Consider the following 144,179-nt stretch of genomic DNA (forward strand, 5'->3'; position numbering starts at 1 on the left):
AGGCATTCTCAAATTTGAAGGAAAACCCGTTTTTTTATGGTTGAAATTCTCAGTATGTATATGTAATCATAACAACAGAATTAACTTGTGTTTATGAGGGAGTGAAAAAGAGAGGGAGATTGACTTTTAGATGGGAAATTATTATCATGACAGATTTATAACAATACGATCCCAATATATGTAACATATTTTGTTACTAACAATACGGTGCCAATAAATATTGCTTCGCTTATGTATAGTCCAGCTGAGTTGCCCTATTTTTTAACTCTCTTCAAAATATCTTTCTTTAAAAAGTACATACATTTTTCTTCTTTCAAATTCTACCTAAAGAATTCTTCAGCAATAAAATGTATACAAAAGCGTTCTAGCAAACCCTTCACAGCAATTTGTTTGGTAAAAAAAAAAACGTACAATTCTTTTGCAGGACTGATCTCACAAATTAGTATTGTTTTTACAGACATTTCCACTTTGAGTTGTATTTTGGGATATAAAGGTCAAGTTTAAATTGCCGCAACGTCCAATAAGCATTCTGCAAAACCAGGAAAAAGAGAACTTTTACGATAGCTGTGTTTACTTATACTCTTTTCAAAATACGTTCTTCGAGAGTACACATTTTTTTTCTTTCATTTTCGACCAAAGGTTTCCTTCAATAATAAAATCTATACAATAGCGTTCCAGTAAACCCTTCACAGCGATTTCATTTGGTAAAAAAGAAAAAACATAATTCTTTTACAAGACAGATCTCTCAAATATGTTACAAACAGATTGCCTCTATGAGTTGTGTTTTGGGTCATGTTTAAAACTCCTTTTTACTTGGAGATGCTTCAGAAATTCATGTAGGCTATTGGAAAGGGAAGAGCATGTCTAATCTGTAACTTCTGGTGAAGTAACAAAAAAACAGAAATAAGATTAAGAAAATAGTATTTAAAATTAGCTTACGCTTGTATCCATACGCATTTGTAAATTTACATTGCGCTAAATTGTTGTAATTCTCTACTGTAAAATGAATAACATTGATTTGTTATTTCACTCTTTTTAAAGTCTTAATCTGTGTGTCCTTTACATGACATTTGATTTTCGCTTTCTATCTCATTCCTAAAAAATTAAAGCATAACCATTCATTTTACACGGTTGTTTGTACGTTTATTACAATTCTTTTGTTTTCTTTTGCAGGATATTTATTCTTTATGTATTGTCAGTTAGTAGATAAAAGTCTTTTGACATGTATATTCTTTGACTCACTGAGCTTCCTCTGGGAATTAGTAAAGCGGAAATAAATATTAATATAAATTTAAAGTTTAAAAATATGGATTTCATAATAAGAAATTCCCAGTAACTAACAACAATGTTAATTCGTTTAGGCTGGGAAATTATTGGTCACGAATAGACCTCATGTCAGACGGCGCCAAACTTGCTACACTTACTGCTCCGTGTGGCCGCTTCCATTTAACTCAATGCGGTCTATAATTCCAGCTACATTTGTCGCAGAAAGTTGCTACAAATGTCGCTACGTGTGGCTACATGACATGCCACACGTAGCGACATTTAACGCAGAAACTAGCAGTAATTGTAGCGCCCGTGTGGCCACCCATTTTGCGACAATTACGGCAGCTTCATTTGTAGCAGAAAACCTGCGACAAATGTAGCTGGAATTATAGGCAGCATTGAGTTAAATGGAACCGGCCACACGGAGCAGTAAATGTAGCAACTTTGGCGCATCCCAAGGTCGTGTCGCAACTCCAATGGGTCCGGGTCCATTTTTTCTGCGACATTTGCTGCTGTTGGGTGGCCACACGTAGCGACATGGGTGGCTACACGTGCAGCTACATTTGTAGCAACTTTCTGCGACATATGTAGCTGGAATTATAGACCGCATTGAGTTAAATGGAAGCGGCCACACGGAGCAGTAAGTGTAGCAAGTTTGGCGCCGTCTGACGTGTTAGGTCTATTCGTGACCAATAATTTTCCAGCCTAAACTAATTAACATTGCTGTTAGTTACTGGGAATTTCTTATTATGATATCCATATTTTTAAACTTTAAATTTATATTAATATTTATTTCCGCTTTACTAATTCCCAGAGGAGACTCAGTGAGTCAAAGAATATACATGTCAAAAGACTTTTATCTACTAACTGACAATACATAAAGAATAAATATCATGCAAAAGAAAACAAAAAAATTGTAATAAAAGTACAAACAACCGTGTAAAATGAATGTTTATGCTTTAATTTTTTAGGAATGAGATAGAAAGCGAAAATCAAATGTCATGTAAAGGACACACAGATTAAGACTTTAAAAAGAGTGAAATAACAAATCAAAGTTATTCATTTTACAGTAGAGAATTACAATAATTTAGCGCAATGTAAATTTACAAATGCGTATGGATACACGCATAAGCTAATTTTAAATACTATTTTCTTAATGTTACTCCTGTTTTTTTGTTACTTCACCACAAGGAAAAGTATATATCTCCACTAAGTTCCTTTCTGGTAATTGAATTTGCAGCCAGGGATACAACACCTTGGCATTTTATTCACGCCTAATGTATTTAAAAATAAAACAAGTGACATTGATGAGTGCAGTGAAATTTGTCTCTCGAATTATCTATAAGATATCGCAATTTGTACCACCCCGCTTATCTTTTAGCGTTAAATTTTCTTTTGTTGGTAAAAAAAAAAAACTTTATGAGACATGAAACTGTAACATACCCTAAGATTCACCTTTCAGTTTCCCCCTCCCCCGAAATTTAGTAATCTGAAAAACGTAATCTATCATGTTTAAGAGGACGTAAACGCTGTTTTCTATAGGATAAGATGTAGGCCTACGATGGGAGAAAGGCATTCTCAAATTTGAAGGAAAACCCGTTTTTTTATGGTTGAAATTCTCAGTATGTATATGTAATCATAACAACAGAATTAACTTGTGTTTATGAGGGAGTGAAAAAGAGAGGGAGATTGACTTTTAGATGGGAAATTATTATCATGACAGATTTATAACAATACGATCCCAATATATGTAACATATTTTGTTACTAACAATACGGTGCCAATAAATATTGCTTCGCTTATGTATAGTCCAGCTGAGTTGCCCTATTTTTTAACTCTCTTCAAAATATCTTTCTTTAAAAAGTACATACATTTTTCTTCTTTCAAATTCTACCTAAAGAATTCTTCAGCAATAAAATGTATACAAAAGCGTTCTAGCAAACCCTTCACAGCAATTTGTTTGGTAAAAAAAAAAACGTACAATTCTTTTGCAGGACTGATCTCACAAATTAGTATTGTTTTTACAGACATTTCCACTTTGAGTTGTATTTTGGGATATAAAGGTCAAGTTTAAATTGCCGCAACGTCCAATAAGCATTCTGCAAAACCAGGAAAAAGAGAACTTTTACGATAGCTGTGTTTACTTATACTCTTTTCAAAATACGTTCTTCGAGAGTACACATTTTTTTTCTTTCATTTTCGACCAAAGGTTTCCTTCAATAATAAAATCTATACAATAGCGTTCCAGTAAACCCTTCACAGCGATTTCATTTGGTAAAAAAGAAAAAACATAATTCTTTTACAAGACAGATCTCTCAAATATGTTACAAACAGATTGCCTCTATGAGTTGTGTTTTGGGTCATGTTTAAAACTCCTTTTTACTTGGAGATGCTTCAGAAATTCATGTAGGCTATTGGAAAGGGAAGAGCATGTCTAATCTGTAACTTCTGGTGAAGTAACAAAAAAACAGAAATAAGATTAAGAAAATAGTATTTAAAATTAGCTTACGCTTGTATCCATACGCATTTGTAAATTTACATTGCGCTAAATTGTTGTAATTCTCTACTGTAAAATGAATAACATTGATTTGTTATTTCACTCTTTTTAAAGTCTTAATCTGTGTGTCCTTTACATGACATTTGATTTTCGCTTTCTATCTCATTCCTAAAAAATTAAAGCATAACCATTCATTTTACACGGTTGTTTGTACGTTTATTACAATTCTTTTGTTTTCTTTTGCAGGATATTTATTCTTTATGTATTGTCAGTTAGTAGATAAAAGTCTTTTGACATGTATATTCTTTGACTCACTGAGCTTCCTCTGGGAATTAGTAAAGCGGAAATAAATATTAATATAAATTTAAAGTTTAAAAATATGGATTTCATAATAAGAAATTCCCAGTAACTAACAACAATGTTAATTCGTTTAGGCTGGGAAATTATTGGTCACGAATAGACCTCATGTCAGACGGCGCCAAACTTGCTACACTTACTGCTCCGTGTGGCCGCTTCCATTTAACTCAATGCGGTCTATAATTCCAGCTACATTTGTCGCAGAAAGTTGCTACAAATGTCGCTACGTGTGGCTACATGACATGCCACACGTAGCGACATTTAACGCAGAAACTAGCAGTAATTGTAGCGCCCGTGTGGCCACCCATTTTGCGACAATTACGGCAGCTTCATTTGTAGCAGAAAACCTGCGACAAATGTAGCTGGAATTATAGGCAGCATTGAGTTAAATGGAACCGGCCACACGGAGCAGTAAATGTAGCAACTTTGGCGCATCCCAAGGTCGTGTCGCAACTCCAATGGGTCCGGGTCCATTTTTTCTGCGACATTTGCTGCTGTTGGGTGGCCACACGTAGCGACATGGGTGGCTACACGTGCAGCTACATTTGTAGCAACTTTCTGCGACATATGTAGCTGGAATTATAGACCGCATTGAGTTAAATGGAAGCGGCCACACGGAGCAGTAAGTGTAGCAAGTTTGGCGCCGTCTGACGTGTTAGGTCTATTCGTGACCAATAATTTTCCAGCCTAAGCTAATTAACATTGCTGTTAGTTACTGGGAATTTCTTATTATGAAATCCATATTTTTAAACTTTAAATTTATATTAATATTTATTTCCGCTTTACTAATTCCCAGAGGAGACTCAGTGAGTCAAAGAATATACATGTCAAAAGACTTTTATCTACTAACTGACAATACATAAAGAATAAATATCATGCAAAAGAAAACAAAAAAATTGTAATAAAAGTACAAACAACCGTGTAAAATGAATGTTTATGCTTTAATTTTTTAGGAATGAGATAGAAAGCGAAAATCAAATGTCATGTAAAGGACACACAGATTAAGACTTTAAAAAGAGTGAAATAACAAATCAAAGTTATTCATTTTACAGTAGAGAATTACAATAATTTAGCGCAATGTAAATTTACAAATGCGTATGGATACACGCATAAGCTAATTTTAAATACTATTTTCTTAATGTTACTCCTGTTTTTTTGTTACTTCACCACAAGGAAAAGTATATATCTCCACTAAGTTCCTTTCTGGTAATTGAATTTGCAGCCAGGGATACAACACCTTGGCATTTTATTCACGCCTAATGTATTTAAAAATAAAACAAGTGACATTGATGAGTGCAGTGAAATTTGTCTCTCGAATTATCTATAAGATATCGCAATTTGTACCACCCCGCTTATCTTTTAGCGTTAAATTTTCTTTTGTTGGTAAAAAAAAAAACTTTATGAGACATGAAACTGTAACATACCCTAAGATTCACCTTTCAGTTTCCCCCTCCCCCGAAATTTAGTAATCTGAAAAACGTAATCTATCATGTTTAAGAGGACGTAAACGCTGTTTTCTATAGGATAAGATGTAGGCCTACGATGGGAGAAAGGCATTCTCAAATTTGAAGGAAAACCCGTTTTTTTATGGTTGAAATTCTCAGTATGTATATGTAATCATAACAACAGAATTAACTTGTGTTTATGAGGGAGTGAAAAAGAGAGGGAGATTGACTTTTAGATGGGAAATTATTATCATGACAGATTTATAACAATACGATCCCAATATATGTAACATATTTTGTTACTAACAATACGGTGCCAATAAATATTGCTTCGCTTATGTATAGTCCAGCTGAGTTGCCCTATTTTTTAACTCTCTTCAAAATATCTTTCTTTAAAAAGTACATACATTTTTCTTCTTTCAAATTCTACCTAAAGAATTCTTCAGCAATAAAATGTATACAAAAGCGTTCTAGCAAACCCTTCACAGCAATTTGTTTGGTAAAAAAAAAAACGTACAATTCTTTTGCAGGACTGATCTCACAAATTAGTATTGTTTTTACAGACATTTCCACTTTGAGTTGTATTTTGGGATATAAAGGTCAAGTTTAAATTGCCGCAACGTCCAATAAGCATTCTGCAAAACCAGGAAAAAGAGAACTTTTACGATAGCTGTGTTTACTTATACTCTTTTCAAAATACGTTCTTCGAGAGTACACATTTTTTTTCTTTCATTTTCGACCAAAGGTTTCCTTCAATAATAAAATCTATACAATAGCGTTCCAGTAAACCCTTCACAGCGATTTCATTTGGTAAAAAAGAAAAAACATAATTCTTTTACAAGACAGATCTCTCAAATATGTTACAAACAGATTGCCTCTATGAGTTGTGTTTTGGGTCATGTTTAAAACTCCTTTTTACTTGGAGATGCTTCAGAAATTCATGTAGGCTATTGGAAAGGGAAGAGCATGTCTAATCTGTAACTTCTGGTGAAGTAACAAAAAAACAGAAATAAGATTAAGAAAATAGTATTTAAAATTAGCTTACGCTTGTATCCATACGCATTTGTAAATTTACATTGCGCTAAATTATTGTAATTCTCTATTGTAAAATGAATAACTTTGATTTGTTATTTCACTCTTTTTAAAGTCTTAATCTGTGTGTCCTTTACATGACATTTGATTTTCGCTTTCTATCTCATTCCTAAAAAATTAAAGCATAACCATTCATTTTACACGGTTGTTTGTACTTTTATTACAATTTTTTTGTTTTCTTTTGCATGATATTTATTCTTTATGTATTGTCAGTTAGTAGGTAAAAGTCTTTTGACATGTATATTCTTTGACTCGCTGAGTCTCATCTGGGAATTAGTAAAGCGGAAATAAACATTAATATAAATTTAAAGTTTAAAAATATGGATTTTATAATAAGAAATTCCCAGTAACTAACAACAATGTTAATTCGTTTAAGGTGGGAAATTATTGGTCACGAATAGACCTAACATGTCAGACGGCGCCAAACTTGCTACACTTACTGCTCCGTGTGGCCGCTTCCATTTAACTCAATGCGGTCTATAATTCCAGCTACATTTGTCGCAGAAAGTTGCTTCAAATGTCGCTACGTGTGGCTACATGACATGCCACACGTAGCGACATTTAACGCAGAAACTAGCAGTAATTGTAGCGCCCGTGTGGCCACCCATTTTGCGACAATTACGGCAGCTTCATTTGTAGCAGAAAACCTGCGACAAATGTAGCTCGTGTGGCCGTACCCTAAGTTATTTAACATTCAAATATAACTTGTTCGTGGATAACTAACTGCTTCTGTGCCTCTGCTAGTTATTTAACCGTTAAATATAACCTGCTATTTTGTCTCCGGCAGGAAATTGTAACCGTTACTTATAACCGTTATTTATAACTACTGAACAAAAGTAACGGAGACAGTTATAACTGTTACAAGAAAATAACCGTTTGTCACATCCCTAGTATATACAGTCACGAACATTGAAGTGATTTTTTGCATATCTCGCGATACAATGCTCCAAGCGGTTATCAACTGAGAGTACGAGGAACAATAGATTGTGCGATAGTAGCGATCCTAGTGGCTAGCAACTAAAGTTCAACTGTCATTGGATGCATATTCCCTACGTATTGAGCTTCGTGACTATGTACTATATTGACAGCCATTATGTGCATTTTTATGGCCCGGTTTGTGGCAGTATCTAGTTGGCAGTGGTGTGAGGTGGAAAGAGGTTTTGCTGTGCAATCTGCTAGATATTCTTTGCAAATTTGTTTTGTATTGTTACAATAAAGAAGGAAACTATTTTTTATGGAAATTAATTTTAAATATGTCCTCAAGAGTTCTGAGGAAATTGCAAGGAGATAAAGACTTTGTTAACGATCTACAGACTGAAAATAGCGATCCAGAGTCCGATCCCGAAGGTTCAGGAGGTGCAAAGAAGAAACAGCTTAATATAAATCGTTATGATTTGGTACGGTAATTATTATACCGAAACTTTCTCTTAGCGTGTTCAATGAATTCACTGTACTTAGAAATATAAATAAAACATGCTACGCACTTTGTCAATTGAGACATAACCTAGCAATTCATAGTTCATTTGAATGTGTTATAATATTTTGCTCTGTATTTTCACTGTCGTCAGTAGATAAGGCTTGGTTAATGACAACACGACAGACAAATTAATTATATTTCCGATTAAATTTTTTAAATCATTACGTATCTGTTTTGTTGCGTAAGCTAATAATCTCTGAGCTCTTATTACGTCGATGAATTTCTGAATATTTAGGAAGAGGTAATTATTTAATTTACCGGATTTTTCTATAGCACGCGACACTGAAACTTCCAACTTGAATTTTTCTTCCAAGTTCTCCGGTACAGGAATCTGTGATAGGTTAAGCTAGGTTATGTTGGGTTAGTTTAGACTTTTCGTATGTCTCGTTTAAAGGAATCTGTGGCAGGTTAGTTTAGGTTTTGGTATGTATTGCATATAGGAATCTGTGACAGGTTACGTTAAAGTTAATTTAGGATTTCTGTGTTTTGCATAGGCCTATACTAAGTGAAGTGAAATGTGCGTTTCGCATTATATTTTGAAGTGTTGTACTCTTTATTTCATGTGTTTAATAATCACTTTTAGGTTATCTACACCGATCAATTCATATTTTTTAATATAGTTTCAAGTCAAATGACGTCCTATACGAATTCTTCACATTGCAAACTACTTTTCCTCTAAAAATTAGACAATTTTTCACTTTTTTCTTTAAAAAACCTTTCAGAGTCGCGTGCTATAGAAAACCCCTTTACCGATACCGTAGTTGTTGACGTGCAAGTGTTGTAGGCATATCATTCACATAGTGCATTGTGTCTGTGCCATGGCATTGTTCAACATGTAAGACACTAATATAAGTAGCTAACATAACATGGTCCCTGCAAACTAACTTCTGGAGAGAAAAGGATAGTCTAAAGCACAGCTGGATGGAGGTCACACAAGAAGAATTGGAGAAACAGTGGACACGAACAGTATCGATAAAGTAAATAAATACGGGAAGAGAAATTTATTGTACATACAGTAGAATCTCTATTATCCATGGTGATGAAGGGGATGGACTGAGCGGTCAGTCGAGAAAATCTGATAATCTGTACAATAAAAGATTTTCATAAATAGGCCTACTTAAGTGTATAATACTTGTAGTTTCGTAATTTTCTCCATGGTCATGTGTTTAACATGCTAGGTAGTGGATCAAAAGTTCACTACCAGTCCGGTTGTCAACAACGGATTTTTAAGGGCCAAGGAAACTCCTTGTGAAGTCTTCAGTGAAAAGATAGAATAGAAAAGGTTTGGTGTTGTAGATTTACGTGCTTTATCTTTGTTTTTTATTATTATTTATTAAATCGCTCACAGATGTAACATCAATCTTATTCTAACGCGAGATAGGCCACAGTTTCTCCCTTCCCAAACTTCCCAATTATTCGCACTTTTTATATTTAGTATTCTTTTGAGAGCCATGAAAGGCTTTTTACAAAGAAGTTGTACAGTATGGCCTCTCGAATAGTAAGACAGTGAATGGTGCACGGATTTGCAATTGTGTGAAAGTTTTTGGGATTACTGCTTTGGAAGCAGGTAGTGATTATTTTATAAGTTGAAGAAACAACCCCTCCGATAAGTAACTATTTATATTTTACAAGTTGAAAACCACCTCTAACAAGTAACTGTTTATCTTGTCAGTAGTGACAGCATTCCTAGTCCATAAAATGTGTAACAGTAGAGACTTGTAATAATCCACTGAAGAAAAAATATATACAGTACTAACAATATACCTTACTTCATTTTTGTTCTGCAACCCCCCCCCCCCAAAAAAAAAGAGCAAGAGAAAGATAGTCAGATAATCTGTTGATCAGTTAATAGGGTGACAGATAATCGGGATTGTAAGTACTTGTGAACTTAAAAATCAATATCATAATATTAGTGTTCAGTTTTTATTCTGATTTTTATTTTGTTGTGTAAGTAAATTACAGCGAGTTAGTCAAATAGAACTCGAATAATATTATTAGGGAAGTGATATTACGCCTACGTATTTAGAGTGTAAATAATATATGCTTAATGTTTGTCTAAAAAGAGAAAAAGTATGTGTATGTTATTAAACTATATGTAAGATTGCAGTAATGAATCATTTCACGTACAAAGCTTACTGGCTGTATATGGGCATTTTGATTAGTCTAAGGTGCATAATATGTTGTTAATTTCAGTTCGCATGCTACTAATGAAGTTAGAACCATAGTGATAATATCTTCACTAACTGTGTGTCATATTTGTATGCTAGAAACCACTAAACTTACCAGTGCTGGTACAGCAACCTCATGATAGCATTAATTTTATGCAAATCAAGCTTTCAGGTATAACTCCCTGTAAAGTTAATTTGAATAATTTCGAGGGAAAAATTGTTCTGGGGCTGGGTATCGAACCCGGGATCTTTGGTTAAACGTACCAATGCTCTCCCAACTGAGCTACCCGGGAACTCTACCCGACACCGATCCAATTTTTCCCTCTATATCCACAGACCTCAGAGTGGGCTGACAACCGTCAAGCAACCAACATTGAGTGCACACTAACTCTGTGTGACTTAAATTGTGGTTTTCTGTTACGTACAGTGACGTGTATTATGCGAATCAAGCTTTCAGGTGTAACTCCGTGTAAAGTTAATTTGAATAATTTCGAGGGAAAAATTGTCCGGGGCCGGGTATCAAATTAACTTTACAGGGAGTTATACCTGAAAGCTTGATTTGCATAATACACGTCACTGTACTTAACAGAAAACCACAATTTAAGTCACACAGAGTTAGTGTGCACTCAATGTTGGTTGCTTGACGGTTGTCAGCCCACTTTGAGGTCTGTGGATATACAGGGAAAAATTGGATCAGTGTTGGGTAGAGTTCCGGGTAGCTCAGTTGGGAGAGCATTGGTACATTTAACCAAAGGTCCCGAGTTCGATACCCGGTTCCGGAACAATTTTTCCCTCGAAATTATTCAACATTAATTTTATTTCTGTTGTTGCTCAAAGAATCATAAGTTACTGCTATTATGAAATAGTGTATTTGTATTTTTATTATTACAAGTCACTTCTGCACATTTGTGTAGTTTCTCTATTTCATCTGTTTTCTGTCCTTTTAAATATTTTCTACTTTTAATTCAAAGAAATTCTGTTTCACATTATTTAATATGTTGTTATATTTCTGTCAATATAATTTCATAAATATACAATCTTTCAGATTGATGTCTGTTGCAGGCTGTCCATCTTTTCCTCGAATGTTAAGAATCCTTTCTTTCAAGATTTCTGTTGACAACAAGAGTAGTCCTACTCATCTAGCTTATTTCTTAGCAGTCACAGGAAATGTTCTCTGCCTTTATATAGACGTAATTCGCACCTAATCACTTAAAGTTAAAATTCACACCATTGAGTTTTTGGGAATTTGAGAGAAATTTCTCTATTTTTTTTCTGATTAGTAAACTGAAAGGAATCAATACTGAACTGAGCCCATAAAATTGGTATTGTCATGTGGTATCAGTAGCAATGTCTCAAATTAATTCAGCTCTTCCAGTATGTATATATATATATATATATATATATATATATATATATATGTACACATATATTGTATATGCAGTGGTGATATTTGGCTGGTTCGCATTGGTTTGGACGAACCAGTTGTTAAATTATTTCTAGGTAATATTTGCAGTTACCATTGACATATAGTCCACACCTGTGGAGTAACTGTTAGCGTGTCTGGCCGCAAAACCAGGTGGCCCGGATTCGATTCCCGGTTGGGGCAATTTGCCTGGTTGAGGTTTTTTCCGGGATTTTCCCTCAACCCAATATGAGCAAACGCTGGGTAACTTTCGGTGTTGAACCCCAGACTCATTTCAGCGAGATTATCACCTTCATCTCATTCAGACACTAAATAACCTAAGATGTTAATAAAGCATCGTAAAATAACCTACTAAAAAAATTGACATATACAGTATATGTTTAACATAGGTATACATGAGAGAACTGGTTATTAAACTTCTTGAATATCACCATTAAAACATGGATACAATATTGACAGTTGGGTAGTCTGTAAGGAAAAGACATACAAAGGACGCCAACTGTACATACGAACTCAATGACCTCTTGTGAACACCATAGAATTGCAGAAAAGTGTTTTTAAACAATATAGACCATGGAGATTTCTTTTACAATGCATACGTTTATGAAGATTTTCTTTGGTAGCATAGACGCTGACTTTGGGGGAGGAGGCAATTATAAAGCGTCACCCCTCCAAATATGTCGAGAGATCCTTCGTGTTAAAAAAAAATATTTTGTTTGAAATATGAACCAAGACATAAGCCAAAAATGGTTACAGTATTTCAAATCCACAGAGAGAGTCAGCTGTCACAATGAACATGTTAGTGATGCAACTCACAATGTCCCCTTCTTTCTTTCCTCCTGCATTTGAGATAGGGAATTCCCACATGTGCTGCAACAGTGACACCACTTCTTGTCTATGATCCATATTTTTCCAGTTCAGTTCAAATGTATCAACTATTGCGATTGAACAGTAACAGTCATAAGTATTACCAAGCAGAAATAATAGTATGGAATTAACAGTTCAAGTTACAAGTAACTTATTCGATTGTATTTTTTGTCTAATGTTCAATATTTCTTCATAAACAATTACATTTGTTATGAAATTTAAAAGTAACCACTTTTAAAATTCAGTTTTAGTGAGCTTTTCTTCTTTATACATCTTGATTACACAACTTTTAATACTATATCACTTCGGAATATGTATTACTTAGCTTTCGCATGTTAAATATTATAGTACCTGATTAATTAGTTTCAACCTGTTATGGGCCATCTTCAGAATGGTGCTGGTCTTGGCACCTTTTATTTGCGTTTCCTGTGGAAGGTTTGCATAGTGTAATGTGGAGTCAAAGAGTGTGTGTTGAGAATTTCATTTGGATGTGTTTTTGTGTGTCTATATATTTTGTATTGTTCTAGTGTGTTTAGTTTCAGCCGACATAAACACAGACATAGAAATTCTACATATTCAACCAAAAAGCCAGAAACTAAGCACACTATAACAATACAAAATATATAGACACACAAAAACACATCCAAATGAAATTCTTAACACACAACTCAATTTCAGAACACACATACTCTTTGACTCCACAGTACACTGTACAAACACACTCCAACAGGAAATGCAAAGAAAAGGCGCCAAAACCAGCATCAAACTAGTTCTGAAGATGGCCCATAACAGGCTGAAACTAGTTAACCAGGTACTATAATATTTAACACCCAAAGCTAATTAATGCATTTTCTTCTTTATTGTTGCTGGTTGTACTTATTAGGTGATCAGTGACTATGATGTATAACTATTGGTGATGGATGAATTCTTAATAAAGAAAACTGCCAAAAATAAAATTGCAGTGACCACCTCTGTGGTGTAAGAGTCAGTGTGCTGATCTCTTATGCAGAGGGCCCGGCTTCGATTCCTGGTCAAGTTGAATTTCCTGGTTGAGGTTTTTCAGGGTTTTTCCTCAACTGTAAGGCAAATGCCGGGAAATTTGAGCCACAACACCCCTGAATTGAATATCACCGGTTTCACTCATTACCAAAATCATATTTATAACAAATCAGTAATACATCTATAGACGCCATCTAATTCACAACAATAGAAGCAGTACTCACCAATAGTACACAGGCCTTCGGATTAACTCGCGATATGACCAGAGAGGTTAAAGTGAGTATAAATAACAGAAAAAAAAACTGTAGTGAATGGGAACAGAACAATAAATTGGGTTGTAGTAGTGACAGTGAAGCAACAAAGTAGTGAAGGGGGAAAGGTAATGCATAATAGTTTTCAACCATCCTGGATTAAGCAACTTTTCTGGATATTGTATGAAAAATCAAGTGGTTATGTTCAGTAAAATATGTAAGAAAATGTTTGAGAAACAGCAATTAATAATGGTTCATTAAAGTTTCCTCAAACTTGTGCAAAGTACTGCCCCCCCCCCCCCCAATATTTGTAGGAAGTCGGCACCTATGCTTGGTAGTGACTTCATTTTTATTCAACTTTTGTACTTTTTGGACGTCACTTGTAATTTAAAAGTAGGTGGGTTTTTTCTCTCCGAAACAGCATTTTACTGTATACCTAATTTTCTCGATCCTACACAGCATAACTTCTAGTGTTTTATGGAATTTTTTACATATTTTTATAATTTCTTTGAGGCACAATTCCTAACTGGATTAGTAGACCTATTACACTTAATTGCAGCTAACTTAAAATATATTTGATACAGACCTTCCTGAACTCCATTCTGGAACATGGAATTATCCCCGTAAGTAGGGTGACAGCTGAGAATTGTGACTGATAGAGTTCTTTTTTTTTTTTTTACGTTAATAACAAATGGCTGCCAAATTTTGCCTGGAGTCCTTCAATTCAGGAACAAAGTTCTTATACAAGCTGTAAATCTAGATCACAAATCTCTCAGTTTCATATAATTTTCGAAGAAAGTCACACAAATCGTTGTTATTCCTAAAAATCCACTACTTTTAACTGGTCTTTAAACATTTAAAGATTTAACATTTACTGATTTGTAACTGTTAACTGCCAACTATTGTCTTAATGAAACGTTAACAGAAGTTTTGGCTGATAAACTGAAAAATGGCAAAGAATATTTGCAGATTGACTAATACAGTACCAACTATGAAGCACAAGTGCATAGCTTCCATTCATGTGAAACGCCCACTATTTCTTCCTCGCAAATAACAGAGTCCGTGGATATCCACGGCCTTTGGCAAATAAGGGATATGAGCGCCATCTCAGAGCATATACTGGTACTAGCATGTTAGAGAATATGACGGAAAAATACCTTGGTCTTTAACAATTAAAGCTGAACCACCAGTTTATTTTAATTATTAACATTTAGAAGAGATTAATGCTAGCTTGGATTCAGATTAGAAAGGTGTTATTGCAAAGATTGTGTTCATATAAATTATTAAAGAAATATACTGTTTCTCTAACCACACACACATCCTCTTTGTTTCATTGATTGGAGAAGAATCATTCATTTTGATTTCAAACACTTTAATTACTTGTAACTGAAAAATAAATAATCTATTTGCTTTGTGTCATGTTCGTAAAGACATGGTTGTTTATAATAAAAATTACTATTTGCTTTGATATTACTATAGCACAATATCTATACAAAAAGTAGGGAGAAAGAATAAGAGAAAAAGAACATTGGAAAACTACGAAACTATATCCGTAAATACGGGATTTTCGGTGCTCCATATGAGATTCCTATGGGACAAATTTTCTGGCCTCAGATACAGGACGCCCTATACAATATGGGCAACCCTACATTCAACAGTGTTGAATCAACACTACCAGTATTATAAAATGGTGGCATGTCTGAAGCCACTTTTTTGGCTTAAAACGTGTATTTCCGCGAAAATCTTGAAATCCATATTCGCTGAATCACAATGAAACCAATATCATAAATGTCTTTGAAGTGAGAGAGGTGTTGTGAAATCTATGCACACTTTTTATGAGAACTTTCCTTAATCTTTACAGTTGAATCAACAGTCACATTCAGAATCGGAAGTTAAGGAAGACGATGATCACGAAACAGAAGCAACTAATGCTCCAGAAGAGGCAGATGACACGCGAGAATCATCACGAAGGAAAAAGAAGAAGAAGAAAAAGAAGAAACCAGAAATTAAGTCGTGGAGCAGTCACAGGAGTAGTGAAGATAACCTAGAGGTGATTTGGTAACTGATCTTCTGTGTCACTTAAATAGATTTGTGGAGGCTGAGTGCAAAACTTGCCTTTGTTCTGCTTAGAGTCATGCTTTCACAGTCAACAAGCTAGTCACGAGAGAGAATGTTTAGAAGAAATCGTTTTTAATTTATACTATTACTCGTAAATAACCACGATAGTAGATTATATCACATTGCTAGTATATGATAGTACAGTATAATTTACGGTATTTTAATGAGTATAGATCGCACACAAACTTTGGTCAAGCTAATGTAAGATGAATCAAAGAGTCAGATAAATCTATAACATGATTAGACTGAAAAATAAGTGAACAGCAATTTGCAAATTCAACATGGGCATCTAAATTCATTGAACATTTTTAGAGGTGGCTGCATGTTTCATAATTTTATTATAAAACAAAGTGTGCAACTTGGAAGAAACAGATCCTCAACATCCTGTCAAGTGTCCCAATCTAAAACTTACTTGATTAAAATATGAAAACAATATAATTATTACAGTATTAAAACACACATTAGAAATCATGTTTAGACCATACATGTTTCAGGACGTGCGGTCCTATCTTCAGTGGTCATCTGTAATGAAATCTCTTGATATAGCCTTACTCAAAATTTACAATGTTGAAATTGAAGTATAATGAGTATAAAATTGAAAACGGCCATAGTATAGTACAGTCTCCATTCTGTACTATGGCCGTTTTCAATTTTATACGAATTATACTTCAGTTTCAACATTGTAAATTTTGAGTAACATTTTATCAAGAGATTATTTTATTACAGATGACCACTGAAGATAGGACTGCACGTCCTGAAACATGTATGGTCTAAACATGAATTTAATGTGTGTTTTAATACTGTAATAATTATATTGTTTTTACATTTTAATCAATTGAATGAATACACTGTCGAATCAAGAGTAGGTTTTAATATATCTGTTACAAGCATGCCTAATGTTCTAAAACTTAGTGTCTGGGAATTGGTCTAAAGAGTTGTCATTAATATTATTATTATTTTTATTATTATTGTTGTTGTTGTTATTATTATTATTATTATTATTATTATTATTATTATTATTATTATTATTATTATTATTTCAAGTCTTCAAACCGCATTTCAGCTGCAGCTTCATTTTGTTTTTATCTTTTTCGTCCAGTACCCAATATTCACATCCATCTACAGTCAACTCTGGATATAGTGAACCTCTGCGGACTTGCATATTTTTGTTACGTCTTTTCAATGAAGTTATGTAAATTAATACGACCTATTTCCTCTTTTATTGCCTCAAAACTAGCCTTGTCCAAAATAAAAAGTTGAAGAACTAGGGTTCTGTTGATAATATTTTTATATTTCCCTGCTTGGTAGTCCTCTTGATCTTGATTTGAACTGTTGGTAAAAAATTCAGGAAGTCTGATTCAGGGTTATAGGAATTATGTGTTTTTCACTTTTCCTGAAAAATAACTTAGAGTGAATAAGGCAAGTTCTGGAAACAACTACCTCAAATACTTTCCACCATATTCTATTTGAAACCACAGTATATCAATCTGTCTTATATAGGGATTTTATTGTAAGATGCCAAAAGATGTCACGGACTGGATTCTACAAGGGAGGATTGAAGGGGGGGAGATCTAAAAAAAAAAAAATCACAATGCCAAGGAGAAGATCATTATGTAGGTGAAGGACAGTGGGTAGAGAGCTACTTCTTGGCCTTAATATTTCATCCCATGGGGGGAGTAGTAGAGTACTGTGAGTAAAAATGGCAGGGTTGGTAATACAGGAGGAGAAGAAACCATATAGGCCTAGTCATCCATAAAATAACATGTTAATTAAAAAGTTACATTCTTCTAACCCAGAACAGATTATTTCACATTATGTTACTAATTACTACTGTTACTATCAATACACCGCTATACTAGGGGCAGAATAAATAGGCGGGTATGGCAAACCCCTCATTCACTACCCCGATTCCTATACCCCTCAGTACCTGTTGGTGTATGGTCCTGTCCCAAATAACTTACTCTTCCATTCACACATTTTGCACTAGGCTGTAGGAAAATTTAAAAGAACAAATAAAATAATAACGTGATTTCTAGTAATTAGAAAGACCTGATGTACTGAATATTGTTGTTTTGTTCAGTCAATTGTCCGAACACATGTCTGAAACTCATAAGTGACAACAATAAGGCATCACTCATGAGGTAACTAAGCCAGGAGATAATGGGTTATGATGGCCAATTGTCTTTCCCCTTCCATTGCATACATCGCATATACTAATCAGACTTTAGGTGATATCATTTATAATATTTCGCAAGTTAGTCATTTCAAAAATGTAATTATTATTATGTAATGTAAACCTAATACGAGAAATAAAATATGTAGCATTACACACAAGTATTTTGTTTTTATGTGTTTTCAGAATATTGTATTGAAATAGTAAAAACTAAGTAATGTTTATACAGTTATCAACTTTGTGAATCATGAGAAAATTAAAAGTTAAAGTGCAAAAAAAAATAATGTTTATGTGTAGAAACTGAACACGTTATTATAACATGAACTAGTTTTGTAATAAAAAAATACTTATGTATTTAGAAGCAGATTTAAGAATGGCTTAGCTTAACAAAACAAATAACACAATAAGTATGACTAAAAAAATCGTTCTGCACAAATTCTCTGAACCGATCTTAGAGAAACATCACACTCCTTGGCAGTGGCTATCTGCATTGATGATAGGACACTTTTAATGTCCTCGCAATCTTTTAAGTTCTTTCAAGAAAGAATAAGCTTGATAAATAATGCCTTTGGTATGACTTCTGATATCAGGGCTTGACTGAGACATGATAGCAATTACTTGGATGATTAGTATTTTAAAATACGGTTTATTATTACATATATATTTGCGAACAAGCTATAACACAGTAGTATCACAGACGAGCCTTGTCAACAACCAGCATTCGAACACAGCAACAGGAAGGTCTCTTTGTTCAGGTCATAAACCGCTAGAGAAAGTGTGGAGTGAGTAGTTTCTGCACAAGACCAAAAACCCGCCTATTACTTTTACCTTTACTGTAGACTAAGTTGTTGCATCAGAATACTATTATTTTTAGCTACTGTGAAAATCACGCTGTAAACAAAATGCAATGCACAGGCTGTAACAGTGATCTTAGTAACTGAAGGGATAAAGTGATGTTAGGCATGCTTTCTGCTTATTCTCCTCACATCCGTCTCCTTGGTTAGATCACATACTTTTTGCAGTGTTTGTTCAAGGCTGGGTGTTTGTTAACATGATCGTGCTGCAGTGAGTGTTCGAAGATGTGACAGATGTTATATATAGTGTTTCCAGATTTTAAACCGAAAAGTGGGACACTTCAAATATTGTTAAAACTAGGATAATAGACTTACTCAGTTTTAAATTACACTTATTGTTGTACCATCAATACATGGCAAGAATGCTACTTTTCAGAGTATCAGAACTGCGAATATTATATTTTGAAGTCACGTGAATTTGAGTTTAAATGTTACGGTTTTTAAAGAGAATACCACAGAAATCTGTACACGTGGTAGTCTTATGGTGATTAGGGGCAAGAAAGTGTGATACAGCATTTCAAAGAATAGTTTATTGATACAGTGAATGTAAAAAGTATTTGTACGACGATTTTCTTACTACAAATTAAGACCTAAATGAAGAAGTATTAATTCTTGGTATAAAATAAACTGTTCACTTATAATAAGAATGCATCACATAGCAAATAGACACAAGAAATTTTCATAATTTTGCGTGTAGGTTCTTTCACAGGTCAATAAATTGAATGCTTAACAAAATTACAGCGTAAAAAGTAATCGCACACTCAACTCTGTTGACGAATAGAAGCACTCATGCGGAACACAGTAGGCAAATGGTACTAAGGAAACGCTCGTCATGCATGTTCCAAGTCAGTTTGATTCTAGAATCACAAGTAGTATACCGCTATCACCCCAAATTAGACGAAGAGGGAAAGAAACTTCTAAGGAAGAAAGGGCTACTATCATTCGTCTGCATAATGAATGTAAAACACAGTGAAATATCAACTGTTGTGAATAGAGGTAAGTCAACCATAAAGAGAATCATAGACAGATACGGGGAAAGAAAATCAAACGAAAATTTAAGGAGAAATGGCTGGCTGAGGAAAATAAACGAATACAGTGACAGAGCGATCATACGAAAAATTAAAAAGAATCCACATATTAGCACACCAAAAATTGCGGAGAACTTAAATGTGATCTTCGTATAAGGTTATGTGATAGTACAATCCGAAATTACCTAAGGAACAGTGACTACCATGGTAGAATCACCCGTAGGAAATACTACATCAGTAAAGTTAATAAGACTAAAAGATTGGACTTCGCTAAAACAAATCTTAACCGACCCCAAGAATTTTGGAACAGAATACTTTTCACTGATGAAAGCAAGTTCAATATATTTCACTCTGATGGGAGAAGTTTTGTGTGGAGAAAAAAAAAAAACTGAACTGAAAAAGAAAAATCTTCGTCCCACATTGAAACACAGTGGAGGTGGAGTACTAATATGGGGTGCATGAGTTCAGCAGGAGTGGGGTCATTGGCTTTTATAGAGGGGCAATATGGATCACCAACATTACATTGATATTCTGAAGGGTCATGTAGTGCCTAGTGCCAAAAAATTAGGCATCAGAGACAATTTCATATTCATGCAAGACAACGAACCTAAACATCCTGCCCACAATACTCGACTGTGGATTCTCTATAACATCCCTTCGTACCTTCAGACACCTCCCCAGTCACCAGACATCAATCCAATCGAGCACATTTGGGTTTATTTAGAAAGAAGACTTAGAATCAGGCATATTACCAGCAAAGAGTCTCTAAAGGCTGCAATCGTAGAAGAGTGGAACAACATTCCAGCAAGTATTACTTCAAATTTAGTTAATTCTATGCCCAGAAGGTTAGAGGCTATTTTAAAATGCAAAGGCTACCCTACAAAGTATTCAAACTGAAAAGGAACTCACTAAAGTGTGACAACTGTTATTTTAGGCGATTTCAATACAAACTTATTAAATTCAAGTAATTACGCTACAGTTCAACTTAAGAACATGTTTGAGTCTTACAATATATCCATCCTTCCTTCCGCAGCTACCCACCACACCCAGGAATCGGAGACACTTCTTGACATTATTGCCACGACTAATCCTCAGCTAGCATTAATGAATGGACAACTACCAGCGCCGGGTATCTCAGCACACAACATAATCTTTCAAGAATATTCCTTGTATTGTCCAAAATATAAACCTCACATCATCATACCGTGACTTGAAGCATATTGAGCATGATGAATTAATCAACGATGCACTTAGCCTGCCTTGGACTGAAGTGTGGAATTTACCAGACATTGACGACAAAATCGAAAAATTTAACGACCTAGTAATTCAGTTATACGATAAACACGCACCCTTGAAAACCAGACGAGTTGGTAGACGCCCTGCGCCTTGGATGTGCGATGCCATAAAATTACTCATGACAGACAGAGACACTGCTTATCGTAAATACAGACGGAGCAAGGACGAATTAGATTTTAATACTTACAAAGTTTTAAGAAATAAATGTAATCAAGCAGTAAAAAATGCTAAATTACGCCATGCACATTCCCTTATTCTACCTTCGGTCAGTGCGAAAGAATTGTGGCGTAACCTTAATAACCTGGGTCTAACAAAAGCAAAGCCTCGGGTAGATAACATCAACTTGTCACTCAATAGTCTAAGTGAACATTTCATCACTGCTCCACCTGAACCATTACATAAACAAGAATTTCTCAGATCTTACCCCCAACCTGTATGGGATAAATTCTTCTTTAAATACATTAACCCGACTGACGTAATAAAGACGCTGCGACGTATGAAATCTAAAGCCCAAGGTATAGACAATATAAATATCACTCTCCTGTATAAAATAATAGATGTGATCCTGCCGACTGTCACCCATATATTCAATGCATCTATTATGACTGGGTCCTACCCCTCACTCTGGAAAATGGCATTAGTGAAACCTTTATCTAAATCTAATACACCTTCTACAGTAAACCAATACAGACCGATATCAATTCTTCCCACTCTTTCAAAAGCATTAGAACATATTGTACACGGACAACTTACGAACTATCTCGACGAACACAAACTCCTCGATGACTATCAATCGGGTTTTAGGCATGGACACAGCACTACTACAGCCCTACTTAAAGTGACTGAGGACATCCGTGAAGCTATGGATAGGGGTGAAGTAACGGCACTAACTCTTCTCGATTTCAGCAATGCCTTTGGTTCTGTTGATATCGACTTGCTTCTTGCAAAGATGAAGGCTGTGCACCTGTCAGACAATACCTTGAGCTGTATGGACTCCTACCTACGGGACTGCCAACAGTGTGTTTCACTTGATAATCAATTCTCCCAATGGCGATGCACAAAGGCGGGAGTGCCGCAAGGCTCCATATTAGGACCACTACTTTTCTCTATCTACATTAATGACGTATCAAAGAACTTACAGTATTGCCGATATCACCTCTATGCCGACGACCTACAACTTTACATACATTCCAGACCCAATGCGATCAATGAATTGATTGACAAGTTAAATTGTGACCTAGCCACTGTCTCCACTTGGGCGGCCAATTTCGGACTCGCACTTAATCCAAGTAAGACTCAAGCCATAATTATTGGACATAAGCGTTTAGTTAACACCCTTAATAACAGTAATCTTTCAGTTGTTACCCTTAACAACACGCTAATCCCTTATTCATCTGTCGTAAAAAATCTTGGCTTCTTTTTTGATAATAATCTAAGTTGGAATTTTCAAGTTAAAGAAACGATAAAAAAAATCTGTTCCTCCATTCACTCTTGAGTCTTTTGAGAAACTTCTTGCCCCAGCAACTAAAACTTACCCTAGTACAAACCCTAGTAATGCCGCACTTCGATTATTGTGACGTTTTGTTAAGTGACCTAAGTTCTGAACTGTCAGTCAAGTTACAGCGAGCTCAGAATATGTGCATCAGATACGTGTGCAACATCCGACGATATGATCACATATCACCGTCCTTCGCAAGTCTCTCGTGGCTCCGACTTAAAGAACGCAGAACTTTACACTCTTTGTCTTTACTCTTTCGAATTCTGCACACCTCAACACCAAATTACCTTTCGTCTCGTTTCTCTTATCTATACTCTAACCACGACGTAAATACCAGATCACTTATCTGTGGCACGCTAAATATACCTCTTCATAGAACATCTTGTTATTCCTCATCTTTTACAATATCCACCTCGCGTCAATGGAATTCCTTGTCACAAAGTATTAGGGGCTGCAAGACAACAAACACCTTTAAGATCAGCTTAAAAGATAACCTTATTAGCATTTCACTCCAGTCATACTGATTTAAACTATCACTGACTACACTGTTACTTTTTTCTTTAGACATCATTCTGATTGTGCTGTATTTTCAAAATTGTCTCATAATAATCTCTTTCTATTATCTAATATCATTTGAAATATATTAACATTCTATGTATTTTAGTTTAATTCTGCTACACAGTTTATTTCAGTGTTTAATTAATAGTTCATAGTATTTTGTTGTTTAATTCGTAAATAACTCTTGTATACATGTAACTCTCCTCTAAATCAAATTGTTGAATTCTTTGTAAGTTCATGCATATGTATATACACTTTTTGCTGGTTGAGTGGAAGAGAAGGCCTTACGGCCTTAACTCTGCCAGCTAAAATAAATCATTATTATTATTATTATTATTATTATTAAATGTAGGAATACTTTTTGTTCGTATTTTTGTTTGGTATCATTGTGTTTTAATCAAATAGAATGGTCTATTTTGAGAATTGTGTAATTAATTTTGTGTTTATATGTAAACAAATAACAGAGAATGTATATGCTTGTACGTAACTTGTGTTCATGTCTAAAAAGTTGAGAGAATAGGATTTGAAGCATTGCTATATATTTTTATTACCCACTCACTGTATGTATGCATAGCAGGCAGCTCTCGTTACATCATGGATTATATAAATACAATAGATGGATAACGTTGCGCCCTTGAAGCCATGTGATACTCAGACAAATTCATGATAAATTGTTTTATAAATAACAAGTGTTGCGAACTCATGAAATCACAAACGCAAATTAATAAAAAGATCAATATTTTGAAAAAGTGGTATAAATGTAGATCCTGCAATATAAAAAAGGTGGGACATGGAACAACAGTCTCAGAATTAGTAGGTATAAACAGTGTGACGGAAATTTAATAATTTATTTTGTACATTTTTGTACAAATGAAGTGTTTTTCGAAGAAATGGCAAAGGAATATTTTTTTCAGCTTGTTCTTCACATTGATATCTTAGTATTCATATGTCTCAATACCCAATAGTTTTACTATAAACAGGAGTCAAACTTCAGACACAAATAATTTTTTTTCCGCTAAACCGTTAATCAAATACCAAAATGACATGTGACTTTTTGGTTACTTACAACCTAAAGATTTCGTTCTTAAAATTAATGCAGTTATACCCCTTTCACCTTGTATGTATATTATAAGTTTCAGTTTTTCCTTACAGCCGCACTGCCCAGACCAAGACTAGTGCAGTCATGACACCCTTGGTCATCGCTATGCACAGTTTGAAAACCCTTAATATAATTTATTACATACTGTGTTATATGTTGATAAAGTCACGACTTAATGTGTACTCTTAATGAGGATTTTTCTTTTTTCTTTCAGTTAGAAAAGAATGAACAATCTGCTGTACCCTGGGAACCTGCCCCAGCCAATCCAAATCTTTATAATTATTCTAAAGGATTCATGGGAGCAAGAAAACCAATTCTACATGTTAGCCGTAGGAACCTGAACCCAAACAATGAACTGAAGAGGAAGTTCGGTTCCAAAGTGATACAGAATGAACAGAGGTATAGTTATAAGCACATTATTCTACTTTTATAAATACGAGCTGTTACTCAATCAACCAGATATACATTATGAAACATGTTGACTCTGTGCTGATTTCACAGAGCACCTCCTTTCTGTTCTGTCCCTGACCATTTCTTCCTATTTGTCATCTCCCATCTCCAGGCATTTTTTCGGAATCTCATCCTTCCATCATTGGTCTTCATGGAGTTTTCTTTTTTGAAAGTGTTTGGATTACTTTGTTTTCATGGAGTATTCAAATCGATTTGAGTAAGCTTATCATATTGAAACTTTCATGAAAATGAGGATTCAAAATGATCTGAGTTTCACAGTTGATACACCTAAAAAGTGGGATCAGATAGTATTCAGTACACATTGAATTGCATGAAAACGTATATCATATTCAAAAACAGCTAGGTACACTATTCTCTGCACCTGCATTATGGACTGTTGTACAAACAGTTTTTGTCGATTTCATCAGAGGTCTGCGGACCTTGTTAGAATCCACGTGCTGTTGTAGAGGTGAACATAGGCCCAGCAGCTGGTCATAGTTCATTGATCACCAAGAGCATGTAATCTAAGTTGAAATGTTTTAACAGAAGAATTGTTCTCTTTTTCAGTAAAAGACGGGGCCATAATCGTGGATATCTGAAGTCTACTTGGCTTGTTCAACCTAAAGAAAACTGGCCACCAATTGGGAAGCTAGGTACTCACCGTAATAAATATTTATTATTAAGAACACACACAAAGGCTTGTAATTAATTAACATTTGCTTTCTCGACTTGTGTCTTAAATATGGACGTTGCACATTTTTTGGAAGGATGACAAATTCCAGTGGGAATTTCAAATAGATTACGAATGTTTTTGAAAGCTTAAATTATTTGGAAATGTAATTCATATCCTTCACCAGTCCACCAGTGTGAGTAACAGTTAGTATATGTCACAGTGAAATGAGTGGGCCTGAGTTAAAATCCTGGTTAAGTCAAGTTACCTGGTTGAGGTTTTTCTTTCTGGGGTTTTCCCTTAATCCAATAAGAACAAATAGGCCTATTGGGTAACTTTCGGTCCTGGACCCTGGACTCATTTCGCTGACATCTCACTCAGATGTTACATCGTTGACTTAAAGTGTAAACCTGCTAATCGCCAAAAAGAAAATTTTACACGGGAAGCAAAAAACTAAGTTTAAATTAACTCTGAAACTTTAGGACCAAATCCAAAGTACAGGTGGCATTTAAACTCAGTTTTTTCCTTCTCTTTTTGACGGTTAGCAGGTTTACACTCTAAGTTGACGACATAACCAATGCATTTGATAAAACATAAAAGAAATAAATATCCCTTGCCAATAGATAACAGTTTCTTTTTTCTCTTAGATTGATTTTCTGTTTTTTACCCTTCAAATGTTTCTACTTTCTTATTGTACGTAGGCTAAGTAGAAAGTTCAGAAGAGTTGTAGTTTGCTGGTGATGAAATAATTTCACATTGGCTTAGAACACAAAGGGTAGGGAGATAAAACTTCCCTGCTCGATAAGTGGTTATAAGTGCTAAACCCACTTGACTATTTAACCATTGTAATATAATGACTCCAGCAAGTATGAAACCCTTCTTGCCCTCCATAAGACAAGGGTAAAACGAACTTTGGAAATGTTGTAATAGTTTTATATGAGACAAGTTCGTAAAGGTTTTCTTTTTGGCACAACTGTAAATTTTGTCAAACGAGACAAAACCAAGTTTCACAAACACACGAGGGCCAAAAAGATAACTTTACAAATGTGTATCATATAATATTTTTCTACGATAGCACAAATTTACATTAAATAAATATTTCAGATTGGTGAAGTTATAAGATAACGTCTAAATTCAGAAATGATTGATTGGTTTCTTCCGAGGTTTTCCCCAGCCGTGGAACTGATGCCAGGTGGTCTATGACGAGTCCTCGGCCTCACTTCACTTCACCCCCGTTTTTTGGTCTGATTACCTGGTTGGGTTTTTTCCGAGATTTTCCCCAACCATAAGGCAAATGCCAGGTAATCTGTTGGAGAATCCTTGGTCTCACCTCATCTCACTACATCTTGCCAAAAAATTGTAAAAAAATTGTAATTGTAATCTTGTAAAATTTTGACTTGCTCCACATCTTAAAGCTTCATTGCTAATGTAAGGTCTATGGCATACAATAAATGAAATGAAGAAAAAAAATTAAAAAGAACTATTAATAATTAAGTATTCATAAAATCACAGCTTGTTTTATTCATGATCCCAATTTCATGGCCATGTAAACCGGTCACAATCAATAAAACAATTATAGAAAGTTGAATGATTCATCTATAGCTGCAATGATGTCGAAAACGTTGTAGGCTAAATAGTTTTTATAAAGTCCGACTCTCACGTATTAAGAGCCATTCACAATAAAAAGTAAATGCAAACGTGATGTGAACACCAAAGCTTGCGGTCAGGTTATTTAATGTAACCATTCACATTAGAAGTGAACGAAAACATGAACACAGAAGTTTGCAAACTCCAATCTTTTTGTTTGCTATAATATTAGTGACTATATTGATACATGAAGCCACATTAAATAGAGTGCTATTGGAGAACAGTGGAAGAAACAAATAAAATAGAATGACATCGTTTGACAAAATATTATTCCTCTTCCAGTCACTGTCTCTATCACAAACCTTAACATTCATATAAAGATAATACACTGAAAGAAAATAGGTATATGGAAGACAGTCGCCATTAACATGAAGTGCAAGGGTATGTGCAGTATTTTATTAATTTATTTTATCATATTCACAACATTATAGCTAACCTATGATATTAATCATATCTAGCATAAATACTAATTTGTAGTGGTCAGCCATATGTCCTACTATGTGGAACAAATAAATATCTCACATTTGCAGTTCTTTTATATGAACATAAATTATTCGACTGTACTTTCATGTGATTCTTCTCTGTGTTTGCAGTCATCTGTTTACTGTTATATTTCATGGCCTTATATAAATGATGACTTGACTGCTTACCATACTATAATACGTTTTTGCCTTAATGTTAAGGTTTTCATTGTGAATTGGCCTATTTCTTTCCAGAAATTTTTGTTAGTAAGTTATTGATTTTAACACAACATTCTGGAGATGTTTCTCAATTACATTTCTGGAGTCAGAATCATAAATAAGTAACCATGGAATCATAGTCTATTAGACTGATGAAAAGTGAAGTTACTTCAGATCCTTAAAACAGTGCAGCATTGAGCACTAAATAATATATGTAACATCAGAATAATATAGGTTAAAATGTAAATATGAATGTTAAATTTGTTACTTATTTGTGTTATGTGTAATATTTACACCATGAAAGATCGAGGTAATGCATTACCTAATTTCTAACTGAATGAAATTTGTACAGTGAATATTGCCTTTTCTTTGGCAGTGCATAAAATGAATAGCAGTGCCTAAAGTGATTACTTATGTCTTTACGCACTAGTGTTTAAAAGCTCTCTTTACACACTATCATAGAAAAAATATTATTCATCACCAGCAATGGAAAAAGACCAAACTACATCTCTTCTAAACAATCAGCTATTACTTTCTCCCTCACTTAGAACGAAAAAGAGAAAGTTTTATAATATTTTTTGCAGGAATACATGTCTATTTAATTGAATCAGTGGTTCTGAAAAGAGCATAAGTCCTGACGACCAAAGTTTTGGTAAACTAAAAAAAATTATCATACAAACGAGGTTTTAGCTTTAATGTAAGGACAGTTCTTTGGCTGTTGCCTGCCGATTATAAATCTGCATTTTATGCTAAAGTTTTAGCTTACGGTAAGCCTGTAAAAAGAGTTTGAAATGAGTGGACTGATCCCATTTTCAAAACTTTCAAAATGAAAGTATAAATACTATGTTTATTTCGCTATACTGGAGAATTAGCACGGCCACTTTGAACCGTGCCGTTACGTTTACCACCAAATTTAAGTAAATACACAATGTCACCAACATAAGAACATGACGTTGGTGTGTGGCGTAGTTGGCGGGAGAAATTTTTTCTCTCTCTGTCTACCTCCTTCGTTCTGAACATTATTGAGAGATAGCACCACTGTTAGCGACAATGTGTATTTGCGTAAATATTGCGAGTAAATTATGACGAGTGCCTTAGATGAGAGGCTCGGGACAGAAACAGTTTTGCTGTAGCGCATGCGCGGACCTCTCATGCAGTGGGAGCGTGATCCTTACTTGAATTTATTTTTGCGTGTACTTGCAGATTAAATGATTGAGATCCCTTCTTGCTCCGGTTACAGGCCTTGCATTTACGAAGGTTATGTTATGTTAGCTTATATTAGGTTAGGTTAGCTTAGGTTAGGTTAGATTAGATTAGCTTTGGTTAGGTTAGATTAGCTTTGGTTAGGTTAGATTAGTTTTGGTTAGGTTAGCTTAGCTTTGGTTAGGTTAGGTTAGCTTTGGTTAGGTTAGGTTAGCTTGATTTGATTCGTCCATGTAGTAGTTAAAATTATATAATATGACAGTTTTTGATTCGTAATATTGTTAAAAAATAATAGGCCTATAATGAAAGCGGTGAATAATTTCATGGTCCTTAAATTTTTTTTCGTAAAAGGCTAGGTATTTTTCGATAGGCCAGAAATAAAACAGCAACGCCGTCATAATTACGTACTTTACGCTTTGGCGAACATTAACCGGAAATTTACTTTCCGTCATTTTAATTGTATTCCGTGAAACACACCTTTTTTCCTGTTAATTTCCTTGTGATAACCTAGTTTATTATCTTATTACATCTTCATTTTGTTTTAATGCATTCAAAAAACCGCCGTTGTACTACATAAGACCTTGAACTAGACTAATGGAGTGAATTATTTAAGAATATAGTCGCGAATTTGACTACCACCATTTCGATTATATTTTGTTTGATACGGCTCGGTACGGCCCGGTGACTAGTGGCCAGCGAGTAGAGTCGACTATCGATATTGGTCTGCCGTGCGTATTATCCAGTTGTTCCGTTTATTTTTTCATAAAACAATATTGATCACTAAATGAACAGAATATATAGCATCTTATAAGTGTTTGAAATGAAATTACTTCAAAATATGATATAAAAAATGGAAAGTTACTTAATTTTATTTTAACAAAAAGTTCATTCCATGTCTTCCCCATCCTTGGTTGGCCAATCGCATATCGTCATAGAAGGGTCAGTGCTCATCTGGGATGTACTTTTTCATCTGAACGATGTCCTCAATTTTCTTTTTGTTTATTGGACACTTATCATTGTATCCCTTTTCAATTGGTAAAGATATGACGTCCTGTTTAACTAATTTAAAGTGATGGAACATCAGTCCGTCAATAAATTTGTAGGTCTTTATACACCATCATTGCCTTTCTCGCATTTGAACATAGGGTACTTCGAAAATCCCCCCCCCCCCTCCCGGTAAGGATTCTGTGGATAAAACTTCTTCTTGTAAAATTTTTTCCACCAAGCTTCATAATCAACACAAAAGATTCCTTCATGTAATACACTAGTAAATTTGCCATGTGGAACTGTGGGACTGGCAGTGATTCACTGTACGACCACCATGTAGGGCCAGCCATTTGTTTTGAAGAGGACATGAGTTAGGGACTGATTCCTATTTCAAAACAAACGTGATATTCAGCCACATACTGAGGCCATAGTGAACCTTGGACTGGTGCCTTTTGCATATAAAATTAGGTTTAGGCTTTTAGAATGCAAAAACAGCAATATGCTATGTCATTTTCTGAAAAAATGTGTCTGGTGGATACTCTTTTCAAAACCACTGATTCAGTTGTGATACAGGATAAAAACGAGATTTTGAGGCAAAATGTAAGAAATAATATTATTTTTTACAATTCCATAATACTGTATATGTCTATTTAATTCTATGTTTATATTTGTCAAATAAATAAATGAATGTTGTTTTTGGTATAAATATTTGCAGTACAATTAATTATCCATTTGTGTTCCAGTTTTCATGCTAGTCTCTGACCGCAGCTATACTGCAGTTTTCCACCAACAGTGTTAGGCAATACTGGTTATAAGAGCGACTTATCCATGCATATGAAAGGTTTCCATTTAAGAAATCTTTATCTTATTTACAGCAGATGCTGAAAATGATCATGCACACACTCATTGTTTTCAACTAGTGACAAAAATTTAATCTGTTGCCTTTATCTCTAGGAATAAATTGTTGTACTGAGATTGTTTTATGTGGTTTTAATTGAAGCAATTTTGTGGCAATTCATATTAACGATTTAAACACTCCAGTCTCTTGAGCAAGACTTTTAAAGGGAGACTTCACTGAAAATCATGAACATTTTCCAAAAAAAATTTTATTGGCTATTTCACTTCTTTAGAATATATATTGAGTTCAGTTCTGATTACAAATATGTTTACATTTTTTTAACTTAAGGCTGTAAGGAGTAAGGAGTCGTGGCATTTAAAGAACTGTCAAAATTATTTTTTCATCAAAGAATTCTTTTTTACAAATTTCTGATTACATATCCACTAACTTTTTTGCTCTAAAGTTGGCTCCCTGAAGTTACTAGATGAATGTAGCAAAGAAGAATTTTAATAGGTATATGTTACATATTCATTTTACTTTCAAATCCATTTTTTCGTAAGTTTATTTTTCTTGATTCAACACTAACTTTTTTATGCCAAATATTAATCAGTCTGGATGAAATTTTCACTGCAAGTATTTATCAGGTAGCTGCATGTTTCTATCCATTTATTTTGTAAGAAATGATGCTAGTTTGTTTTATTAATATTTTTTATGAATTGAGGCACTCAGAAGCAAAGTGATACAAGTGATGTTTAGTAAGTTTTGAGATAAATGACTTTGAAGTTGAAAAGGAAATTTAAAAAATCTGTTATAGGACTATGTTGCTGTAAATTACAGTTGTATATGTTGGTACCTATATTTTTTAACTTCTAAATAGAAATTATCTATTCTAAAACAGTTTAGGTAAAATAGGGTCCTAAAGTCACTTGTATTATTTTGCCATGAAAATATTTTTGTGGAGAAGTAATATAAGTACAACGGTTTTCAGTATTTATATATTATTTAAAACAAGAACATTGCTTACAACATTGAAACATTCCTTTCTTGACAGATTTGAGCTTTCTTATTATCATATTATAACATAAAATATGTCTATATAACCTAAAGAAGAGGGTTAAGAAAATGTTTAATTTTAAATTAAATTCAGCCTTAGTCACTGCCCATTACGTCACTAGCCTCATCTGAATAAGTTACATCTCTCTCTACTGAAACATCTATGTTTCTGTGATGAAGTGCATCTGTAGGCCTCCTACCGCGAGTATTCCTTGAACATTCCTTGCCCTCTTCCACGTTCACGATCTGCAGTCCTTATTATAGGCCCCTACTCATGCTTCAGGTCATCAGAAAAAGAGTGGTGGGATGAATTTCTTTAGCTCTTGCAAGTTGCTCCACTAAGCAAAAGTTATCCTTATTGGATCACTGTTATAGTTGGTCCAGCTCAATGTGTGCAGGCGTTCCACAAAGATGTTTCGAAAAGTCAGCACTGTAATATATTACCTCTCTCCATAATGGCAAATGAATTAGTCATAAACAGAAGAAACGCAACTATGTAAACACGCACTTCTATTAGTTTGCCTGCCAGTCAAAACTCTGTATGCATTGTAATACAAGAGTAAGGCCAACATGGAACAGCACCGACTGAAATTTGCACTTATGTTACTTTTTCTCTAAACAGAAGTGACATTAAAGATTTAGAATATACACTTATCTCACTTTTAAAAAAAATGTCACTTGTATCACTTTGCTTCTGAGTGCCTCAATTATAGAAAAAATAACATTTTCAAAATTAAAAAAAAAAAAATAGATATTTCATAAAATGAATGCATAGAAATGTGTCTCTATGTCTTGTGAATGTAACAAAAAAAGGAAACTTAAAAATTGATTTCTACTGAAAGCTTGTGTTTGAAAATATTCCTAAAAAAAAAAAGAAAAATAGAAAAAAAATCTAAAATCCAGATACATTTGGGAGTTCAGAATTTGGATTTTGTTAGTCCTTTACATAGTAAATATGGTCTCAAAATTTGGTTTAAAAAAAATTATTAGGGAAAAAGTTGTCATTTTTAGAGGCGTGTCCCCTTAAGTTATTTGGTGGTATGTGTTCTAATAGTTCACCTATATTGTTTAGTTTCTGCTCTGTTAAAATCCGGCATTACACATTTCGCTTCTTTTCAAGTAATTTTCCTGATTCTTCCAAATTTTTCACAAGCCTTTGATGAGAGTTCTCTACTCGAAATATTACCTTAGGAAATTCACCTCGAAATAGTCTTACTGTTCTTCCAGCTGACTCAGTTTTAACAAATATATCGTACAGAAACACTCGTTGGTGTAAAGAATATTTCGTACATAACATTTTGTTACCCTCGTCACAAAGACAACAGGTCACTACAGTACTTAATTCTTCACACTGTAAAGAAATATTACTTATGATCTCACAAAGACAGAAACACTAAAATCATGTAACTGTAAGCTATTCACTCAGTGTAAAACTTATTGAATGCCACTGAACTGGCAAGACACTCAAATTACTGTAGCTTAGTCTTGATCACACCCATGGGTGGGCAACTCGTGCTCTCGAAGTGTGAACACAACCTCAGTGCAGATAGAACGGACTCTCTGCTGTAGAGTCTGTATAAAAGTTCACTCGCGTCTGCAGTAAGTGGCGGCTCGTTTTAAGTGAAAAACAATATAATGCCCAGATCATTTACCTTTAGTGATGAGTTGGAAGAGAAAGATTTTTTTATTAAGAAAGAAGGTAAAGCTTGTATTATGTTCTATTAACTTCCTTATGCATGACATTTTATGTTACAAATAAACAAGTGAAGGTTTTAGTAAAGAAATACTGTCTAGATCTGCTTTAGAATAGCTAAAGGTAAAAATGAAATATCAACAAGGTGAGACGGATATCAAATATCGTTTAACGTTGTGCGTGCGAGTTACAGAATTGCACGATATATGATCGACTAGCTGAGAGCATTTATGGTTAAATTTGAAATGTGGCAGTATCATGTAGAACATAGACAACTTCACTTTCTTTGACTATAAACTATCTTGAAGAGTGATAAGAAAATCTTATCAAATATAAGACCCTACTTCAAGACCTACAGGAGAATTCACTGGTAAGTTTGGAGAAACTGACAATTGACAAGGAATCGAGATTTTTCTGAAATTATTTTGGCTCACAGCCAATAGAAGAACCTGAAAGTTTATAGCTTGAATTGATAAATCTACAGAACAGCACGCCACTCAGATTCCAGCGAAATCAGGAATCGAACTGTTCGTAATGTTGCCTAAGTCAGAATTTCCAAATATACTCTTCACTTCCATATATACTGTATGTACTTGAGTCAGAGTTTAATACAAGAAAGAAGTGTAAAAGCTCTCCATGTACAAAAAGAGCTTAGAAGTAAGTTTATTTCATCTGCTGTGACACGTGAAAAATACTTCCTTAAATTTGTGTTTGTTTGCGAATATAAACTATTACATTTCTGAGAACAGAGGAATACTCTTTAATGTATAAAGACTTGTAAATTCTCGCGTTCTATGTTTCAGATAAGACATATGATAATAAATATTAACAAACAGTATAATAATAAATACGTGTGGCAGCTATGTTTGTTGTCTCTTGAAAAGGTGTATTCAGGTTGTGTTTCCAGTACTAAACTAATTTACAAAGCTAGGAAATAATATAATTTTGTTATGTGTGTTTAGGTACAGTCTGTCTCCACATCTGTGGAGTAACGGTTAGCACGTCTAGCCACTAAACCAGGTGGCCCGGGTTCGATTCCCGGTCGCGGCAAGTTACTTGGTTGAGTTTTTTGGGGGGTTTTCCCTCAACCCAATATGAGCAAATGCTGGGTAACTTTCCGTGTTGCACCCCGGACTCATTTCACTGGCATTATCACCTTCATCCCAACTCACCTGGCTGAGAACCCGAGAAGAGTTATTCTATATCAAACGCCGGGAAAGCCTCAAGTCATACAAACAACTTGTAACTGCTGCGGCTGGCTCCGTCTGTCTTTCTCTCTTTCAAGGTTTTTTTAGCACTTTGTAAGCACAAGTTGCCCATCCATGATCATACCTGATAACAGACAGCAGAAAAGTGACTCATAAACAAATAATCTTACTGTATTAGACTTCACTGAAGTAAGTCCATCTTTCAGCAATGCCCATCATGTTTATATTTTTAGATGGAACCATTGTTTTTTCTCCTCTCCCTCATTAAGTGCAATAACATAACAAGAAATTACGATTTCAATTAAGTAATCTTGCAAGGAACAGTTGCTAAGTCGAAAACCAAACCCCTGATCTTGTTTCTTAAAGAGACTGTTAAGCTGATGTTATGCAGATAGTAACTATTTTCAATTTGTTTGTAACAGGCTTATCTATGAAGTTAGTTGGAAATATTCATTATGATTATGCATATTTTCAATACGAACACAACACCAACTATCAGCAGGTCCAGAAGAGGTTCCTGGATGCTGTGGAAAGTCTCAATCCTGACAATATCGTAGTAAGTAGATATATTTTATTGGGAGATGTGTGGACTTTCTGTGGCGAAAGTTTATTGATACATGTTAAAGAATCTACATTATTTGAAACAATTACAATATATATGTTGTTAAGATAGTGTTTTCAGTCACCCTGTTTCTCCTGATACAGTGCCATTTTGTTGATTGAAATCCTTTTTTCTCGAAAGCTTTATTTTGGGTTGGATAATTATACTGTTTCTCTCAGTGCACCCAAGAAACAAACTGCCTTGATATTTAAAATCTTCTTACCGAAGATGAACGTAATTACACATGCATATATTCGTTAACTTTGCCTGCTGACTCTGTTTACTAATGTTGTTTTCTAATGCCAGGCTTCGACAATTAAGTCATTTGACCTCTTGCACTCCAATATTTTTCAAAGATATTGTCATGGTCAGCCACTGAAGCACAGATTTTGAGGTATTTCGAATCCATTTCTTGGTTTGAGTTGCACAATGGGCAGTTAGGGGACTGATATATTCCAATTCTATGCGGGTGTTTGGCCAAACAGTCATGGCCTGTTGCCAATCTAAATGCAGCTACAGACGATTTGCATGGTAAATCGGGAATTAACTGTGGATTATAATGCAGAGTGTTCCATTTTTTCCTTTGAGATTGTGTTATCAAATTGTTTGTTGAAATCTAAGTACGTATATTTAATAAATCTTTTCACATAGTAATACATAGATTTAGTAAAAGGTCTGTAAGTAGCAGTGCTGCCCTTCTTTGCTAAATCATCCGCATTTTTGTTTACTAATGTTCATCAGTTGATATTGTTGTTTAGTCAACTCTCCGAAGACAGGTCTGAACCTCAAGTGATATCAGCAAGGCACCACTTATGAGGCAATGAGACCAGGCAATAATGGGGTAGGGTGGCCAGTTCCTCAGTTGATATTATTATTTTGATTTATTGTCATGGTATATAGACTATATTGAGTGTATAGTTGAGTACATGATACAGAGAGACTAGTTTTCGTGGTAATTTTTTAAGCCCTAGCTTCATTTATCCATGAGCATTATAAAATGAAAAATAGGATGTACAACTTAGTCATAATGTTAAATTGGAATTTTGTTTTGTTATCAAATATGAAAAGTATACAGTGTTGCATGTGTAATACAAAGTTTCTCTTTCGCGTAGTTACATTGTAAACCACGTTCAAATTCAAATAAAATAAAATTGCTGCTGATTGTAACATTACAAACAACTACGATTATTTAAATGTAGAAACTGTCACTGAAATTGGAAAACAATAAAATTGGCAACTTAAGCAACATTCACAAACCATATTTTCATAGAAGTCTACTACTCCACAGAAATCATGAATGGGAGATTCAATTGAAAGACTAACAATTTATTATTATTATTATTATTATTATTATTATTATTATTATTATTATTATTATTATTATTATTGCTGCTGCTATAGGGTGTTTGTTCAGGAGTCAATCAGTGTGAGTCAGCAAAATTTGTATTTCCTTCTCCTTCCTTTTTAATAATAAACAAACGCTTGCGTATAAATTATGCTGCATAAAACATATGAACTACTGCTTAATGCAAGACTTGTAGAAATATGATGATAATAATAATCACACTCCCTTTCTGAATCTTATAAAACCTTAAAAATGTTGAACCCTTAAATAATTTATAGTGATTAGCTTCTTAGCAGTCGATATATAGGCAATATATATTTGGTATCCCATGTTTTTTTAGTGATTTCGTAAAACCATGCGATAAACTTAACAGAAATAAACCTAGAAATTTTATGCCATGATAATGTACCAAATCAAATCATTTTCTCCATTTATAATTTATATCAACAAAATTAAATTTCCGTAAGAACTGAACAGTCATCATGCCAGAATTCAAGTTAACCAAAACACGTTTCTCGATACATTACTGTTTGCCGAGGATCAGATTCTTACCGCTAAAACAGAAGTTGATCTACAAAAAGCCATTTATAATCTATAAATAATCACTTCAGATTTCAATATGGAAATCTCAACAGAGAAAACAAAAATCATTATGTTTTTAGGACGAGATCCAGTTCCAAGTAAAATCACGATCAATAACTAATTAAATGTGTCAATTCATTTAACTATTTAAGCTATAATTTATCTTATACTGATGAAGATATAGTAAGCAAAATATCTAAATTTATATAAATCACTGAAGTAATTAACACCTTCCAAGTTCAAAAATATATGAGGCTAAAAATCTATAAAACACTTGCTCGTCCAGTTCTGACTTCGGCAGTGAGGCATGGACAATCAGAAAAGCTGATCAGGAAAGGCTAATCAGCTGAAATGATATTTAAGAGATGTACAGCAGGATGTTCATTGCTCGAACACCGTAAAATGAAAATATACTGAAAGAACTAAAAATAGATCCTATAGTTCATTTTGTTCAACAATATAGACTACACTGGAAGAAACATGTCGAAAGGATGGATCACACAAGATGGCCTAGCTAGACAAATTCATGCCAGTCCACTTGTGGAGTAACGGCTAGCGCATCTGGCCACGAAACCAGGTGGCCTGGGTTCCATTCCCGGTCAGGACAAGTTACCTGGTTGAGGTTTTTTCTGGGGTTTTCCTTCAACCCAATATGAGCAAATGCTGGGTAACTTTCGGTGCTGGACCCCTGACTCATTTCACCTTCATCCCATTCAGACACTAAATAACCTAAGATATTGATAAAGCGTCATAAAATAACCTACTAAAAAAAAAAACAAATTCTTGCCTATGTGCCAAAAGGAAGAAGAAATTTGGAAAGACCATGAAAATGCTGGCATGAGACTGTAACGGATCTACTAGGGTCTAACATGTGAAGGACATGATGATGATAATTTTTTGCACAATATCTTATGATTTCAATAATTTACTTGTCTATTGCCTTGACTTTTTATGAAAAATTGTGGTATATCTATTCTAAGCAGAAATCTGTTGGTTTCAGGCAATAATCAACGAGGTCCCATATCATGTAGATGCCCTGATTCAGTTGTCAGACCTGTGTAAAATAAGCGAGGATCTGCAGATGGCCGCTCAGCTCAATGAGAGGGCACTGTATTGTCTGGAATGTGCCTTCCACCCACTTTTTAACATGGCTAAAGGAAACTGCAGACTTGACTACCGCAGACAAGAAAACAGGTAATTAGTTGTCTTCATATCAAAATTCATAAGCTAGCAGTGAGAAAATATGAAGTGAGTACTTGATTTTAACTAATATTACAGAGGCTATTTTTTATACAGTCTGACTAAGAAGCGACCTTTGCTGGGCTTGGTGAAGGAGAAGTTTTGGAGAAAAGCTTGGGTTACACCACTACTGTAATTTTTTTATCCTATCTCTAAGCCTAGTTAGTCCATTTCCTGCTTTTTTCCCAATGCATAGTTTAGCTGAATTTCAGTAGTCTTCAAGATCAGTTTATTTTATTCTGTGGAATGTGTTTTTCTACAGTAAGCAGGTTGAAAAAAAGTGCAGAGAAAATTTAGAATAAAACTTCTGTGAGTGCTTATGTCAAGTAGAGGCTGTCCACAAATATGTAATTTCAGAATTAAAGGCTCAATATTAGCTCTGAAGAAGATATCTCTACATGTCTTTATGGAAGGACGCAAATAGCTATAGAGTTGATGTGTACTTTTTAAACCCCACTAACTAACTGTCTTTATGAAAGAAAAATAGATCACATTGTTCCATTGGAACTTAAGTAAAATCCCTTAGATGTCCATTGCAGGAAGTGAGTATTGACATATCATCTCATTTTAGAGTGTCTTCTTGGTGATGTGTAACGGTTTTAATGCAGACACTTTATTTTTACATGTTTGGCAGCTACATCTTATGCACTTGATCCCAAAATAATATGAGAGTTCAACTTGTATTTGATTAGCAAGTCCAAGGTACATCATAACGTCACGTGTCTTATTTCTCCCTCCACCACAACTTAGTAGTGGAATCAACACATGTAGACTTAGTAACAGAATTTCAGTAACCTTATGCACTATTGCAGTATGATGGAAAAAATAGAAGCAAGAGCACATAAAGAAGAGTGAAGCATGAATTATTTTGTTGCGTATATAGACAGAAGTATTTATTGTGTAATACACAATAAAATAATGTCCTCCATAAAGGTGTATAAGTTAACTATATAAGGGATTTACTAAAAGTAATGAGTTTATATCATAGAAAGGTAAATTTGTCATTCTGTGATTATTATTAATGTTGTTATGGTGATTACTACTAAATATTATTATGATTGCTGTTACTATTATTTATAACAATAAACTGCTTAGTTTTATTCTTAAGAAGTTACAGTAGAACCCCTCTTTTATACTTTTCGAGAGACCAGCAAAAAAATGGTGTAATTTGAGGGAAACAGTTTAGTGGTATTACAAAACTACAGTAATTTATTTATTTGATACAAACTCATTCACAGAATGAATTTACATTTTTTCACTAGTTTTTTCTTGCGAAGAAGTTTGATATATATATATATATATATATATATATATATATATATATATATATATATATTGCAATGACTCTATTTGTTTTTCAAGTTCATACAGATTCTTAAAAATAATGTCAGCACCATCAGCAGCAGAAAGATATTTCCACAGTGTTTCTAAAACTGCAACTGTCTCTGCACTTGTGGAAATAACATCATCATCGTCATCATCGTCAGCATCACTGTCATCACTTTCAAATTTAAACCCTCTAAAATAATAGTTATGTAGTTCTCGCATGTTCGTGATCCTGATATTGTAAATGGCTTTAAAGAAGAGTTCACAATGGGGAGCTTGGTTCTCGGCTGTTGATGTTTTCATATAAAGTAAAGTTTATGTTCAGGAAATTTTACTTCTTGACAAGTAGATTGGTGTAGGTGCACTTTAAATTCAAATTGCATAATTTCCCCAATTCTTTTAATGTTACACATGGCTTAATAATACATCGACATTTGTGAATCCTTTTGTGCATATGTTAAATGCAGTATACATTTTTCATCATGATTGGGAAATGGCATGCAGAACAAATGTGAGTAGGCAGGTACTCCAAGAATTGCTTGGTGACAGTTTAATTAATAAAGGAGTGTGGTCAACAAGATCGCCAGATTTAACACGTGTTATTTTCACCTTTTGAAATAAAATGGAAACAATATCTAGACATCAAACCCTTCACTTTGCAAGACAAAATATCTTATTTTCTCAAATACCTTGCACACTATTTTTTTTATGAAATATACAAGTAAAAAATATGGATGCATAGCTTATTCAAAATGAAGTTGGCAAGATTGCCCAATTTTCCTCCATTATCTTCCTGCATGGGTATTTCAATTGTTAACATTATTTAATGGAATTTAGATTAACAGTACATGTGTCAGTATCAAGTTCAAGTGTAATAAGAGTATAGTTTATGCATCTTATATTTTTAATTCTGAAAATGAGTATCACTAAAGGTACGAGATTGTGATCCTTTATTTGAAGCAAAAAACTTAAAATTATCGAATGTTAATAAACATGGAAATCGTGACGCATGCTGTTTGTAGGATATCATGTAAAGGTCTGTTAAACAAGCAAGACAACTGACATGCATGCAGTGTAATGCATAATTTACAATGATGCAACATGATGAACGACATGATATTACATAAATAATGGCTCAATAGGAAATCAGAATTTCATGACTTCGCGATGTAACAAAAGCTGAAATTGAGTTAACTTTTACCACACGACGTTACTGGAATGTGTATATGTTTTGTTTATGATGGTGTCGTCTGCAACAAAATTAAATACTTTTTCAGACGAGATGTTGATAGAATTGGTTAAAGGATACTCTGAATTATAGCTACAGAGTGAACTGTGAGTAATGTCATTAATTTCAAGAAGGAGACAGCCTCCAGATATGGAGGGTAGCTGTGAGTATATTGAATAAGCAGTTGCGGACACCGATGATGGGGGTCCTCCAGCTTGGGGGTTGGGCGAAGGGCTAACAACCCATCACCGTAAAAAACAGATTGTTACGAAACTTTCAAGTAAGACGTAGATGGGAAGATAATATTAAAATGGATTTGAGGGAGGTGGGATATGATGATAGGGATTGGATTAATTTTGCTCAGGATAGGGACCAATGGCAGGCTTATGTGAGGGCAGCAATGAACCTCCAGGTTCCTTAAAAGCCAGTAAGTAAGTAAGTATTGAATTAACTTAATTCCCAATATGTTTAGTCAATTCAAGACAGCAGTGTATTATGATAAAAAGAATTTTAGTTTTTGTTGTTTAAATATGCAGAAATTTCATTTGAACAATGTAAATTTTCGTTCTGAAAAGGAATTTTCAAACGTTATATTTGTTAGGATCAAATTTCTGTGTATTTATTATCATAATACAGTGCTCTCTTAAATTGACTGAACATATTGGGAATTAAATCAATGGTTTTCCCAAAACATGATAAGAAATGTTTCATATAAAACAGTTTTTATCTCGAAAAGGAAGCAAAAAGGAAAACAATAATTGTATTATTTTTTTTTATTATTATTTTTTTTTGTTTAAAATATCTCAAAGAATAACCTTCTGAAATTAATGACATTACTTACGGTTCACTCTTTATATTACGGTTTGTTAACCTGAAATACACAATGCTTTTCATCCATGGCTCCCATGAAGTTTGGAAAATTTAATTTTTTCCAATATTCTTCTTCCACCTTCGTGAAATTGTCCTCGGAGAGTTTCCACTTAAGGAGGTGCTTTTCAATTTATCCCAGATTACAGGACTTGTTCTTAAAACTGTAATGGACATTGTGGAAGGTACAATACGAAAATCGTAAGAGAGAGGACATAGGGAATCCCCTGCAACCAAATTCTTGAAAGGGAGATAACAGTATTAGGGAAACCTAACTTCAAAGTTACACTTAGACACTCCGCTGGATGCCTCCCGCATTGGACGTTTTTGTGTATAATAATAATAATATAATGTGATAATAATACTTTATTGCCAGAACAAAGATACATATGAGGGCCAATGATATGCAGGAGATCATTAAATTCCGAAAGTGTCATTCGTTATGATAAGATTCTGTATCCATTAAGCTAATATTCGGAATCAGACTATGATAATCTCTAAATTGTTGACTCTCCTTTAAGATAGGGTGAACCCACCAATGGCGAATATGTTTATTTTGCAATTTTCTATGTTGATTTCTCCTATTTCAGAAATAGAGAAGGCAGGCATCATTTCATTTTAAGTTTCCTAATCAACACAAACCAGTGATTCAACTCGCAGAATTGTGAACACCAATCCACGACGCAATACTACGATGTTGCATCACATGTCATGGATGTCACATCATTGTAAATTCAGCATGATGCTCATAGGATGGGTTTCAAATGCGTCCTGTTCCAGGATAAAATTTATTTACTTATTGTTAACTGTATTGTATTTGTGTTTAATTATTTTTAATTTGTCGTGAATATATTTGTTCAAACTTATGTTTTTATAATTTATGTTTTTTTTAATTTTTATTATTTATTTTTTTGCCATTCAGAAGTGGGGTGCATGGCTTATTTGAGGGCACAGGATATTTGTAGGGAAATTCAATAAATAATGCCAAGAAAACTTCTTTGAGTCAGTACAAACTTATCAACAAGTATGAGGCCTTTGCTGAGCCAAGAGAACAATATTTTTCAGCATCACTTGTGAAAGAAATAAGAACCAAAATAAATGTGAGATATATTGGTAAAACATCCACTGATTTTCTAAAAGTCTCCTCCACTTCCATTGAACTTCTTACAGAATCCAGAAAATCTGCTCATAACAGATCCTCTGTATTGAATTGAGTTTTATTTATTTAATTATTTGTCTGTGGTAAATGTCATTTCAGTTATACATTTTTCTCACTTAATGCGTTTTTTTTTTCCTGAGACCCGCATAAAGACGTATAAATGAAGTTTTATTGCATTATGAATGTGTTTCTTATTTTAATTTTATTTTCTCTTATAATAACACTCACTTATGTGACATCATTTCTTTAGTCCCTTCAATGATGCTATAACCAAGTTCAACTGTATATTGTACTGTACTATGTTAAAGTGTGTATTGCATTATTTTTGCAGGGCACTGTTCATAACTCTGTTTAAGCACCTCACCTTCGTGGGGCAGCGTGCGTGCTACAGGACGGCCCTTGAGCTGTGCAGACTGCTCTTGTCACTGGATCCTGACGAAGATCCTCTTGGCGTAATACTATGTATAGATTTTTATGCCCTTCGGTCAATGAAATATGAGTGGTTGGTCTGTGCCTACGATGAGTGGGAGCCAACTCGGAATGTGTCACAGCTGCCAAATTTTGCTTTTTCGGTGGCAATGGCATATTACCAATTGGACGAGGAACCAGAGGCGGAAAAGAAGATTGCAGCCAATGATCTCCTACAGAAGGCCCTAATTATGTTCCCTGGTGTTCTCTTGCCATTGTTGGACAAATGTTCTGTCCAACCTGACTCCAGGGTTTCTAGTCATCCCTTCTTCACCACAAGAGCAATAATGAGGTATGACAGCTTTTAATGCTTACATGTAATTTAAATCATATCAAACGATGGTTCTCGTCCAAAATGATTCTTGTAAAAATGTTTGCCATTTGATTAATTACAATTTTCTAACAGATATTAATGTATGCTATTGGTAATGTTTTTTGTTCTTGATCCACGGCACTTTTGAGATACACCACTGGAAGTACTCTTAGAGATCACATTCATAATTATATTATTTATTTAATTAAATGCAGAAACAGTTTACTTAAATTCGTTGGCTTATATGAGATGTATATGAGATACAATAATAACAAAAGCAGGGAAAAAGAAATAACAAAAGAAAAATACAGTAATAAGAAAAGAACAAACTTCTATTCCTCAGGCATCAGGTTCCTGGCTCCCCCAATACCTTTCAGAGTCCATAATATCTCTAAGCTAACGCAGAATATAGATTGGGCTGTTTAATATATAAGTTTCGCAGATCTTTTTGGCACTTGTGAGGAAAGAAAAAGTTAGCAAGCGAGCCTTTATGGTGGGGTCCTCTGCAGGGTGGGTCAAGCAATGGACTGGGGTAGACAGGGGAGGAGCAACGACACTAAACACAAAGTATGCTCAGTTGTTTAGGAGAAATTGACCTGTACGTAAGATGCTGCCGATACTTTTTAAACTAAAATATAGCAGGGGATGAACAAGAGAGATCATTCTCAATTTGTACAATTTTATGAGGAAATGAGCAGAGTAGCTAAAAATAAGCTACAGAGAGTAGCAGAGGGAAACGTCTCTCTAACAAAGGTGAAGAGGATTTTGCATGAACAGAAATAACATGGAGATGAAGGAACATCAATGAGTGCATCAGGAAAAAAAGCGGTAGATGGCAAAAGACCGCTACTAATATTGATGACTTTAAGAAATGCATGATACAACGAAAGATTCACGAATTCTATCTTATGCACAAAAATTCTACTACAATTTCGAAGTTATTACCCATTCTACGTAAATTCACCCATCGTTGATTTGGGGGCCACTAGTTTAAAGAGTATTTTAAGAGAATTACAGTTCAAGTGTAAGAAGACTGGGAAAATAGAAGTGTACTGATCGAGAGACAAAGAATGTCATCTCTATCAGTCATAAAGTTTAGAGAGAAAGGCCAATCCATCATCTACGGGGAAGATAACTATATACATAGAAGTCACAATGATAAGAGGATAGGATAGAGATCATAATAATAACAAATTACAATGAAAGCAGTACTGGGTGTTCATTTCAAAGTGTGTCATGACGTCACTGTTGTGAGTCAGCGATTTGAAGCGAGTTTCAGCTTTTATGTCAGAGAAGTTGCCTATTAATCAAGGTGTTCAATCTGAACTTGTGAACATGTACGGTATAACTTGAACGTCGTAGCAACAGATGGCGGTCTGTACGGTCTGTGTGCTACCATAACCTCTTTCGAACTGTGTTTTGCGCGGGCAAGTCGTATGCAAGGTATTTGTTATCATCCGTTGCATACCGCAACATTCCACAACACAAATCAAATGCTCCGTGTCCATGTTGACCGTCCAAGTTAATGTCAACAAATACGTAAGTAATCGTTCTAACCCTCTCGCCATATCCCGACGGTAAGAAAAAAAACTCACCTCAGTACGTGCTTCCAAACAGTTCACATTCCTGCCACTACCGGCGTTACTGCATGTATCAGTATGTACTTCCAGAGTCCGTGGGTATCCACGGACTCTGCGTACTTCAGAATGAACGCTGTACTTGCTAGGCAACTTCTCTTGCATTTAGGTAATATGCCTCTGCGGAAGTGTAGGAAGATTGAATTCTCTAGGCTCATCGGCTAGCCACATGACAGCATACAGCGAGCCATGACACACTTTGAACTGAACACGCAGTAGTGATAGTGCAGTGGAAAAAAAGTTCCAACAATAACATATGCATTATGAAGAGAAGGCATAGGTATGTCACTGTTGATAGTGATTCATCCGTCGGATGGGGACGTTAAGCCTGGCGGCCCCCTTGGTGCTATTCGACAGGAGTACATTATGTGCTGGCACTGGGTTTCTCCTTCTCCCTTCCTCACCATCATCCTCACTCATTCCCTACACTACACTTATACGAACACTTACACATACTCTCACTCTAGTACACGACATAATTCTTCACAGATACACATCATGCATAACGTGCCCCACTGAAGTGGTGTGCAACTTCAAAATGGGTCACAGTCCTGCCATCTATCCGCAGTATATGGAACCCAAATGACGTAGGTATTAGATACACACACAATAAATACACAGTCTGTAACGTTTTATTAGATTTGGTGTTCGTGATTTATTGGCATTACAGGTCTATTTATACGAATTCTGAGTGTACTTCTACTGTCACGGCGATTGACAGGCGGATATCAGTTGGGGCTGCAGCTGGTTGGGAGACAACATACAAGATGAATAGTGACTCACTTCTTTGCTTAACATTAAAAATTTCAGGGGCCAAAAAGATCTGAGATACTTATACCAATTTGATACAGATCTTTTCCCAAGCAGTTCTTGCCTATATGGAGTATAAATTTCGCAATAGCTTTTCTTCTTGGCCAGTTTGATATTGTTAAATGTATTCTATTCACTTTCTTGTGATGTAGTATGAAGATGAATGGCTTGGTATATTCTGTGAATGAAATTTGATGTGATACAGTAAGAGACTGGTCTTGTTGGTTTTTTTTAGAATTTTAGTATCCTTTTTGCAAGATTGTCAGCGTTGTTACCTGTTGGGATGAAACCCATTGAAATATAACTGTTTTATGAATTTCTTGCAATTGGAACAAGATTTTTGTGTGATGTCTATGTCTTTTAATGCAGTCAGTTTTGTAAGATTTGTTGTGGCCTGAATGGCAGATTTAGAATTGGATAGAATTTTCTGTATTTAAAAATGTTGTGATCCAGTACAGCATCTGTTGTAGGACAGTTCGTATTCCACCATCAAAGACTATGCTTTTTTCTTCCAAGTGTTCTATAGAAAGCAATAGACATCAGTGTAGACATGGAACCATTGATTGCTTCGGTATCTTGTATTGATAGTCTCCAATGCATAAACTAAGAGCAGTTTTGTTTGCATATCATTTTTTGTAACAGAATACAATATAAGATATAACTTGATTCTCATAGATTGGCATTTGAAGAAGCTTTTGTGGGAGTAAAAGTTATTCACGTGATTTATTTATTCCACATTTGTTTTTTTCCATCAGCACTTTATGCAGGAGTCCTTCCTTTGTCTTCCATTGTTATAAAGGTAAAGGTAAAGGTATCCCCGTAACATGCCATGAAGGCACTTGGGGGGCATGGAGGTAGAGCCCCATGCTTTCCATGACCTCGGCACTAGAATGAGGTGGTGTGGTCGGCACCACGCTCTGACCGCCTTTTACCCCCGGGAAAGACCCGGTACTCAATTTTATAGGAGGCTGAGTGAACCTCGGGGCCGTTCTGAAAGTTTGGCAACGAGAAAAAACCCTGTCACCACCTGGGATCGAACCCCGGACCTTCCAGTCCGTAGCCAGCTATACTTAGACGAAAATGATTGTCTGCTAATCATATTTTACAACAGAGGCTTATATTCGTTTATTGGATTTAAACAGTACAACAAAGGATAATAAACAGATTTGGTTAGAACATACCTAAAGAATGAATGCAACCACATTAACGAACTATCAATACATACTACAAAAGGTACGAGAAATGCAGTTGGACTGCTATGAATAATCGGCGAGAGATACCTTCGAGAAGATAGTAGTATTTGTGGACCAAGAGAAGGCTTTTGACAGAGTGGAGTGGAATCCAAAAGAAAATTGGCGTGGATTGGAAAGAGAGAAGACTGTTGAGTAATCTTTATATGAAACAGATCAAAGTCAGGATAGAAGAACAAATGTCAGAAGGAAGTGAAATAGGGAGAGGAGTAGTCACCTAGCCTGTTCCACATCTACTTGGAAGATTCAGTGAAGAACTGTTTTCAGAACATGTGGGGGCTGATGATAGAAGGAAGAAGAATAAAGTGCATAAGATTTGCTGCTGATATGGCATTGATAGCAGAAGAGAAGATTGAAACTAAGGGATATACTGAATCTAAATGACAGCTATGAGCAGTATGGGATGAAGATAAATGCAAACAAGATAAAGACGATAGTCATAGGAAGAAAAATAAAGAAGGTAAATTTGCGAATTCTAAATGAGGCAGTAGAACAAGTGAACGGCTTCAAATACTTGGGATGTATTATAAGTAGTAACATGAGCTGCTGCCAGGAAGTCGAAAGGAGAATAGCAATAGCCAAGAAAGCTTTTAATATAAAAAGAGGCATCTTTTGTGGATCTCTGGAAAAAGAACTAAGGAAAAGACTAGTGAAGGGCTTTGTGTGAAGTGTGGCATTGTATGAAATAGAAACCTGGACATTACGACGAAGTGAGGAGAAGTGAATAGAAGCATTTGAAATGTGGATATGGAGAAGAATGGAACATGTGAAGTGGACAGACAAAATAATAAATGAAGCTGTGTTGGAAAGAGTGGGTGAAGAAAGAATGATGCTGAAACTGATCAGGAAGAGAAAAAGGAATTGATTGGGTCACTGGCTGAAAAGAAACTGCCTACTGAAGGATGCACTGGAAGGAATGGTGAACGGGAGAAAAGTTCATGGCCGAAGAAGATATCAGATGATAGACGATATATGGATCATATGCAGAGACAAACAGGAAGACAGAAAATAGGAGATTGGAAAAGCTGGGTTTGCAGTGAAAGACCTGCCCTTGTGCAGAACACTGTAAATGAATGAATACATACCACAAGGCTGCTATGATGAGGGAAGAAGGAAACTGCAATGGGAAGATGAATTCTTTTGAGGCTGTCCAGCTGTTAATGGCTACATTGATAATGACGATGATGATAATGATAAGAACTGTTAAATTTAATAATTTTCGTAGTGGTTATTTATATTGTATAGAATGAACTGACAAATAAGATAGGGGAGTTCGTGATTGGTTGGTTTTCTATGGCCATGTTTGGGATCATTGCTTCTCAGTAGAGACAGCTGAAATTTTGTCGAGTTCGATACATCAGAGAAGATTTCTTTCCCCATATATGATACTGATGAATTGCACAATGTGCATTTTTCTGTGTTGTAGATTCCTATCCTAAATAGATGTGCTGCAAGGCAATCTTATCCTGTATTCAACCAGAAATTTAGCACAGCTTCTTTTCTGGGTTTCTTACTATTTGGTTTTCAGTGTTTACTGAGTTCTGCTCATTTTTTACTGTGTTATTTCTGATTGACTTTATGGAGTATTTCTATCTCTGATTTAGTTTTAATTTTGTTTCCTAATGTTGGGTACTTAAAATTTGATTTTGACAATACAATCTTGTACCTTTTTTTTGCTAGTTTACCAGCGTCATTGTTTCCATTTATGCCAACATGTTATGGTATCCACTGAATGTATATTTTCTTGTTTCTATTTTCAAGTATTCTAATTAATTTCCTCATTTCAATTATCTTTTCAGTAGTAAATTTTTTATTTGAAGCTATGGGGCTTACATTGCTGACTCTGACTCTGCTAGTAAGACAGCTTTATTGTAAGCCCATGGTGCAGGCAACATAGGGGTTTTTTCCGGTTCCCCTGTGACATCTCAACAATTCTCCATCATCATCATCATCATCATCATCATCATCATTCATTACGATTGTAATGTGGACCCAATGCCTTTGGTGCTCTCTGGATAGTCTTTGACAAACTACGTTGTCTATGTTTCTCAGCACTAGCGACATCTATGAACCTGCTCATAGAGTAAAGGTGAATAACAGGAAGTTAAAGGTCCTGCCATTGGATGAAAAAACTATTAGCATTGAAATTCCCAGTGCATGTTCTAAATCACTGATATCAGGGGCGGATGCAAGGGGGGGATTAAGGGGATATATCCCCTCCCGAAATTTTGAGAAAAATACGAAACAAGAAACAAAAATTATATTAATTTTAATTCGTGAATGTACATAGGAATTAGAGAGTTTTCCACGTAAATTCTCTTTGCTAAAATGTTAAATTTCAAGAACTACAGGAAGACAAACACAGCATTCTTATTTCAAGACAGAGAGTCATGAAGAGTATTTTATGCTTTTAATTTTCCTTCTCTTCTTAGACTGTATCATTAGTCAGCTCAAGAACAGGTTTTTAAATCATAAGAGAATCCTAAAGTCCATACAAACTTTGCTGCCTGAAAACATAGTGCGAGCATCAGATGAAGATTTAGAAACTGCTGTTGAGGCTATAGTAAATCAGTGGCCCAATGATGTTGATGCATCACCAGAGTCTTTCTTCAAGGAATTGAAAATGTGGAGAAGAAATTTCCTTGATCAGAAAAATTTTCACCTAATACCTACTGATTTTATATCATCTTTGAACAGGTGCAATGAAATTATTTTTCCCTGCACTCGCAAGGCGCTGAAACTTTTCTGCACGTTGCCTGTAACTACAGCAACACCAGAATGGTCGTTCTCAACATTGCGGTATTTGAAGACTTACTTGAGGAGCACGATGGGAGCAGACAGATTAAATGGACTGGCCTTGATGTATATACATAAAAATGTAGAAGTAAAAGCTCATGAAGTACTGGATGAAATGTCTAAGAAGTCTCGTCGCCTTCTTCTGTAAATATCATTCTGTCATTGTTTTTGTATTGCAGTCATTGTAAATGTTAAAATAAAAAAAATGATGGTTTATTTAACAACGCTCGCAATTGCCGAGGTTATATCAGCGTCGCCGGTGTGCCGGAATTTTTTCCCTCAGGACTTCTTTTACATGCCAGTAAATCGACTGATATGAGGCCTGTCGCATTTAAACACACTTAAATGCCGTCGAGCTGGGTTGGGGTAGAACCCGCAACTTCGAGCACAGAAGGCTATACCGACTACGCTACTCAGGCCAATTTGTAAATGTTTGTGAATCGGAAACAAATTTTGAGTATATAAACTTATTTCTCATTACTCCATTTTTACTATCTCCTCAAATCCCTCCCCGAAAAAAAATCCTGCGTCCGCCCCTGACTGATATATATAGTTATTTTATACTTTTTGTTGTAAATAGAAAAATACAACATAGAAATGATGATAATGTATGTGTAACTGTTTTATGTAAATTTTGTCAAAATTAATTAGATTCATCTATTTAATTTATAAGATAAGCGAAATATCTTGCTTTTCGGATTATATGTGTAATCCAGAAAATGAAAGTTCATCTCCTTATTTGTACTTTTCATGAAATCATTTCATTTTTTTTTTTTTTTTTGAATGACTGTTAATAATATCATTCACAGTATGATAAAGCAACGGAAATATAAAAAGTAATATATATAATGAGAAGTTGTGTTAACTTCGTGGCACTTTTTGTTTTCATTGCATTTTGATCAAGAAACCTAAATAGGTGAGATTATTATAATTGCCATCAAAATAACCTGCTTTTCAACAAGAAAGAAAATTCATGCGTGTTTTCTATTCTGTGTTACTTTGAATCAGAGTTAAAAATTAAGAATTGTTACTGTATTGTGTATAAGAAGTTGACTTATAATAGAGAGATACTAAATGTTGCAGCCAGAGCCCTGCCTTGTCGCAGTTAATTCAGCTGTACGTGTACCGCAACTACCACATGTGGAAGGAGTATGGAATGCTGGAATGGCTGGAGAGAAATGTGCATGTTGTGCTGGACCGCGTGGATGAGAGTGATCCATTCATCATAGAATGTGAAGAGAAGAGGAAAAGGAGGTACCAGAAAGCCCCAAGGAACATCCTGAGACACATCATCCTCTCTGACATCAAGGAGGTGTCGGCAACTTTAACGGATGTGAGACATATTCTGTGTAATTTGCATCTTTGCTTTCTTGCATTGTTCATGTCAAATGGCAATGACCAGTAACAAATCGAGCAAGATCAGTTTTCAGTGTAAGATTAGCTCTCCTGATAGGGTAGTGATGCTTCTCCCTTCTTTTAAAAGCAACCTTGCATCTTACAGATAACATTAATAGCTAGCTAGTTCTGATTCATTATTTTCAAAGGAGTACAGACGAAATGAACCAAGGATCCAGTTGTTTGAAAGCAGATGATGATAATAACAATGACGATTATGGGGTAGTAGTTTAGATGAGTAACTATATGAATAAGACAAGAAAATAACTTGTCTTCAGTATTATTTAACTTACCATTAGAAAAAGTATTAAAAGAACTCAATTCAAATGGTAATATATTATACAAGAATAAACAAGCCTTTGCTTTTGCAAATGATATAGCCTTTATAGCGAGAAATCTACCTGTCTGACAAGAAATTTTGAGTAATTATACTGAGTCTGTAAGGCTACCCTTGATGGGTAGCAGTTTGTAAATAAATGAACTGAATATGTGGCTTCATTTTAATATAAAAATTAATGTCCTTTAACATTATTCCTTTCCCTCTGAAAATTGTCTTTCCCATGAATTTCAAGAAAACAACTTCCTGCTTTTATCGAGTTTGGTAACCCAGCAAATTAGGTGTACGTGATGTACACAGGACTTTGGTAATCATAAAATATATACTCTCTCCAGCTATTATCTTATATCTTAGAAAATAAACAATGCATATTTCATAGAATTAGTTACTTTCTTTCGTCCGATATTAATATAATATTATTATATAAGTGCAGAAATATTTCAACTTGTAACTGTAATTAAAATGAAGTGAGATTTTCACACAAATTGTGATTACACTATAATGTATTAATATTTGTGTACAACATTCATGTCATCAGTAGTATATTCTATAGTATGGAGGTTGTGTTATAATATGTTATATTTAATGCTACACTCACACAAGGTATGTCAGGTGTAATAAGAAAATTTTGTACAGCATTTCTACTCTCTTCAACTAGAACAGCTGTAACAAATTCCTCATGTTAATATAATGTTGTGATAATAATTTTCTATAGCTGTAGAAACATTTCTAACTATTTTGTTTGTGGTAGACACATCAATACACTTCGGTCTCCAACATTAATGAGAAAACTGCCTAATATTTGATTGACAAGAAACATTGCTTCTGGTGAAATAGCATTATGTTCCTATTTGGTGTTTTAATTACATCCTTTATCTGATGTAATACAATGTTTGTTGCTTATTTATGAATTCTAAACCTATTTAAAAACTCTATTTCATCCCATTTTTCGAAATCAACTCTCGCATGAATAGTTCTAGGTCTTCATAATCTCACTTGTACATCATATTCAATATCTTTTATTTCATCAAAAATTTCAACAAGTTCTTCCATTTTCTAACTTTATCTTATACTGAAGGATAATATTGACAGTCGAAACTAAACTAGAAAAATCACAGATATATTAATAATGTTAATGAAGTTTAACATGAATACCAGTTTAAACATACACTACAGAAGGTTTAAGTTTGAACCACGTTTACAAAGCTTAAACCACCGTGGGTAAAATTGTTTTTAGTTTAAACTCAGAGTTAAACCAGTATAAAATAAACCAAGTTTAAACTCATTTGTAGAAAATGGCCCTAAATTGATAATCTGCATTGTAGTTTAAAATTTTTCTGGATTTATTTTTGAAATTTATTTCAGTTACATCTAAGAACTTGATGTGTTTCAGGAATCAGATGGACCTATCCTAAGCTATGATCCTCTTCCCCCTGTGGACTCAATCAACCTGTATGTCCGTCCTCAGCGGACAAGAATGTACGAACATTCCAGTCCTTTTACTATGTTCTTCAGGTCGATACTCCCCAACTTCAACATTAATGAGCCAGCACCAGCTGTGGATGGTCTACAGTTAATGTAAGTTTATTATCTTGCTTAGACACACCTCAGTGCTGGATGTGTATGTGAGGACAGCTTACCAGGTCAGCAGTTGTTCCGTGTTAAATACATAGTTATTGTTAATTTATTCTAACTATGGATACTATGAGCATTCAGTATTATAAGTTAGGACGTATATGTAATAGGTAAAGATCCATGAAATTCGTAAGTTGCTGTAATGCGAATTGTTCTCATTTGGCCGATTTTTTTTTTTTGCACTCTGTCTTTATACTTCAGCCCATAACACCAAAAAATTCACTTTTTAATCACGAAATAACGCGAATTCGTATAACTTAATAACGCAAAAAAAAAGCAAGTAATTTCAGTAATATTTGATGCTTTATTCGCGAAATTTTAACAATAATGTATTTTTAAATATTTTCATTCTGGGAGGGGGGTAAGGGCACGTTTCGTTCCGCAGTTTGGTCAACAAATGAATGCAGCTGTGTATAATAATCTGTATGAATAGTAGAAACTGATGCTGAAAATGCTGCATGTACCAGTCTTATCATGTTTAATATCTTAAGCCCAGGATTATTCTAAAACCAGCATATATACTGTGTGTGCATGCGTGCGCTTGTTAGCAGTACTGTAATACAGAAATCTTCTAATTTTAAAACGAGTTTTCCTTAAAAATGCAAGTGCTTGGACTCTAGAAATAGGACAAATATTCAAAATGCAAAATATACACTAATTATTTTTTATGTTTTTACCTATATTCTGTAATCTATACATTAGAGGGGGAAATGCATGGTTTATTTAGAATATATTTTTATACATCTTAATTACACAACTTTTAACACTATATCACTTAAGAATATGTATTATATGTCTTTCTCGTGTGAAATTCTATCGTACCTGGTTAACATGTTTCGGCTTGTTATGGGCCTTCTTCAGAACTGGTTGTTGCTGGTCTTGGCACCTTTTGTTTTGTTTTCTATGAGAGTGTGTTTGTGTTACAAAGAACACATCACACTCATAACAAAATTACAAAACACATCCACATAAGCAGAACACGTCACAAATGCTAACCACACCTACAGAGACAACACAGACATGGAAATTCTACACATCCAACCAAAAAGCCAGAAACTAAACACACTAGAACAATACAAAATATACAGACACACAAAAACACATCCAAATGAAATTCTCAACACACAACTCAATTTAAGAATACACACTCTTTGACTCCACATTACACTACACACACACACCCCCACAGGAAACAAAACAAAAGGTGCCAAGACCAGCAACAACCAGTTCTGAAGAAGGCCCATAACAGGCCGAAACATGAACCAGATACGATAGAATTTAACACGAGAAAGACATATAATACATATTCTGAAGTATATTTTTATCTTGAATAACAGTGTATTTTAATTCTTTTTGTGAGATGTCTGAAAACAGATGTGACATCATAGCACACAAATTTATGTGTAGGCACAGTCATCTATTTGGAGATTCAGATTATGCTTTATTTCTGATAGCATTGTTGGTTGCATGGCAATTGTTGACTATTCTTATGTCTAAAACTAAAATGGTGGTTGAATGGACAGTCCAGCAAATTACTTCATGCATATAAAGAATGACCTCTTTGCTAGATTTTAGTTAATACTAGACTGAGGATTTATATGCATTATGAAGTACAGTTCAGTCGCATCACACTTGTTCCGAAGAGCACACAAGCCTATGGGAGCAAGCCTATAGAGTGTGAGGTAAAACACGGCATTTTAAATCTGTAATCTCCGGCGTATTGCACTCATAACTTTCATTAATTAATGGCATACACACAATCATCATTTTATTTCACTAACCTGTGTTACAGTAGTTGCTGAAAGTGGTGTCCATTAGCATTTAGACCAGGCCTGCAGAACTCGTAAGTAGGGGAAATATGACGTCAACCTCACTCCACTTCTATTGGGGATGATCAACTTCTGTGTAGAGTTGTTGACATTCTTTGCGTGTGGAAGGTCCATCAGTGGCGGCTTGTCTATTCCATAATTCTTAATATGGCCTTTGTTGAAATGTCGTTTAATATTGAAATGAGTAGAAATAAATTGGATGGGACACAGTAAATAAGCAATTCTTTCGTCTTCTTCAACAACAAAATAATCATATTCACATATCCTTTGGAAGTAGTGTTTCTTCAGGGAATTTAGATTTTGCCATATTCCACTTCTCTTCAAACTGCAGTCTAGCCCTCCCTCCCTCCCTCCTTCCCTCCGTCCCTCCATGTATTTATTCATTCATTCATTTATTTGGCTGCAGTGCTTTACAGTGTTGAACAACAGCATTGACTTCCAGTCATATAGCTATCACTCACTTATCAACATTCAGTTTACATATATACATAGATAGACCTTCTTACATTATATGCACACATACATTTTAAAATTTAATTTTTGTTTATTTCCCTCATTCGTTTTTCTCTTATTTTCCAAAGGTATGTTCCTAAGGAGTTTATTATCTGTTCATTTGTAATTCTTGATAGTGTATTGTGTACCTGCTGCCGCGAGAATGAAGGTTGATGTAGCCGAGCGCAATTAGAATGCTATGACCATACTGGTAGAAAAGGTGGGTGGAATAGAAGGGGTATGAAGGCAGTCGCTGTGAGGAGCTACAGTTCTGCAGGTCTGATTTAGACACTCCCAACATCTTTTGATGAAACTTGAATTCACATGCAAAAGTTCTTCTTTCATTATCCTTGTAATTTCTGTTCTTATATTGTCTTTGAGTTAATTGATGGTGTGTGGGTTATTTCTATAAATTCTTATTTTTTTAGGGTTCCCCACACATAATAATCGCGCGCGGTAAGATCCGGGGAACGTGCGAGCCATAACCCTGTAGAAATAATTCTGTCATCAAAAGCCGACCTTATAACCTCCAAAGAAGCACCTGCAGTATGTGCTGTGGAAGAATCTTGTTGAAAATATGCATTTTGTCTCTCATTATCAGGTAAATGTTCAAAAACTTGTGCGAGTATTTGCATACAATACCTCTCTGAATTTACAGTATCTTAAAAAAATATTGGTCCTATTACTCGATTTGCTGTTACACCACACCATACACTAATCTTTTCGTCATGCAGTGGAACTTCGTGAATTAATCACGGATTTTCTGTGCACCAGAATCTATTGTTCTGTGAACATACATAACCACGTAAATGAAACCATGCCTCATCAGAGAAAATGATTAAATGTGGATTAGCAATATCGTCAACAGTGTTTTGTAAAACCCAATTACAGAAATTCACTCGACTTTCTTTGTCATGTGGCCGTAATTCTTGGACTACAGTAACTCTGTAAGGTTTCAATTTTAAGAGTTTAGTGGCTGTATGGGCGGAAGTTTTTGATAGTCTGCTTCCTGTGCAACACAACATAAAGATTTATTAGGAGAACATTCAAGTGATGCACCAATATCAAGTTTTACTTCTGTTAGAATCCTTCATTGTGACCAACGAATTTTAGAGTTCAGCGATCCCATTTCTCTTAATCTAATGACAAGGTTTCAAACTGTACCTCTATTTGGAGGTCAATTATCGGGGAATTTCTCTACAAATTGCCTACACACTTATCGGCATGACTCTATTTTGACGTAAGCTTCGTACATAAATATTTGCTGTTGTAAAGTAAACTTTCAGCTGGCATTTCAATTATCTAAACAATTAATTTAATGCACAGCACACACACTTCAAATGTATTTTAAAAAAGTACACAATACACATTCAAAGAAGTACACAAGTACACACGTTTTCTATCACTAACATTTCAGACTAAGCTGTGACAACGACCGGTAACATACATACCCGCAGCCTTGAAGCATGAAGCATTCAGCAGTTGGGATCTTTCCGCATTCTTCGGATCAAGCTTGACGCGACCGCACTGTAATATTGCAACTTCGTATATATTTAATCGTGCTCCCATATGCGTCTAATATCAGATATTCTTGAACACTCAGCTGTGGTGTAGAAAGCAATGCATATTATGTCCAATCACAGAAGCCTTTAAAGAATACAAAACAAATTTCAGCACAATGTCTTTCAGTAAGTGTTGTAATGGTAACTTGTACATATAATGCACTTGACAAGCTGTTCAATAGGTGACTATTTGTCACCTTTAGGTACTATTAGATAAAGACTGGAAGATTTACCATGCCTACCCAAATACACTAAATGTAATTTTTAGCTTATATTGCATATAAACGTTTTCGTTTATACATATCATCCGACTTAATCTCCTCCAGACATCTCTATCCTGCTAAGATTTTTTACTCATCACTGTTGTCCATTCCATTCCTCTTGCAATTAAGTTCTTTTTTATCTGGTCTAACCACCTCATTCTTGGCCTTCCCATTGTCTTCTTATTCTCTGTTCTCATCTCCAATGCTCTTCTCGGTAACCTCTCTGGTACCATCTTTTTAACATATCCAAACCATTGTAAACTCCTTTGCCCAGTATATTCTTGTAATGGTCTAAATCTCTGTATTCCTAATTCTATCTCTTCTAGTCTTTCCTTCAATTCTTCTTAATATTCTCATCTCTGCTGCTTGCAGTCTACTTTTGACTTTTGCCTTTTGTTAATACCCATGTTTTACCTGCATAACTTGGTATAGGTACAACATAAGTTTCATAAATGAACATTTTCGATTCTTTTGTAATATCCCATTTCCACATTATGTCTTTAATGAAACCATACAGTTTTACACTCTGTTTGATTCCATGTGTAATTTCTTTTTTGTAATGCCTTCTGAATCAAATTTTCTTCCTCAATATCCAAACTCTTTTACTTCTTTTACTGTACGTTCATTACATTTAATTTCCTTCATAGATGAAACCATCTTACTGATTTTCATTACCATGCTCTTTTCAGAATTGATTTCCAGACCACTCTTTTTTAATTCGGTGTACCATTTATTAATGACTAGAGCTCGGATGTTTAGGCATTTATTTTGGTTAAATAGGCACTAAAAATAGTAAAAATAGGCATTTATTAATCATGGAAACAGACAATAAATAGACAAGTACTTAATAAACTATCTCATACAGTACTCACTTTTCTTGGTTACATGTCACAACAAGATGCTTTTTTAAGTTGTCAACTGTCAAAATGAGCCGCCTGTCAGAGAGAACTTTTTCATGGTGGAAAAAGATCTTTCTACTTCTACTGAAGTGATTGGAGCAAACTTAAAAGAGACTATATCTTTCTGTCTTTACTTTCTTTCAGAGATCAGGAAAAACTGACTGTGTATTGTCTCAAAAAGAGGAGTGTGAGAAGGGATTAGAGATTTCAAAGTGTGCGTGACTTGTGCGTGCAAGCAACAACAGTAACGGGACCTGGAGACTTGCTTTTAATACTTACCTCATCCCCTTTCTTTCGCTGGTAAACCCCGAAGTGACCTGAACACTGAGTGTTATACTGTTCAAATGTCTTTGTTAAGTGACATAAAAGATGGAATCGGTAGGGGAGAAACATTTACTACTTCTTACAAACATAATGTATTGCTGGAGAATAAGACTCTCAGCAAATATTTGTGTGAGGTGAATATATATTTTTAATTTGTACAACCGTTCTTTTTTGTTTTTTGATATAATTTATGTGCGATTTATTTTAAATGCATTAAAAATATAGAAAATGCACAATCACGACGTAAAAAGGCTAAAAAAGGCATTTAACCTTAAAATAGGCAATGGAAGCTAAAATAGGCAAAAAAAAAAGGCACAATAAAAATTGGGCATATTGTCCCCAAATGTGTGTAAACGTGTTTGTCTCTAATAGGTCTTTCATACATACACTCAGTTTAAAAAAGGCATTTTGCCTAACATCCGGGCTCTATTAATGACCTTTCCTAATTCCTTCTCATTTTCACCCCAAATTGCAATATCATCTGCATTGACTAACAATAAGTATGCACATAAATTCTCAGTCTAATTACACTGAACAACAAATTTTTACTTTTTGTCTGGCTCCAAAATAAAAATAGGTCAATATTACTAATATGTGTGCCCTAAATCTGAATTTAAAATTCAAATTGCCCCATCACATACCATTTTCCGGGGAAAATGAATTGAATTTTTTATAACAAAACTTATTTGTTTTTAATTTTTCACTCCTACTGATAAAATTACAACACATAAGGGATTCAAACTTCCTCATAATACTTGAAAAATGTGTACTAGATACAAAAATGATGTTACATAGTTTAAAACACAACAGTAAAGATATTTCATGCGTATAATGAGAGAAATATCGGAATTTGAACTTACATTTAAAATAATTTTCTGAATAACTTCTGTTTATAACTAGACCCGGAACTGTCATTTACATGGAACCAACAATAGTGTGCAAGCATGCTGGATGATGATCTTTCTTTATATCGCCTTTCCATGTCAGATATTTCTTGATGAAATCTTTCCCCATGCTCGTCGCTTACTGCTCCAAAGTTAGGAAGAAAGATATCCAAATGAGAATCTAAAAAGTGTATTTTGAGAGACATATTACACTCCATTTTGTCATATGCACTTAACATGGTTTCCACAACAAGTTCTATGTAATTCTCTGCCCTAGAATTTCCAAGGAAATTTGAGCAAACATCTTTGAAAGTGCGCCATGCCTTTCTTTCTGTAACGGAAAGTTTTTCCTCAAACAAAGGGTCAGCCATAACTTTGTGAATTTGTGGACCAATGAAAATGCCCTCTTTTAATTTGCCTTCACTCAAACTGGAATACTTCCCTTTAAATACTGAAAACCATACCCTTGTTTGTTCATTGCATAGACCTCACTTTGAACTGTTATGAAATTTACTTGATAGAAGGGACCAATATCTGTTTATTTATTAGAAGTACAAAACAACATGCCAACAACCATAAGAAGCCGGAAATAAGCCATAAACTCATAAAATGGATTAGATTTTGTTTTGGTTTATACCCCAACCCGTGCCAAATGTTTCTGGGGAAGCACTTATCGAAAAGTGAAATCATAGCATATCTTAAAAACCTTATGTGATACGAAGAAAAGAGATGCATTTTCGTATTCAGCGCACATCAAACCATAAGGGACGCATTCTTTTAAGTCGGAGCAAAATTCTTGTTGTTCAGTATTATATATCTTTCTTGTCTCGAACAATGAAATTGGAGGTTATGTTGGTTTTGTATCTTAAGCACATGCTCTGTTGGTAATATCTAGAGCTGTTTATTTTAAATGAAAGGCACAAAATATACAAAATCTTTTTTTTTATGTCACAGGAACGATGCTGGAGGTGGTGGAGAGGCTGAGGGAGCTGCAGCTGCTGCTGCCGCCCGTGTCGACTTGACCAGAAGTGTGACATCACTACTAGATGCAATGAGAGACTTGTTGTCTAACATAAACTTCCAGCCAGATGTTCCTAATGATGCAGATGTTGACGAGGACTCGGAGGACTAGGAAGTATGAGTGAAATATAAATGCCTGATATCTGATCTACTGCGAGGTCTGGCTATGGTAAACAGTTACAAAGTCTTGATGGGAACTTGTTCAGCATTTACCACGTGGGCCTATTTATTTTCGATCTTCAAAGGAAGTACGTATTGTTTATCAGATATGTGATGAAGCCATTAGGTTGTGTATAAGCATAAATTTAAAAGATTTTGAGGAGTATTGTTTCAAATAAGTGAATGTCTTGATGCTCAATAATCTGTGAATGGATTGAACGGTGTTTTCTTCTGTCTTTTTTTCTATTTAAGATTTTGAATAAGATCTTCTGGCAGGACCATGTAAAAATGAGTTATACTACAACTAAAGAAAAGAGTATTCTTTCTCATTATACATTAATGCAATTAATATGTGAAATTTCATATTGTCATTGTGATTAGATGACTTGATTGTGATAAATAATGTTGGTTTTTCAACTGTGCCTTGATATTTAATATCTCCAATGTTTCGGAACATGTATGTAGTGTTGAAACATCAGATATTGTCTCAACACATAGTTGGAAAACACAGGATGTTGGTAATAGTTATTGACTATTATTTACAAAAAATTGTGGGAGATTGACTAAGTGGTCTTCAAACAAAGAGTCTAGTGTATTATGTGGCAAATTATTCTAAAATGAGTATAACCTGAGGATCCGGATGTTTATAACCTTAAAATACACTAAATATGCAAACAAATATGCCCTAAAATAGATAACGAGATCCTGAATGTGACAAAATATGACAGATATTTTTAATTAAAATTATTCGTTAAAATTAACAGCTTATATATTTCAACATATTTGTATACACCTATATGAACCTCTGACTGAAGTTCTGGTTGATATGTACATCTATTATCAGTCTGTATATTTCATTTGACAGTATGTGTCAGAGGAAGAACTGTTTGTATTCATCTGAAGTCTGATTAATATAATATACATCTAGTCAACGATGTATGCAATGGAGGGGGAAAGGAACTGGCCACCCTAACCCATTATCTTCTGGCTTCGTTGCCTCACGTGTTGCCTTATTGGTGTCACTTGTGAAGTTCAAACCTGTCTTCAGGAGTTGAATAAACAACAAAACAAAAACTCCTATACAATTATTACATTACTTCAAATGTTTTCTTGAACTTGTTTGGCAGGTTACCTGCTATTGTGAAAAGCCAGGACACATACATAAGATGTGAAACAACATTTATACCCAGGTCATTGTAACATTGCACTTGACAGTTGTTATTTGGAGTGTCAACACTTTCTGTGAAAAAGTTTAAAAATGCTGTGCATTCTGAACCAATCAGAACGTAGCATTTTCGATCTACTGCTACGTGGAGCACTGCTGTGTTGTCAGTTTGCTATATGGTGTGTTACATGGAGTTACTACCACGTGCATAATTAATTTGTGGGTTAGTATTATAAAGATATAAATAATTTTTATTGCTGCTGGGTGTCTTAAAAAAAATTTTGTTCAGAAAATGATTACTCACATAGTAAGAATTCTTTGTGTAAATAGTCAGATCATTTGAATTAACGGAGCAGAACTACAACCTCCATGATAAGCTAAGTCAGTTGTTGTGTAGTGGCTACTGTGCCAATATCACATCTCTTGCTACCAACATTACGCAAAGCTGTCAGGTGCAAGGTTACAACGGCCTGGGTATAGTGTGTAATGTTGTGAGCTTGCAAACAGACTAATGTTCCTGTTTGCACTTTCTCTTAAAACTTTCAGTTGTGACATGTCATCGGCACAGACTTCGATAATACAATCTCCGTGAATGATGGGGTTTCATGAAGTTACTGTGAAGATGTGTTATGTGTAATGGATTGAAAGTGCTTGTATTTAATTCAGTACCTCAAAACGATTCTGAACAGCATTAGTAAATTTCATTTTTGCACACCATTAATAGCATGACACACATTATAATGATATTCTATTTCATTCCACATGAACTTTTGGAGTAATGCTTGCTATTGCTTCTCTAATTCTTTCCTTGAAGACTTCAAGATTAATAATGTTTTCATTGTAAACTTTATTTTGACACAATCCTAGAGGAAGAAGTCTAATGGAGTAAGTGGTGTAAGATTTAGAATTTCCATTACATGGGATGGGTTCATTTCTGTGGAGCAGTGTTCCATCTTGCTGAAAGATGATCTGAAACCCACCGTCTTCCATTTGCTTGATCTGAGGAAACAGGAAATTCTCTAGCATGTTCTTGTACACATTTTGGGTGATGTTGGTTTAGCAAACAAAAAGGGCCCATTATGCATTAAGCCGTACTAAATTTTGACTTCAGCAAAATCTCAAATCTGTTTGTGTGTGACGTGTTAATTTTCAGAGCTCCATATGTGGCAATTATGCCAATTTACATAACGGCTGATATGGAAAAATGAAATGTTGCCTCATCCAAGAAAAGGATCTTTATCTAGAACTCCGAGTTCATTGTTAATTCTTTGTACAGGTAGCATGTTAACAACGAATTCAACCCTATACACCTTGTCATGTTGCTTGATTGCGTGCAACAGTTGAATTTTATATAAGTGTAACTTCAATTTCTTCAGCATGATGACGTCATACACAGTCGATTTAGGAAGACTTAATTGTTGACCATGGCAATGAGTGGACTTTTCAGGACTCCGAACACAGGACTATCTGATTCTTTCCACCTTTTATTATGATGTTCTAGATCTTCCTGCAGTTTTTCTTTTTTGCACACTACTGGTCTCCTGGAACTGTTAGTACCATTGTTGAGTATCGTTCCCATGTGGTGGATCCCCATCAGGGTACTCTCGTCTGAATCGTCATTGTACCAGAATCATGAATTAGGCATAAGACACACGCAGCTTTTTCTTGTACGGTAAACATGGCAGAACAGCCTGTATTCACAAAAAAAGTCTACTATCCTGACACTGATTTTTTCAGTGCACTTATTTCAATACATAAAATTTAACAACAACGACTTTATTATGACAGTGACAGCAAATAATAACATATGAACGCAATCTTTTTCAGTTACTGAATTCACAAGAGAAATGATAAATATAACAATAATGACTTCTTATGACGGTAGGGACTGGATTAATCTTACTCAGGATAGGGACCAATTGTGAGCTTATGTGAGGATGGCAATGAACTTCTGGGTTCTCTAAAAGCTATTTGTAACTAAGTATGACAACAACAATGACAAAATAAAACCACACGAACGCAGTCTTTTCAGTTAATTAAATAAAAACACTTTCAATCCATTACAATTAATACATACTTCACAGTAATGTCATGAAACTCCACCATTAATTCCCGTAGATGCTGTATAATCCTTGGAAAGCATGGGATTGTCTGCATTTACTATTAATGCAGCCACCAAGATTTGAAATTGCCACTGTACACATACCAACTGCAGTTATGTCAAACAGTGATTATTTATTTAGAAGTACACTGGTCAAAATTAAAGTGACTGGCATCTGAGAGATTAAGTTCAAATCGGGTATTTTCGTGAATGTTTGGGGCAGTCGGGACAGCCAGGCTTTTTTTTTTCAAAAGATTGCTTATATTCTTCTAGCAGTTATAATGGGGAACACAACTCTTAATAACTAAAATCTCCCGAGAAAATAATTCATATACGAGATTTAAAACAGACAAATCGTTCAGAGTGTTTAAACAGTGAATATTGTAACACAAACACTATATACTGTATAACAGGTTCTCAAGTGGAATACGACCATTGCTTGTTACAATGCCATTCTGACTGCAGTAAAACTCTCAGCATAGTTGGTAGAGCATTAGCTAAGAGTTCTTGAGATTGCAAGTTCAAATCTTTGTCGAGTTACTAAACTTTTTTTTTTTGTTGCCTCTTAAATGCATCAGTAAAAATATAACAGGTTTTCATAATTATTTTTATTCTCAGAATACTTTTCACTTTATTATTTTTTTCGTTTTAATAGAAGCTTTTGATGCTAGATGGAAATAACACTAAAGACGACAATTAGGGGCTTTCATATGAAAATGCTGTGTTAATTATTTTATTAATCCCTGCTGCTTTGCACTCTATTGCCTAAGGAACATTCAGTAAATATGTTGACGGTCAAATAATTGGCAATAATTAATTTGCAAGTTGTGCTACAGGGAATATGATTGTTAAAATTCTTTCTTTTTAACAGAATCATAACAAGCAACCACACACTGCATCAAGTACATTTATAGTAATTTTAGCTAAATTAAGAAATCATGATAGGTCACACGCACGTGAATAACCCACTACACAATAAGAGGCTAGGTCTTCACAACACATAATGACATACATATCTGAAGATGATACACACTGAGTATCGAAAACGTTAATATAAATCCAAATACATTAAGATAAGCAAAGGTGGAAAATAAAAATTGACATTGTAAAACATTAAGCTTATCGACATCTCCAAAATGAAACTAATAGTAATTGTAAACAAGAAAAAAAAAACATAATTCTGATGACAAAATATATACTGATTTCCTAGAATTATAACCACAAATTTTCATAAATTTTGTAATTATCTGTAACATGAATTAACATAAGCAAAATTATTTGATTATATTATACTAAAAGGCGTTGTAAAAAATAAAAGAAAAGACAAAACAAAAAATTCACTATGGAGATTCGAAGCATGCTGTGGCAGTAGCCCAAATCAACGCCTTGTATTATGGAGTTAACTAAAGCGGCACATGGGTTTACGGCAGTGAACTGCGTGTTCACCCGAAGAGACTTAGAAAATTTTCACTGCTCAAGAGACCGGCCACTTTCATTTTGACCAAGTGTACAGTTATCAAGAAATATAAATTTTAAAACCAGGCATAAAACAATTTTATCTCTTCCAATGCATATTATTATTTGTAAAATAAAAATATTGTAATTGTGAATAGGGTGACCCAATGAATATTTAATTTGAATTTGGAATGAAACTAGAAGTCTGAGTAAAAACAGGACATCATAAGCATCCGAACCCTACTTCAAAATATAATTCTGGTGATTTATGGATTACAATATATTAATCAGAAGTGTTTGTTGTAAAAGAATATGGAAACAAACATTGAAGTACCACTCTAAATTTGGGGGAAAGCGATGTTGGCTTATTTAGAGGACATTTGAATCTAATTCTTTCTATTGTTGGTGAAAATTAAGAAATGTAATACAAAAATATCACGATATTTCGAAGGTTTGATGTACTTCGTGTTCAAGTGAACAATTAGGGTGAGAGAAAGAAGGTAGCAGCTTACTCATTAGGGTCGTTTTATGTGGCTGTAGAGTCATCCGCATTGAATTAGTCACTTAAAATTACCACAGTAAGTAGGATAGCATAGCTTTTCCTCTCCAGTTTGTCACCTGAAGACGAAACATTGCGAACTTTTTCAACCAGCAGTGGAATATATAATGCAAACTTCTTTATAATAATGAAGAAATATTTGTAGGGCCAATTTTGAACAAAAGCCATTTCTACCAAGAGATTGAAACATTGAAGTACTATCATGTCTAGAGTAGAAATGTATAATTTTTATGCGTAGTTGTAAAGTAAATCGTTTCAGAGCAGTGAAATATGAGGTGTGGATTGAACTTTTTTAATTTCTGGCATAATACAAAAGAAACTATATTTTTAAGATTGGATATAAGGGCCAAGAAGGGAGAAAAGGTGCTTGTTGAGACCATTTAAATACATTGGACTCTTCAGTGATATATTCAAGATCCACGGAGATATTCTCTTTAGAATTGAAATCTCCTCTCCTCGCGTTTGGGAATTTTTAATATTTTATTCAAAGAGTTGAATAGGAAACATTTTTTCTGCGTGAAATGTGCACACCTAAGAAATTCAGTCTCAATTAAACATTTATTTACATATTTTTTCCTTCTCATGTATAGATTAGATTTCAAGTCTGACCCCAGTTTGCCATTTGACACATTCAGTTCACAGTGAATTTTACAAGTAACATAGAAAGAAAGAGTACAGTATGTTTAATATAAATGGAAAATAACTTTTTCTATATATTCTTGTTACCATATAAATGATTCCGAAATATCATGACAGAGATTTGATATTATAGTTATACATAATTATGTTATCTTGGAGCTTTTTATGAAGCTTATACTCTTCCCTCCATTGCTGAAAGAATTTAGAAATGGTGCCGCTTGCTCCCAATAGGTGGCAGTCACTTCAATATTATGAATTTTGAAAACAAGGCATGGTAGATTCATAAATTTTCTTTTCAGAGTCCACCTCAGTTGGTTGATGTGATGAAATCTCGTACTTCGCAGTAGGATCTATGTTTTCCGCTGCGTTTTTCTTCCTGTTGATTGCAGTAATATCTATTCATTGGTTACTGCCATTCTCGGCCACACAGTGGACCTCCTTATGGACATCTAGGCCTTTGGTTCTAAGAGCATTGGCAATCATGGTTCTTATAGTATTGTGTGTATGCATGCGTGCATGCACGCAATAGTATAAGAACCAAAATTATATATATATATATATATAATTTTGCTTTTCCATAATAATTTTAGGATAATATTAAAATGGATTTGAGGGAGGTGGGATATGATGATAGAGACTGGATTAATCTTGCACAGGATAGGGGCCGATGGTGGGCTTATGTGAGGGCGGAAGTGAACCTGCGGGTTCCTTAAAAGTCATTTGTAAGTAAGTATAATAATTTTCTCTTTGATTATAGTGCTATAATAGTGGGGAGGGGGAATGTGTAATAATTACTGAAAATCCATAATAGTTGGTATATCTGCTCGAATAACCCACCATTGCTTTCTTCCCCCACTTTAAAAAAAGTCATGCCTACCCCACTATTTTGGTATTACCCATCAAAACTTCATAAGAATTTGCATATCAATGTTTTGCAATATCACAACACTATCTGTTTGCTTTGTATAATGAGGAAGCACGAAATCGACGTTTTCACTGTAATTTTGTGCAGGACATGACAATGTCTTTTATATAAATCGTAATGTCAGATAATCACCTACTGCTTGGGATAAAGAATAGAAAATGTCTTACCCGTCTCACAAGCTTTAAACAAAGACTGAAAGGTGTAAAATGCTTAATAAACATGCATAAATATTTATTTTCAAATCCCTTTTTATGTTAGGTTTTTTTAAAAACAGGTTAGTGAATAAAACAGCTTTTATTACATACAAATCAGTAACATATATAAAATGCACATGCATAGTATTTTTACTGCTTTCTGATTTGCAGATGAAAAGTGAGGGTACTGGGGTATTATTTTTCATGTGCTACATCAAGTTATACATTTTCCAAATGTCTTTCTCAGGAAAAAAAGAAAGGGGTATACCGTATTTATTCACATTCTTTTGTATCTAGTCTGTTCTGGGACAGAGGTGTATATATTTTGAAATAACTGTGACAACATAACTTTGATAAATATTTTTTTTTATTAGGATTTTTCCACAATACCGTAAATTATCCTTCACACAAAGAAATTTTGCTCCTCCACAAATTTCTGTCTTCAGCATCTTCTTCAGTAAGATCTTCTCCTTCCAATATTATCCATTATTCTCTTGGTTTTCCTTTTTTTCTCCTCCCTTGTACAGTCCTCTCCAGCATCATCTTCGGTATTTTTACATTTTTAATCATCTTTACGTCTCCAAACTATTTTAATCTTCATTCTTCAGTTACCTCCATAATTTCTCTAATTCTTTGATTTATATATTTTTTTCTTTTTTATTTTCTTGCCGCTCTCTGCCAAAAGTCAATTTCCTTAGCCAATAATTTGTTTTTGTGTATTCTATGTCCAAGATTCTGCCCTTATATCATAACACTTTGTACCAGTGACTTATAAATGAGGTTTTTTTTAATGTTTCTACTTCAAAGAACTGGGTTCAACATGCCAATTGTACTCTTTCCTTCACTTATTCTTTTTTCATTTTCAGCTATACTCTTCCCAACACCATCTAAAATTGACCACAAATATTTAAATTTATTGACCATTTGCATTTCTTCTTTTTCAATCTGTAGCTTTTCTTCATTTTCCATTTTCAAGGTTACATATTCATAATATACATCTTAGCTGAGATGTACACTAGTGGAAGAATTGAGTGATAATGTAATATACGACTTGTGTGAATATCTACTTGAGTGCTCACATTACTGTACTGCCCAGTAGATAAACTGGTTGACTCATCCTGCTCCTAAATTTCACAGGTGACACTGAAAATGATTTGATTTGGCTTGAAATAACAAGCTGATTCTACCAGTCGGTATACTGAAATGTATCTTCATATTATGATACAACATAGCAAAGGTAAGTTCTGAGTAGACATTTTGTAAACAGATGATCACAAACTAGATCAAAACAAATTGAGGGTGCTTCATTACAGTCATTATCAATTTAAATTTTCTTCCACTTTTCAGAGTATAGAATGATGCGACAGATACACCATGAAAATATTTATGTGAATAAATACGGTAGTGTTTAGATCAAATTAGACACCTTCTGAGTTACGTAAGGTCGCATTCTATAAAACTAAATTCGTGCAAAAGATTTCGTCTCTTTGTTTTCATTGTCTTCAAATGTGATCAACCAAAGCTGCTTCGACTTTGCTAGTCTGCTAGAGCTGAATTTCGTTTCTAATTTGGGTGCATATGTAAGTGGAATTCATTACCCATAATGGTAAGATGTTAAGCAAAGATTATGATTAGTAAAGGAATTTCCATGTCATTCCAATTTTTAAAGTGTACAGTGCATCACTGAGGAGTTAGCTGACAGATCTATCTCCACCTGGAAATAGAAACTGTGTGTGGAGGTTGTTGGAATTTTGTTTACAACAGCAGTTAATTGTCTTAAGATTCTTTTGTATACCATAAACTTGGTATGACGAAGAATCCCCAGCTTTACTTCCATACAAAAGAGAAATAGTACTTCTTATTTTTCATTCAAAATATCCATCACCCATGACTAGGGACCTAGGTTATTTTTTTTGGCTTAAAAGTGGTGTTATATTTGTTAAAAAGTGGGATTATTTTTTCCAGAAAAGATGTTATTTCAAAAAGATTTATTTACAAATCTAATAATATATACACGTCATATTTACATTAACTGATGTATCGTAGCTATATCTAGCTTTTAAATGCAAAAGCTACAGAATAGCAAGATTATCTTCAAATTTGTTCTTTTTTTCTGTAAGAATATTGTTATAACAAGATAAAAACCGTTCACACTCCAAATTAGTTTCATACATTTCGCAGCAAATTCTGGTTTTGAAACACTCACTGCTTTTAATACAGTCATCATGTCAAATTCACTTTCCGAACCATGTTTATCAACACAATCTTTCAGTTCACGAAATCCTGAGATTAACTCATCCTCATCCAATTTCTTAAGAGAAGGAAGTTTCCTAAACTCAGCCAGGAAAGATGGTTTAATTCCCTTTAGCAACAAAATTATGGGAAGTATCATAGCAAACCCTTTAAAAATTTCCTTTACTGGATCTTGTGAAATCAGAAGATTGAGTTTCATCAAGTTTCATTCAAAAATCCACCACTGTGCATTGTCTTCTACATGAGTAACTTCCTTCTCATGTTTATTCTGTAGCCCATAGACTATGAGTGAAGTACATTCTTTGCACTTGATAAGTTTCAAAATTATTTTTTATGGTATAAAATCATAAAATTCTCGATATTTTGCGAAAAATTGTAGAAATTCGCGTAAAAATGCGCTTTTTACCCATAACTAGTTAGTGCTTGGAACGAGAGACTAGCCACGAAGAGTTTTCTTTAGACCTTCCTGGACTGCTTGTCTTGCAATATAAAATTCCATTTCTGAGGTAGTAAATTTTACTATTAGTTCCTTCTTTCTCAGGACCAAGAACAGGCTCTTTTACATAAATCTCTGGTAAATTTCTATTCTCTCCATCTTCCTCATTTCCAAAGGATTCATGTGGAAGACTTTTTATCACCCATTGTCCTTGGTTAGGTTTGAACACACGATCATCAGAGCTGTTGGTGAGCATGGTAACCAGCCAAGATGAAGTTGAGTCCTGAGCAGAACACATAGGCTACTTCGCTTTAAAATGTCTATCTTACAAAGCACACATCTCAGCCTATAACAGAAATGAGTACTATGGGTATTTCCTTGGGAGTAAAGCTGACAAGTGCAGAAAGTTTCATTCATCAGTTTTGTGTATCTGTTATAAGAACTCACAGACAAAATAGTCTGATTTGGTTAGACCTATCTCGCCATAGTGATCTGCTGATTTGAAATGTATTAGAATTTTCTGAACATTATATTTCATGTGCATCATTTCTTGATAGTGACTTGTGCTTACTGAATGTGAACAAAACCAGTCTTAATTGTTAAGGAGAAATTGCTATAATATACAGATACAGCATTCCCAAAACCAGTTTTTCGGTATCTGCAGTGCTAGAAATGTATAGGTATTTCGGTGAAAACTTCTTCACATTGCCAATCTATCAGAATAGTGAGTGACTTAAGAGTGTCAGAGTTACTTCAGCTGATAATGAAGCCATGATGTAGCAAAATTCTCGCAAATAATTATTTTTTGAGATACAATATTTACTCTTAAATGCTTGTGAGCCTTATTATTTATAATGCTTTCCTTTAAATTAGTTCCCTGTGTATTTGACTTCTTCTTTTTCTCCTTCCTTTCAAGTATATTTTTTACTAAGTTATTTAACGAAATATTTACTCTTAAATGCTTGTGAGCCTTATTATTTATAATGCTTTCCTTTAAATTAGTTCCCTGTGTATTTGACTTCTTCTTTTTCTCCTTCCTTTCAAGTATATTTTTTACTAAGTTATTTAACGAAGCTGTATCAACTATGCAGTTATTTAATGTCGATGGGATTGGTGATAGCGAGATGGTATTTCGCGAGATGAGGCCGAGGATTCGCCATAGAGTACCTGACATTTACCTTACGGTTGGGGAAAATCTCTAAAAAACCAAACCAGGTAATCAGCCTAAGCAGAAATCGAATCTGCACCCAAGCGCAACTCCGGATCATTCTCAAAGTTGGATTTTCAACCCAGCATTTCATTGGCCAAGATCTCTTCCCAATTAGACGATAGTAAAACGTGGCTTTTCGGGTTCTATTTGTCTTTGACTTTTTTTTTTTAGTTGGTTATTTAACAACGCTGTATCAACTACTAGGTTATTTAGCATCGAGAGTGGTGACCGAGATGGTATTTGGCGAGATGAGGCCGAGGATTCGCCATAGATTACCTGACATTCATCTTACGGTTGGGGAAAACCTCGGAAAAAACCCAACTAGGTAATCAGCCCAAGCGAGAATCGAACCCGTGCCCGAACACAACTTCAGACTGGCAGACAAGCGCCTTAACCGACTGAGCCACGCTGGTGGCTCTCTTTGACGTTTCCTGTTATTAAAATGAAGACTTCTTAAATATGAAAATGGAAAGCAATTAGAATTCCGATTATTATAGGGGTTTTTAATATAAATCTTAGAAAATTATGGAATAATTTAGAAAGTTCGAGAATAATTTTGAAACATATTAACATTATTGGAATACTATAATATACTAGAAATGATCCGAAAGTTGAGTATAAATCATTCATTTCAAGAAAAACTAAAAACATTTTTTATTATTAATCAATAAAAATTTAACTCCAGTGCCGAGGATAGAATTCTGGACCTCTAGTTCTACACATTGAGTGCTCTAACCACTGAGCTACACTGAGGCTCAATCCACAGCACCAGACCGTTCTGGTTCTTTCCCTTTCCCCTAACATAAAAACAGAATGTCGAGGATACAATCATTGTGGGGAATATTTTGATGTGTCTGTTCTTTGAGTATTCTTGCCTCACATCGCAAAAGTGAAAATATATAACACATTACTTCAATTCCTTACATAACTCAGAAGTGTTAACATGAATTCGTACTTTGAATAATCGAAGTTTTTTAATGCTATACATGTCATTATGTATGAAAAAACTACACTTACAATACTGAACATTCAGAAAAATCACCCATAATTTCTTATACAACAGTTGAACTCAGGGATAGCAAATTAAAATATGATTTCACGTACCACAATCGCAAAAGAGATACAGTGAAATGTTCAATTGTTTAACATGATTATTATTTTAGTTTTATATCAAATATTATTAATGATTTTATTTTCCCGAAGATCGGTAGTCAAATGCAATATTACTATTTTCTGAAATCTAATTTATTGTATGCCTGAATTTTAGATGTTTGCTATCCCAAATGTGCATTATGCTCAGTACACTAGAAGATTTCACAAAAACCAGAAAGATAGGACATTGCTTGTGATCCTTATGTTAAAGTGGAACCATTTGTTTATAGAAATAAATTAATAAAAATGACTTTATAAGAATTTAGGCTTTCAGAGTGATTGTGTTCAGGAGCAGACTTTTTGGTATTCCATCATGTGATGGAACTTAACATATCCAACGTTTCGGAAATGCATACATGTTCAGGGGAAATTAGTATGAACTGAAGATCACTACTGTGATACAGTGGAATATCCGAAAGTCTACTTCTCAAAAATATTTTTGTTTACCTAAAACTGATTGCCAATGTGAATATGTAAATTAGAGAACTTTTAAATCTTTCTGTAATGGTGATCTTCACTACTGGTTACAGAAGCATCTCTTATTTGAAAACCAAATTTAATTAATATTTTAAAGAAATCTACATTAAACAAGAAGGAGGGTATGATGTGTTCATAAAAGTATTTCAAAATTATATCCAATTTAAACAAAATGTACAGTCCCTGATCATATAATTATTGCCCTATTTTTTTTATTGATGATGTAGTTTTCAAAATTGTGATTTATTTTTTATCAGGCACATAGTTTAGAATATAACTATTCCATAAAGAATGTGTGGACAATATGTTACAAAGTATCAATTTCAGATTAATATTTTCAATTTCTTTTGCACGTTGCATTTTGTTATTGCTTGCATCGAATATTCGTTGTGGTTGCAATACCGGCTTATCTTCTGCTTAAAATTCTTTGTTAACATTACTTGCTTTCAGAGCCTCCCTTTCAATTAATTCCACATGCTTTCCATAATATTCATATTTGAAGAATTAAACAACTAATCAATAAAAAAAGGTTTTTATCTTCATTTGTTTTCGAGTGTATAAAAAGAATTTCATTTTGCCTAAACATTTCAGATGCTTTATTCTGACTTAGTTTTTCACACTTACTAGCCCAGATTGGATGATATTAACATATTTTTGTGGGCACTGGCTACAATAATACAGCCAGGGACTGTATTCATGTTACAATTCTAACAAGAAACATTTTATTGTGGTAAATTTAAGTTCTGCTTGAAACTGATACATACAAGGTGTTCCACGAGGATTTACCGTCCTTTACGGAGCTTATTTCTGAAGACATTTTGAGCAAAAAATGTCATATAAACATAGTTCCTATTCCCAATACTTTCAGAGTTACACTAATTTAAAGTTGTTTGTAAAATACGTTTTTTCTTTAGTTTGAAGGTAAAAGAATAATACAAATAGAGAGTGAACCATTCAGAAATATCATTTCTTTAATTGGCAAGTATTATGAAGCTAAAAGTGTGCTGTGAACTCCTTAGTTGCTTTGTAAAGACATCTTTTTCTTTTTTAACTAGAAAATTACATTATTCTTATGCACTTATCACAAATTATTATAAATCACACCACTGCCACCAACTTAATTATTTGGAGTTCAATTTTGCATCCTAATTTACAGTCTTGGAGAGTTTACAACACATTTTTAAAAATGTCGCCATCCGCTTGAGTACACTTGGCCACATGCAAGTGAATGGCATTCGTCACTACGTAACTGCATACGGCTATCTTTGATTTCTGTAGTGCTCATGCTGGCTGCTGACTGCACGCTGACCAAGATCATGTGTTCACAGCAATGCATTTCAATAACGAAATGTAACTCTGTAAATATTGAGAATAGGACCCATGTTTACATGACATTTTTTTGCTCAGAATGTCTTCGGCAATAAGCTCTGTAAAGGACGGTAAATCCTCGTGAATCACCCTGTATAATGTGTGTGATGTTCTTGAGGGCCTTTTTTAACATTGTACATAACTTGAAGGAAAAACAAAATTTAATATTCTGCAAAAGACATCAATACCTTCAGTGACTCGGTCGGTAAAACTATTTATTAGCTTTCGGCTGGGCAGTGAAGCTTGGATTCTAGACATGGTCGCAGTTTTTCTCATTATTCCCATGTACAGAACGTGACTGGGGCTTTTGCAAGATGGTCAAACACACTGGAGCATTTCGAAAGTTAATGTCTGGAGTGTTACCTTCATGCCCCCCCCTCTGCCTTTTTGGCGCTGTGCTTAGTCACAGAGGCAACTTTATCTTTACTTTATTATATCAGTTATATAAGATAGTTCACTTTGACTGTTGTCTGTACTAATTGTTCAGTGTACTATCACTAAAGATAATAAACTTCCTGTGTTAAATGATGAAAGGTATTTTCTTTATTCACCTTTATACTGGTCGGAATTCTTTTCAGTACTGTAAAGTGGGGTGACTTTGAACGCCGAGGTGACTTTGAACAGTAATTTAGCGCCTTTCTAAATTAAATGCTGTACCCTATTGCGAAAAAACTGAACTAATTTATTGACAACTTAAACATTTTTTTCGCAATTGGGTACCGCATTTAATTTAGAAAGGTTCTAAATTACTGTTCAAAGCCACCTCAGCGTTCAAAGTCACCCCACTTTACAGTAACTGTATTTATCATTTTAATTTTCAAAAAAGCCTGATCAATATTTCTTCTTTTCAGTGCGGAAATCTTGTGTTCAGTGGACATACAACATTTATATTCACCTTCACTTAACAGCTCGCCACAAATTTTTCCAAACTTTCCAAACTCCTCAAAATTATAGAGCTGTAATTGTTCAGTTGGTAGAGGGCTCAGGTTTGTACCCAGGTGGTGACGAGGTATCTGTTCCCCATAACTTCCAGTGCAACTGTGGGGTATACTTAACCTCCTATCAGATTTAGTTCCGGTTTTTATCAGAAATAAAATGAGGTTAGAGCTTGTGCTGTCCATATCACTTGTTCCTCATCCCAAGGTCAAGAAAGCATATGAGCTCAAGTTTCATGCATCAAGGGATATCATTACTTCTTTTTACTTTAAAATTAACAGCTCTCAAAATTCCTTCCATAACAAAGACACTGGATTGGAAATTGTTAGGTTAATGCTACTGTTTATAGCGAAGGTATAGTGAAATGATTCCTATTGCAAGCCATGAAGGCTTACAGGATAGTGAGAGGTTAAGCAGCATTAGGGTTCAGTCCTACATGCCCTTCTCCTTTATCCCCAAACAATACCCTTGGTACTTAAACCCGAGTCACACGGGGATAGTTTACAGGAGTCAAGTGCTCGAAGCCTCTAAACTGGATGCTATATTTGTGATCACACGGAGACATTAAACTTGAAAGCATGCTTGAAAAAAAGCGCGCGCTGAATGTTGTATTCGTAGTGGTGTTTGAATTCTTGTATTCTGTTATAGTTAATAAAAATCAATAGTGAACTGGCATTTTTAGTTTGGTGAAACTGAAGATGCCACCAGCACATATTCAAGCATGTGTGCAGCTAATTGGCGCCTTGTTATTGTATGAATTACAAAATATTCTTGAAAAAAAAAGGAAAAGAGAACATGGGTTAAGAAATGGATTCGTAGAAGAATTCTGCACGGTGCATCTAATACCTTGTTGAAAGAATTAGCTGAAGAAGGTCCTGCAGAATACAGGAAGCATCTCAGAATGAGTCCTGTTTTAAGGGTTTTTAACTTTTTTTGAACCACTTCTACGTCTATGTTTTCGAAACCTTGTTTCATGAGTTCACTGACTAGTTTCTGGAATAATTCCCGCTTGTTTTTATTGAGGTATTCTTTGTCACGTATATTCCATACAAGTTCATACTTCTCATACACTTTCAAAAAACTGTACGATATCGTTAGAATTCCACTTAGGGGCGCTCATTATTAATTTACTTCGACAATAGGCCTAAAATACAAACTTTCTACTTGCCAAGTTGCTACATGTTCGCATTCACACGCGGGAAGTGGTGGAGTCAAGTTGGTCACGTGATGGGAAAGTGGACACAAAAGTTGACGGGTCGTCGACTCAAATTCTGCTTGACCGCCAAGTCACAACTTGACTGTCTCGACCATATCACACGGGGAAAGTTGAAGGAAAGTCGACTTGCTCCAAGCACTTGACTCCTGTAAACTATCCCCGTGTGAATTGGCCTTTATTTCTGTAAGAGGCTGAGTAAACTCCAGGACTGGGGGTCCCTGGCGAGATATTAATTATCCACAAGCCCCTAAAAGCCCAATCTTGAGTGGGTACTGGACACGTCGGCAGGTGGTGAATAGCCGAGGACCTGCACTGGGGATAGTGCGAAATCACTAGACTCGGGCAGGCCTATCTCTGAATACCAAATGAAGACTGCGAACCAACTCCCCAACCCTAAGGTGTTATGCGTTTCCGTGCCGATGGGGTTCATGGCACATGGGAGAAGTGTCACTAACAGAGCTTCCGAGAAACTGGGCGACCTCTCGGAGTAAATAGCCTTGCACTGGTAAAGGGGGCTCTGCCATTGTGCACTTTTTAATTCCCTCGCACCTGTGGGATCTAAATGAACACAAGTACAGAAATCAAACTAACTGAAACTGACCAAGGAGCCACTTGAAGCTCTCAGGAGCTCAAAGAAAAAGACTCCTGGAAGAGAAAAAAATGAGAGAGGGTACTTGGAGGTTGAAAAACCGCACAAGAAGAACTCTCCAAAAGGAAAAGAAGTAGCGGAACCCAGTGGGGAATTTTAGCACCCCTACTTCTGTCAAACAACATCCCAAAAAACACAGGAGCTCCACTGCGGAGTAGACTGTCTTATAAGGATGTTGTTACGGGTATCAAGATGGCAGTTGTTTGTCAACGTCATCCTGATACCAAACTGAATCAGGAGCAAGTGACCTGGTTCAGACTAAACTAATTGTGGCGGTGGAAGCCACTACTGGAGAAGGAACACCACCGCAATTCTTTAACTCCAAATTTGTACAGGGAATCCTATGGATAACTTGTGCAAATGGGGGTAGTAAAGACTGGCTTATCTGGGAGGTGGGCAGACTTGGGAACCTTTGGGAGGGGGGGGGGGGAGCTGAATTATCAACAGTTAAAACAGACTCAGGATACAAAATCCTGAGTTCAAAACTAAAGATTGGCTCCTTATGAGTCGGAAAGGTGGCAGAGAAGGGGCAAACACTGGCCTTCTTAGTTGACTTCCATTTGTACAAGGAACTGGAAAAAAAGAGATTTCAAGGCCTTTTGGGGCCTTAGGAGGATTACCTTTAAAAACCAAAGGGCTGGGAGGCCAGTGATGAGGGTATTGCAGGTAAATTTACATCACAGTAGGGTAGCATCGTCTGCCCTATGTGTAAAGATGAAATCTTGCAATGTAGCACTCATCAAGGAACTCTGGTGCTACAATAGTATGATCAGAGGTCTCAAGGAGGCAGGTGGGGAATTGATATACAATTGAACCACCAAGACTCCAAGAACCTGCATTATAACTAAAAATAATACGAAAATACTGCTGTTAATGAGCCTTTGTTCTAGGGACCTTACGGCAGTAAAAATAAAATCAAGTGAGGAGGGATCGAGGGAGATAGTTCTTGAATCGGCTTACCTCCCATATGATATCAATCCACCATCCCCCCCCCCCCACCAGAGATGTGGAGAAGCTGGTGGCCAGAAGAGGGCTTACATCTGGTCATTGGCTATGATGCAAACTCCCATCACACTGCATGGGGAAGTTCAAATATGGTAACAGACCTACCTTTGTTACCTCTAGAAGGCAGGAAGTTATCGATATAACTCTGGTCACCAATTATCTGTGTACATTTATTAAAAACTGGTATGTATCTGAGCATGTAAGTTGTTCAGATCACAAATACATCCAATTTGAAATATTATGTAATTTTAAACAGGAAGAATCTTATTGGGATCCAAAAAAGACAGACTGAGGCTCCTATAAGGAGTGATTTTTGACTCTAAGATAGACTGGAATCAACATTTAAAAAGAATAACACACTGAGCAAATACAGTTTTTGAAACTGTTAGAAAAAAATGGGGACTAAGGCCTAGTATGATGTACTGGATCTGCACTAGGATAATCAGATCTTCTATAACCTATGGAGCTCTCGTTTAATGGAAAATAGTTATTTAAAACAACTCCAAAATCAAGGCTATGCAGAATTCAAAGAACAGCCTCTATGGCTATAATGGGAGCCATGAAAACGACTCCCACTGCAACTATGGAAGCACTTTTAAACTTGACTCCATTAGACACAGTAGTAATGGAGGAAGCAAGAATAGCTCTCTACAGACTGCAACATTCTAAGCAATTGATATTCTCAGATGTAAAGTCAGGTTTGCTGGAATTCAAGAGATTTATGCTAGATGACCGGGTATCTAGTGAAGATGGACGATAAGATTATTGACTTTTCTGACTTAGAAATTGCTGCAGGGCAATTGCAAGAAGCAATTATCTCTGCATACAATGACAACTGTCCTCTTAAAACAAGGACGGTCACCAGGAATGTGCCCTGGTGGAACCAAGACCTTGCTAATAAGAGGAAGGAGACAAGAAGGCTATTTAATAACAGGACAATGGAATGAATATAAATGGTCTTTAACTAAATATAATAAAGCCCTGAGAGAAGCTAAAAGAGTCTCTTGGAAAAGACACTGTGAGGAGATAGAACAGGCTTCAGCATGTGCCAGACTCCAGAAGTGTCTTAGTAAAGACTGTCAGTGTGCTATTGGCAATCTCCAATTAGAAAACGGAGAATTTACTAAAACAGAGAAGGAAACATGGAGGAACTTCTCCATGTCCACTTCCCTGGTTCACAAATTATACAAGAGCCTCTTGGTGGATGGGACAGTTTTAGACTTGAATTTCCGAATTACCACGATTCAAGAGAAAACTGGGCAACTGCCAAAAGTGTTGTTAGTTATGAAAAATTGAAATGGGCTATGTTCATATTCCAACCCATACAAATTCCCAGGATATGATGGAATTATGCCCATCATGCTCCAGCAAGGATTTGAACCAGTGTCCAAACAATTGATCCTTATTTTAAGGGCTAGTTTGGCTCTGGGACACATAACAATGAACTAGAGGCATACAAGGGTGGTATTTATACCAAAACCAGGAAAATCTCTGATCCTGGCTAAGTCCCTAAGACCAATCAGTCTAATGTCATTTATAATCAAAACTCTTGAGAAATTGATAGACAGGCATGTATGGGACAGACAGTGCTTTGAATACTTTTCTTTGCACAGGAACCAAATGCCTATCGCAAAGGCAGATCAACAGAGATTGCAATTTTTCTGATTTCAAGAAAACTGGAAAAGACAATTTAAAGCAAAAGAGATGGCACTAGGTGCCTTTATTGATATTGAAGGCGCCTTTGACAATACCTCCTTTAAAGCTATTACTACAGCTGCAAAGAAACATGGCATAGATGAAACCTGTATCAGGTGGATTGAGTCCATGTTGAAAGGCAGAGTGGTACATACAACCCTCATGGGAAGCAATTTAGCTGCAAAGGTCATGAGAGAATGTCCACAGGGAGGTGTATTATCACCCATCCTGTGGAACTTAGTTGTAAATGTATTAATGGATTAAGTCAGTAATCTAGAATTTGATATTACGGACTATGCTGATGATATAGCCATCATAGTTCGGGGAAAATTCAGGAATACCATTAGGGAACTTATGCAAGTGCCCTTAATAAGGTGACAACATGGGCTTAGAGAGAAGGTCTTAAGATCAGTCCTCATAAAACAGCCTTAGTACCTTTCATCAGACAAAGAAATTTGAAGGGATTAGGACAATTATTTCTTAAAGGTGAAAAACTTAAAATGGTTGAGGAAGTCAATTACTTAGGAGTGATTTTTGACTCTAAGATAGACTGGAATCAACATTTAAAAAGAATAACACACTGAGCAAATACAGTTTTTGAAACTGTTAGAAAAAAATGGGGACTAAGGCCTAGTATGATGTACTGGATCTGCACTAGGATAATCAGATCTTCTATAACCTATGGAGCTCTCGTTTAATGGAAAATAGTTATTTAAAACAACTCCAAAATCAAGGCTATGCAGAATTCAAAGAACAGCCTCTATGGCTATAATGGGAGCCATGAAAACGACTCCCACTGCAACTATGGAAGCACTTTTAAACTTGACTCCATTAGACACAGTAGTAATGGAGGAAGCAAGAATAGCTCTCTACAGACTGCAACATTCTAAGCAATTGATATTCTCAGATGTAAAGTCAGGTTTGCTGGAATTCAAGAGATTTATGCTAGATGACCGGGTATCTAGTGAAGATGGACGATAAGATTATTGACTTTTCTGACTTAGAAATTGCTGCAGGGCAATTGCAAGAAGCAATTATCTCTGCATACAATGACAACTGTCCTCTTAAAACAAGGACGGTCACCAGGAATGTGCCCTGGTGGAACCAAGACCTTGCTAATAAGAGGAAGGAGACAAGAAGGCTATTTAATAACAGGACAATGGAATGAATATAAATGGTCTTTAACTAAATATAATAAAGCCCTGAGAGAAGCTAAAAGAGTCTCTTGGAAAAGACACTGTGAGGAGATAGAACAGGCTTCAGCATGTGCCAGACTCCAGAAGTGTCTTAGTAAAGACTGTCAGTGTGCTATTGGCAATCTCCAATTAGAAAACGGAGAATTTACTAAAACAGAGAAGGAAACATGGAGGAACTTCTCCATGTCCACTTCCCTGGTTCACAAATTATACAAGAGCCTCTTGGTGGATGGGACAGTTTTAGACTTGAATTTCCGAATTACCACGATTCAAGAGAAAACTGGGCAACTGCCAAAAGTGTTGTTAGTTATGAAAAATTGAAATGGGCTATGTTCATATTCCAACCCATACAAATTCCCAGGATATGATGGAATTATGCCCATCATGCTCCAGCAAGGATTTGAACCAGTGTCCAAACAATTGATCCTTATTTTAAGGGCTAGTTTGGCTCTGGGACACATAACAATGAACTAGAGGCATACAAGGGTGGTATTTATACCAAAACCAGGAAAATCTCTGATCCTGGCTAAGTCCCTAAGACCAATCAGTCTAATGTCATTTATAATCAAAACTCTTGAGAAATTGATAGACAGGCATGTATGGGACAGACAGTGCTTTGAATACTTTTCTTTGCACAGGAACCAAATGCCTATCGCAAAGGCAGATCAACAGAGATTGCAATTTTTCTGATTTCAAGAAAACTGGAAAAGACAATTTAAAGCAAAAGAGATGGCACTAGGTGCCTTTATTGATATTGAAGGCGCCTTTGACAATACCTCCTTTAAAGCTATTACTACAGCTGCAAAGAAACATGGCATAGATGAAACCTGTATCAGGTGGATTGAGTCCATGTTGAAAGGCAGAGTGGTACATACAACCCTCATGGGAAGCAATTTAGCTGCAAAGGTCATGAGAGAATGTCCACAGGGAGGTGTATTATCACCCATCCTGTGGAACTTAGTTGTAAATGTATTAATGGATTAAGTCAGTAATCTAGAATTTGATATTACGGACTATGCTGATGATATAGCCATCATAGTTCGGGGAAAATTCAGGAATACCATTAGGGAACTTATGCAAGTGCCCTTAATAAGGTGACAACATGGGCTTAGAGAGAAGGTCTTAAGATCAGTCCTCATAAAACAGCCTTAGTACCTTTCATCAGACAAAGAAATTTGAAGGGATTAGGACAATTATTTCTTAAAGGTGAAAAACTTAAAATGGTTGAGGAAGTCAATTACTTAGGAGTGATTTTTGACTCTAAGATAGACTGGAATCAACATTTAAAAAGAATAACACACTGAGCAAATACAGTTTTTGAAACTGTTAGAAAAAAATGGGGACTAAGGCCTAGTATGATGTACTGGATCTGCACTAGGATAATCAGATCTTCTATAACCTATGGAGCTCTCGTTTGATGGAAAATAGTTATTTAAAACAACTCCAAAATCAAGGCTATGCAGAATTCAAAGAACAGCCTCTATGGCTATAATGGGAGCCATGAAAACGACTCCCACTGCAACTATGGAAGCACTTTTAAACTTGACTCCATTAGACACAGTAGTAATGGAGGAAGCAAGAATAGCTCTCTACAGACTGCAACATTCTAAGCAATTGATATTCTCAGATGTAAAGTCAGGTTTGCTGGAATTCAAGAGATTTATGCTAGATGACATATTGTGTATGGAATCAGACCATATTAATCCTGTTCGACATTATACAAAGAATTTCAGAGTCATCATTGACTCTGAACTTTGGAAAAACAAAACTCTAAAATTTCCTGAGAAGTCTCTCATGTGGTACACAGACAAATCAAAGAAGACTCAGGAACTGGATCAGGAGTCTATGGCATGAGACCAATGGTTAGCTTAAGCTTCCCCTGGGTAAATATGCCACTGTTTTTCAAACAGAGATATCTGATGCATTCTTGAAAATATAAGAAGAGCTTATATAGGAAAGAAGATTCATATATTCTCGGATAGCCAGACTGCCCTTATGGCTTTAAATAGCCATATTGTTACTTCAGGACTGGTTCTTAATTGCCTCAATATAATTTCGACCCTGGCAGAACAGAATGAGGTTAGACTCATCTGGGTACCAGGGCATTGTGGTATTGAGGGAAACGAAAAAGCTGACGAACTTGCAAGACAAGGAGCGGCTTCAAAATATATTGGACCAGAGCCGGCTCTCGGAATACCTAGGTGTTCTGTCAGAGAAGCAATTAAAAAATAGTCCAAGGTTCAACACTATAAAACCTGGATTAAGACACCAGGTATTAACCATAGGAAACAATTTATTGTTAGATCATGCAACAAAAGAGCTGAAATATTACTACAACGTAACAGATTTCAGCTGAGAGCAGTCACAGCTTTTTTCACAGGTCATGCACCTGTGAAAAAAACATCTTAATCTAATGGGCATACTTCAAGGTAACCTAGACTGTAGATTCTGTGGGAAGGAGACTGAAACAGCCCAACACATTATTTGCTCCTGCGACGCATTGGCTCGCAAAAGATAACTTATCTTTGGGAAAGATTCTTTAGGGCCAAAAGATCTTGAACAGAGATCTATATCTGGACTGTATACCTTCATCAAGGTAACAGGGCTGACAAATCGGTATTAAATTATAAAACATAGGTAGCACAATAAGGCCACTGGCGTGGCTCAGTCGGTCTGAAGTTGCACTCGGGTGCAGGTTCGATCCCCACTTGGGCTGATTACCTGGTTGAGTTTTTTTCCGAGGTTTTTCCCAACTGTAAGGTAAATGCCAGGTAATCTATGGCGAATCCTCGGCCTCATCTCGCCAAATACGATCTAGCTATCACCAATCCCATCGATGCTAAATAACCTAGTAGTTGATACAGCATCGTTAAATAACCAACTAAAAAAAAAAGCACAATAAGCCTATGGCTGCGGTGCGTCCGGAGCAATGACAGATCTAAATGTTGGGGGGGGGGGGAAATCTCCCGGGCCATATTGCAGCCAAAAGGATTAGGTCCATAGAGAAAAAAATATATGATCCCATCGAAAATCGAACCCGTGACCTCACAACTTACAATGTTATGCCTTAATTAGATTGTAGCACCATATCTCACTGTTTATGGATACCTCAATTATTTATTGCACCATGACTAAAAGGTTTGTCCTACAACTGCACCTTACAATACCGAAAATTTATGAGCAAACAAACTTGTAAATTTCCCCACTACAATTAGGTTTCATGGTTCAAAGAACTGACAAAAGCATCTCCTAATTCATAGGAAATTTTTTATAAAGTACATACAACCAATGAACTTCCCATTGACTGAAAAATATAGAGTTTCTAACGAAAGTTGCTTAACAAGTGAGAAAAGTAACTTTATTTTTTAATTATGAAGCTAGACATTATACAAGTTTTTTTTTCTCTGGAACTCGTTATCATTACATTTTCTGTTAAACACATTATTTCATTATTCTCAGATAAGATGACTTGATTTATGTTCAGAAACTTAGATAGTTAACATTAACATTAGCTCTACTTTTATGGGTCAGATATATATTATTCGGTTGAATTAACAACATCCAATAAATGACAGTTGAAGAAGTGATTATTGTGACTCCTCAATAGTGAGTGGAGCTTGTACTGCTCTGTGGAGACCATGATAGAACAAAGAGATTCAGACATTTCAAAACTATCGCATCAAATTGTAGCAAATATATTGAATAAATTCAAAACAGTATTCAGTGAACTTGATGCAAAACAAAGTAGTCACTTCAAATCAGCTATCAACAAACAGCAGTTAATGTCATTTCATTACATCACGTGACTTGAGAGAGTGGTGTCATTACAGAATCTGTTCACAGAATACTGAAGTCGGGATATTTTCACCCCTACAAATTATAACATTCATCTATAATGCAAGAAGCAGATTCATGAAGAAGCTTAAATAATGCAGTTGGATCACACTTATTTTTCTTCTTTTTAAGGCCCTACAACTTCATATATTCAAAGTTTTAGCTTTCTCAGTAATTTTCCTCTGCCATTTTCTTTCTGAGATGCATTTTATCCTAATTTTTATATTTTCATAGCTTTTAAATCTTTTATATCATCCTCCCATATGTTTTTTTTTTTTGGTTTTTTGGTAGTGGCAGCAGTTTGTTTTATCAAGTAATTACCTCTAGAGTAACAATGACATGGAGGAAGGGGCAGGCTACAATATAATACACTACCATACGTAATTTTATACCATGATAGACACAAATAAAAAAAAACTGACCGTTTGAAGAGCATCGTTTCAAAATGAGTTTTCTTCATCTTAGTACGGTAAGAGCCATCGTATCCAGCACTCAAATAACCGAAAATACCAAAACAACAGCACTTTTGGCTAGGCCAAAAAAAAAGTCATTCATGAAAAAGGGAAGAGTCAGATGAAGATGTGAGTGGTTTTCGTGAATAGCACATGCCGTATATTGCGTTTACTCTTTACACTGTTCATGCATGAAAACAGACAGAAAACCCCGTTATGTCTTTACATTGTTCACATGTGAAAACATAGACATAGACAAAACAAATAAGCACAGGAACGCCATTTCGTAGTGCTTTAGCAATACCATTTTCAGCAATACTTCTGGCTTCTGTTGCATTCAACAATTATAAAATACGATAATTTGGTCCATGGAGCATCTGTTTTCGGTGTAAAGATAATTCGTTTGGCGTGTTTCTTAATTGAAATTACGAAACGGCGTTCCTGTGCTTAACATTTAATAAAAACCCTGTTATGTTCCTGGGGTAGATTAGGTAACATTGGTAGTTGCCGCTTGGGCCTTGCAAACAGAGACAATATCTTTAAATTTACCACTTGGACTCGCCCGTTTCGAAGGAGTGTTGGATGAGTCTAAATAGGAAATTTTGAAATTCTCTGTTCCTACAGTGCATAAAAGTTTCATTCGTGTGATAGATAGCATCATGGCTAGTACCACTAAGTGCAAGAGGAATATCCTCACACTGAAGCAAAAGCTTGAATTACTCGAGAAAATGGAGAGAGGAGTTAGTAGATCCAAATTAATGGACGCATATAAAGTTCGAAGTTCAACTTTATACAATATAAAGAAACTAGGCAGTCAACTTCGGCGATTCATAAGTAACAATGAATCTACGAAAGTTGCAGGAAATCGGAAAACTGTACATCAGTCCCACTGTGAAGAATGAGATCGTGTTCTATATGAATGGTTTGCAATTAAAAGATCTGAGGGAATGTGCATTTCTGGGCTGATGCTACAGGAAAAAGCCAAGAAATTGCACCAGAAAATGAAACTGCAAGGTGAGTGTGGATTTTTCGTTGGGTAGCTTAACAGATTCAAAGAGAGACATGGAATCCGAAAACTAGATGTATCCGGTGAACAACAAAGTGTCCACGTATCAGTTTATTAATCTGTTCCAGAAAATTGTTAGTGCAGAACAAATACATAACGCCGACAAGACTGGTTTATCATGGAGGTGTCTTCCCACAACAACACTAGCGTGTATGACGGAAACCTCGCCTAAGGCTTCAAACAAAACAAAGATCGTTTAGTGAATATTCGAACCGAAAATTAGTGTATTTTTGTGTTAAGTGTTGTGTTTTAATAAAGAAAATCCACACAGTTTAATGTTATTTAGTTATGATTAAGTGGCTGAGAAATAAGCTTCTTACGGCTGCAGTTTCAACAGATTGGCAACATAAAATAAGAACAGATAATTTGTTAAAATACTTATTCACTTATCTGGCAAAATCTCGTATCCAGAACTTGTCTGATTCCATTGGTGCCGGTTAAAAGGGATTCTACTGTATCTATTTTTTTCTTGAGGTGAAAAAAATCCTGTCTGCTGCGACCAACATTTCCTTTTTAACATCATAGCCTATTAAGTTGGGAGAAAGCTATTTTTTTTTCGTTATCGTTGCAGATTTGAATTCTGAATTCATGATTATAGAAAAAATGCTACTTGTTCAATTTTTTAAGAATGAAGAAAACATGTTCTGAAACGATGCTCCTCAATTATACTTCTTTACTTTTATGAAATGTGAAATACAGTATGTTCTGTACAGTAATAAAAATTAAGGACTAACTGCAGGTTCACTGTTGTGGAGTAATGGTTAGCACAATAAACCTCAGGCTGCAATGTAAGCCTTGGGTCCCTCCTCCGTACAAGAGAGAGAGAGAGAGAGAGAGAGAAAAAAAAAGAAAATGGTTAGCACATATGACAATGAAATGAGTGGGCCCGGGTTTAAATCTCGGTTGGGACAAGTTACTTGGTTGGGATTTTTTCCGAGGTTTTCCCTCAACCAAATGAAGCAGAATTGCTGATTAACTTTCTGTGTTGGATCTTGAACTCATTTTGCCATCATTAATTCACATATCGTCCACATCTGTGGAGTAACGGTTAGTGCGTCTAGCCGCGAAACCAGGTGGCCCAGGTTCGATTCCCGGTTGGGGAAAGTTACTTGGTTGAGGTTTTTTCCGGGGTTTTCCCTCAACCCAATATGAGCAAATGCTGGGTAACTTTCGGTGTTGGACCCCAGGCTCATTTCACCAGCATTATCACCTTCATCTCATTCAGACACTAAATAACCTAAGCTGTTGATAAAGCGTCGTAAAATAATCTACTTAAAAATCATATCATCCATACCACAGCCCAAGTTAAGTTCACGGTGTGGCATGCTATACTTGTACAAGAGTGTGGCTGTTCGGCTATTCAATCATTCAGAGAATAGGAGGGGTAAGCACAATAAGCTTCAGGCTGCAGTGTAAGGTGTCAGGTCCCTCCTCCGTACAAGAGAAAAAAAAATACTGCAAGTTATGCCTATGAGTGTGAATTCCATATGGGTACACATACAAAATTATTATTGTTCTACATTGTAAACCACTTGTACAAGGACGAAAAATAAAATCTCATCACGAAGGTGAAAGAACTTTACTTTCACTAAGCCTGCTATACTATCTCACGAAAATATGGAACAATTTTACTATCTACGTTTTCTTTTTTTTTCGGAATATGTATTATATATGTCTTTCTCGTGTTAAATTCTATCATACCTGGTTACAATGTTTCGGCCTGCTATGGGCCTTCTTCAGAACACATATTAACATGAGAAAGATATATAATACATATTCCGAAGTGATATAGTTTTAAAAGTTGTGTAATCAAGATGTATACTACGTTTTTTGTTAAGTAGAAGTTGCTGAAAAATGTATTAAGCAAAATTGAAATAATATTGAAATTAGCAAGAGAAAGAATACTATTGCCTTTAAATAATGTTTATTCCTGTCAATTTATTTACGTCACTTAACAGTATCCGTGCTAACGCCAGTACCGGTACTGCACAATTATCTTTTGACTAACACATACCGGTACCATAGTTAATTCATATTTGCTGATTTCAAAATCAAACAATTATATAAATCAAAGCAATAGTTTCAACATTACGAAGTAAATCAGTTAGAGAAATTACTGATATATTATGAAATAAAGTTTAATTAAAATACGGGACTTTTTGTGGGACATAATTTCCATTGTAATTATACATATTTGTCCCCGCTATATTGGACGTCTACGATATAGCCCGTATATCTCCTTGTTCTGAAACATGTTTTATTGCTTTCTTATATTTTTGTGGTTGGAATACAGAAATTCTATTTTGACCTAGGCAGAAAAACAATACCCTGTAATAAAGTTACTCGATTTCAACTTAAAAAAAATATATCTATCTTCGTCCTTCCTATTGTTAATCGTACATTATTATACATTCGAAAAAATAGCGAAGAGGGATGTATTATTTCTCTATTGGTATATTACATACGTACATAACATAGATTTTATTAAGAAAGTTCAATATTGTTCTACGTAAAATAATTATCCCTCTTTACATACTATATCCCAAATTCCGGAAATTTGCGAAATAATTAGCTTACTATCAAATGGAGTAGGTCATGGATCGCCATTTACAGTCAACAGCGTTTACAACGCTATCTATAGTTAGTAGTTTGAACTTCTGCACAAAATAATAACAAAAATGGGTTTCTTCCATGTGATGTATATATATTTAATTCGGACGTACATTAGTATGTCCCAAATATATTGAAAACAATAAGAAATGTAATATAAGTGTATTTTGTCAGAGCAAGTTATAGTTCTGCTTTAGCGAAATATGGAATGAAATATACTAGTTTTGCAACCAAGGTCCAGGTGATTGAACTCTCGTAGGCCCAGGTCATTATACGACCAGGTTTTTACCGAAGTGTCACAATGAAACAAGAAAAGAGTGTATAAAGTGTTTGTTAGGCTTGTTTTGTCCACACTTATAGTTGTGTGTAGGGTACCCGAAAGGGAGATTTTACCATTTTCACGTTATTTTATATTGACGTCAGATAATGAAGAACCATAATGGGTATGCTAAAAGGATTCTGTTGGATCGTGGTGTTTCGAAGTTAGAGCTGATCGTATTGCTATGAAAGAGCTTACAGTAACCACAGTATAAATATTAAACTCTTTTAAATAATTATTACATTGCATTTATTTCATTCAATAGCACGTTCCAAATGAAATACTGGTGTAAGTTTCAGAACAAAGAATGGAAGTGCAAGGAAGGTAGTGGAACACAAAGACCTGAACTCATGCCGTGTCTAGAGCATGGTTAATGTTAATTAGCAGGATGGTTTTCATACCCTTAACATCCCTATTTAAGTTTATAAATATTACTATTATCGTATATATAATAGTATGTTGTGACAAATACTAGCAATTGATTTGAGCACATGTCAGTGAAAATGCTTCATTTTCATTAATATGTCTGCTTTGAGAATGTGCTACTTTTGCAGGGGGTGTTGCTGGGTTTCTTGGGAAATAAAGAGATATCAATGAATGTGATGTTACGTAAATGTTGTCAGTGTATTTGTGAACATCTTATATTGGACAGAAGAAAAGTTGCCCACGATAGTTTTACTATCTGAATGGCTGTGTATTGTATACGCTGTAACTTATTATTGTGATTTACTATATATTTTAGATACATTGTGGACTTTGGTGAATGTATGCTCCTGCATTTGACTTGAGACCTCAACCTGGAGAGATGGTGGTGAGCCGAGGTGATGTCAAAAGAAGGCGCAAGGAGGGGAATGTGCTGGAGGAACCCATTCAAGGAAGCCCTAAGAGGTGCGGTAGGATTTTTTTACTTTTGCTATTATTTAGTGTAGGCCTACTTAGTATAGGCCATTCGGTATCTCGTGAAACCTTCTTGCGCGTGAGAGGAAGGAAAAAGTGAACTGAGAAGCTTTCCTCCCTCACTACGCTTCAACTTGCGAAACTAGCTAGCTCGCTTACCCCCACAATATGGTTCTTACTGTGGGCTACTGTGCACGACCCCGAATGCATTTGGTTTCACGAGGTAACAAATGACCTATATTAATATAAAATGATTTAGGCAGTACTTCATTATGGAATTATTTTCCCGCGGTAATGTATACATGAGCTATTTTAACAGAAATTTAGTCCACTGTAGAATACTAACTTTTGCTACATTTATAGGCCTACTGTACTTTTGGTCCAGCGGAAATAGGTACTTGTATTTTATAAAAACACCACTCTCCTTTTATTCACAGATTTATAGGATTACTATGAATCACTATAACTTACTGGTAGCCGATTTTTTTAATGACACGTGGGTTTACCGTATTTTACACATATTAGCGGACCTAGCGTCTGATTTTATAGAGACTGTGTTGTGTTGCACTGTGTTTTACCATCCACTGGTGTGTATGTCTGTAAATATTGCGAGTTAAAGGTTAGGTTAGGTTAGGTTAGGTTAGGTTAGATGAGATGAGAATAGCTAAGTGACATGAGACCGAGGAATGTGACAAGGTTTGAATGGGTTAGATCAGGCAAGCCTGGAGACTGAGGACTGTGACAAGGTTAGAGTGATTTAGATGATACCTAAGTGATATGAGACAAAGGAATCTGACAAGATTAGGGTGGGTTAAGTAAGGGATAGGTAAGTGACGGGAAACCAAGGACTGTGACTAGGATATAGTGTGTTAGATGTGGGAATAGCTAAGTGACAAGAAACCGAAGACTAAGACAAATTATAGTGGATTAGATGAGAGCATAGGTAAGTGACATAGGGAGACGAGTTATGTGACAAGGTTATGAGGGGATAGCTATGTGACTAGAGGCCGAAGAATGCACGTGACAGGTTAGAGTGAGTTAGGTGAGGGAGTAACTAAATGACAGAAGATGAGAAAGGTTAGATGAGGGGATAGCTATGTGACATGAGATCGAGGAATGCACGTGACAGGTTAGAGTGGGTTAAGTGAGAGAGTAGCTAAATGACAGAAGAGGAGGAAGCTTAATTGAGGGGATAGCTATGTGACATGAGGCCGAAGAATGCACGTGACAGGTTAGAGTGTGTTAGGTGAGGGAGTAGCTAAATGACAGAAAAAGAGGAAGCTTAGATGAGGGGATAGCTATGTGACATGAGGCCGAAGAATACACATGATAGGTTAGAGTGGGTTAGATGAGGGAATAACTAAATGACAGAAGAGGAGGAAGGTTAGATGAGGGGATAGCTATGTGAGATGAGGTTGAGGAATGGACGTGACAGGTTAGAATGAGTTAGGTGAGGGAGTAGCTAAATGACAGAAGACGAGGAAGGTTAGATGAGGGGATAGATATGTGACATGAGGCCGAGGAATGCACATGACTGGTTAGAGTGGATTGGGTGAGGGAGTAGCTAAATGACAGAAGACGAGGAAGGTTAGATGAGGGGATAGATATGTCACATAAGGCCGAGGAATGCACATGACAGGTTAGAGTGGATTAGGTGAGGGAGTAGCTAAATGACAGAAGACGAGGAAGGTTAGATGAGGGGATAGATATGTCACTTAAGGCCGAGGAATGCACGTGACAGGTTAGAGTGGATTAGGTGAGGGAGTAGCTAAATGACAGAAGACGAGGAATGTAAGATGAGGGGATAGCTATGTCACTTAAGGCCGAGGAATGCAAGTGACAGGTTAGAGTGGGTTAGGTGAGGGAGTAGCTAAATGACAGAAGACGAGGAAAGTTAGATGAGGGGATAGATATGTCACTTAAGGCCGAGGAATGCACGTGACAGGTTAGAGTGGGTTAGGTGAGGGAGTAGGTAAATGACAGAAGACGAAGAAGGTTAGATGAGGGGATAGATATGTGATATGAGGCCGAGGAATGCACGTGACAGGTTAGAGTGGGTTAGGTGAGGGAGTAGCTAAATGACAGAAGACGAGGAAGGTTAGATGAGGGGATAGCTATGTGACATGAGGCCGAGGAATGCACGTGACAGGTTAGAGTGGATTAGGTGAGGGAGTAGCTAAATGACAGAAGACGAGGAGTGTAAGATGAGAGGATAGCTATGTCACTTAAGGCCGAGGAATGCACGTGGCAGGTTAGAGTGGATTAGGTGAGGGAGTAGCTAAATGACAGAAGACGAGGAAGGTAAGATGAGTGGATAGCAATGTCACTTAAGGCCGAGGAATGCACGTGACAGGTTAGAGTGGGTTAGGTGAGGGAGTAGCTAAATGACAGAAGACGAGGAAGGTTAGATGAGGGGATAGAAGTGTGACATGAGGCCGAGGAATGCACGTGACAGGTTAGAGTGGGTTAGGTGAGGGAGTAGCTATATGACAGAAGACGAGGAAGGTTAGATGAGGGGATAGATGTGTGACATGAGGCCGAGGAATGCACGTGACAGGTTAGATTAGGTGAGGGAGTAGCTAAATGACAGAAGACGAGGAAGGTTAGATGAGGGGATAGATATGTCACTTAAGGCCGAGGAATGCACGTGACAGGTTAGAGTGGGTTAGGTGAGGGAGTAGCTAAATGACAGAAGACGAGGAAGGTTAGATGAGGGGATAGATGTGTGACATGAGGCCGAGGAATGCACGTGACAGGTTAGAGTAGATTAGGTGAGGGAGTAGCTAAATGACAGAAGACGAGGAAGGTTAGATGAGGGGATAGATATGTCACTTAAGGCCGAGGAATGCATGTGACAGGTTAGAGTGGATTAGGTGAGGGAGTAGCTAAATGACAAAGACACGAGGCCGAGGAATGCATGTGACAGGTTAGAGTGGATTAGGTGAGGGAGTAGCTAAATGACAAAGACAAGGAAGGTTAGATGAGGGGATAGATATGTGACATGAGGCCAAGGAATGCACGTGACAGGTTAGAGTGGATTAGGTGAGGGAGTAGCTAAATGACAAAGACACGAGGCCGAGGAATGCATGTGACAGGTTAGAGTGGATTAGGTGAGGGAGTAGCTAAATGACAAAGACAAGGAAGGTTAGATGAGGGGATAGATATATGACATGAGACCAAGGAATGCACATGACAGGTTAGAGTGAGTTAGATGAGGGAGTAGCTAAATGACAGAAGACGAAGAAGGTTAGATGAGGGTATAACTATGTGACATGAGATCGAGGAATGCTCGTGACATGTTAGAGTGGGTTAGGTGAGGGAATAACTAAATGACACAAGGCGAGGCCTGTAACATAGTTACAGGTGTTGCTACTGTTTCTTCACATCTGGTTTCAGTTGGTGATGCTTAAGTAAACAAATACTCAAAAACTATTTATGATTCTATGGTGAACTTGGAATTAAAATCGAAACTGTAACCAAAGTAACAGTTTGTTAGCCTTACCTGGTGAAACTTATGTTATTCAACACAAATGACATTGATGTTACTTAGAAAAGTGCAAGGAAATCACGAGAGCATTTTTTCTTATGTCTGTTGGTCTTGAATCTTTCCCTCATGAAACCATTTGTGCATACTTCACTTGTGCAGAATGACTGACTGGAGATTCTACTGGAACAAAAGAATGAAAATATTGGTAGGCACATGTAATATGGTTCGTGAAAATAGATTAACACTGATAGGTCGTTCTACAGTGAGATTATCTGTTACATGTGTTAATTTTTACACTACAATTTACTGCCAAACAGTGTAAGGTGAGGCTGGTTATAAGAGCGACTTATGCTTGGATATCAAAGTTTTCTATTTAAGAAATCTCATATTATTTATACAGCAGATATTGAAAATGATCTTGGCATGTGCACACTCATTGTCTTCAACTGATCACAAAATCGAAAGACAAAAATTTAATCTTCTACTGTATGTGTAGGAATTGGTTATTTCAGATGGATTCATTGTAAGTAATTTTCTGACTTTTTGTGTTGATGATTTAGACACTCTTGTCCCTTGGGCAAAACGTTCAAATGATTTTATTGTTGTGTGTTCTACTCTAATCGTTCATCTATAACATCTAGTTTCTGTTCTGTTAAACCCGACTTTCACATTTCACTTCTTTTCAAGTAATGTTCCCAACTCAAATTTTTCACAAGCATTTGAACAGTTTCTCTACTCGGAACATTAACTTCAGGAAATTCACTTCAGAACAGCCTAATTGCCCTATCAACTCACTCAATTTTAACAAATCATACAGAGAATATTTTGTGTGCAGAATTTTGCTGTACTAGTCACAAAAACTCAATACCTATACCCTACTGAATTTTTCACACTGTAAAGAAACTTTATGCCTACATATTATCTCACAAAGACAGAAACACTAAAATTATGTAACTGTAAGCTTATTCTCTCAGTGTAGAACTGATTGAATACTGCTAAGTAGGCAAGGCAATCAAATAACCATAGCTTGACCATGCTGACTTGTGACACATTCACACATAATTTAACAAATGACAAGGAAAGCAGACTCACAAATGAATAATCTCACTGTATATGAGGAAGAAAGCAGTGATAAACTGATTATTCAGAAGATGAGTAGGCCTAATTTCCAATACTGATGAAGAATGTGAAAACAAGATTTGATCTACATTTATTCTCTTTAGGTGAACAAAAGGGAGTCATATTCTCTTTGGGGTCGTTATAGATAGCTGAATCACGAATTAGTTATGCTGAGTACTGTCGTGCATTGCAACTGCTATGTTCGGTTCTAATTTGTCGAGTGTGACAAGAACCGAAGTCTGTTTTGAAGAAGCAGATCTGTCCAACTAGCTCGAACTTGCCCCTTCAAGTTCTCTGGCCTCTCCTACCTTCCCCTTCCATTCTTTCATGCTTTCAGCTGTGTAAGGATTTTAGAACAAATCTTGTGAAGTTTTATTTAGATGTAAGGACAGATAATTTTTATTACAAAAATTTGTTTGAACATCCACAGATAGACTTATATATGTATAGTCTTAGAAAAAAGTTTTTTTAATATATACTCGTTTTAACATCTCTGGTCATATCACGAGTTAATCTTTTGGGTGAAATCAGAAGGCCTGTGTACTATTGTTGAGACTGGTTCTATTGTTGTGTACTGGATGACATTTGTAGATGTATTACTGATTTGTTATGAATTTGATTTTGGTGAAGAATGAAGCCAGTGATATTCAGGGATGTTGTGGCCTGAATTTCCTGGCATTTGTCTTACGGCTGAGGGAAAACCCTAAAAAACCTCAACCAGGAAATTCAACCCAACTGGGAATTGAACCTGGACCCTCTGCGCAAGAGACCAGCTGCTGACCCCTACACCATAGAGGTGGTAAAAAAAATGTTTTGTCGCACAGACAGGGTGCAAATTAAGATTTCGGATGGGTGGGGGGGGGGGGTAGAATCCTAGATAGAGAATACCATACATAAAATTATTATTATCCTCATTCGATATGGCTTAACACTTGGTCTCACTGTGTTGCTTGTCTTGCATTTTGATTATAATAACAATTATATCCATGAGCAGGTTTAAGATAAGATACGTAATTCCTAAGTTATTGGTTGTTGTCAGCTTGCCGGTGATGATAATACATCAATATTATTTTATTTTTTATTTGCTTACGTTATACTGTACTTTATAAAGTATACTCGTATCAAAACAATTATATTTTGTGAGGGGGATAGAAGTTATCCCTGGCAGGGATGTTAATATGAATTTATGAGAGGGGAATAACTTTTCAACAGGGAAGGAAAATCTCCCCCGTTAATTTGCACACTACGCATAGAAACTTTATAGACCCAGGAAGGAGGCCGTGCACACAATCAGACATACAACGAGACGGAACAATTTTATTACCTCAACTAGTTCTTCTCTTGTGAACCAGGCCGCTCGTCCTCTGATCATGCACACTTCCTCTTTTCTGGGACTTACTAAGCGACAAAACATTTTTCTAAGGCTGTACATATAGGTAAATCACATTATGTTTTAAAAATACATGACAGTTTTTACAATACAATACTGACAGAAAGTAGCTATTATTACATTCTTCATATAATATTCAAATAAATCAGTTTTTCTCACTAACAATAGATGTGTGACTATACAGATGAAAGTATTACAAAATGAAGTCAATGCTGTGGAGTAAGGATTAGCATGTCTCACGGTGAAATGGGCGGATCCAGGTTCAAATCCTGGTTAGGACAGGTTACCCGATTCATTTTTTTTCTGGGGGTTTTCCTTCAACTCATTAAGAACAAATGCTGGGTAACTTTCGGCACTGGACTCATTTGCTGGCATTATTGTTTTTAATTGGTTATTCTGCGATGCTTTATCAACTGCTATGGTTGTCTAGCATCTGAATGAAATGAAGGTGATAATGCCAGCGAAATGAATCCAGGGTCCAGCAACGAAAGTTGCCCAGGATTTGCCCTTAATGGGTTGAGGGAAAATCCCGGAAAAGATCTCAACCAGGTAACTTTTCATAACCAGAATTTGAACCTGGGCCCATTTGATTCAAGGTCAGATATGCTAACCATTACTCCATAGTGGTGGACCACTGGCGTTATTACTTCATATCATTCAGATGCTAGATAACCGTAGATATTGATAAAGATGTCGTAAAATAAACCACTAAAAAATTATAACATGAACACACAATAAAATTACTTGCATAAGACCATAAGAATAAATGATTTCATTTTTATACTACAAATCATTGTAATTTATAATATCCAACCTGTTAATAAGTAAAATATATGATTTCATTTTCGTACTAGCTACACATAATTCAATGTAACTTGCAATAATATCCAATCTGTGAATAAATTAAATTAAATTTCATCTTCATATTGCATATAATAAACTTAGAGTACCCTACCTGTTAATAAATAGAAAAAATAATTTCATTTTCATACTATACCTAATTACAATTTATACTATCCAGTCTGTTAATGAATAAAATAAATCATATCCAATCTATTAAATAAATGTTTTCTTTTTCATATTATACATAATTGAAGACCTCTCTGGAAAAAGCATGTAACATCAAATTTTTTAAATGTGATTTAGTTGAAAAAAGTAATTTTAAAGCATTTATTTATAACAAAAAATTATTGCGCTCAATGGGTGAATAAACTTGTATCCTTGTTTAGTCAAATGGTTATGATAGTAAATAAAGGTCTAATGAAATATGCCTCTGAAATAAATTATTTTCTTTTCCCTTGATACATGAATACAGTTTTGTTGGTTATATCATTATTCTGGGGAGGGTCTTCAATTATAAAATACTATCTAACCATTAATGAAAAAAATAAATAATATTCAACCTGTTAAATAAAATAAATTATTTAATTTTCATACTACATAATATCGTCATTATCGGTTCATTTTGTCGAATATGGCCAACTTCAATATCAAATATATCATATTGTGATAGATAAATGACGACATATTAGTATAGAAGACATTCGAACCTTCAGGGGTGCAAACTGTAATTCTGACCATTATTTGGTAATTGGAGAATTAAGAGAAAGACTGTCAGTAGCCACATGAGTAGAGCAAGTTAATATTAGGAGATTCAATATTCTGACGAGAAAACTAAGCAACATTATCAGATCGAAATTTGAAATAGACTTGTTGCTTTAGGAAGTTACGACGAAGTTGAGAAAGAGTTAGATGCTAATAGCATGTGGGAAAATATAGAGATAGTATCAAAATTGCAGCTGAGTAGAGCATAGGTTATTATGAAACTAAGAAAAAAACGTGGTTTTATGAAGATTGTTACATGGTAGTAGAAAGAAGGAAACAGGTAAAATTGAAATTCCTACAGGATCCAGTTGAGGCAAATAGAGATAATTATTTCAATGAAAGATGGGAAGCAAGTCGTACACTTAGGAATAAAAAGAGAGATTACTTGAAGGAAAAACCGAATGAGGTAGAAACAAATAATAAGAATAAAAACATTAGAGATTTATATAAGGGCATAAAGGAATTTAAGAACAGGTATCAGGTAAGGGTAAATGTGATCAAGGATGAGAATGTTGATTGCTTGCAGACTCTCATTCAATCCTGAACAGATGGAAAAATTATTTTGGACAACTACTAAATGTACATAGGCCAAATAGAAATCATGGGGCCTTTTAGACCTGAATCCACACACTCTGAAGTCGAAATTGTGATAGAAAATCTGAAAAAGTACAAGTCTCCAGATATCGATCAAATTCCAGCAGTATTAATGCAAGAGGGTGGAAGCGCATTATCTAACAAAATTTATTAGCTTATACTTACTATTTGGGAGAAAGAAATTATAGCAGAACAATGGAAGGAGTCCAAAATTGTACCATTTTTTTAAAGGGGGACAAGATTAACTAGTAACTTTCGAGGAATATCACTTTTGTTGACATCGTACAAAATTTTGTCCAATATTCTTTTGAGAAGATTAACTCCATATGTAGATGAAATTATTGGGGATCATCAGTGTGATTTTAGGCATAATAGGTTGACTGTTGATCAGATATTGGAGAAAAAATGGGAGTATAAGGGTACAGTACATCAGTTATTCATAGATTTCAAAAAGGCATATGACTCTATTAAGAGGGAAGTTTTATATAATATTCTTATAGATATTGGTATTCCGAACAAACTAATTAGATTAATTAAAATGTGTCTCAGTGAAATGTACAGCAGAGTCCGTATAGGCTAGTTCCTATCTGATGCTTTTCCAATTCATTGTGCACTATCACCTTTACTTTTTAACTTCACTCTAGAATATGCCATTAGGAAAGTTCAGGATAACAGAGAGAGTTTGGAATTGAATGGGTTACATCAGCTTCTTGTTTATGTGGATGACGTGAATATGTCAGGAGAAAATTCACAAACGATTAGGGGAAACACGGGAATTTTACTTGAAGCAAGTAAAGCAATAGGTTTGGAAGTAAATCCCGAAAAGACAAAGTATATGATTATGTCTCGTGACCAGAATATTGTAGGAAATGGAAATATAAAAATTATCCTTTGCAGAGGTGGAAAAATTCAAATAGCCTATCTTGGAACAACAGCAACAAATATAAATGACACTCTGGAGGAAATTAAACTCAGAATAAATATGGGAAATGACTGTTATTATTCGGCTGAGAAGCTTTTGTCATCTAGTCTGCTCTCAAAAAATCTGAAAGTTAGAATTTATAAAACAGTTATATTACCGGTTGTTCTGTATGGCTGTGAAACTTGAACTCTCGCTTTAAGAGAGGAACAGAGATTAAGGGTGTTTGAGAATAAGGTTCTTAGGATATTTGGGAATCTACGTAAAGATTAGTTTTTTTGGTCCTATAGAATACATCTGTTATGGTAACAATTGATATTAAAGGAGAAAAATCGCTCCGGTGCTGGTGATCGAACCTGGGTCCTTGGTTCTACTTACCAAGCACTCTAACCATTGAGCTACGCCAAAGTTCAATCCAAGCACTGGATCGAATCCCTCTCCTTCAATGTTTTTCCCTTTGTGGCCTGACTTCAAGTTTGACATGTACCATATGTTGACATTTTTATATTAACCAAACCAGTACTAACATCTCTAAAAAAAATCATCAGCCTTTCCTAGCGCTTGAAAATCCCTGAATTCAATTGCTGTCATCTGAATCTTCTTGTAGACTGCTAGGATAGAAGGCTTTGACGTCTTCTAAGCTAATCTAATCTAACCTAACCTTTAGGTAAATCTTTACGATAGTGTTACCGAAGAAAGGCAGACAGCAAGAAAGGGCACATTCTTAGACAATTTTGAATATATGCAAGGCATACCAAAAGCCTAAACTAACCTAACCTAATACTGATTCGTATATGAAAGGCATACCAATAGCCTAAACTAACCTAACCTGTCACAGATTCGTATATGCAAGGCATACGAAAAGCCTAAACCAAAGGTAACTTAACGTAAGGTAACAAAACATAACGTAAAAACAAACAGTATACACTAGGATGAAACTTTCGTAATTTAATGTCTCGTTAGGTTATGTTGGTAAGACCAAAGAAACAGCTGAAAACAGATGGTGTATATGAGTACAAAGAGAAGTTCATAGGTCACTAGCTAGCCAAAACACTTCCCAGGTACTTAAGTAGTAGTGATATTTAGGTAGTATGTAGTAAGTATCATCCAGACCATCTTCCCACTATAGAGGTCCAGTGGGCACATACATTACCAAATACCTACAGTATATACATGGAGGCTATTTTGTCAACGTTTTCTTATGATTGATATATTGTCAGCTTTTTTACACTCTAATAGAAAATTATGACGTAGATGGGAGGACAATATTAAAATGGAGTTGAGGGAGGTGGGATAGGATGGTAGGGACTGGATTAACCTTGCTCAGGATAGGGACCAATGGCGGGATTATGTTAGGGCAGCAATGAACCTCTGGGTTCCTTAAAAGCCATAAGTAAGTAAGTAATAGGAAAGTATGTCCTGGATCTCTACTGGGGGAAAATGGCAGCCTAGCTGATGCTTACTACATAATTTATTACTTAATATAGCCTTTTACACTATAACAAAACATCAATTATAGCTAGCCTATAACTAAAAATAGAAAAGGAGGAACTTCTATACACGTACGAACTGCCCAGTTACCCAAAATGCATTGTCATTGTTCTCAGATCTGAAGATATAATTTCGGAAAATATAGATCTAGGCCTACTAAGAAAACTTTTGAATTCAATTCTAGCAGAAATGTAAAAATGCATTTTTTTAGATAAAGTATTTTAAATCATTTTTTCAGTTTAAAGTATGTAGGTTACATTAATAGTTCTGTAACAGATTATAAATTCAAGATAAATTTAATTTAAAAAAATTGACTTCTATTCCACAAAGTGTATTTTTTAGACATACCTTCCTTATCACCTTCATCCTCATTTTTCTCCCCCTTCTCTTCGTATATGGGTACAGGTCGTTATTCAGTTTGCGTAACAACTCCGCGGCAATTTTGAAGTCATAACATGCACTTTTACGTATTAACATTTTTATATGGGTAAGCCCTGAGATCGTTCTACTGCTTAGTTTGTGTTTAGCCTTGGTCTTCATGATAGTAACTGCTGAAAACTCATTCTACACATTCATATATTGAATAAGCATACCAGAGACAGCATAAATTGAGATATTCTTGGAAACTTGCGTTAATTGTCGCTAACATTGGAAGAAAGCCCAATTTACAATCTTCTAAAACTAACTTTGTTTATCGATTGTTATTAAATACAAAGCGAGATTGTTCTATCATGGATTTAACTACCGGTTATCACACTCTCTTTGGGATACCAGTGTCCAATAAGAATTTCGAGCTATATTTTTAAACGTTTGTTCATTGTTATATGTGCTATAACGTTTTTTTGTCATTTGCGGCGTCATAGCTGGCATTCATTACTAAATAGCTCGTTCGCGCTTGTTCTAACTGTTCATTGTCACGACCGAAAAGAACATCCTACCCGACTGGCGTTGCCAAAGGAAGGTAAGCAAAATTTCGGAAGATCTCATGCAATATTTGTGTTTTCCTGAATGCCTGTTTTGCAGCATTGCTCTTTTGGGTGGCATGCTAACAGTAATAACATTAACCCTCAAAGACTTAATTAGTTTATTGTTGCGATAGCATGTTTCAAATACGTTCCGATTACCTTGATGTCGCCTGGAGATAAAATGGCCCCGAGGCTACTATAGCAACTAAGTTTCATAGTTTTCTGCTGAAGGGCAGGTCCTTCACTGCAAACTTAGCATTGTCCAATCTTCCCTTTTTCCGCCATCTTTTTAGTCTCCTCATGTGAACCATATAAATCTTAACGCTATCATCTGTTATCTTCTTCTGCCTCGAACTTTTTTCCCGGTTCACCATTCCTTCCAGAGCATCCTTCAGTAGACAGTTTCTTTTTATTCTATTTTTTTTTATATTTATTATTTTTGTTATGGTATATCTACTACATATTTGAAAAATAAATAATGATTATAATGTTATGTCTTTATTTCCGAAAATCATATTTTAGACGTAAGGATTTTGATTTGAGTGATATTTCATTTTAACCCTAGAAAGGTAATGCTCGTAAAATTTATTTATTTCTACTGGCAGAGTTAAGGCCATAAAGCCTTCTCTTCCACTCAGCCAATGTAAGAACAATAGTAAATATAAAAAAATGGCAAAAAATACAGGAACAATATACAATTAATAATAATAATAATAATAATAATAATAATAATAATAATAATACTAATAATAATAATAATAATCAGTTTAGTTTCATGTAATTCTAAGAATCAAACAATTACAGTAATGTGAATCGAAGTAATTGTTCAAATAATAAAGAAAATGTATATATAAAAAAAAATAAAAATCATATAGATATTAGAAAAGGAACTGGCCAACTTATCCCATTATCTCCTGGCCTAGTTGCCTCATAAGTGATGCTTATTGGTGTTACTTATGAGGTTCAAACTTGTCTTCGGACAGTTGACTAAACAACAACAATATTAGAAAAAAATATATTTTAGGAAAACTCACAGTCTAAGCAGTCTAGCTGAAAACTGAGTTTTGATATTAGAAAATGCCTGACAGCCTTTTAAGGTATGAAGTAGGGAGTTCCAATGACGAGAAACTGAAACGGTGAATGATGAAGAGTATCGGGAAGTGTTATGATGAGGTATACTCAGTGTACCAGTGATCTGAGATCGAGTATTTAAGTTATGGTCGGAGCTTAAATACAAAACACGAGACGACAGATAACTTGGGATTAAGGTGCGCAGAATTTGAAATAGAAGAGAAAGACAGTGTAAAGTTTAGTGATCGTTCAGCCGAGCCAAGATAAAGCTTCGAAAAATGGTGAAAGATGATCGATCGTATCGTTGAACGTTGCACACATCTTATACACAATATATTATGAACACGTTGTAATTTGTTCGAAAGTTCGGTGCTGAAGTCAATGAACAACACGTTACAATATGATGATCCTTCATCGTATGATAACGCAGAATTACTGCAAGGAAATATCATATGTACTTCTGTACATCGCAATTACACGTCACAATAGTCAAAGTACGGCATTACGAGTGTTTGAACTAATGTCTGTTACGACACGGGATTTTATTTTTGTCTACTGTTGGCGATTGTTTCAACGGAGACTTCTAGTTTTCCGTATACCTTCTTCTTTTGTGTTGAATTCTCCGAGAATGTGCTTTCAGCTGCCAAACAAATAACTCGTGTTGTAATTTCATATATTCCATCGTAATCATTACGATCGTTTACCTTTAGTGAGAGTCTGCCCGGGAAAAACAGTACTAGGCTATACGATATAATAAAGTAAGGTTTGCCTTTATTTCACTTGATAGCATCATGGTCTAAGGTCTAAGACATCTCCTGTGGTTAGCGCTCCAGTCTTCCATCCAATTAGCCCGAGTTTGATCCCCTGCTAGGTCGTGATGGAATTTGTAATTGATAAAGGAGACATTCCAGAGAGTTGGTAATGTTGATATAGGAAGGGCTTGAGGTTCTGGGCCCCTGTGTGCGGATGTGACGTGGCTCTATCAGGGACTGAAGCAGGATGGCCCACCTGCCAGCCGACGATGACAGGAAGGGGTTGGGGCTCTTGGCTCCTGAGATTTATCAGGCAACTCGTCCACGAAACGAGACCTGGATCTATCAGAGGCTGAGACAGGGTGGCCCACCTGTCAGCATCATATTCACAAATGATACGAAAACCACCTGTTAGACTTGGACAATCATCAGACAGGCCTATATAGAGGGCACAATGAGCAAAAGCTTGCCTAAGTGTACGGACCAGTCCAGGAACAATCCTCATAAAGTCAAGTCAAGGCACCATACCAAGGACTTGCATTAGGAGTATGCACTGATTCGAATCTTCACTGGGAAGGTATTTTCTCATGCAATTTCGGCCAGTGTATGGGACTGGTGCATCCAGCATTGAAATAAATTTTGGGAGCTACAGTAGGTAGAGTGTTAGTTGAGAGGCCGGAGGGAAAAAGACTTCTGGGGAGGTCGAGACGTAAGGGAGGAAGATATGATTGTAAAGACTGGATTACTCTTGCTTGGGATAGGGACCAATGGTGGGCTTATGTGAGAGCGGCAATCAACCTCCAGGTTCCTTAAAAGCCATAAATAAGTAAGTACAGTAGGTAGCAAAATCCGGTTGCGAAAATCAGCTATAATGGCTGGGAGGATCATGATGCTGATCACATGATACCTCCATTCTGGTTGGATGATCGTTCACTTCTACTGAGGCACCAGGTGGCTGGTCAGCCTTGGCCCTTGATGGACTGTTCACGCCAAGAATTATTATTATTATTATTATTATTATTATTATTATTATTATTATTATTATTATGATCTAATTTTACTATACTGTACCAGGAGATAAAGAAACCAGAATTCTGCAATAAGAGTAATGGAATTTGTACACATTGGACCAAATGTAACAGAAAGATAGTTGCAGTTTTCACGCCATTCTAAACATTCTTGGTGTCAGTTCTTGGATTATATGCAGGGTGCGAATTAATGGGGGGGGGGGAAGTTGGAAAGTTATCCCCCTCTTATAAATTCATATTAACATAACTTCTATCCTCTCCAAAATATAATTGTTTTAATACTAGTATAGCCTACTTTATAAAGTAAGCAAAAAAAAGTAATACTGATGTATTATCATCACTGGCAAGCTGATAACAATCAATAACTTACGTAGGAATTACACACCTTATCTTAAGCCTGCTCATGGATATAATTATTATTATGATGAAGATGCAAGACAAGCAACTCAGTGCGACCATGCATTGAGTCGTAATAATAATAATAATAATAATAATAATAATAATAATAATAATAATAATAATAATAATAATTTTACGTATGGTATACTCTATCTAGGATTCCATCCCCCCTCATCAGAAATCTTAATTCACACCCTGATTATATGCCTAGAAAAAAATGACTCCCAAAAATGAAAATGTCAAGATATTGTCCCCTCCCCCCAACTATGAGAGGAATTGTTAAAACTATGATTGGAACTAGGTTTCGAACTACGGGAATTAAATCGTCAATTCAAAAGGAAGATTCAGAACAATTTTGACTCTGAAGAAGAAGAAGAAGAAGAAGAAGAAGAAGAAGAAGAAGAAGAAGAAGGAGGAGGAGAAGAAGAAGAAGGAGAAGGAGGAGGAGGAGAAGAAGGAGGAGGAGGAGAAGAAGAAGAAGAGGAGGGAGAAGAAGAAGAAGATCCAGTATCTCAGAAATAGGAAAAACGTACTGTGTGAACAATATGCCCTGCAAAGAAGAGGAAAGTAACTTAGTCCTATTGCAAATACTGCAGAAAACCATTTTGTAAAGAATATAAGGTGCATCTACACATTTCAACTTTTCTTTCAACTTTACACATTCAAGCAATGCATGCAGATTGATTTTTAAAAATAATATATATACATAGTGAAGATGACATTCAAAGTGCCATACCATGTAGACACAAAATCTTCATGCATCTTAATTCACTGTGCATTTGAAACTTGATTGTTTCAATATTCTTTTCAGATTGCATGTGTACGCGCATGGAAAATTGAACAATGTAGATGCAGCTGCAGGGCTTTACCGTGTCATAACTGTAAGGAGGGAAAAATATGACAGTATTGGTAGTATACTCATATAGCATTCAATTTTGTAGAAAATAAATGTTTCAGTGAACAGAATTTCCTAGTTTTTTTAGGTGTGAAAACAGGTAGTAAAAATTACCTATCTAGGGTTAAAATACAAATAATCTGATGAAACTGATCATTTTCACATACTTTGACAACACTAACTTTTCTTTTTGCTCTTACATACAACGGCTGGTAAAGATTTATCATTGTTAATTTGTTATTGATTGTTGACAGTTCACTATTAAAAACATTAACCCTTTGATAACCAAGTGGGGCGCAAATATTTCCTATCTTTCGTTTATCAAAGAAATTATACTCTCAGTTGATAAGGAAAATACCCACACTTTATTAACATGTCTTTTATTCTTTCTTTCTGAAGTTATGTAAATGTGAAACTCATTTGTTCCAAATTTCATTTTCTAATAAAAATTATTAGTTTGGGGTGTGCCTGCACCTGCACTCTGTTGATTGTCTACTGTATATATTATTTGCTTTTATGTTTATTTTTCCGTTGTTGACTTCAGCTAACAACTAATGGTTTCTCAATAGTGTTAATTGTTGACTTCAAACTAACAATTCATTGTTGTAACAAACATTATTTTATTCATTTTCAGTGGTTTCAGAGCCCTTTGTATTGAGGCGTCTATTTTGCTCCTTGTAAAGTTTAGTAAACAGTTTGTTTATTAAAAGTCTATTGTTGACTTCAAACTAACAATTTATTGTTGTCACAAACATTATTTTATTCATTTTCAACAGCTTCACAGCCCCAACATTGAGACGTCTGTTGTGCTCCTTGTAAAGTTTAGTAAATAGTTTGTTTATTAAAAAGCTTAATATATTTTCACCCATCTCCTAACACTGCTGGTGCCCATGCACGCTGAAGTTTGAGGTGAATTTCAGTAGCAGATTTTTCTTCTTTAACAAGGAATTTAATGACACCACGCTGTCGAAACAAACCATCGTTGTCGACCATTTTGCAAACATTGCCTGTGGTCACATGATAGAAGTTAATGTTGTCACAATATGTCTATATATAGTGTAAAGTCTGGAAATTATGATCATAATAATCGTTTCCGTTACATTGTTTACATTGAAATTACAGCAATTTGTTGCTCATGACTTTCAGTACGACCCTCTGTAATAGACAACAAATAGAAAAACAAAGTTTACAATAGTTAATTTATACAACACGCAAAAAAAAAAACTAATAAATTCTTATCAGTGATATAGTATGGAATGAAATAATAAAGAACAAATATAGGTAAAAATTGTTTGCAAATAATATAAAAAAATAAGACATTGCTGTGAACAAATTGTCCATACATTGCATGGATCGAAATCACTTCCGTGCAAGTTATCATTTTTAATGCATCTGAGACTAGAGAGAGATTTAAAATTTCTAATATATAGAAAATGTTATGTTCTTCATCAGAATACGAAAGCTGATATTGCTTAAGAAAGATTCACAATTAATGTCACCTTTAAGGACTTTACATAAGAATAGGTAATCAAGTTCTTGACATCTAGCATATAAGCTTCTACATTTAAAGTACTCCATTTTAGTTCATAGCTATACCTGGAGTTATTAGGTAGAAATCTGAACGAGCATAACAATATAAATTTTCTTTAAATAGGCCCTATTTTCTAATTTTGCCAAATCAGTAGTTGTACTACAGGTGCATATTCAAGTTTCGATCTCACTAATGTATAGTACAGCATTAAAAGATAATCAACTGTAAAAAGGATAAGTAATTGACTGTATTACTCCTAACATCCTTATTGCATGATTATATATAGGATAGAAGTGAAATAGCTTTCCAGATTTCAGAGCGAATAGCAGCTCATGTTGTATGTAAAAAAAAAGAAAAAAAACTATAATATCATATTGGTGGAAAGTTCATAGTTTTTTTTTTTCAGAAAAAAAAAGTATTTTCCCAAATTTTTAACAACCTCTTATTTGGTAACTATTGCGAGTAGGATTGTGATTTTTGTCCATATCAATAAGAAATGTAATAAAGGATAGTTTATCCTTCTGGCATATTTCAATAACATGGACGATTTTCGTGTAAATTTAATTTTAAAAACCTCTAATTTCAAGCCACTGCACGCTGCAAGCACGTTGCAATAATGTCGAGGCAGAGAGCAACTCACCTACTGAGACATACTGAGTTCGTTGACCTCTTACATCTGTCCACGAGTATAGTGTGTTAGCAGTGATATTGCCAGATTGTTGAAACTTGAAACTTAAATTTCTAATTAACCATGCATTTAATCACAAAACATAATATAGATTTTCTGTTCATTTAAGTGTACTTTATCATCCCTTTCAATCTGCAAGATTATTTCACTTCCACTCTGTATATTATGTATTCATTATGATTGTGAAAATATAATTTATTGTCAATCAATACACAAAGGTCTCTAATGCAATTTTTTTGTTAATTAATATATGTTTAGTCAATAGTTACATTTTAATGTCGAGGTTTTTCTTGAAAATGATATTATGTAAGTTTTGGATACATTAATCTTCATCCTGTTATCATCTGACCATGCCATTTAGTGATGGAATTGATTGGCATCTTGAAGAATTTGATAGTCAGTGTTGTTTTTGATTATACGAAAAATCTTAAGTTCATCAGCGAATAATAGACAGTCAGAAAGAACTTATTTTTTAACATTATATCGTAAATTGAGACTATAAATAGAAGAAACTTTAGGTATTTAAATTATGAATAAGTATACTGTAATGTTTTTACTCTAATTTTGAAATAATAATAATAATAATAATAATAATAATAATAATAATAATAATAATAATAATTATATTGACATTTGGCATTAATATTAACTGCAGTATTATATTCTAGCATCCATTATGTACCTTTCTTTCTTTCATTTGTGTTGCTTGTTTTTTTTTTTTCCCCCTCCACCACTATTATGTATTTTGTACATGTATAAATGTAAGCCAGCTATAATTAGAAGTTTGTTTCTGTTGGGATGAAGTTTAAATAAATAAATAATGGGCCTAAGTGTGCCATATGCGAGGATTCACCCTATTTCCAGCCCCCTTGAGATCTATCAAAGCCTATGAAGTACAGCAAGAAAAAGTTCCTGATGTTTAACACGTGTACCAAGAACAGCATTGCTATTTCATCTAAATGACCTCATGTAGCAAAATATACACAAGTGATACTTATAAAAGAGATTCCAACTACGCCCATTTCCATGACAATCTGAAAGAAGGCAATTGGGATGTTGGTTCTAAGAATAATGTCGTGGACTTACCATTTGTTACTGTTGACTTTGAGGCAGGGTGCTGTGAGAGGAGAGAGGGTTGGAAACAACGTGCTAAGGAGTTGTCAAGCACTTTCTTTCCCCACGTAATATCTATCATCATCATCATCATCATCATCATGTATGTTCGTGTTTGTACATTCAACATAAAAGTACTATTCATGTGATGCTGTTTAAAGTTGTACTTAGGTGTTGAAATCACTGTTGAAGAAGACAATTCAAACTCTCGGCCTAAATAGACCAGTACTATATATGCAAGCTTTGGCAACATTGACTTTCTTCCATTAGGAATCGGCTCTGACTTGCCCTGTTCTATTAGAATATTCGAAAATTTGGTATTACTCGATCGAGATATGTGGAGACAGGGGCATAATGTGAACTAACACGATGATACTATACGAACGCAGGAGAAGAGAAGTGGTGCCCCAGACTGCAGGACTCCACTGGCCTTGGTCGAGTAATAACCTATATATTCAATGTGTTAATTGTTTTGTTCACATTCAATAATTTTTACTGTTTAAACTCACTTTCTGGCTTCATTTCTTTTCGTTTTAGAGAAGAGAATTATTGTTCTGGGATTGTATAATACAGTCTTTGATATTTTAACACACAAAATTGAATGTGGGATTGATTCTGCTCTTACAGAACAAAGGTTCATGCTCAAAGGAAGTTTGCACAAGGATCTTCCAACATGAGCAGCCCTGCATTAACACCTGTCAAGGACAAGGACAAGGTGAAGAACAACGGCACCGTGTTGTCACCAGAACTGATACCTACCAAGAGGCCAAAGACGGAAGATTTCCTCACATTTTTGTGTTTTAGAGGTAAGAATGTTCCTTAAATATTATTTAACATGACTGACATTGTAATTAAAGAGGTAGGGGATTGTCATTCTGAGTTTTCTTATATACGAAAACCTTCCATCCTGACTAAAGAACTGAGACCTAAAATATGGCTCATTTTGTTCCTTTTATGCTATAATCAGACGATCAGTTCAGGGACAAATATAAATGTGCAGACTGGTTAAGTTGATCTCATTTATATCTCCTTGGGAAGTAGCGGGCAGTTCCCAAGGTATTTGCACCTGGCTACATCCAGCTGACACTGGAGAAGTATGTGTGAAAAAGTTTCTTTGATGCAGAGCCTACATGGTGGATTGTTAGTAATATCCATGACAGGTATGAGAGAGGATCGGAAAGTAATACACTTTTATTTTTTTTTGCAAAATATTTAATAGATAAAAAAAAATAATGCACAATAAAGTTACAGGTTTCACCTATTTTTCGACATATGATGATATGAACCAACTCTCTGGACACATTTCTCCCATCATGACACCAATTTGAGCATACCTTGTTCATAGAACTCCATTTCCTGGGAGTATAGCAATGACTGATTTCACTTCTTCATCTGAACTGAAGCATTGATCTGAAGAGGTGAAAGTCAGACACTGCAATGTCTGGACTGTAGGTGGATGATTTAGCACCTCACAGTCAAATTTCTCAATTTTTTCACGAACAGAAGCTGCAAGTTGAGGACGAAATCAGCTCCATATAGGTCTACACATCTAACATTTCCCTGTAAATTTCACTCAAATACTTACTTAATTTGCTCTGGTACCTTTCAGTGTCGAGGATATGAGAGATCTCCATTTACTCCTATCTGCAGTTAGGTGACTGCCTCTCTCACAGACAGTCCTAGCACCTCACTAATTCTATCTTCCCAGGTCTTCCATGGTCTTCTTCTCGGGGTCTTCACTCCTTCAACCAAACCTTCTCTCTTAACTGAAATAGCAAGTAATATACATTTGACAGGGGTAATTTGGTTGAAAAACAAGTGTAAACAAAACTGTACTTTGACTGGATCCAAATATGTTAAAAAGAAAATTTCATCTGTGCAGTAAAAATTCTAATGCACAGAAGCATTTTAAGTTCCTGCATGACCACATATCCATGTGACTTACAAGCAAACATTCTGATGAGGGCAGATAAAAAAGTTAAATTTTTTTCTTTCACCATGTTAATAATGCCAAAAGAAGTGCTTATACAAATTTTTGGCCACTCGACCGCAATTACGAGGTCGTCCATAAAGTGATTTTCCCTGGGGCCGTTTACAGAAAAAATCACAATTTCGTAGAAAGATTTATTGAAACAGATACAGCAGTTGTTGCGCTATTTGTCAACATATCCCCCACTGGAATTGAGACATTTGTCGTAACCATGGGTTCAGTTTTTGTATCCTTGTGTTGTAGAAGTCAACCGTCTGGGATCGGAACCAGCGTTTGACAGCACCTCTCTATTAATCCCATGATATGACATATGTCTCAATTCCGGTGGGGAATATGTTGAAAAATAGCTAAAAAATTGCTGTGTCTGTTCCAATAAATTTTTCGTATGAAATTGTGTTTTCTTTCTGTTAACAGCCCCTGGCGAACTTAATTTTTTACAGCCCTCGTAGTTGCAGTCAAGTGGCCAAAATTTGTATAACCACTTCTTGTAACATTATTGTGGCAACCGTGCTGGAAAGTTCTCACTGCCTCGGGAGTCGAGCACGCGTCTGGCAGAAGGGAGGGCGCGTGGGAAGGAGGGAGGCGCGGGAGACGAGGCGAGATCTGCAGGGCGCTGGGCACGGTGCGGAGGGGATAGGAAAAGCTACGAGACGCGGACTTTGGCGGGCGCTGGGCTGTGCGAGGTGAAGGGGGAAAAGAAGCAGCGAGAAACAGATTGTTCTCGAAGTTCCACAAAGCAACACGAGCCGATTGTGTGGAAGCTACTCGATGTAGTACATTCTAGAAGTGTGATTTAGTAATAAATAGAAGGGCCAAGAGAGCCAGAGCCAGTTTTAGTTTGGACAGAGAGTTCAGTTGTGAATCAGCAGTGCCCAGGCGGAAGCAACGCGTGTGGGTTCGACATGCAGTGAACTAGAGTAACTGTGGCAGCGTACAGACAGAAGCAACGTATCCGGAAGTCTTGGGTTCGACATGCAGTGAACTTGAGTAACTGTGGCAGTGTCCAGGCGGAAGCAATGCATCCAGTAGTCTTGGGTTCGACATGCAGTGAATTTGAGTAACTGTGGCAGCGTCCAGGCGGAAGCAACGCATCCGGAAGTCTTGAGTTCGAAGTTCATTAGACTGTCTCTGGAAGTCTTGGGTTCGATGTACCGTGAACTTGAGTGAATGAGCTAGAAGAACTAGCCAAGGCAAACGAACTGAGAACTGACAGTTTTGTTTTGTAAGTATTGCTTTGTGAACATTAGTTGAGATTAGGAGTAGATTGTTGTTCTCAATAATCCACGTGAATTGTCATTGTTATCTGTGGAGTGCAATAACGATTACCGTGTTGCTGTGCGGAGTGGAATGCCCATTGTTGACGGGAGTGTTTAAATTCAGAAATAGCCATTATTGTTGTGAATAAAAGTAACATTATTGTGAATTAAAAGTCACATTATTAACATGGTGAAAGAAAAAAAATAACTTTTCTATCTGCCCGATCAGAATGTTTGCTTGTTAGAGGAAACATTAAGCCTAGGTATGTTTGAAACTGGGGGAGAAAGAGAGAGAAGGGAGCAAAATATTGAACAAAATTAGGTTATGCCGAAAACAGAACCTTTCAATTCTCCCCATTATCAAACAACTACTACACTATACAAGCTTCTTAAAATGTTTACTGAGGTTTCGAAGTATTTTTCTTGATTGGTGAGCCATACTATTGTATTATAGTGAATTATTTTTTCTCTTACTATTTGACAAGTAGTATATATGCTCAGGGACAATTATTGTCAGTCATTTCTGGTTGAAATACAAGGTTAATCTGGCCAAGAAGGAGGGGAAAGAGCAGATCAGGGGTTCTTAGCTTTCTTTAGCCTAAGAACACTTTTCACCAAAAGATGGCTGGTTTGATAACATACATTTGCTGGACAAAATAACATTCCGGAATAAGTAGTGTTGGAAGCAGAACAAACAAGTATTGTAGTGTTGTGAAGAAACAGTGTTGCTTTATCGAAGCAAATTTGTTATTTTGATGATGATGATGATGATGATTATTATTATTATTATTATTATTATTATTATTATTATTATTATTATTGTATTATAATCGTCATTGTTACTATCACAATTGTCATTGTTTGAGAGCATTATGGGCGTTTAAAGAAAACTAGCACTACTAATCAGTTCTGTAACTGGAAACACCTGAGGAAGAACTATGCATTCACATGAAATGTGCTTCATTTGTACACAGGAACACCAATTCTGCCACCTTGCCTGGACTTCTTCAACATTGCTACAGTGCAAGAGACTCCAGATGAGGAACAAGGCTCTTCACTGGGTGACTGTAGCAGGGAGAGTACCCGCAACAGTAAGATTGCATCTGCATCTGTAGGAAGTAGCAGGCTACAGAAGTCTGCTGATAGAAATGGTACAGAAGGTGTAGGGGTAAGTGCGAAAAAGGAAATATGCAAGGAAGACTGTATTTCAGTTGGTTTCCAATACCAAATACTTGACAACTAAGTCATTGACTCTTCTCAGCCGGGGTTCATTCATAAAATACTCATTTTCAATTTGTTGTTGTTTTCTAATGCCAGGCGTTTGACAATAAAGTCATTTGACCTCTTGCACTCCAATATTTTTCAAAGATATTACCATGGCCAGCCACTGAAGCACAGATTTTGAGGTGTTCCGGATCCATTTCTTGGTTTGAGTTGCACAATGGGCAGTTAGGGGACTGATATATTCCAATTCTATGCAGGTGTTTGGCCAAACATTTTCAATTTACAGTTCATATTTTGATTTTCAGATAAGTCAGTTATTAAATACAATAAATAATGTTAAAAATATTCAATCATATGACTTACCAATTCAATATTAACATTTGTTAATACATGTTAAATATAAATAATGTATAAACGTTTTTGCCTTTTACGGCATCATCAGATACAATTTGCTTCTACGATATCTAAATTACATAGTGGAATTTTTGTTTTCTCTTTTAGTAAACCATCAAATTGGTGTTATAATAATAAGTATGACAGAATGACAAATGAAACACTACAAAGACTAACGAACACTACTGACGCAGTAGAATGAACCACAGCAACGAATTGGACCTGAAGGGGGGGACATGTGGTGAGACTACACCAGACAAGATGGAACCATGCAGTCATGATGTGGGACCTTTACGTCGAAAAGAGAGGACAGAGAAGACCACAGCTTAGATGGTCTGACATGTTTGCCAAAGAGGCGGGGAAACAATGATCGAAGACAGCAAAGAACAGAGTTTTGTGGAAAGAACTAGGGAAGGTCATTGTAAATAGATAACATAATCAGTGTTATGATATTGTAAATAGTAAAGCCAGTATTAGTGAAAGTGTGAGATAAATTTTGTAAATAGTAAAGTCAGTGTTGAAAAAGTGTCAGTTAAATAATGTAAATAGCAATCAGTGTTTGCCAAAGTGCTGGTGTTAGTATTATGTGGACAGTGCATAAAATGAACAAAGAACAAAGTGCAGAGACTAATTAAAGTTTAACAGGGTTATTAACCATGTCACGAAAGTACTATACACGACAAACTCGCCTGGATTGGCTCACCAAGCGAGTACACTTGAGCCTGTTGAGGGGGTTCTAACCCCATCACAGGAGGCCTGTGCCCAACATGGGACATCATGGCTAGCATTCATTCATTCGTGTATTAATATATTTTGCAGATATTGAAGAATGACTTAAAAGCACACCAATTTCATCAAGCACAAAATAAGCTTAAAAACAACAAACAGAAGATGCAAAATATTGTTGTTGTTTTCTAATGCCAGGCATTTGACAATAAAGTCATTTGACCTCCTGCACTCCAATATTTTTCAAAGGTATTATCATGGCCAGCCACTGAAGCACAGATTTTGAGGTGTTCCGAATCCATTTCTTGGTTTGAGCTGCACAATGGGCAGCTAGGAGACTGTTATATTCCAACTCTATGCAGGTGTTTGGCCAAACAATCATGGCCCGTTGCCATTCTAAATGCAGCTACAGACGATTTTCGTGGTAAATCGGGAATTAACTGTGGATTATGATGCAGAGAGTTCCATTTTTTCCCTTGAGATTGTGTTATCAAATTTTGTTTGTTGTAGATTTAATAAATCTTTTCACAGAGTAATACGTAGATTTAGTAACAGGTCTGTAAGTAGCAGTGCTGCCCTTCTTTGCTAAAGCATCTGCATTCTCGTTTCCCAGGATTCCACAATGGGATGGTATCCATTGGAATACAATTCTTTTATTGAGTGATATTAATTGAGAGAGCATTTTAGTTATTTCTGCTGTTTGAGAGGAAGATGTGTGTTTAGAGACTATTGATAGAATAGCTGCTTTGGAGTCTGACAGTATAACTGCATTCTTAAATTTATTGATGTGGCATAGAAGATTCCTGAGACATTCACTTATTGCAATGATTTCTCCATCAAAACTTGTTGTTCCATACCCAAGAGATCTATAAAGTGAGAAGAGACAGCACGTACTACCTGCACCGGCACCTTGTTCTCTGGAGATCAAGGATCCGTCGGTGTATAAATGAAGCCAGTTTTGTGGAGGGTACTTAATATTAATTGTCTCTAAAGACAATTGTTTTAGTATTTCAGTGTTTACTTCTGATTTCAGTATTTCTTCTGTTAAATTTAGATTATATTCCATATTTAATAGAGTTAAAGGGTTTGGTTTAATCTGTAAGTTTTCTTTTAAATGTTGTTTTCTAATGCCAGGCATTTGACAATAAAGTCATTTGACCTCTTACACTCCAATATTTTTCAAAGATATTATCATGGCCAGCCACTGAAGCACAGATTTTGAGGTGTTCCGAATCCATTTCTTGGTTTGAGTTGCAGAATGGGCAGTTAGGGGACTGATATATTCCAATTTTATGCAGGTGTTTGGCCAAACAATCATGGCCTGTTGCCAATCTAAATGCAGCTACAGACGATTTTCGTGGTAAATTGGGAATTAACTGTGGATTTTGATGCAGAGAGTTCCATTTTTTCCCTTGAGATTGTGTTATCAAATTTTGTTTGTAGAAGTCTAAGTATGTAGATTTAATAAATCTTTTCACAGAGTAATATGTAGATTTAGTAACAGGTCTGTAAGTAGCAGTGCTGCCCTTCTTTGCTAAAGCATCCGCATTCTCGTTTCCCAGGATTCCACAATGGGATGGTATCCATTGGAATACAATTCTTTTATTGAGTGATATTAATTGAAAGAGCATTTTAGTTATTTCTGCTGTTTGAGAGGAAGATGTCTGTTTAGAGACTATTGATAGAATAGCTGCTTTGGAGTTTGACAATATAACTGCATTTTTTAATTTATTGATGTGGCATAGAAGATTTCTGAGACTTTCACTTATTGCAATGATTTCTCCATCAAAACTTGTTGTTTCATAGCCAAGAGATCTATAAAGTGAGAAGAGATATTGATTTTCTGTTTTAATTCTTGAACAATGGATATGAAACTTTTTTGAGTCTTCAATCTACAGAGAGGACTGTATGAATGCCAATTGTTTCCTGGTAATCTGATAAGTTTTTCATATTGAATCAGTGCTTTTTCTTCTATTGTCATTTTGATGCTGTTAATATTAGTGAGGAATCTTATAGAATTTATTGGAGTTGTTTTGATTCCACCAGTAATGAATCTGAGAGCTTGGTTTTGAACATATTCTATTTCGTTTATGAAAGGTGAAGTAATTAAAATTTCTCCGCAGTATGTCAGCACTGGCTGTATAAACATTTTGTATGTGGTGTTCAAAATATTCCTAGAGCATCCCCATTTCTTTCCTGCTAGTCTTTCTAGTTATGATATTGTAAATAGTAAAGCCAGTATTAGTGAAAGTGTGAGATAAATTTTGTAACTAGTAAAGTCAGTGTTGAAAAAGTGTGTCAGTTAAATAATGTAAATAGCAATCAGTGTTTGCCAAAGTGTTGGTGTTAATATTATGTGGACAGTGCATAAAATGAACAAAGAACAAAGTGCAGAGACTAAATTTTATGTTACGTAGAATCATTACCTATCTCAACAGATATCACGACATTAATGCAATATTACAAATTATTTTATGAATTATAACAAATATAAAATGAAGATATAAATTACATCAACAAAGCTTTACATAAATTGAGGTATATATTACAAACACAGTATCATATATTTAAACACATATATTTTGCATTCTATGTAATTTTATGTTACGTAGAATCATTACCTATCTCAACAGATATCACGATATTATTGTAATATTACAAATTATTTTATGAATTATAACAAATATAAAATGAAGATATAAATTACATCAACAAAGCTTTACATAAATTGAGCTATATATTACAAACACAGTATCATATATTTAAACACATATATTTTGCATTCTATGTAATTTTATGTTACGTAGAATCATTACCTATCTCAACAGATATCACGATATTATTGTAATATTACAAATTATTTTATGAATTATAACAAATATAAAATGAAGATATAAATTACATCAACAAAGCTTTACATAAATTGAGCTATATATTACAAACACAGTATCATATATTTAAACACATATATTTTGCATTCTAGTCTTTTTTTATATTAAAGTTGTGTTTAGGTCAAAGGTGTAAATCTCAGTACCTGTTATTTGAAAATAAATATTTAAACACAAAGTTTGAAAACGTATTTGAATTTAAAATTGTGACAATTTAAAATACACATGTAACTGAAACCATTATTCCAACAGGTAAAATACATAAAACACGTGAGTCATTATTACTTATTATTATTATAACACCAATTTGATAGTTCACTAATACAGAAAACAAAAATTCCACTATGTAATTTAGATATCATAGAAGCAAATTACCATAAAAGTCGAAAACGTTTATACATTATTTATATTTAACATGTATTACCAATGGTTAAAATTAAATTGATAAGTCATAAGATTGAACATTTTTAACATTATTTATTGCATTTTCAATATGTTCGCCACATATGTAAAGGGCTATTTTGATTATCAACACCTTCAATTATTGTTCGTTCTTAAGCTATTGCTGTTAATTTTCTTTTTATTATTATTTTCTTAATTTTATTTTCATAACTTTTTAAAACAGTACATGGACTTAAATGCGCAATGAAAAGGATATGAATAACATTGGCAACAATCTGTTCAAATTTAATCAACAGTGTGCCAACAGAAAAAGGACAGTTTTTCAATAACAGTGTCACAATGCGATCATAGACTTTTTTTCAATGTTATGCCCTCTCACTGTGAGAGTCTCATGTGATAACATTAAAGAACGTACTGCTATTATATTATGATACGTTAGGAAGGCAAATCTCGTTGCTCGCAATCATAAGCTTTGTGATGAAAGACGCCGCTAACTCTGTCATAAGAGTATTCAGTATCAGTGCTCAGTAATGTCCATTCAGACTTCATTTCAAAGAAAATACTACCAGCCATTGTAGCAGCCGGACGCGTGGCAGCTCAGTTTAATTTGAAACGGTAAATAGTGCAGTTGTTTTGTACCCAAGTGATTTATATGTTAATATTCATTATAGTGAGTGACAGTCGAAAAAAGCTAAGGTTCTCAATACCAGAAACGCTTCTCATTTAGGTAATGGCTGATATGTACATCTATTATCAGACAGTACATCTCACTTGACAATATGTGTCATGTGTCAGAGGAAGAACTGCATCTGAAATCTGATTAGTGTAATATGTAGCTAGTCAGTGATGTATGCAATGGAGAGGGAAAGGAACTTTTCACTCTACCCCATTATCTCCTGGCCTAGTTGCCGTATGAGTGATGCCTTGATGGTGTAGCTTATGGGATCCAGACCTGTCTTCAGACAGTTGACTAAACAGCAATAACGGAAACTCGCGAAAGACAAAGCAATAAAAAGAGGAAATTGTGAGAAAAGTGAAAAAATAAATGTGCTATTTAAAAAACAAACACAGCCAGTTTGTTCCAGTTCGAGTCCAGATACATCAGAGTGTAATAATGTGGTGAACAGTAGGTACCGAAAATAGTGAAGTGTGGTTTATCTTAGTCAGGCATTTTCGATATTAGAAACAGTAATAATAATGTGGAATCAATTATTTCAGTTGATCCAAATGACATATCAAAAGAAGTAAATTAAAATCATCAGTACCAGTTGCAGAAGACACAGCCCTGCAGTATATATTGACGACACCCCAACTCTGGCTACTAGCAACAGGCATCTATAATGAACACCGATCAAAATACCCCTCATTTCTCGTGAAAAACAACAACTGAATAGACTACAGTGGACTATAGTGGACTTTATGTTGTCAGCAAACAGCTGGATACATTAAGAAGATTGATTGATCCAAATGACATATATAGTAGAGCGAAATAAGGGGTGGAAATATTTTTCTCTGCATAGAGGTGCCAAGTAGTTAGATTCACCCCTGGTGTAGGCCTAAAATTCGTATAAAACGTTTAATTTATGCCTAAAGTTCGTATAAAATATTGATTTTTTTAAATTCTTTGATTTAAAAACTTACAAGAATTGATTGAGGATATGCCTTTTAAATGTAAAAGAATTGGTTTATGTTAATTTATTTCATATAAAAAAACAAGCTTATACAGTACATTTTTATAGTAAGTAGGTAGCCACCATACTAGGACTATGTATAAAAAAATTGGTGTAATTATTTGCACATTACGTAAATGGTACTAAATGTCCGATATTAATTTAAAATCGTTTTATTTAATGACATTAATTAGCCTACCCTAGGTATCATTTAGCATTTCTAAAAGATAGGTGTTTTTTTAATCTTAGTTCTTCTATTGATATTATAAATATTTATACATTTTGAACATTTTTTATAGTATTTTCAAGAATTTAAGTTGGGCTGATTACTTTGGTATTTTCCGAGGTTTTCTCGACCGTAAGGCGAATGTCAGGTAATCTATGGCGAATCCTCGGCCTCATCTCACCAAATACCATTTCGCTATCACCAATATCATTGACACTAAATAACCTAGTTGTTGATATAGTGTCGTTAAATGACCAAGTAAAAAAAAAAGTCATCAAATATACAGGGGAAGTTACAAAAGCTTGTGGTGGTGAAGAATTTAAAATGTCTGTGATGTTCAAGGAAGGGAAGTACTACAAATGGTTGACATTGGTGTATTTGTCACATGACATTACACAGGAAATATCACCACATATGATTGTAAACAACCGTGGATATTTTAAATTTAAAAGTGTATTTTAGTGTGATCTAGTGTTGTTTTGTTTAATAAGAACTGTAGGCAGTGTATAAGTCTTTCACAAGAAGTGATGTATTATAGTGCATTTAAAACAATTAGTAACCAACATGACAAAAATGTTCTTGTGTCACGTTCGTGTCGCAACATATTTGCAAGATTTTATTTCTTAATGGCACTTTTTTTTAGCAGTGATTTTTTAGTGATTTAGCAGTCACATGTACTACACAAGTGAATCAGGGATTGCAGAAACAGCATATGTCATGAAACCTAAATTTTTCAGTAGACACAAAAAACGTTATTACTAGTGGTAGACCACATCATTGGTTATAGTACTAGTTTCTTCAGACAGAAGCCTAATAGATGTGTCGTTTTATACCAAATTTATTGGAATGTAATGAATTGTTAATGAAATAAATCAATATATATTACCTTGACATGTGCTGTTTCTGCAAGGAATAAAAATTGTAGTATAATAATTTCAGTTCAACTAAAGTTTATTTGTCAAATTAGGGATATAATATATGCATAGGCCTACTGTGTACTTAATAGATAAGTTCAGCATATAAATGAACTAATTTTTCTGCAATAGGCCACTGAAGAATATTATTGTAAAATTCTTGATATTCGTGTGGTATGTAACACATTAGTTTGCGTATATCATCAAGCTTCTCACTTTGAATTGGTACGATTTTGTCTGGATATGCCAATGAAGTAGATAAATATGGTATTCTCCTTTGTACTTACAAGCAAACATTCTCATGGTGGCAGATAAAAAATTTAATCTTTTCTCTTACATCATTTTAATAATGTCAAAGAAGTGCTTACACAAATTTTGGCCACCCAAGCGCAATTGAGGACCGTTTTCACAAAACTGAACAAATGCTACTTTAAAAATTTTACAGGAAACGTTTTTTTTTAGTTTATTCTCAGACCTTTGATATTGTAATTCTGAAAAAAATGGACATTGTTCTTCTTTCAGAGCTGTATTAATTGATATAAAGTGAAACTGTTATTGTTTTCCTATTTATTTGGAAGAAAATATGACAAAAGTTAAGAATTTCACAAAACTCAACATATCCACTTTTTTAAATACACATACCTTAAAATGTTTAATTATTTTTCATTCTCAACTGGTAAAATCCTCATCAAAATCATTAATACGTATTTTAAAATAATGCTTAAGTACTGCTGAATTAAAAACTGTTAATTGAACACACTAAAACCTAATTTGAAGCCTTTTTTTCTAAATTAGTTATTGACTTACAGGAACTCTTTATTTGCATGAATTAAGTATTTTTATTTGTGCAATATATTACACAAATCACTGAAAATCAAAATCGTGCAGAATAATCTCAGTGCAGTGGTTCATCATAATCCATTCTCTTATCAGAATATTTGGCATATCCCTTTAAAACTTTGTCATAAACTACCTTGCTCTCTTCCGAATTATCATTATGGAAGTAACTCATTAACTTCCTCATATCATTAGCTTTGTTTTTGCTGACATGGTTCACCATTGGAAGGTCAGGTGCTTTAGACATTACAGAAGCACTTGTCATCCTTGGTTTAAACACTTGAACTTCTATTGGTGCAGAAAAATATGTTTTGTACATAACACTTTACATGATTCTTACAAGTTTTTTGATACGTAAGTACCCTCATCTTTAACATTTATTCTTAAATGATAATTTGGCTTTCACAATATTTTTTGTCGTCGATTTTAAATCATAAATATGCCAATCTTTCCCCAAAACTTTTACGTCCCCAAACATTGCCATAATTTTATAATACTCTGATGGTAATGTGATGTATTCATGTATTATCAGCTCTTTCTCTATTAATCGAAACATATGGTCCTGAGGCATAAACCTTTCCAAGAATAGGAAAGAAATGTGTAATTTCTTTAAAAACTAGCTTTCCAGATAATCAACAAGCATAGTAATCATTATGCAATTTTTATTCTGAAACCCACAAAAATCTGAAAACACTCTAAGAGTTAAATTTCAGGATTTTTTTGTGAGTAAACATTTTTTCTAAATTACTTACGTAATCCTTCAATCCCATAATAACATACTTGCCACTTTTCTAAACGTAACATAGGCCTACTGGGAAATCTTCTCCATTTTCACCTCTTACGAAATATGAAATAGACACAATTCTTTCTGGCTTTTTGAAGTCCTTCTACACCGTTTAGGTAGATCAACTTTCATATGTCTTAGCAAAAACTTATCCTGTTCAACTTTTGTGCTATTTCTGTATAAATTGTCTCGAAAATTAATTAGATCATTTAAACAGAAAGAACCTGCAGCACATTTTCTTTTTTCCCCTGTTCTCAATGATTACAATCTAGTTTGGAAGAATGTCATTATTTTTAGGTGCAACTGTATATTTCTTACTCTTAGATTAACATACTCTGCTTCTACTCTTCCTTCCCCTTTCAATATCTTGAACGGATTTTGAATACTCAGGGTTCTTATCCAATTTTCATCACTACTCACAATACATGCTCTTACAACAGCGGCCAGATTTATATTGAATTAACACAGGAAACAACAAAATATTATATAATATTTGAGATCCGAAATGTGTCACTGTTGTCAAAATTAATTCAAATGTATTACACTGTTTTAAAATATTGTAGCTTGTGAAACAGGATAAAAGTGTGAAATGTTTAGCTAGAGGATATGTTGAGTTTTGTGAAAATTTAAGAACTGGAGATGTTGAGTTTTGTGAAAACTCTCTACATTGAGGCACTCTATTCAACGGAAAATGTTGAGTTTTGTGACATTATGAGTACTGCATCATTTTCCTCTCATTACAATTGACCAGAATCTGTCAAAACCCGCAATTCGAAAAAAATGGCGTTTGTTGAGTTTTGTTGAAACGGTCCTCAATTATGAAGGCTGTAAAATAAGTTTCCCTGGTGCCGTTTACAGAAAGAGAACAAAATTTCATGGAAAGTTTTATTGGAACAGATATAGCAATTGTTGAGTTATTTTTCAATGTATTAACCACCAGAATTGAGATATTTGTCATTCAGTGGGATCAATTTTTGTATCCTTGTGTCGTAGATGTCTGCCATCTGGAATCGGAACCAATGTGTCGGCACATGTCTTTGACATGAGTTGTTTCTGTGTGCTTCCAGGATTTCACAGGTCTCCAAATGTGAAATGGCTCTACTGACATTTGTGGTTTCTGCATGGAATGATAGCCCTATATCAACAGTCCACGAAACTCTTAATAAACTCATTTTGCCATAAATAGTGACATGTGCTGTTTCTGCAATCCCTGATTCAAGTGTCTTAATTGTTTGGAAAACAACTGAATACATTTATGTCATTTGACACAATAATATGAATATTTTCCATTTTGGTAATAAATCAAGTGGCAAGAAAATATTCGTGTCACACCATATAATATTTCATATTTTTTACATTATTAATTATTCCTTTTCAATAAGAATTTTTGTTTATATTTAGGAATGCTTATATGTTAAAAGACAGTAATGTCTTTTTCATGAACTACTAAGTATTTAATTAAATATCCTGTGAAGCTCATAGTTAGTTAATTAAAAAATGTTACACGTGTCACTATGGAATGACCCTGAAATAACTGTAGTGTATCTTTTTTTTTTTTTTCTTTTTTTCCTTGATTCCAGGGCTCTGGTGTAATTAAGAAGTTTGATAGGTCAGAGAATGATGGCAAACGAAAACCACCAACAGCTGTGCAAGCACTGCGTAGGAAGTACCAAGAACAGAGACTGGCCAAGCAGAGGGCTAGTAATCTCAAAAAGTTGGCACAGAAAGGTAAAGAGTCCATTTTGTTCTAAAATTGAACTTTCAAGTTAAATTCACTGACTGTTCAAAAGCATGCAGATTCACTCATATCACTGTTATCAGACTTTCTCTCTCACTAATTCCACAGAAAACAATAAAATCGGAATCTTCATCTTAGTACAGAAAATGATCCCCTCTTCCAACATGGATATTGCTGATGCTACACTTTAGCGAAGACTTTATAGCCTTTGCACAAACTTTAGACATTTTAGCCCATTCACACAGTGATTGTAGACTGTTAAGTGCTCCATTTAGGGTAAACTGATGTACACTGCTGTCCATAATCAATTTACATTATTCCAATCTTTTCTTTAAAGAAACATCAAAAGGCTGTAGTCGTGAAGTAAGTTTTTCTGGTATGGCAACCAATTCAGTGTTACAATCTCGAAACAAAGGGGGTGTGCATTGTTGTATCTTCATTGTATAAGACGCATTCTCATTTTAAGACTTATTTTGAGGACAAAATAATGCGTCTTATACACTAACAATCATGTATGGCTTGTAGATTGTAGTTAAGCATCTCTTTTGTATTCAGTAAAGTTATTATTCATTCCATTAGTATGTGTTGTGATGTTTCTGGTGTTGCTGACATACTGTATTTACGCTATTATAATATGGACCTTTTTTTGACAAAATGTCGTCTTGAAAACTAGGATGTGTATTATATTCGCATGCAAACACTCAGACTTGAACAATTTATGCTACGAGATATGGTGGGAAACTGCTGATGGCCATTGTGGGTTCGTATTGTTTCATCTTTTGTCCACTTTTGATTTGTAATTTCATGTTCATTTTAAACTACAATAATGGCTTAATGATACTTTTTCTTTTATTCTGAAATTTTACTTATAACAACTTTTAACAATCACATGTCTTTAAATAAACTAACAGAATTTACCAACAAAATTACTGATGAAAAAGCGGCATGGTATTAGTCATTTTGAGTCAATGTTCTGACCTGCACCTAGACATGTTGACTGGGAGTTCGAGTTCCGATATTTCAAGTGAGGATGAATGTGATGTATTGCTAGAGATAAGGGTGCCTTTATAACCAGTCTTGATAATATAATTTTAATCTTGAGTGCATATTATATTCGCCAGCAATCTTCTTTTCTGGATTTTAGGATAAAAAACTTAGTGTGCATACTATATTTGACGGCGTATTATATTCGAGTAAATATAGTTGTTTTCAAATATGGGTCATAGAAAGCTTGAATCTATATAAGTAGAATTGGGTGACGATGTGACCAGTTCTTGCTCTTATTTCAAAGGGCTGTAGTATTCTGGGAAGTGTTAGACATGATGTGTTTCAGGAAAACCAATTGCAAAAGTATGTGAGAGGATAGTGACAGGATTTTTCCACTGTCAAGTAATTTTAAACGAAGTTCAGTTATAAATTGTTGTGAATTTATTTCAGTCAAAGGCAAGAATATGGTCCGGACCCGATCTGCCACTAATAGCGAAGAAACGCGACAAAGGGCGAGTAACAAAGCTACACGCACCAACATAGTAAAGAAGACTGTAAGGAGGGTAAACATCGTGCAGAGGAAGATCAGAACCACGACGAAATCTGGTCTTCTGACGAGGTAGGCTGAAAACCATGTTAGTAGAACTGGCCTTGTGTGTTTCTTCAGAATTAGCTGTTGTTCTTGTTTAGTCAAATGTCTGAAGACAGATTGGAACCTCATAAGTGACACCAATAAGGTATAACTTGTGAGGTAACTGAGCTGGCCAGTTCATTTGCCCCTTCATTGCATGCATTGTTGACTAGTAACATTTATTATTTATTAATAACAGAAGAAAATTCGCTCTGGCACTAAGGATCGAACCCAGGACTCCCAGTTCACACTGGTTGCTCTACCACTGAGCTATGCCGAGGCTCAATCCACAGCACCAGATCGAACTCCTGACATAGTAACATTTAACTAATCAGACTTGAGATCAAAATAAGCTGCAACTAATATATATCTATAGATCATCATTTATTTATTTACAAGTCATAATCACCATCATTTCATGTAGTAGGTAGGATGACCAACTCTTCTGTATTTTCTGGAATCTGAAAACTCCGATATTTGATGAAGGATCGGTGGAGTGTAGAAAAATTTTCTCTGGCACCGGAATTCGAACCTGGGTTTTCAGCTCTATGTACTGATGCTCTATCCACTAAGCCACACCGGATTCCAATTCTGATGCTGGATTGAATCCTCTCAGTTTAAGCTCCACTTCTCTTTAGGGTTGGCCACCCTCAAGCAACGTGTTACAGATGTGTGACAGTGGCACAATGTCCAACACAATAATGTGCAGAGGTGCACTCATTACAAGTGACTAAGTGGCCAGGATTCGACCGAATGAGTGCCATCTTAAATCACTAAGTGATTATAATATAAGCATCTCATATAGCGATGTACTGAAGTACATTTGATATTTCCACACAGGAATTCTGCGTTATCATATGATGAAGGATCAGTGGAGCAGAGAAAAATTCTCTCTTGCACCGGGATTCGAATCCAGATTTTCAGCTCTACGTGCTGACGCTCTATTCACTAAGCCACACTGGATTCTAATTTTGATGCAGGATTGAATCCTCTCAGTTTAAGCTCCACTTCTTAGTTTCCCTTTAGTGGCCAACCCTCATGCACTGTGTCACAGATGTGTGACAGTGGCACAATGTCCAACACCACTAATATGCAGAGGTGCACTCATTATCATCATATGATAACGCAGAATTCCTACATGGAAATATCATGTGTACTTCGGTACATCTCTATAATATGATATGTGTATATAATCACTTAGTGATTTAAGACTGCACTCATTCTGTTGGATCCCGGCCACTTAGTCACTCGCAATGAGTGCACCTCTGCACATTAGTGTGTTGGACATTGTGTCATTGTCACACATCTGTGACACAGTGCATGAGAGTTGGCCACTAAAGGGAAACTAAGAAGTGGAGCTTAAACTGAGAGGATTCAATCCGGCCTCGGAATTGGAATCCTGTGTGGCTTAGTGGATAGAGTGTCAGCATGTAGAGCTGAAAACCCGGGTTCGAATCTCGGTGCCAGAGAGAATTTTTCTCCCCTCCACCGATCCTTCATCATATGATAATGCAAAATTCCTGCATGGAAATATCAAATGTACTTCGGTATATCACTATAATCAGTTATTTGAGCTAAAACTCTTTAATCCTCCCGGCTCCCATATTGGGCTCCTAATGCTCCCATATTTTTCTTCATCAATCTTGATCTCCAGTTTTTAATGCAATCTAATAATAATAATAATAATAATAATAATAATATTATTATTATTAATATTAATATTACCTGCAAAATATATTTAGATATAAACTGACATTAATATCGATAGTTCAGTAGGTACCAATCAATACAATTCTGTTCTGGTGATTCTGTAATCTTTCGTGTTACTGTATGCATGATGATTGTAAAGAGTTTTTTTTTTTTTTTTTTTTTTTTTTTTGCATAGCAGGATAAAAATTAAATGTTCTGCAGCATTTGGTTGGAAAATATAAACACATTAGAACTGGGAAACAGTGTATTTTTAAATATTATAATATTCAAAATTGTGAATTGAATACTATGAATAATTTTATTTCGACAAGATAATGTTATTATTTAACTAATTTTTCTCACCAGAAGTAATTGTAAATTACTATAAATTGGTTTAAGAGACCATTACTCACTTTTGGTCATCTGATTATACATTTGTTTTTAAAATTCAATTAATAGAACCATTTGTTAGTTGGCCTGCTGGTGAAGTTGCTGGCCTTCTGTGCCTGAGGTTGCAGGTTCGATATCGGCTCAGGTCGATGCATTTAAGTGTGCTTAAATGTGACAGGCTTATGTTAGCAGATTTACTGGCATGTAAAAGAAATCCTGTGGGACAAAATTCCAGCACACCGGCGACACTGATATAACCTCATCAGTTGTGTCATTAAATATACCATAATTTTTTTAATTAGTTGTTGAATTTCTGTTAAACTGTAGTTTTGTATGGACAATATAAGCCATTCCTTCAATGACTCCAGGCTTCACACCCCCAAAAAATTGCGCTAAAATTTGTTGTGACCAAGTCTCCTTTATTTTTGTGATAGAAGTTGGTCACCCTAATAGTTAGGCCATGTGTTCTGTAACAGTGAAATTAAGTTTAAACTTACACATGTATAAAATCTGCAATTGACATTCTACAGGATGAATGTGAAATGCCGCATTTTCTCGAATATCCCACACACTTTTTTTTTCTAAATATAAAAGTTGTCGTTGTTGTTTTCTAATGCCAGGTGTTTGACAATAAAGTCATTTGACCTCTTGCACTCCAATATTTTTCAAAGATATTATCATGGTCAGCCATTGAAGCACAGATTTTGAGGTGTTCCGAATCCATTTCTTGGTTTGAGTTGCACAATGGGCAGTTAGGGGACTAATATATTCCAAAATATATATATATATATATATATATATATATATATATATTGTTGCACGGCTTACATGAAATTAAATTCGCAACTTTGCCTTTCTTTCTCCTGCGCAATTCCTAAGGTGGCAGCGCATGCCATTTATCTTTCGACATGGGTATTTCAATTCTTAACATTGCTAAATGGCATTTTGATTAGCAGTACATGTGTCAGAATCAAATTCAAATGTGATAAGTGTACCTCCCTGTCAGCCATGTGCCATTATGGTGTCTAAAGGATATATACCTTTATTTTTTTACCTTGACCTTATATAGTCTTTTGAAAAAAACAATGACACTAAACAACTCAATAGCTTTCGATTAAACTTCCAATGAATATAATATAATTTGTTATATTGCGTGATTATGACCAGTACTGTGAAAATTCACACTGTATAAGCATACAATAATGTAATACATTGGTAAAAAGCAGTTTACTCTTTTTTAGATTAACGAAACTTAAGCAATAAAAGTAATACTATATTCAATAAATTCAAATGTTTATTCAATCTTATGGCTTAGACACTAAAGAAACAATTTTTGTTTTACATCTTATTAAGTTCTAGTACTAACGTTTTCACCCTCATGGGGCATCTTCAGGTACAAGGTATGAGCAAATATCTATCTAAAATCAATTACAAAACTTAACCTCATATTTGAGAATAACATTAATCATATTAAAAAGATAATATAAGAAATGTAACATGGTGACAAATATTAATCATAAAATGTATTAAAACGTGATCTTGTCAAATGTTAAAAATCATAACTGTGAATATTACTGGGGATCTTGATACGTAGTAATGCCACACAAAGTTAAATCTTAATACATTGATTTCTTAAGTACATTGTACTATTACCAACAAACTTCTTTGATAATGATGGAGAAAACCTCTGTGAACAATGTGTATCAGTGTGCTGACCATTAGTAAATATTAAAATCAATGATTAATTAAGAATTACATAAACCTAGTATTACTGAATGTTGAGTCGTAAAAGCAAAAGCTGTGAATTGGCCAATTCTGATGGAGCAAGTAAATTATTCTTGTTAACTGTCTTGTACTCAATTATAAACATGTATACTGTGACGATTTTTGAGACTCTCACACAATTGGCCAATTCACAGCTTTTGCTTTTACAACTCAACATTCAGTAATACTAGGTTTATGTAACTTAATTAATCATTGATCTTAATATTTACTAATGGTCAGTACACTGATACACATTGTTCACAGAGGTTTTCTCCATCATTATCAAAGAAGTTTGTTGGTAATAGTACAATGTTGTTGTTTTCTAATGCCAGGCGTTTGACAATAAAGTCATTTGACCTCTTGCACTCCAATATTTTTCAAAGATATTATCATGACCAGCCACTGAAGCACAGATTTTGAGGTGTTCCGAATCCATTTCTTGGTTTGAGTTGCACAATGGACAGTTAGGGGACTGATATATTCCAATTCTATGCAGGTGTTTGGCCAAACAATCATGGCCTGTTGCCAATCTAAATGCAGCTACAGACGATTTTCGTGGTAAATCGGGAATTAACTGTGAATTTTGATGCAGAGAGTTCCTTTTTTTCCCGTGGGATTGTGTTATCAAATTTTGTTTGTTGAAGTCTAAGTATGTAGATTTAATAAATGTTTTCACAGAGTAATACGTAGATTTAGTAACAGGTCTGTAAGTAGCAGTGCTGCCCTTCTTTGCTAAAGCATCTGCATTCTCGTTTCCCAGGATTCCACAATGGGATGGTATCCATTGGAATACAATTCTTTTATTGAGTGATATTAATTGAGAGAGCATTTTAGTTATTTCTGCTGTTTGAAATGAAGGTGTGTTTAGAGACTATTGATAGAATAGCTACCTTGGAGTCTGGCAAGATAACTGCATTTTTAAATTTACTGATGTGGCATAGAAGATTCCTGAGACATTCACTTATTGCAATGATTTCTCCATCAAAACTTGTTGTTCCATACCCAAGAGATCTATAAAGTGAGAAGAGACAGCACGTAACACCTGCACCAGCACCTTGTTCTCTGGAGATCAAGGATCCGTCAGTGTATAAATGGAGTCAGTTTTGTGGAGGGTATCTAATATTAATTGTCTCTAAAGACGATTGTTTTAGTATTTCAGTGTTTACTTCTGATTTCAGTATTTCTTCTATTAAATTTAGATTACATTCCATATTTAATAGAGTTAAAGGGTTTGGTTTAATTTGTAGGTTTTCTTTTAAATTCGGGATATTGATTTTCTGCTTTAATTCTTGAACAATGGATATGAAACTTTTTTGAGTTTTCAATCTACAGAGAGGACTGTATGAATGCCAATTGTTTCCTGGTAATCTAATAAGTTTTTCATATTGAATCAGTGCTTTTTCTTCTATTGTCATTTTGATGCTGTTAATATTAGTGAGGAATCTCATAGAATCTATTGGAGTTGTTTTGATTCCACCAGTAATGAGTCTGAGAGCTTGGTTTTGAACATATTCTATTTCTTTTATGAAAGGTGAAGTAATTAAAATTTCTCCGCAGTATGTCAGCATTGGCTGTATAAACATTTTGTATGTAGTGTTCAGAGTATTCCTAGAGCATCCCCATTTCTTTCCTGCTAGTCTTTTTAGAAGGGAGAATCTTTTACGAGCTTTTTCAGAAATGTATTTCAAATGGTTGCTCCATGTTAACTTACTATCGAAAAAAAACTCCAAGATATTTGGATTCATAAGTCCTAGGAAGGTATTGGCCATTGTATTGGATATTGAATTCTCTTTCTTTTTTACCAAGTGAAAATATTTGGTAGTTACTTTTGCTTAAATTGAGTGTCATCAAATTTGATGTATTCCATTCATGTAGTTGATTTAGAGCTTTAAGAGCAGAATTTTGAATTTTGCCTCTATGTCTGTAAGATCCGGAAGTCCACAAAACTATATCATCTGCAAATAGTGCTGTTTTCATGTTTGATTCCTCTAATAGGGAGGGTAAGTCATTTATATAAATATTGAATAAAGTTGTGCTGAGGACAGTGCCCTGAGGTAGACCTCGATATGAATAGTACAATGTACTTAAGATATCAATGTATTAAGATTTAACTTTGTGTGTCATTACTACATATCAAGATCCCCAGTAATATTCACAGTTATGTAAGCTTATGATGATTTTTAACATTTGACAAGATCACGTTTTAATACATTTTATGATTAGTATTTGTCACCATGTTACATTTCTTATATTGTCTTTTTAATATGATCAATGTTATTATCAAATATGAGGTTAAGTTTTGTAATTGATTTTAGATAGATATTTGCTCAGACCTTGTACCTGAAGATGTCCCATGAGGGTGAAAACGTTAGTAATAGAACTTAATAAGATGTAAAACAAAAATGGTTTGTTTTATAAATTATTAGTGTTTAAGCCGTAAGATTGAATAAACATTCGAATTTATTGACATATAGTATTAATAAGGGGCTTAGCTGACCATTATCCAATATGAATTGTAAATTAATAAAAGTAATGTCAAAACCAAGAGGACAACTAGAACTTCACGAAAATATAAGGAAAATCAAGCAGAATTTTGTAGCTCAACAGAGACTTAAAGCAGAGGATCTTCTGAAAGAGATAAAAGTACAAAAATATTAAGAAGGCTCACTCAGCATCTTAAAAAAAAGCATGGTAGCCGTATTAGGTTGGAGATTGGTTATGATTGCTTGTTGATCATCTGTGCAAAACAAACTGTCTACCTACGAGTATAGTCATTGATTATTCAATGGGGATGGCAAGATCTCATATAAGAATATGTATGTATATATCAATGTTAACAGTAATTCATAAACTGTTGTTGAAAATGGCCATAAAGTCATTTAAATATGCACTCCAGCATACATGGCTTGAAAGTCTTATGCAGGTAGTAGGTTATTGATAATACAATACAATGAGAGGAGTTCGGCCGGCACCATGGATCGTGTCCTGGTATGACTTAGATGGAAAGAGTGCTCAGCGTTTACAGCTGAGAGGTCCCGGGTTCGATTTCCGGTGCTGGGACGAATTTTTCTCAATTAATAGGTATTTACAGTATAGCTATAGCTACTTTTAGTTATTGATTATTCAATGAGGATGGCGAGACCTCATATGAAAATATGTATGTATACATCCATTCAACACTTTTTACTGCGAAAGGTTATGAAAATACTCGTTTATATTATAATGGAAGTCACACCAGTAAAAATATAGAAGATTCTACTATTTGAAACTTCTTGTAATGCGAATAGTTTTTATTCTCACTTGTAGAGTTACCTGCGTAGACATGGTGCCATTATTGACATACAAAAACCCTTAGTGAATACAATTGTCTGTTGTGTCTTAGGTGAATTAATTGACAGGCAACTTCAGTAACCAGATTACTGTGTTCGCTTTCAGAATTAATACAAGGAAGAAGACCACCATTGTAAAAACTAGAACCAGCAGGACTTCTGGTGCAATTAGAAGGGATGGTCTTCGCAGTGGTGGGCAGTTACCCCCTGGCAGTGAGGCTGGTTTGAAGAGTGAGAGAGTGTTGAAGCAGCCTGAACAGCCTCAGCCACGATTCAGGGCAGTTGTGAGGAAGAAAACTGGTAAATAAACTTCAGGGCCCTATTTCACGAAAGTACAAATTACAGGTGACAAAAGTTAGAAATTTACAAACTTCTTGTGTTTTACAAAGATACTTTTGTAAATTTGTAAGTCAAGTAAAAAATGATAGTTTCCAGGCCATGATATTACAAATTCAATTATCATTTGTTTACAGTTTTACAAATTTACAATTTTTGTAACAAATTCTTACCCCACACTTGATGTGGATAAATAGCTGAATTAGAGGTTACACCATATTACTAGGTCCTAAAATTGACTGAGGTATTTTGTTAAAAGAAAAAAAAAAATCATGTATTCTTCTGGTGATGAAGAAATTGAGATTTATGAACATAATCGTCATAAAAGAACATTTCGAGAAAGAAGTAATGTTACATTTTAAACTTCAATTTAGTTTAATCAAAGATTCAGGATGCGTCATGAGAAATAACTGCTACTAAATGATAATAGCTATAGGTGATGTATGTATTAGTTGTAGTTGACATTCTACTGTATTCTGTTTTTCATTCATGGCTAATGAAAGTGTTATTGGTATAATTGAAGACATTATTGCAAAAACAACCCTTGTCAAAATTGCTATTTTTCAGGAGAACAATAAAAATAAATAGAACAACACATGTCAGCTGTTTCTGTACAACTGGTGTTTATCCTTGTGATTATTACACCTGACATGTGTCATTTTTGGAGTTGTAGCAAATGTGTCCTTAACTCAATTTCATTAAAAATGACTAGGGCTGTTTTTATAATAATGTCTTCAATTTCAACAATGACTTCTATGTAAACCAGAACCTATTATATTCCTCACCCATGGCCTACATTTATGAATCACTGTTACAATTACGGGAATATTTTCAGAAGTTCTGTGAAACACATTTTACTGTAATCTGTAGCTGCAGGAACTACTTTCTGTAAAGTTGTACATTTGTAATTTTTACTTTCGTGAAATAAGCCCTTGTGAGTGAGGCAGAAATCAATGATGGATTTTTCAGTTTGGACTTTTCCATTACTGGTGATGAAAAAAATTTCACAACGTTTCAAAGGTTGATTTTTGTCTTTGTCTTTTGTCTTTAGCTACACAAGAAAAAGGGTGATAAAGTGATTCTTCGCCCCCCCCCCCCCACTTCAAATGTGTCTTTGACATATTCAGGGCTTTATTTATAAATGTTGGTTTGCTCACATGGTGTTTTACGTCTCATTTTCGAAGATGGTTGGACAGTTGACTCTAGAGCAACGCATTTTTCCGTGTACACTTTATTATAAACATGAATCAGCTCCTCATAAATGTGTGGAATTTATTCATACATTTCCTGATCAATTGACTCCTTCCAGAACTGCAACTCATGATATCTTGCAAAAATTGAATCTCCTTATTCAGTGCAAAAAAAAAAAAAAAAACATACGAACGAAAACATATAGTTTTAACAGAGGAAAACTACACGAAATTCGCGCAAATCTTGAATGTGAGCCAACAAAATCATAGAGTTTACAAAACAAATGCTCACACATGGAAGAACTACAGGGAAACATTAGAAATTAAGTCAGAAACATTACAATGGCCGAATTTAATCATGTCAGTGAGGATGTGTTTTCCCAGTAGGACCTGCAGTGCATGTTTAGTAGAGGAAGGACGTCATTTTCAGCATCTTCTATGAGGTAAGATTGTATACAAGCTTTAGGAACCAGAGTTGAAATTATGGGTGCCACAGTCTGCTGTGTAAAACACTGTGTGTACAGACAAGGTTTATAAATAAAGCCCTGTAAATTTACAGTAGTGTACAGTGTCCTGATTGATCCCAGTATTGTGTTTTTTGTTGTTCACTTTGTCACTGAAGTGGTTGAGATGTCTGTTAACTGTGAATTTATTAGTGAGGTGTTGAATTTCATGTTGCAGAGTGTTAGAAGAGTGGATAAGAAACCTCTTTCGATATGCTTTGGGTACTTAGAATCAAAATGGAAATACCTTCCTGTGTACATGAGGTTTTGGTCTGTCAAGTGAAATTAGCCATTTGTAGTGACCCCAACGAGTAGGATATCCTTCTCACCTCTCTTTTGTTCATATGAAGACGAAGGTAGAATCAACTTCGAAACGTGAAACCTTATTCATCACCAACATAGAAAAAGCTCAAATTATTTCTCTTGTGTTGTTATGCTTGAAAAGAGTAATTCAAGATTTTTACAGAAACACGTTTTCAGCATCTTGTTACTGAAAAGTGGTTTACAACATGTACAGCGAAATTTTATTCAGTTTATGAGACAATTCATTGATATCAAAATGATATGTTATGGAAGTAATACAATAGATCATTAATACCATCAGATGCGAAAACTGGTGGGAGGAATAAATAAAAAAAATAAATAAAGATGTAATTAATCATTAATACCATCAGATGCGAAAACTAAGAGCGGAGGGGAGGGGGGATAAATAAAGATGTAATTTTGCAAATCAGAATATAAATACATTCGTTTTATACTTGTATGCTGACTAATACCTAGACGCATGAAAATATCGCAATTATGATAAATGCAGTAAAATAAAAAGTGTGCTTTTGCTCCTTCATTCAGTTTTCTTTACATTTCATTATAATTTATGAGCAAGGAAAATAATTTCAGGGACAGATTTCATTGAGTCTATATTTACTATAACGATCATTTGACTAAACAAGAATACAAATTTATTCATCCATTGAATGGGATAACTTATTGTTATAAATAAATGCTTTAAAATTACTTTTTCCACCTACATCACATATTTCAAGAATCTGATGTTACATCCTTTTTCCGAGGAGTTCTTCTTTTATTACTGGTTGCCATTGACTTTAAATATTGTTCATTCAGTGTTATACTGTTACAGCGAAGTCTGATTAATGGAATATGTAGCTAATTGGTGATGTATGCAATGGAGAGGGAAAGGAACTGGCCATCTTAGCCCATTATTTCCTGGCCTAGTTGCCTCATAAGTGGTGGCATATTGGCATCACTTATGGGGTTCAGACTTTTCTTCGGACAGTTGACTAAACAACAACTGTTACAGCAAAATGGGCTGTCGACAGTGTATAACTCCGCACATTTTTTTTTTCTTGCAATTTCGATGTTTTTGTTTGTGTATTTTTTTTGCAACATAATATAAACTATAGTTATTTAACTGAACATTGTAACATTGATCAGAATATGTCCATTACCATATGACATATCTTATTTTCACTTACCTCTCTCAAATTGTATAAAATGGAAAAAAAAAAAAAAAAAAAAAAAAGGAAAAGTTTTTATGTAGCTAATAACAGCTATTTCTTCAAATAACACTAGTCAGCAAAATTAAACATATTTTTTGTTAAAAGATAACGAATGGATGATTCTTTTAGTATTTTTTTGTGCTGATTTCAGATCTGTTTCAACATTTTTCTATCATCCAGAGTTTTTGAGTAATTATATGAAATGTACGGACTTTTCTAGTATTGATACCTTGTAACATTTTACTTAAAATTATATTTATTTACCTAAAATACGTGTGAAATAGATTTTAGGCTACACTTCGCTTGAGAAACATCTCTTTTGAGTGTCCAGCAGGTAGTCTGACAGAATATTTGGACTCCATTTTTCCTGATAGCGCCTTTCCATTTCAGAAAATTCTTGATGAAAATGCTCCCCATGTTCGTCGCTCACTATTCGAAGGTTTTGAGGAAAGAAAAAAATAGTTGAGAATCCAAGAAGTTATTTTGAGAGATATGATCTCGTCAAGTTGTAGTTCTGAATCAGCTCGCTGACAAGTTCTCTGTAATCTTCTGATCTATGGTTCATAGAAAGTAACAGTCTGTTGAATGATCCTTAGGTTCCAGACATATCACTGGAATTGGAAAAGGCATATGACGGGATCCTGTTAGCCAACCAGTTAGGCTAATAGAATTATATGGAGCACAACAGATTTCAGAGAGCCAGTTCCTGTCCTCATCTATTTTGCAATCAAAAGAAAACTCGTAAACTCTTTTAACTAGTGTAGTGAAATTCACCTGTGTGCTTTCAAAGTTAATTAAGCACAAATGTAACAAAAATTGTTTGTGATTTACACAGTATTTCGAGATATGTTTCATTTTATAAGATACTTTTACCACATTTAAAATTAGGACAAAGAAAACATGGGTTATGAAACTTGTTTCATGATTGTAAGTTCCAACTCAACTGAAAATTAATGCTAACTCTCGCAATCTTATGAGGAATGAAATTCATGTTTATGAATTCTGACTTCACAGGCAACAATGATCTAAAGTTATAGTTCAATTGTTGGAGCATTAAAATGAAATATTTGAAATATTTTATTTCCATAAGCATGTTGAGGACTGTAGGCAGTATATGATAGAAATAAAAATAAATCAATTTTTCTAAAATTACAAAAAAAAATGGTGGATGGCAGAAAAATTCTGACTTCATTTCTGGAATCAGCAGATGACATTACATAAGAAACAGTAGAAATTTAACAAAATCATTGTTGGCCAGTGTAATTAATGCTATAAAATGCTATTTTCAAAACCACTTTTGCTATAAATAGGCCTACAAGAAATTAATGCTACAATTTCACACCTCTACCAATACCTCATCATCACATGTTTTCATAGCTACGTATTTCATTATCTTGTTGGTGAAGTTGCTGCATAGTTCAGTATGTTTTGTATGCTGATTAGTATCTCATCACTGCATTGTTTCTTGAACATGTATTTCATTATCTCGTTGATGAAGTTTTAAGTCTTTTAATTGAATATGTTTTGTTTTTGTTCTTTCAGTAAAGAGTGCAAATAATACAGACAAAAACTTTGTAAGCTCAGTATCAGATTTTTCATCTGATGACGATCAGCCATTAGCAAAGAAAATAAAAGTGAAGCCTATTGAGCGTGCATCTTCTAGTCGACAACTTGCGAGAAAAGTTATCAAACGGATAGTGTCGAAGAGGCTCAAACCAAGGATGATAACAAGGTCGCAACAGCAGCAAACTACAGAGAAAGAACAGTCGGAAGCAAGGTGAGTCAAATAACTGAGAAGTCTCCTCCAATTTGTACCATTGGAATGTAGGTTGTAACTATTATTATTAATGAATTAATTTGTATTACTATCTTTGTATTTTTTTTTTTTTTTTTTTACTGTTTCTTCATATATTAGCTCATGCGATAAGTATAACATTGTAAACTAATTTCATAATAATGGTCCATGGGCGTGAATTTGAACTGCCACTGGGGGAGTACTGCGTGAAGTCTGCAGCCAGGTAGTGCCACTCGAAACTTCTGTTGTAACTTATATCAAAAGATATATTATATTTATTGACAAGTTTTATTAAAAAATGTTTAATAATACCTTATAATGAACAGGGCAAGGATTTTAATGCACAATAAAATACAAGAAAATGCATTATAAACAATGAATAATGCACTAAAAATTAAAGAAAAATGCACAAAAAATAAAAAAAAATGCAATATGATATTTAGAAAATTCACATTTTACAGATACAATAAATAGCAGATGTTGATTTTTTTAGCCCTGCATTGCAATGCACAACAAACAACTGCTGTAGATTGTCGAAGGAGAAAGATTGTCGATTATCTCTTAACAATGTCTTGTACATTGAGAAACTCCTTTCCACTTACTTTCTTCAACACAGTCTTCCCATTTCCCCACTCACCTTTTCTAGGTCACTTACTACAATTTTCACTAGGTTCTTTTGCTCCACTAACTGTTCTCTAAACAAGTTATAACACCAGATAGGATTCCAAAATTTGATTTTATATACAATTCTTTGTTAGAGAGAAGTTCCTGTGCAAGTTTGATGGATACTGCATAGCTGCTATCAAACATGTTGGTGATGTTTTTCACCGCACTTATGTGCTCGCTGTGATAGTTGCATGCTTCTAGCCAAGTCCCCCACTTAGTTAAAACTGGAGAAGGGAGAAGGTGGCAAAGGAACTTCAGGAGCTACAGACTTGAAATGTGCCACTCGAGAAGGTGCCTTCAGGAAGATCTTAACACAGTCTATAAGTTGGTCGACTTCAGGGGACTGATTCCGAATTTCCTCTGCCACTCTATGTGAAGTGTGTGCTAGGCATGTTACATGCGCCATTTTTCAGTAAAGAGCTCGCAGAGAAGTAGCAACTTTTACCATGTATGGTGTAGGAACAGTAGTACATTGTCATGTTGAATTCCTCTGGTGTATAATAAACTCAAATACCTATCAAACACTTTACTAATTGTTGAAAATTCACTTTTTTTAGTTGTTCACAATTTATTAAGAAAATTTCACCTGAAACATTTTCTTTTCCATTGTGCCTACCATAACATTAGCCACATAGCGTCGTCCTTGTGAATCTGTAGTTTCGTCCATACTTACCTAAATTGTTTCCCATTCATTTTTTCCCTAATCTCTTATATATATTTTTTATTTTAGTAGATTATTTTACGACGCTTTATCAACATCTTAGGTTATTTAGCGTCTGAATGAGATGAAGATGATAATGCCGGTGAAATGAATCCGGGCTCCAGCACCGAAAGTTACTCAGCATTTGCTCATATTGGGTTGAGGAAAAATCCCAGAAAGAACCTCAACCAGGTAACTTGCCCCGACTGCGAATCGAACCCGGGCCACCTGGTTTCGCGGCCAGACGTGCTAACTGTTACTCCACATGTGTGGACTCCTATATTATTTTTTGTGGCATTTCCCCCACATTATTTTTCTTAGTGTTGAACAGTCGGGTGTAGCTTTTCCAGTATGTTTTTCTAGGAACTCACAGAACTTCAGATTATTCACTTTCGTCAGTGGAATATCAGCAGAAATCAAAGCTTCGCAGAGTTCTGTGAAAAAAGGAGAACCCAAAGGATATGTTTCACCAAGTAGCATTTGTTGAACTACTTGTTTTTCGTCTAGAATTAGTTGTAGATCTCTTTTGTACTTCTCTTTATACACATGTTGATCCACATAAAACTTTCTTTCAGCTTCAACTCTGACATCGCATATTTTGCAATAGAGTATTTCACCTTCCATGCTGAATGCTTTTTCCCCATACCATGAAACATAATGATCCTATGCAGTTGCAAAGTGGGGGATGCAGAACCCCTTACTCGTTTAATAAAATGGAGATACAAGTCAATTTTCGTACTGGTAAAAACAAGAAAAGTAAATTACCTTTCAAAAACGCACATTTCCTCGTGAAAACGTATAAAAATGCCAAATATGTAACAATTGCTTAAATAAGCAATAATATGCTATAAAATCCACGAAAAATGCAATATCCCACAAAATCGACAAAATATGCAAAAAAAAAAAAAAATGCAACAACAAAGTTGCATGGATAAGATCATTTTCCACTAAAACACATTTATAACTAACTTGAGCAATGTATAGCCCTCATCAAAAAAAAAAAAAAAAAAGATGCAAATGCATCAAAATCCTTGCCCTAATAATACTTACTTACTTACTGGCTTTTAAGGAACCTGGAGGTTCATTGCCACCCTCACATAAGCCCACCATAATGAAATGCCCTAATAATGAAATTATAAAATACAATAGTAAAGTTGCTTCTGTTAACAAGCATTAGCAATCATTACGTGCAATTGTCAGACACTTTATGAGTGTTATGACTAAGATGGAACTAGGCTCAGATATTGTTCTTAAAATTAGCCATATGAAAAATGAATATCCTGAAACAAAAGAGAACAATATAATACGTGCTTGGTTTGCACAACCAAGTTGACAGAAACGTGTACAGTAGAATCTCATTAGTACGATTTTCTAGGGACAAAAAAATTTGAACGTCATATATGGAAAAACTTACTACTAAAAAACATTTTTTTCTCATCTGCATTAAAAACACTGGAACTGCACTTTTCTATAATGGATGGATTCGACAGTGTCAATATTCACACTTGCAGCCTCGCCTCGGACACATCTGTACATTAGACTGTGATGGTTCTTGAACCTTTCAATCCAACCGTTTGAAGCTCTGACGTCCGAAAGTCCCATCTATAGTGCTAAATGTGTGTCCTTAGCACAAACCATGGTGGCATCGATTGGTGTATTCGAAGTGCAGGCTTGTTTGAACCATTTTAATAACATGTTTTGTAACTCTGGAAACTAACCCTTACATACACGTTTTCGTATGCCGCTTTTTCGTTCTAAATACGCTGCTTTGATTATTTTTCTTATGCTGACTATTGTATTCAGTATTGACAGAGGAATGTTGAGTTTCCACGCAATATTAATGTGATTCATTTGTGGATTGCGGTCCACTTCTTGAATTATGCTCCATTTTTCTTCATTTGTAGTCTGCCTTACTTTCTTCTTATCCATGGCATACCAGCTCGTGGCTTACTTATAAACTTCCACCAACAGTGAAACAAGTTACCGACGATACTATCGGACTTCGTCTTCATTTGTCGTCTTCTAATGGAAACGAAGTAGCATTGGTGGAGATGAGAGTGTCAGAGAGAATGCATGCACAGGTATTGTGCGATTGTTCATCAATATGGCCACCAACTACCAAGTTGGAACACAGTAAGTGGGAGATGTCAAATGTGTAAACAGGTAATTTTAGTGTATGTTTAATGGAATTGGGGCTGGGACTTCCAAAAATAGACGTACTTAACAGGAAAACATGGTAATGAGGAACATGCTAACGAGATTCCACTGTATTTCTGTTATGTAAAAATGCAGGGATTGCCATGAGTGTAAACAAAGCCCTGTGACAGGATAGGCAAGAGAAGTTCAAAAATTCTTACACCTTTTCATAGAGGCTGTCAGATTTGTTCATCTACCTATGCAATGCTAAAAGGCCAAAAGAACATTTTATACACTATTCACGTCACAAGGTGTTAAATGCCACTTCATACAACCTCTTAAAATGTTATTTCCTTTCCTTTTTGTTAAGACAGCTTATGTGTAACATTCTAAAGGAGATTCATAGGGAGAATGTAGATAAGAATGCAGAAGCTGTTGAAGAGAGTAACTAGAGGGGACTGGTAGTAAATAAGGAAAAATGGAGAACATTTTTGGGTGAGGTCAGAACTAGAGGTGCAAAATGGGGCTTAGAATTGGTTTATATATGACCAGTCAGAGACATCTGTCAAGGTTGAGAATGTGACTAAATGTTCGAACTTCAAGCAGTTATCCCTAATGTTTTGCATGCTTGACAGAACACCAGGCATACTTCATGATACACAAACACTGACAATTTCTGAGTGCAGAAACAGAGTAACAATTGAAGGAAAATTACTTTGTCTAATTAAAAAAAAAATTTGTTTGCTTGAAATAGACCTACGATTGATTGGACACTTTAATACATTTCGCACTCTTAGAATAATTCTGTCGTAACTACCAAAAGTTAGTTTTGAGCAAATGCAAGATAAACATTTCAAAGTCGTATTATTACGGTGTACCGAAGTACATATGATATTTCCATGCAGAGGGAACCTAAGAGATGGAACTTAAACTGAGAGGATTCAATCCAGCATCGGAATGGGAATCTGGTGTGGCTTAGTGGATAGAGCGTCAGCACGTAGAGCTGAAAACCCGGGTTCAAATCCCGGTGCCGGAGAGAATTTTTCTCCGTTCCACCCGTCTTTCATCATTTCAAAGTTGTATGAAAACTGAGGATTACCAAGTATGAGTATGAGTCCTGCAGACTTTGCCCTTGAACTTAGAGATACAACAGTTCTACTGTTTGCTAGGGGATTAAATGAAGATTACAAAACTGTCTGTAACTAAAAATTCAAATTGTGGGAATTATGACAGTATTATTGTAAGGGACAAGTCTCCAGGTATCGATCAAATTCCAACAGAATTAACACAAGAGGGTGGAAACACATTATCTAGCGAAATTTATAAA

General features: G+C 35.1%; 2 protein-coding genes across 2 annotated transcripts in view; both read left to right on the plus strand.

Annotated features, from left to right (window-relative positions):
- Window positions 1-7,766: 7,766 nt before the first annotated feature.
- On the plus strand, window positions 7,767-75,782 carry Nulp1 (Nuclear localized protein 1). Its single transcript, XM_069845634.1, has 10 exons — window positions 7,767-8,054; window positions 15,704-15,892; window positions 24,681-24,865; window positions 25,484-25,569; window positions 35,318-35,451; window positions 38,424-38,617; window positions 43,574-44,002; window positions 51,600-51,849; window positions 53,642-53,826; window positions 61,091-75,782. The coding sequence occupies exons 1-10, from the start codon at window positions 7,911-7,913 to the stop codon at window positions 61,266-61,268; spliced, it is 1,974 nt and encodes a 657-aa protein (XP_069701735.1). The 5' UTR covers window positions 7,767-7,910; the 3' UTR covers window positions 61,269-75,782.
- Window positions 75,783-89,958: 14,176 nt separating this feature from the next.
- The window catches only part of Jarid2 (Jumonji, AT rich interactive domain 2), a gene marked incomplete in the record, with an annotated part of 573,379 nt that continues 519,158 nt past the window's right edge, over window positions 89,959-144,179 (plus strand). The window contains 8 exon segments of the mRNA XM_069845635.1: window positions 89,959-90,149; window positions 90,970-91,115; window positions 110,799-110,977; window positions 114,392-114,585; window positions 125,062-125,209; window positions 126,657-126,825; window positions 134,116-134,309; window positions 139,098-139,332. Coding sequence (XP_069701736.1) covers window positions 90,991-91,115; window positions 110,799-110,977; window positions 114,392-114,585; window positions 125,062-125,209; window positions 126,657-126,825; window positions 134,116-134,309; window positions 139,098-139,332 — 1,244 coding nt within the window.

Source organism: Periplaneta americana, chromosome 14, assembly GCF_040183065.1.
Source record: "Periplaneta americana isolate PAMFEO1 chromosome 14, P.americana_PAMFEO1_priV1, whole genome shotgun sequence".
Classification (NCBI taxonomy): Eukaryota; Metazoa; Arthropoda; class Insecta; order Blattodea; family Blattidae; genus Periplaneta; species Periplaneta americana.

Coding starts and splice junctions, on each gene's coding strand:
- Nulp1 (XM_069845634.1), top strand. CDS start 7,911: ATGTCCTCAAGAGTTCTGAGGAAATTGCAAGGAGATAAAGACTTTGTT. Junction 44,003..51,599: donor ACCACAAGAGCAATAATGAG/GTATGACAGCTT, acceptor TAAATGTTGCAG/CCAGAGCCCTGCCTTGTCGC. Junction 53,827..61,090: donor GTGGATGGTCTACAGTTAAT/GTAAGTTTATTA, acceptor TTTATGTCACAG/GAACGATGCTGGAGGTGGTG.